This window comes from Ranitomeya imitator, chromosome 2 (assembly GCF_032444005.1).
Source record: "Ranitomeya imitator isolate aRanImi1 chromosome 2, aRanImi1.pri, whole genome shotgun sequence".
NCBI lineage: Eukaryota > Metazoa > Chordata > Amphibia > Anura > Dendrobatidae > Ranitomeya > Ranitomeya imitator.
Window position 1 is genome coordinate 448,080,071 of NC_091283.1, and position 136,411 is coordinate 448,216,481.

Here is a 136,411-nt window from a genome sequence, read left to right on the forward strand (position 1 = left end):
GTGTTGTGACTGTTAGGCTATGTGCACACGTTCAGGATTTCTTGCAGAAATTTCCTGAGCCAAACAGGACATTTTCTGCAAGAAATCCGCATGAGTTTTTCTCGTGTTTTTACCGCGTTTTTGGAGCGGATTTTTCCGGAGGTTCCCAATGCAATAATATAGTGGGAAATCCGCAAAAAATCCACAAAATTAATGAACATGCTGCGTTTTTTTTTACCGTGATGCGTTTTTTTCGCGGAAAAAAAACTCATCATGTGCACAAAAATTGCAGAATGCATTCTAAATGATGGGATTATTATTATTATTATTTATTTATATAGCACCATTAATTCCATGGTGCTGCACATGAGAAAAGGGTTACATACAGAGTTATAGATATCGTTTACAGTAAACAAGTTTACAGTGACAGACTGGTACAGAGGGGAGAGGGCCCTGTCCTTGCGGATATATCTCTTTATGGGATGCATAATGTATGCGTTTTTTGGCGTTTTTATAGCGAAAAAAACGCGAAAAATCTGCAACGTGTGCATACAGCCTATAATTAGAGAAGATGTGGAGGGCACCACTTATATGATAATGAAGATTTTTTAAAAATGGGGTTCACCCATGGGTAGTATCTATAATATAACGCTGGGAGCGTCACTCTGTCCGAAGCCTCTATAGACTGCGCAAGCGCCGGCGCAGTCTGGGCCTCACAGAGCGACGCTCCCGGGAGATCGCGGTATGCGTAAGCACTGAACGCATACCGCGATCTCCACCGGAGAGTCAGGGACCGCCAGGAGGGAGGGTAAGTATACTCACCTTTCCCGGTTCCAGCGCTGCTTGCGGCTCCGTCTCCCGCCTCCTCTGCTCCCGGCTCCGGAGGGCGCGGACTGCGCAGGCGCCGATTCCTGCTGCCAGAATCGGCGCCTGCGCAGTCCGCGCTTTCCGGCGCCATTTTCTTGAAGACACACTCCGGCTCCACTGCCGGTGTGTCTTCAAGAAAATGGCGCCGGAAAGCGCGGACTGCGCAGGCGCCGATTCCTGCTGCCGGAATCGGCACCTGCGCAGTCCCCGCTTTCCGGCGCCATTTTCTTGAAGACATACCTGCAGTGGAGCCGGACGATAGGTGAGTATGGTATTTTTTTTTTTATATGGCAGCAGCATTCGGGGGCATACACACTGGAGCGGGGGGCATATAATACAATGGTGGCGCAGGATGGGAGCAGCACATGACAGAACGGGCGCAGGATGGCAGCAGCACATGACAGAACGGGCGCAGGATGGGAGCAGCACATGACAGAACGGGGGCGCAGGATGGGAGCAGCACATGACAGAACGGGGGCGCAGGATGGGAGCAGCACATGACAGGATGGGGGCGCAGGATGGAGCAGCACATACCAGGATGGAGACCATATACCAATATAAATGCTCGCCACCCGGGCGTAGAACGGGTTCAATAGCTAGTAAGTATATAACATGCAAAACACAAGAAAAAGAATGCCCATATACATAGGGAACACCCAAACAAATTAAGCACTCAATTTATTATGGAAAAAAACATGACACTACAAACACAACAAATTAAAAACATTTAAAACAGTTCTGAAAATCCACAAAGGCCATGTCCAATAATATGGATCATGTACATCCCGTAACTACCAAAAATATGCTTGATGCTGTGTACATGGACTCAACAATAAGTGTTAAATACAGGAAAAAATATCAATAAGAGCAGCCCCCATCTATTCACAGTGCCATATAAAATATGTGGTGGGAAAGGGTATATATATGCATATATGTCCTGTACAAAAAAAAATCTTCGTACATGGACACAAATAAATATACGCAGGCTTTTTTAGCACACAATAAAGACCATGCTCGGACAAAAAGGGGATAATAGTATCCAAGATGTAAAACAAGGTCTTGAAAGAAAACTTAAATGACACTATCTAATGACCCAACTGTGTGTATCTGGTCCAACGCCCCAGTCCGGTTGCTATACAGTCATGGCCAAAATTTTTGAGACTGACACCAAAGTTATATTTTCACATGATCTGCTGCCCTCTGGTTTTTATTAGTGTTTGTCTGATGTTTATGTCACATACAGAAATATAATTGCAATCATATTATGAGTACCAATAGGTTATATTGACAGTTAGAATGAGTTAATGCAGCAAGTCAATATTTGCAGAGTTGCCTGTTGTGAATTCTGTGGCTGAATTCACTCCTGTGGTCACAAGTGGTACTGCAGCTTCTGAGCTTCCTCCCTCAGGTGTTCTGGTGAGCTCGTTAACTGCTTCATTACTTAACTCCGCCTGATGCTGCTATCCTTGCTCCTTGTCAATGTTTCAGTGTTGGATCTGAGCTTCTCCTGATTGTTCCTGTGACCTGCTGCTCTGTATAGCTAAGTGCCTTTTGCTTTTTTGTTGCTTTTTTTCTGTCCAGCTTGTCTTTTGTTTTGCTGGAAGCTCTGAGACGCAAAGGGTGTACCGCCGTGCCGTTAGTTCGGCACGGTGGGTTTTTTTTGCCCCCTTTGCGTGGTTTTGCTTTAGGGTTTTTTGTAGACTGCAAAGTTCGCTTTACTGTCCTCGCTCTGTCCTAGAATATCGGGCCCCACTTTGCTGAATCTATTTCATCCCTACGTTTTGTCTTTTCATCTTACTCACAGTCATTATATGTGGGGGGCTGCCTTTTCCTTTGGGGAATTTCTCTGGGGCAAGTCAGGCCTATTTTTCTATCTTCAGGCTAGCTAGTTTCTTAGGCTGTGCCGAGTTGCCTAGGTAGTTGTTAGGCGCAATCCACAGCCGCTTTTAGTTGTGTTTAGGATAGGATCAGGTGTGCAGTCTACAGAGTTTCCACGTCTCAGAGCTCGTTCTTGTATTTTTGGGTATTTGTCAGATCACTGTGTGCGCTCTGATCGCTAAGCACACTGTGTTTCTGGATTGCCTTCATAACACCTGTCATTAGCAAACATAACAGTTGCCCCTTCTTCTTCAAGACCTCTGCAATTCTCCCTGGCATGCTCTCAATCAACTTCTGGACCAAATCCTGACTGATAGCAGTTCATTCTTGCATAATCGATGCTTGCATTTTGCCAGAATTTGTTGGTTTTTGTTTGTCCACTCGTCTCTTGATGATTGACCACAAGTTCTCAATGGGATTAAGACCTGGGGAGTTTCCAGGCCATGGACCCAAAATTTCTATGTTTTGTTCCATGAGCCATTTAGTTATCACCTTTGCTTTATGGCAAGGTGCTCCATCATGCTGGAAAAGGCATTGTTGGGCGCCAAACTGCTCTTGGACGGTTGGGAGAAGTTGCTCTTGCAGGATATTCTGGTACCATTCTTTATTCATGGCTGTGTTTTTAGGCAAGACTGTGAGTGAGCCGATTCCCTTGGCTGAGAAGCAACCCCACACATGAATGGTATCAGGATGCTTTACAGTTGGCATGAGACAAGACTGGTGGTAGCGCTCACCTCTTCTTCTCCGAATAAGTTGTTTTCCAGATGTCCCAAACAATCGAAAAGGGGGTTCATCAGAGAAAATGACTGCCCCAGTCCTCAGCAGTCCACTCCCTGTACCTTTTGCAGAATATCAGTCAGTCCCTGATGTTTTTTCTGGAGAGAAGTGGCTTCTTTGCTGCCCTCCTTGAAACCAGGCCTTGCTCAAAGAGTCTCCGCCTCACAGTGCGTGCAGAAGCATTCACACCAGCCTGCTGCCATTCCTGAGCATGCTCGGCACTGCTGGTAGTCCGATCCCGCAGCTGAAACAGTTTTAAGATACGGTCCTGGCGCTTGCTGGTCTTTCTTGGGCGCCCTGGAGCCCTTTTGACAACAATGGAAGCTCTCTCCTTGAAGTTCTTGATGATGCGATAGATTGTTGACTGAGGTGCAATCTTTGTAGCTGCGATACTCTTCCCTGTTAGGTCATTTTTGTGCAGTACAATGATGGCTGCACGTGTTTCTTTAGAGATAACCATGGTTAACTGAAGAGAAACAATGATACCAAGCACCAGCCTCCTTTTAAAGTGTCCAGTGATGTCATTCTTACTTAATCATGACTGATTGATCGCCAGCCCTGTCCTCATCAACACCCACACCTGTGTTAATGGATCAATCACTAAAACGATGTTAGCTGCTCCTTTTAAGGCAGGACTGCAATGATGTTGAAATGTGTTTTGGGGGTTAAAGTTCATTTTCTGGGCAAATATTGACTTTGCAAGTACAGTAATTGCTGTTAAGCTGATCACTCTGACATTCAGGAGAATATGCAAATTGCCATTAGAAAAAATGAAGCAGCAGACTTTGGAAAAATTAATATTTGTCTCATTCTCAAAATTTTTGTCCATGACTGTACAAAACCTGTTATCCACCTAACAAATGAAGAGACAGAGAAGGAGGCCAGTGCTTTCCTGTATTTAACATTTATTGTTGAGTTTTTTCCATAATAAAGTGAGTGTTTAATTTCTTTGGGTGTTTCCTACGTATATGGGCATACAGCCTCACACATGCAGCTGCGGAGCCAATCCATGTATCCAGGTTCCCTCTGCTGCTTATTCGGTAAGCGCTACAGCTTGCCTATTAAGCAGGGACCCCATCAAATTCGCTCATCTCTATGTATAACGCATACATCAACACCGTTCCAGACACAGAAACCAGCAAATCCTGACAGCACACAGTGCGTGCGCTGGGGGGATTCATAAGTCTCCAGTCACACCTCCATTACTGAGAAGTCAGCAGTTGAATTTACTTGCACATGAGGCTGAAGAGCTATTAAAGATATTAAGCCTCTGTCACTCCAACTCTATTCCTCATTCAGCGCCACCTCCTTCTGCTTGACTGATGACTCCTTTGTCTGATATCACACAGCATAAAGCCTGTCAGTGAAGCGAGAGGAGGCAGAGCTGGACAGGGAAATGAGCTGGTGTGACGGAGGCTTTAGATCTACATTAGTTCTTAACCCCTTTACCCCCAAGGGTGGTTTGCACGTTAATGACCGGGCCAATTTTTACAATTCTGACCACTGTCCCTTTATGAGGTTATAACTCTGGAACGCTTCAACGGATCCCAGTGAATTTGACATTGTTTTCTCGTGACATATTGTACTTCATGACAATGGTAAAAATTCTTTGATAGTACCTGCGTTTATTTGTGAAAAAAACCCGAAATTTGGCGAAAATTATGAAAATTTCGCAATTTTCCAACTTTGAATTTTTAAGCAATTAAATCACAGAGATATGTCACACAAAATACTTAATAAGTAACATTTCCCACATGTCTACTTTACATTAGCACAATTTTGGAACCAAAATTTTTTTTTGTTAGGGAGTTATAAGGGTGAAAAGTTGACCAGCAATTTCTCATTTCTACAACACCATTTTTTTTAGGGACCACATCTCATTTGAAGTCATTTTGAGGGGTCTATATGATAGAAAATACCCAAGTGTGACACCATTCTAAAAACTACACCCCTCAAGGTGCTCAAAACCACATTCAAGAAGTTTATTAACCCTTTAGGTGTTTCACAGGAATTTTTTGAATGTTTAAATAAAAATGAACATTTAACTTTTTTTCCCAAAAAATTTAATTCAGCTCCAATTTGTTTTATTTTACCAAGGGTAACAGGAGAAAATGGACCCCAAACATTGTTGTACAATTTGTCCTGAGTACGCCAATACCCCACATGTGGGGGTAAACCACTGTTTGGGCGCATGGCACAGCTCGGAAGCGAAGGAGCGCCATTTGACTTTTCAGTGCAAAATTGACTGGAATTGAGATGGGACGCCATGTTTCGTTTGGAGAGCCCCTGATGTGCCTAAACATTGAAACCCCCCACAAGTGACACCATTTTGGAAAGTAGACCCCCTAAGGAACTTATCTAGAGGTGTGGTGAGCACTTTGACCCACCAAGTGCTTCACAGAAGTTTATAATGTAGAACCGTAAAAATAAAAAATAATATTTTTTCACAAAAATTATCTTTTCGCCCCAATTTTTTATTTTTCCAAGGGTAAGAGAAGAAATTGGACCCCAAAAGTTGTTGTACAATTTGTCCTGAGTACGCTGATACCCCATATGTGGGGGTAAACCACTGTTTGGGCGGATGGGAGAGCTCGGAAGGGAAGGAGCGCCGTTTGACTTTTCAATGCAAAATTGACAGGAATTGAGATGAGACGCCATGTTGCGTTTGCAGAACCCCTAATGTACCTAAATAGTAGAAACCCCTCACAAGTGACACCATTTTGGAAAGTAGACCCCCTAAGGAACTTATCTAGATGTGTGGTGAGCGCTTTGACCCACCAAGGGCTTCACAGAAGTTTATAATGGAGAGCCGTAAAAATAAAAGAAAAATTTTTTCCCACAAAAAATTTTTTTATCCCCCAGTTTTGTATTTTCCCGAGGGTAACAGGAGAAATTGGACCCCAAAATTTGTTGTCCAATTTGTCCTGAGTGCGCTGATACCCCATATGTGGGGGGAAACCACTGTTTGGGCGCATGGGAGGGCTCGGAAGGGAAGGAGTGCCATTTGAATGCAGACTTAGATGGAATGGTCTGCAGGCGTCACATTGCGTTTGCAGAGCCCCTAATGTACCTAAACAGTAGAAACCCCCCACAAGTGACCCCATATTGGAAACTAGACCCCCCAGGGAACTTATCTAGATGTGTTGTGAGAACTTTGAACCCCCAAGTGTTTCACTACAGTTTATAACGCAGAGCCGTAAAAATAAAAAATCTTTTTTTTCCCACAAAAATTATTTTTTAGCCCCCAGTTTTGTATTTTCCCAAGGGTAACAGGAGAAATTGGACCCCAACAGTTGTTGTCCTATTTGTCCTGAGTACGCTGATACCCCATATGTTGGGGTAAACCCCTGTTTGGGCACACGGGAGAGCTCGGAAGGGAAGAAGCACTGTTTTACTTTTTCAACGCAGAATTGGCTGGAATTGAGATTGGACGCCATGTCGCTTTTGGAGAGCCCCTGATGTGCCTAAACAGTGGAAACCCCCCAATTATAACTGAAACCCTAATTCAAACACTCCCCTAACCCTAATTCCAACGGTAACCCTAACCACACCTCTAACCCTGACACACCCCTAACCCTAATCCCAACCCTATTCCCAACTGTAAATGTAATCTAAACCCTAACTGTAACTTTAGCCCCAACCCAAACTGTAACCCTAGATGTGTGCTGAGCGCTTTGACCCACCAAGGGCTTCACAGAAGTTTATAATGGAGAGCCGTAAAAATAAAACAAAAATTTTTTCCCTAGCCCTAACCCTAACCCTAGCCCTAACCCTAGCCCTAACCCTAGCCCTAACCCTAACCCTAGCCCTAACCCTAACCCTAGCCCTAACCCTAACCCTAGCCCTAGCCCTAACCCTAGCCCTAACCCTAATGGGAAAATGGAAATAAATACATTTTTTTTTTAATTTTTCCCTAACTAAGGGGGTGATGAAGGGGGGTTTGATTTACTTTTATAGTGGGTTTTTTAGCGGATTTTTATGATTGGCAGCCGTCACACACTGAAAGACGCTTTTTATTGCAAAAAATATTTTTTGCGTTACCACATGTTGAGAGCTATAATTTTTCCATATTTTGGTCCACAGAGTCATGTGAGGTCTTGTTTTTTGCGGGACGAGTTGACGTTTTTATTGGTAACATTTTTGGGCATGTAACATTTTTTGATCGCTTTTTATTCCGATTTTTGTGAGGCAAAATGACCAAAAACCAGCTATTCATGAATTTCTTTTGGGGGAGGCGTTTATACCGTTCCGCGTTTGGTAAAATTGATAAAGCAGTTTTATTCTTCGGGTCAGTACGATTACAGCGACACCTCATTTATATCATTTTTTTATGTTTTGGCGCTTTTATGCGATAAAAACTATTTTATAGAAAAAATAATTATTTTGGCATCACTTTATTCTCAGGACTATAACTTTTTTTATTTTTTTGCTGATGATGCTGTATGGCGGCTCGTTTTTTGCGGGACAAGATGACGCTTTCAGCGGTACCATGGTTATTTATATCTGTCCTTTTGATCGCATGTTATTCCACTTTTTGTTCGGCGGTATGATAATAAAGCGTTGTTTTTTGCCTCGTTTTTTTTTTTTTTTTCTTACGGTGTTTACTGAAGGGGTTAACTAGTGGGCCAGTTTTATAGGTCGGGCCGTTACGGACGCGGCGATACTAAATATATGTACTTTTATTGTTTTTTTTTATTTATTTAGATAAAGAAATGTATTTATGGGAATAATATATATATATTTTTTCATTATTTAGGAATATTTTTTTTAATTTTTTTTTACACATTTGGAATTTTTTTTTTAAACTTTTTTACTTTGTCCCAGGGGGGGACATCACAGATCGATGATCTGACAGTTTGCACAGCACTCTGTCAGATCACCGATCTGACATGTAGCACTGCAGGCTTCACAGTGCCTGCTCTGAGCAGGGTCTGTGAAGCCACCTCCCTCCCTGCAGGACCCGGATCCGCGGCCATCTTAGATCCGGGTCTGGAGCAGGCAGGGAGGGAGGTAAGACCCTCGCAGCAACGCGATCACATCGCGTTGCTGCGGGGGGCTCAGGGAAGCCCGCAGGGAGCCCCCTCCCTGCGCGATGCTTCCTGCACCGCCGGCACATCAAGATCATCTTTGATCGCGGCGTGCCAGGGGTTAATGTGCCGGGGGCGGTCCGTGACCGCTCCTGGCACATAGTGCCGGATGTCAGCTGCGATAGGCAGCTGACACCCGGCCGCGATCGGCCGCGCTTCCCCCGTGAGCGCCGCCGATCGCGCTGGATGTACTATCCCGTCCGTGGTCATAGGGGCCCACCCCACCTCGACGGGATAGTACGTCCGATGTCAGAAAGGGGTTAATCTTCATTTCCATATAATTTGAAATGCTGATTTCTCAGTAAGGCCTCTTTCACACGTCAGTGTCTCCGGTACGTGTAGTGACAGTTTTCTCATGTAACGGAGACACTGACACACGTAGACCCATTAGGATCTATGTGTTTCTGCACATGTGCGTGTTTTCACATGGACCGTGTGTCCGTGTGCAAAACACGTAGACATGTCTGTTTTTTACCGGCAGCACGGACCACACTACGGACAGCACACGTGCACACGGAGAACAGTGTACACTCTCCTCCGTGTGCACGTACCGCCCGCAGGAGAGACAGCGCTACAGTAAGCACTGTCCCCGCTGCGTGTGGTCCTGATGCCGGCATTCGTTCCTTCTCCCCAGCAGCGTTCGCTGGAGAGAAGGAATGAAAAATCAATGTTTTTTTTTAATTTTCCCTTAAAAATAAAGTTTGTGCGTCCCCTCCCGCCTCCCATCTCCTGTGTGCTACCCACTTACCTCCCGGGAAAAACTCACCCAGCTCCTGCGATGTCTCCTCTCTGCGCCTGCAGCAGGTGCCCATGTGAGCAACAGTGATGAATATGATCTATGTGGTGACCAGGAGGCAAAGTCTGAATCTAAGATGCAACTGTGAGGTAATAATTGTATCTCTGAAGTAAACATAAAGCAATACCTGTAGCAATGAAGTAATACCTGTATTTATGAGGTGACCATGAGTTAATACCTGTATCTATGAGGTAATACATGTACAGTATATGTGTGGTGACTGTGAGGTAATATCTGTATTTGTGAGGCGATTGTGAGGTAATATCTGTATCTGTGAGGCGACTGTGAGGTAATACCTGTAACTGTGAGGTTATACATGTATCTGTGTGGTCACTGTGAGGTAATACCTGTATGTGTGAGGCGAATATGAAGTGATACCTGTATCTTTGTGGTAATACCTGTACTATGAAGTAATATATATCTGTGAGGTGACTGTGAAGTGATACCTGTACTATGAGGTAATACCTGTATCGGTGAAGCACTGAGGTAATACCTGTATTTGTGTCGCAAATGTGAAGTGATACCAGTATATGTGAGGTGACAGTGAGGTAATGCCTGTACCAAGAGATGATTGTGATGTAATACCTGCATCTGTCAGGTGATGTGCAATAATAGCTGTTTCTGTGAGGTGACTGTGAGCCTAATACCTGCATCTGTGAGTAACTGGGAGGTAATACCTGTACTATGAGGTAATACTTGTATCTGTGAAACAATACCCGGATTTGTGTGGCAAATGTGAAGTGATCCCTTTAACTGTGAGGTAATACATGTAGCTGTAAGACAACACATGTACTATGAGGTGACTGTGAGGTAGTACCTTTATCTGTGTGGTAATACCTGTATATGTTAAGCACATGTGATACCTGTATCTGTGAGTAACTGTGGTAATACCTGTATCTGTGAAGCACTGTGAGGTAATACCTGTATTTGTGTGGCAAATTTGAAGTGATATCTGTACCTGTGAGGTGACTTTGAGGTAATACCTGTACCAAGAGATGACTGTGATGTAATACCTGCATCTGTGAGGTAATGTGCGGTAATAGCTGCATCTGTGAGGTGACTGTGAGCTAATACCTGTATCTGTTAGGCAATATATGTATTAATGAAGAGACTGTGAGGTAATACTTTTATATCTGTGAGGTGGCCATGAGATAATCCCTTTATCTGTGAGGTAATCCCTTTATCTGTGAGGTAATACCTGTATCTGTGAGATAATACCTGTATTTGTGAGGTAATCCCTGTATCTATGAGATAATCCCTTTATCTGTGAGGTAATCCCTGTATCTGTGAGGTAATCCCAGTATCTGTGGGATAATCCCTTTATCTGTGAGGTAATACCTGTATCTGTGAGATAAACCCTGTATCTGTGAGATAATCCCTTTATCTGTGAGGTAATCCCTGTATCTGTGAGGTAATTCCTGTATCTGTGAGGTAATTCCTGTATCTGTGAGGTAATTCCTGTATCTGTGAGGTAATTCCTGTATCTGTGAGGTAATCCCTGTATCTGTGAGGTAATCCCTGTATCTGTGCGATAATCCCTGTATCTGTGAGATAATCCCTGTATCTGTGAGATAATCCCTTTATCTGTGAGATAATCCCTTTATCTGTGAGATAATCCCTGTATCTGTGAGGTAATACCTGTATCTGTGAGGTAATACCTGTATCTGTGAGGTAATACCTGGATTTGTGTGGCAAATGTGAAGTGATCCCTTTATCTGTGAGGTAATACATGTAGCTGTAAGACAACACATGTACTATGAGGTGACTGTGAGGTAGTACCTTTATCTGTGTGGTAATACCTGTATATGTTAAGCACATGTGATACCTGTATCTGTGAGTAACTGTGGTAATACCTGTATCTGTGAAGCACTGTGAGGTAATACCTGTATTTGTGTGGCAAATTTGAAGTGATATCTGTACCTGTGAGGTGACTTTGAGGTAATACCTGTACCAAGAGATGACTGTGATGTAATACCTGCATCTGTGAGGTAATGTGCGGTAATAGCTGCATCTGTGAGGTGACTGTGAGCTAATACCTGTATCTGTTAGGCAATATATGTATTAATGAAGAGACTGTGAGGTAATACTTTTATATCTGTGAGGTGGCCATGAGATAATCCCTTTATCTGTGAGGTAATCCCTTTATCTGTGAGGTAATACCTGTATCTGTGAGGTAATACCTGTATCTGTGAGGTAATGCCTTTATCTGTGAGATAATCCCTGTATCTGTGAGGTAATCCCTGTATCTGTGAGGTAATAATAATAATCTTTATTTTTATATAGCGCTAACATATTCCGCAGCGCTTTACAGTTTTTGCACACATTATCATCACTGTCCCTGATGGGGCTCACAATCTAGAATCCCTATCAGTATGTCTTTGGAATGTGGGAGGAAACCGGAGAACCCGGAGGAAACCCACGCAAACACGGAGAGAACATACAAACTCTTTGCAGATGTTGTCCTGGGTGAGATTAGAACCCAGGACCCCAGCGCTGCAAGGCTGCAGTGCTAACCACTGCGCCACCGTGCCCCTGTATCTGTGCGATAATCCCTGTATCTGTGAGATAATCCCTGTATCTGTGAGATAATCCCTTTATCTGTGAGGTAATACCTGTATCTGTGAGATAAACCCTGTATCTGTGAGATAATCCCTTTATCTGTGAGGTAATCCCTGTATCTGTGAGGTAATTCCTGTATCTGTGAGGTAATTCCTGTATCTGTGAGGTAATTCCTGTATCTGTGAGGTAATCCCTGTATCTGTGAGATAATCCTTTTATCTGTGAGGTAATACCTGTATCTGTGAGGTAATACCTGTATCTGTGAGGTAATGCCTTTATCTGTGAGGTAATCCCTGTATCTGTGAGATAATCCCTGTATCTGTGAGGTAATCCCTGTATCTGTGAGGTAATCCCTGTATCTGTGCGATAATCCCTGTATCTGTGAGATAATCCCTGTATCTGTGAGATAATCCCTGTATCTGTGAGATAATCCCTGTATCTGTGAGATAATCCCTGTATCTGTGAGGTAATACCTGTATCTGTGAGGTAATTCCTGTATCTGTGAGATAATCCCTGTATCTGTGAGATAATCCCTGTATCTGTGAGGTAATTCCTGTATCTATGAGGTAATCCCTGTATCTGTGCGACAATCCCTTTATCTGTGAGGTAATACCTGTATCTGTGAGGTAATCCCTGTATATGTGAGGTAATTCCTGTATCTGTGAGGTAATCCCTGTATCTGTGAGATAATCCCTGTATCTGTGAGGTAATACCTGTATCTGTGAGGTAATCCCTGTATCTGTGAGGTAATTCCTGTATCTGTGAGGTAATCCCTTTATCTGTGAGATAATCCCTGTATCTGTGAGGTAATTCCTGTATCTGTGAGATAATCCCTGTATCTGTGAGATAATCCCTGTATCTGTGAGGTAATCCCTGTATCTGTGAGGTAATTCCTGTATCTGTGAGGTAATCCCTGTATCTGTGAGGTAATCCCTGTATCTGTGAGGTAATCCCTGTATCTGTGAGGTAATCCCTGTATCTGTGAGGTAAACCCTGTATCTGTGAGATAATCCCTGTATCTGTGAGGTAATCCCTGTATCTGTGAGATAATCCCTTTATCTGTGAGATAATCCCTTTATCTGTGAGGTAATCCCTGTATCTGTGAGATAATCCCTTTATCTGTGAGGTAATCCCTGTATCTGTGAGGTAATCCCTGTATCTGTGAGGTAATCCCTGTATCTGTGAGGTAATTCCTGTATCTGTGAGGTAATCCCTGTATCTGTGAGGTAATCCCTGTATCTGTGAGGTAATCCCTGTATCTGTGAGGTAATCCCTGTATCTGTGAGGTAATTCCTGTATCTGTGAGGTAATCCCTGTATCTGTGAGGTAATACCTGCATGTTGCAGTAGCTGTGAGGTAATATCTGTTAGGTTACCATCAAGTAACAGCAGTACATGGTTAGGACCTGTTTGCCTGTGACTGTGAGGCAATCCTTTTATTTAGTAGGAGGTGACTGTGAGCGTACACCTGTGTACATGAGAAGTGTGAGGGAGCGGCGCCCATCTCTGTGAGCGTGAGGAGCTTGTGATCCGCGCCTACCCGGTAACGTGATGCAAGATGCCTGGTAGTTCGATGATCGATCACGTGACATCACAGTTTGAATCTCTCGCCTCGGCAGCAGTAGGTCTCCGTCCTTTCGGTGTTGGGTCCGTGTGTACGTTACGCTGCCTTTAGTCTCGGCCGCCACGGAGGCCTAATGCCGGTGTTATGCTCTTGTAGTGCCGCATACAGTTTATAGTTTGTGCCGTCTGATTTCAGTGTACCGGTAGCGGAGGTGAATCCAAACAAAGCATGCTGGGAGTTGTAGTACCACACTGCATCTAAAGTTTAGAATAAATAATACTACTTGCCATTGTAACCTTGGGATCTTTTGTTGGGAGTTGTAGTAAAGGTAACAATTTTGCATTCAATTATTTTTCACAGATTTTACTTTTTGTGAGGAAAAATAATGCACATGTTGTTAATTAAAATAATAATCTGCAACAGAAAACATAAATAAGAGAGTGAAGTAGTGAAGACACAGGCCTGAGCTCTGCTCCTGCTCTGTTTTAAGAGCACATTTTTTGTATTTGCTTGGAAGACCTCCACCGTTTACGCCATCCTCATCCACGGTGACCTGGTATGTGCTGGCATGACTTTTTATTTTATAAGCTGGTGTAATTGGCTGCAGTTTTCTATACAGATAGGTGCAGTAAATAATCCTTTACATTTAATACCATGGCCCAATTAAATGGGGGGGGGGCGGGAGAGGGGGGGTCTGTTGGTGGCCGTTTTGTGGTGAAACACAGTTTGGCAAAGGCTGAATTCACAACAGCATTCAGCAATCTGTTTTTATTTTCCATTATATGAATAATAACATGGATCCAGCCTATGACTGACATTTTTCCCCCCAGACAGACCACATTCCATTTGGTTTCTGTTCAAGAGGTTATCATTTTAAGGGAGGAAAAAATGCAACCTGTGCCTCTGCCGCCACTACATCTGCGGCGTGCCGCTACCACACCTGTGGCTTGCTCCTCTACCACCGCTACATCTGCAGCATGCCTCTGCTGCTACCACATCCTGTGCGTCTGCGGACGCCACATGTGTGGCATGCCTCTCTTCCACTACACCTGTAGCCTGCGCCTCTGATGACACTACATCTGTGGCATGCCTCTCTGCCGCTACCACACCTGTGGCTTGCTCCTCTACCACCACTACATCTGCAGCATGCCTCTGCTGCTACCACATCCTGTGCGTCTGCGGACGCCACATGTGTGGCATGCCTCTGATGACACTACATCTGTGGCATGCCTCTCTGCCGCTACCACACCTGTGGCCTGCTCCTCTGCTGACACTACATCTGCAGCATGCCTCTGCTGCTACCACATCCTGTGCGTCTGCGGACGCCACATGTGTGGCATGCCTCTGATGACACTACATCTGTGGCATGCCTCTCTGCCGCTACCACACCTGTGGCCTGCTCCTCTGCTGACACTACATCTGCAGCATGCCTCTGCTGCTACCACATCCTGTGCGTCTGCGGACGCCACATGTGTGGCATGCCTCTGATGACACTACATCTGTGGCATGCCTCTCTGCCGCTACCACACCTGTGGCCTGCTCCTCTGCTGACACTACATCTGCAGCATGCCTCTGCTGCTACCACATCCTGTGCGTCTGCGGACCCCACATGTGTGGCATGCCTCTGATGACACTACATCTGTGGCATGCCTCTCTGCCGCTACCACACCTGTGGCCTGCTCCTCTGCTGACACTACATCTGCAGCATGCCTCTGCTGCTACCACATCCTGTGCGTCTGCGGACGCCACATGTGTGGCATGCCTCTGATGACACTACATCTGTGGCATGCCTCTCTGCCGCTACCACACCTGTGGCCTGCTCCTCTGCTGACACTACATCTGCAGCATGCCTCTGCTGCTACCACATCCTGTGCGTCTGCGGACGCCACATGTGTGGCATGCCTCTGATGACACTACATCTGTGGCATGCCTCTCTGCCGCTACCACACCTGTGGCCTGCTCCTCTGCTGACACTACATCTGCGGCATGCCTCTCTAACGCCACCACATGTGCTTCTGCTGCTACATCTGTTGCATTTGTCCCTGCCCCTACCACACCTGCAGCATTTGTCTCTGCTGCTACCACACTTGCAGCATATGCAAGAGCAAAGCGTCTATTTTCTTCATAGCACTGTAATGCTAGCTGCTGTGCGCTGGATGACGGTATCCTGGAGTTAGGGGCTGTACTGTAATACAGCATGACAGCTGTGTGTTGGCTGATCATATGCTGCCATGGGGTGCTGTAATAAAATATGGCAGCTGTGCGCTGCTAACTATTCAGATAAAGCTTCTTTCACATGTCAGTGTCTCCCAGTACGTGTAGTGACTTTTCTGGATGAAACTATCATGATTTTTATACACCCTGGACTGGTCTTAGGGTGTCACACGTCCAAAAGTCACCGTCCACGTACAGATTGCAATGGTCCTGACTGAAACTCAACAACCTCCTAGGCATAAATGGGGCTGATAGTTGATGGTCAAGAGACACAAGGCTGCTCCGGACACCGTAGTCCATACTTGTACCGTGATTGCCATATGTGTGACTCAGCCACACTGTGAATAAGCAAAATATTGATTGCAAAGATTTAACCCTATCCCTTGTTTCTAAGCTTTTTTACATCCATTCTGAGGTTGGGACTTAGCCATCTCAGAAATGTGGACAGTATGAATCCAAACATCTATACCTATTTGGGGCGTTACAGGGTTTATTTAAAGGAGTTCCTCAGGAATACTGTCCCATATTATCTCACAGTGGACGGTACAACTGTCATGATCCGGTCTGGGTTTTGAATTCTATCATACTTTTGCCGGGCTGATCATGTCAAGGCTTAAAGGGAACCTGTCACCCCCAAAATCGAAGGTGAGCTAAGCCCATCGGCATCAGTGGCTTATCTACAGCATTCTGTAATGGCGTGAGTACCTGACTCCGTTAGTATTCGGATTTGTCCTGCTGCGCTTTCTGACTTTTCACATATCTATTCCTCCCCTGCCTGTCTTGTCTTAGTGTTTCCTGATTGCTTTTGGATTTCTATGTTTGACTCTGTTTTGACTCTGACTTGACTTTGTCCCTGGTACTTCTGCCTCTTGTCTGGTATTTGACCCTTTTGGCTCTCCACTGACTCTGTTATTGTTTTTTCCCTTTGTACTGCGTGACGGTCTAGGTTTTCACTCGGCTTGTTTGACTATTCTGCTGCCACCTGGTGGTAGCTTAGGCTACTTTCACACTTCCGTCTTTTTAGGTCCGTCACAATGCGTCGTTTTGGGGGAAAAAAACGCATCCTGTAAATGTGCCCACAGGATGCGTTTTTTTCCCCATAGACTTGTATTGCCGACAGATCGCGACGTATGGCCACACGTCGCTTCCGTCGTGCACTGGATGCGTCGGTATTTGGCGGACCGTCGCAGCGAAAAAGCGTTCAAGGGAACGTTTTTTCGTACGTCGTGTCCTGATTTTAAACTGCGCATGCCCGGCCGTAACTCTACCCCCTCCTCCCTAGGAGTTTACTTTGGGCAGCGGGCGCGTTGAAACACTGCATCCGCTGCCCACGTTGTGCAGAAAATCACCACTGTCCGTCGGTATCTTGCACCGACGCTTTGTGACGGCCCCGTACCGACGGAAGTGTGAAAGAAGCCTTAGGCTACGTTCAGACTAGCGTTGTGCGCCGCTGCGTCGGCGGCACAACGCACGCAAAAACGCGGCAAAACGCACGCAAAAACGCTGCGTTTTGCGACGCGTGCGTCATTTTTTGCCAAAAATCGGACGCAAGAAAAATGCAACTTGTTGCGTTTTCTTGGTCCGACGCTTGCGGCAAAAAAGACGCATGGATCGCAAAACGTAACAAACAAAAACGCATGCGTCCCCCATGTTAAACATAGGGGCGCATGACGCGTGCGTCGCCGCTGCGTCGCCCGACGCTAACCCGACGCACACTAGCACAACGCTAGTCTGAACGTAGCCTAAGCTGCAGCATTGCAGGTCTGCCCTTGCAGACTTGTTACTTTCCTTCCACTCTGTTGCCATCTGGTGGAAGTTACAGTTACCTGCATAGCTGCAGCGTGACAACAACTAAATACTATAATATAATACACAAGACCTACCCTAGTTAATAAAACTAGTGAATGATACTCACTGGCGTCAGACAGTTTCCTCAGCAACTATACCTCCTAGTGTGCACTAGTGTCTCTCCACATGGGAGAGTTTGCCAGGACAATCCCATTTATAACACCAAAGGTATAAACATGAACATTAAGTTCCTCCCCAGTGTAAGGATTTTTTTTCCATGAGTGATCTTACACAGTAATGCTTTCCAGAACAATAAATGCTTTCTGTTCCAAGTTATAACGCATCTTACTCTACTACATGGGAGAACTCTGCTTCATGTCACTTACAGTCCATCTACTGTAATGTGGTCAATCAGGGCTCCCATGACAGTAATAACAACAAGAAACATTGAATGTGATCCAGTTGGGCAGATCTGGTCCGTGGGGAGGACGTCTCAGTGGAAGTTTTGTTAGATAGCATCTTCAAAATGTAGCTTAAGACTCACAGAGATGACGTTTCTATTAGATTACGAATGGGTAATATCATAGATCATTCTGTAATCTTTTAATTTTAAGCTTTATGCACGATGTAGATGCCCCCAGCCGCAGCAGTGATCCGACATTATGTAGTCGTTACATCTTGAATAGACAAGGTGTAAAATGTTTCTCTTCTACATTTAGATTTCGACCACATGGGAATGATACACTGTGGATTTTCCATCCAGATTTTTCCAGGTGTAAAATCCACAATGTATTATAGAAGCAGCAATTTGTAGGTTAGATTTTACCAAATGGATAAGTTTGGTCCAACAAAGACAGATGGGAGTAAATCTAACTATACTCTGCATGAAAAACTGAGAGAGACCATATCGGCAATATATACAAAGCCCTCCTGGTAATATTAACAGACTAGTTATGCCGTAATGAGCAGATTATAGTGCATTACTATATAGTGTCTGTACTTACACTATTGTTGCTCCAGTTTACAGATTTTATTGCTATGCTTAACCACTTTATTAATAACGATCACTCTCTGTTTTTTTTCAGCTGTATTTGTCAGCACTTTTCTTTCAGTGAAACTATGTTTTACACTTATCTGCTTCTGGGCAAACGAGGCATCCTTTCCAAGATTTGGATTGCTGCACACTGGGAGAAGAAACTGACCAAGGCTCACATATTCGAATGCAACCTCGAAACAGCCATTCAAAGCATCATGGCACCAAAGGTATGTGCCCTTTTTACAGTATCGTTATTTAGACAAGGTACATAGGGGGAAAAAAAAACTTTTCTAAAGTTGACTGGCACTATGAAAGAAGTGAAGCTCATACAAAAAGTATCACTTCACAATAACTTCTGCCACAATCATTGTTCTCTGAGGTTAGCTAAAGGTACCGTCACACTAAACGACGCTGCAGCGATACCGACAACGATGTCGATCGCTGCAGCGTCGCTGTTTGGTTGCTGGAGAGCTGTCACACAGACGGCTCTCCAGCGACCAACGATGCCGGTAACCAGGGTAAACATCGGGTTACTAAGCGCAGGGCCGCGCTTAGTAACCCGATGTTTACCCTGGTTACCATCGTAAAAGTAGAAAAAACAAACACTACATACTTACCTTCCGCTGTCTGTCCCCGGTGCTGTGCTTTCCTGCACTGGCTGTGAGCACAGCGGCCGGAAAGCAGAGCGGTGACGTCACCGCTGTGCTTTCCGGCTGGCCGGCGCTCACAGCCAGTGAGATTTGGAATTTAAATTGGCTTTTGCCTTTGCTGTGGCTTGTGAAGAAGAAAGGAGAAGAGCAAGACGGAGAAGACGTCGTCGCTACTGGCAACACCCCATCGTAGAAGTCTGAGAGAGCCGTGGAGCCTACCACTCGTTGTACACCGAGCTGCGTGAAAACCCGGAGAAGTTTTTCGAATACACAAGGATGTCTGAACAGAGCTTCGATGAATTGCTGCAACGTATGCGAGGATCCATCACCAGACAGGACACGCAACTACGTAGAGCAATTCCGGCTGAGGAACGTCTGTTGGTGACCTTGACGTACGTAATTTTGAAAAAATAAACACATGTCATTAGTATTATTGTTAGAAAAGCCATGTACTGATTTTTTTTTTTTTTCCCCCAGATTCCTGGCTACCGGAGAGACCTTAAGATCTCTACATTTCCAATTCCAGATTGGCGTGTCCACCCTTTCTGAGATTGTTGGAGATACCTGCCATGCTTTATGTGATGTTCTTCGTGCAGAATTCCTCCCACAACTGAACTCTGCAATCGATTGTTCTCATGGCGATTGCAGATGCAGAGTGTTGATTTGTCTTCGTTGGCTCATTTGGACGAGGAAATGACTCACAGACTGACATGGGCTAACGTTTACATGGTAACAATTTTAATTTTCCACCGCTACAACCTCTTCCAAAAACTGAAGGACCACCAATGACGTTTGCTGTGATTGGGGATGAAGCGTTTCAAATGTGTGCCAACCTCATAAAACCGTAGTTTAGTCGGGACTTGAATCACAACAAAAGAGTTTTCAACTACCGACTGACAAAGGCACGAAGAACTGTGCAGTGTGCCTTTTGGAACACCAACCAATCTGAAAATTGAGACAATTGATGATGTGGTCAAAGTGTGTGTTATGCACAATTACATCCTGGAAAAAGAGCGGCTATAATTAGAACTTGACGAGCCTGTTGAGGACAACAGTGGAAGTTGCCCACTTGTGGGATAAGTTTGCTGCTTACTTTGTTTCGGATATTGGACGTCTTGCATGGCAAGACGATATGGTTTAATACACCTTAAGTAAATGTTATATGTTTGACTTTACTGCATATGTTTGCTGACTTTAACTGGAGGTGTTTAATTAGTAGTAAACACCCGTTACAACTTGACTCAACAATAGAATACACATGTGTGTTTTCGCATAAAGAGACACTCTGCACTCTGGAGCGAGGTGGATGATTATTGCTGCTGGGGTACTGCACTGGGTACTGCACTCTGGAGCAAGGTGGATGCTGCTTGCTGCTGGGGTACTGCACTTAGGAGCGAGGTGGATGCTGCTTGCTGCTGGGGTACTGCACTCTGGAGTGAGATGGATGCTGCCTGCTGCAGGGATACTCCACTCTGGAGTGTGGTGGATGCTGCTTGCTGCAGGGCTGCCGCACTCTGGAGCATGGTGTAGCTGTGAACTGGGGGAACAGGCCAGTGATGCTGTGCTTGTTGATGCTGGTAAAATCTGGCCTGCGACTGATAGTTCAGGACTGCTGCTGCTGTAATGCCTGGCTGTAAGCGGTCTGGCAGGCCTGAATGATGTTCAGGCGTAAGGTTTTCCCGACACACCCCGCTCTAATCACTTTTTTTTTTCTTTTTTGCAGCAATAAACTCGGGCATGACTGACCTCTCCCAGGCCCTCTGCCGCCCACGATAAGTCCCAACAAAAGCAGTGGCAGAGGCCTGGGAGAGGGGAAAACCTAATGGACCGGCTGCCTATTCCCCAGGCTGTGAAGCCTGCCTAGTTGCTACATCGCTGGTGGATGATTGGGACTGTTCGTTGGCTGGTCGATGAGGGGCCGCTCCAACAGAAGAAGATCCAGGTTCTTTGGGTAAAATAAAATAAAAACATTAGTAAAAAAAAATGTTTTTAAAGTTTTTATATAATAGTCAGACAACAAAAAAGATACGTTTGCAGAGCAAGCTCAGGCCTCAGAAAAGACAGCATATGATTGTATTTGTACTTCGAAAGCTTTGGAGCAGCACCACTATTAACCCACATCTCCTGTCTGATATCCTTATTGAAGCGATCCTTCGTCGAACATCAACGAACTTTTACTCTCTTCACTGTGAAGTGAAAAAAAAAAAATGTAAAAAAAGACAACAACATTTACAGCAAAACAGAGACCACATTGCAATACTTACGAAAATCCTTTCTGACTTTTTGCCTTGCATGGTACCAATCATCCAACAGCGATCTGGCCACTTCTTCCCAGATTCGTTGAATCCATACTGAGTCGGAATGATTATGATCACGGGGGTCCCGCAACGCTGCACGCTCTTGAACCAGTGGAATGAGTAGGACATTGTCAATGACATGTTGAGCTTCCTCACGTTGTTGAACCTATAGATCAAATAAAAGAAAAAAAAATTAATAAGTCACAGTTTTAAAGATACAAACCTGAAAAAAAAATCCAATTACAAGTCTGATAATGAAAAGAATACTTACAGCCCGCATTTCCTCCTCAGGAATTTGAACCCAAAGACCCTGGGAAGATTCATTTCCACTTGACTGCTCCTGCTCTTCTGCACTGGAAGATTCCTGTAAACAAAATACATGATTTACCACATATGTAGTATTGCCAGTCAATACATACCAATCAGTATATCAACGGTGATTACATAATCCGTGTCATGTCCAGCCTGGGAAGCAGTCAGGTCTTCACTGGAGGACCTGTTTGAAGAGCAGGCAGCAGTCAAGTGAAACACTAGGGAAAAGAACAGATAAGAAAAATTGAACTTGTTAAAAGAGCCAAAGCAAAAACAAAAAAAAATTTGAAGGCCAATACTTACATTACAGGCAGCAGCACAGCAGCAGAAAAGCAGCCCAACACGGGGACAGCAGTACCGCAGCGGAAAAGCAGCACAAAACTGGGACAGCAGCACCGCACAGTCTACAAGGAAAAAAAGGAAAACATAAGACACAAAGTGATGAAGGGTGTGAGACTGGGCAGAGCAACATAGTGCACACACTCATACTTACACAGTGCCACAGGAACAATCCACAACCACAACAGGTATTCACGGAAAGGAAGGCGCAAGCCAGGCAAGGAGTCCTGGACAGGAAAACACAGTCTAGAAAGAACAGAAAACAAAACCTAAGTACAGAATGTAGTGAGACAGACGTACATTTTCAAAGCTTCTATACTTACATCCAGAGTCTTGTGCTTGCATCCAGAGTCTTGAGAGTAATGGACTACCTGTCTCCACAGATGCAGATGGTGACATCATTTCCTGGACATGATTAGTGTAAAGTACGCATGTGTACGCATGTCTTTGCATACCAATGTGTTCCCATAGACAGTAATGCGTTGTTTTGACGCACTCATCCGCATGCGGACATCTGCGCTAAATTGACGCCTCAAAAAAATGCAACATGTTGCGTACGCCGCACACCGCGAAACAATGCATGCATATGCATCCGCATGCTAACACATGTCCCTGTGTACACAATGTTAAATATATGTACGCAAGACGCATGCGGATCGGTATGTAGGTATACGCTGCGTACACATACGCTAATGTGAACCCTGCCTTAGAATAGTATTTTAAGATGAATAGTAAAATCCCCTTTTCTTTTCACATGACAGGTCGTCATCGCCCTCAGAACGTCAGGCCATTTACTTCTTGGAGTTGTCAAGATATACCACCGAAAAGCAAAATATCTTTTAGCTGACTGTAACGAAGCATTTCTCAATATGAAAATCACATTTCGTCCAGGTGGCTTGAACTCTTAGATCCTAAAAAGTGACAATTATTTTGTTATATTGTGGTTAACAGCATTTGTTTTTAAATTGTTTTATTTTAAAATGTATGTTATTTATACAGGAGCTCTGGATCTTATGGAAAATAACCAGGAAGCAAGTTACAATGCAATCACTCTCCCTGAAGATTTTCCCGACTTTGACATGCAGTTGCCTGATTTAAAGTATTGAATTTATTAAGTTGTTTTTGTTTGTTTTTTTTCTCCGTAGAAATTGTAAATTTACAGCTAATATCAGCCCGATAGCCTGATTATGATCACCTATTTATATAATCGTCTAAGGGGTACTTCCGTCTGTCTGTCACGGAAATCCCGCGTCGCTGATTGGTCGCGACCAGTTGGGGTCAGGCACAGTGCGGCCACGAATTCCCCTTCCCTACTCCCCTCCAGTCAGTGCCCCCTCCATACTGCCCTCCAGCCCTCCACCGCGGTGTAACGCAGTCCGTTAATGCTGCTATTAACCATGTGACCAACTTTTTACTATTGATGCTGCCTACGCAGCATCAATAGTAAAAAGATCTAATGTTAAAAATAATAATTAAAAAAAAAAAAAAATCATTCTCACCTTCCGGCGCCTTTCCCGCTCCTCGCGACTCTCCGGTCCCAAGAATCCATTGCGGCAATGACCGGAGATGACGTAGCGGTCTCACGAGACCGCTACATCATCACATGTTATTGCCACAATGCATTACTGGGAACAGAGCGTCGCTAAAGGCTTGGGCTGGATCCGGGGGCCGCCGGAAGGTGAGTATATAACTATTTTTTATTTTAATTATTTTTTTTTTAACAGGGATATGGTGCCCACATTGCTATATACTACGTATATACTGCGTGGGCTGTGTTATATACTGCGTGGGCTGTGCTATATACTACTATACATATTCTAGAATACCCAATGCGTTAAAATCGGGCCACCATCTAGTAGTAATTATAACAACGCCTGCCCCCCTTCATAGAGGTCAGAATCAAGTCTTGGGGTTGATATGGATGCAATTTGAATTTGAAACACTGCTCAAAAACACAAAAGAAACACTAAAATACCACATTCTAGATATCATCGAATTAAATATTCCAGTTGCAAATCTTTATTTTTATGTTTTATTACCCTTAACGCATTCCACGATGTAATGAATAATCAATGTAAATCAACATGAATATGCCATTGAGGTCTGGATTTGGAATGATGCTTAAAATCAAAGTGGAGAATCAAATTACAGGCTGATCCAACTTCAGTGAAAATGCCTCAAGACAGGGAAATGATGCTCAGTAGTGCGTGTGACCTCCACGTGCCTGTGTGACCTCCCTACAATGCCTGGGCATACTCCTGATGAAGCAGCAGATGTTCTCCTGAGGGATCTCCTTCCAGACCTGGATTATAGCATTAGTCAACTCCTGGACAGTCTGTGGTGCAACGTGTTATTTGTGGATGGAGCGAGATATGTCCCAGATGTGCACGATTGGATTCTGGTCTGGGGAACTGGCAGGCCAATCCAAAGCATCAGTGCATTCACCATGCGGGAATTGCTGACACACTTCAGCCACATGAGGTCTAGCATTGCCATGCATCAAAAGGAACCCAGGGCCTACTGCACCTGAATATGCTCTAACAACGGGTATGAGGATCTCATCTGGGAACCTAATGGCAATCAGGGTACCTCTGGCTATTACATGGAGGGCTTTGCGGCCCTTCAAAGAAATGATCATGCTGGAGGATGTTGCAGGCAGCAGAATGTTCTCCACGGAGTCTCCAGAAACTGTCACATGTGCTCAGTGTTAACCTGCTCTCATCCATGAAGAGCACAGGGTGCCAAAGTTGAATCTGCCAATCTTGGTGTTCTCTGGCAAATGCCAATCACCCCGGAACGGTGTTGGGATGTAAGCGCAACACCCAATTGTGGACATCGGGCCCTCATACCACCCTCATGCAGTCTATTTTTGTCAGTTTGAGTAGACACATGGATGTTAGTGGCCTGCTGGAGGTCAATTTGCAGGACACTGGCACTGCTCCTCCTGTTCCTCCTTGCACAAAGGAGGAGATGGCAGTCCTGCTGCTGGGTTGTTGCCCTTGTACGGCCCCCTCCACGTCTCCTGGTGTGCTGGTATCTGCTTCATGCTCTGGACACTGTAATGAGACACATCTACCCTTCTTTCCTCAGCTTGAATTGATGTGCCATCCTGGATGAGCTGCACTACCTGAGCAACTGCTGTGTCGACACCGCCTCATGCTACTGTACCTCTAGGGGTGAGAGCAGTAACAAAATGCAAAAGTGACCAAAACAGCCAAAAAGGATGAGCACAGAAAAAGTCTGTGGTCACCACCTGCAGAACCACTCCTTTATAGTGGTTGTCTTGTTAACTGCCTATCATTTCTACCTGTTGTCTGTTTCATTTGCACAACAGCAGAAGGAATTGATTCACAATCAGTGTTGCTTCATAACTGGACAGGTTGATTTCTCAGAAGTGTGATTGACTTGGAGTTACATTGGGTTTAAGTGTTCCCTTTTATATATATATATATATATTTTTTTTTTGAGCAGTGTATTTTGTTACCTCCTTTAGAGGGCATCCTAGGCTTGAAAAGAGCGGCCTCTAACCTGCAGCTCTTCAATTTGTCTGCAACTCCCAGCTTGCTGAAAATTGTAGTTTCATCACAGCTGTAGAAGTACAGATAGCACAGCACTTATATTGGCAAAACCAAAAGTGTGATGTCTCCCCTCTCATTTATTTATTTTAGCGCTGTATTGGTCACAAATTGGCATTTACTCCTGTCCGATATGTTTTTACAGTTTAATTGATGTAGTTGATCATTTCACACTAAACCAAAGCCGAGTGGAGGACATCACAATTCGAGAGGATATTGACAGACAGCATACTCTTCATAGTGGCTTCGGTGAGCATATATATTAGATCAAAACTCCTACATAATTTTTATGTAGTGGGTCTAGATTTAAGGCTTGTGGCTTCTGATGGTCTCACAACTAGATTGTCATGATTGTTTCCTACAGGAGATGACCTAGACATATTCAGGCATGGCTCTTCAAGTGATGTCTCCTTTGGTGTTAACACAAATAGTATTGTACCCGAGCAGAGCTCTACCCTCCTCCCTATTGATACAAAAGATATCTTTGGTGATGACTTATTTGGAGATGAAGGAACAACATCAGATTTTTTTGGTAAGCAGAATATTTAGCTAGCCATACAAAGGTTAGTTTGCCGATCTACTCTGAGCTTCTAATACTTTCTATTACTTAGACAATGGTTGTTCGTTGTTTACATCAAGAACATAATTATACTTTTTTTTTCGTTTTTGTTTTTTTAAATGTAGATAACAACGAGCTTTTCAATGAATCCTATGAACTGAGTGTAAACAAAGATATAGGCCAAGATGTAACGCTTCCACCAGAGGATCAGCCACCAGAGGGTAAGCGCTCTGCTTTGGATTAGAAAATGGGAACAATTGATTAATTATTCTGGCTACTTTATTGGTATTCTGCATTTGTCTATTAGAATTAATAATTCAGTAGCTTAAATTTATATAACAGCCATTGCGTAATTGCAGAGTTTTCACTTTGTAAAGAGTGCCAACATTACTGTTAGAGTAATGCGAATGGAAAACAATGCAAAAAGGTGGCTCTCATGTATAAGTACAAGGGTATATGTGTTAAATTGCTTGCCAGGCTGCACTCTCCTACAGCGTTTTTTGCTTTTATGCAATAAAATACTTAGGGTATGTACACAACATTTTTTTTTTCAAGCAGGTCCACACGGAATCCTCCCAGTAAAATTCAAAGTTAGTTCAGGTCTTCACCTGAGGCTTAGCTGCAGCCTTTCTCTCTGGCCAATCCGGCTTGTATACGTGTTCTCTTCTGGCGCTTCGGCCTTTCCTTCCTCTCTCCGTAGATGTTGCCATTTTTGCTGTGCACACTTCTGCTCGGTACAAGCAGCTCCAGTGTTCTTGCGATGGTGATGCAGCTAGAGCCTTAGGCTACTTTCACACTAGCGTTAACTGCAATCCGTCACAATGCGTCGTTTTGCAGAAAAAACGCATCCTGCAAAAGTGTTTGCAGGATGCGTTTTTTCTCCATTGACTAACATTACGCGACGCATTGCGACGGATTGCCACACGTCGCAACCGTCGTGCGACGGTTGCGCCGTGTTTCGGACGACCGTCGGCCGCAAAAAACGTTCCATGTAACATTTTTTGCAGCCGACGGACCGTCTTTTCCGACCGCGCATGCGCGGCCGGAACTCCTCCCCCACCTCCCCGCACCTTACAATGGGGCAGCGGATGCGCTGAAAAGCAGCATCCGCTGCACCCGTTGTGCGGCGGAGGCAACGCTAGCGTCGGTAACCTCGGCCCAACGCACTGCGACGGGCCGAGCCCGACGCTAGTGTGAAAGAAGCCTTAGCACTCTCAGACTGGTGCCGTAGGACACAGCCATCTGGACGGCAGCCTTCACTCCTTTTCTATGTAGAAAAGCCGCGGAGACACCATCACGTGTTTCTCAATGCAAGCAATAAATAGCCAGGTCTTTCACCGGGAAGGAACAACCACAGGAAGGGCAGCATCCAAAAAGGAAAACCACCTATGCCAAAACATGGTATCCATCCGCATCCATTGATCTCCCCGAGGTCATTCATCCTTATGTTTATAGTCCTTTCACTAGGCACTGCTTCTAATAGTCAGTTTCCTACTCCACACTGATGGCAAATACCCCAAAACAGCTGTCTGTGGATGGATACCATGTTTTGGCATAGGTGGTTTTCCTTTTTGGATGCTGCCCTTCCCGTGGTTGTTCCTTCCCGGTGAAAGACCTGGCTATTTATTGCTTGCGTTGAGAAACACGTGATGGTGTCTCCGCGGCTTTTCTACATGCATTTGCATATTTCCCATAAGGGATGGGAGCAGTATTCTGGATCACTGCGTTGAGAAACACGTGATGGTGTCTCCGTGGTGTTGGATGTTTTGATCTCCCCGAGGTCATTCATCCTTATGTTTATATTTCACTCCTTTTCTAGACCTGATAGGCGGTCTGCCTCAGGAGACTGACACTTTGTATGTCTGCAGTGCTTCCATCTAATAGCATTGTTTATTCTCCTGTTCTTTCTTACTTTCTGTCCCCTGTCATGTTCGCTCTAAAAGAAGACCGCGTACACCAACCAGCCCAGCTTCCACTAGTCACCCATATTACCTGCGCATCATGTAATTGCAAAGAGACTTCCTTCTACAGCTCAGTGGCGGCCTTCGATAAGAGACATCTCCCCCCTGTTTCATATGCCATTACTCTGTCCCATTTTGTATCTAATTTGGCTGTGGTGTTCCAGACCAAGTTCACACTAATGGAGTGCCTACCCATGTTGACCACTACACCTTACACCTGGTGCTCTGACCTTTAATGCAAACTGAGTCACCTATTACTCCACACCAACATGATAGATCAGGGGTCCCCAACTCCAGGCCTCGAGGGCCGCCAACAGTGCAGGTTTTCAGGATTTCTTTAGTATTGCGTTGGTGGTAATGTGATCATCTGCACAGGTGATGATTCCAACCCCTGTGCAATACTAAGGAAATCCTGAAAACCTACACTGTTGGCGGCCCTCGAGGCCTGGAGTTGGGGACCACTGTGATAGATCATGGCCAGAGGTGTAGCTAGGGTTTCTGGCACCCAGGGCAAGAATTCAGTTTGGTGCCCCCCACCCCTCCCAGCCAGGACATACCGTATATACTCGAGTATAAGCCGAGATTTTCAGCCCAAATTTTAGGGCTGAAAGTGCCCCCCTCGGCTTATACTCGAGTCACGGTAGCGGTGGGGTCGGCAGGTGAGGGGGTGAGGGCGCTGAGGCATACTTACCTAGTCCCAGCGATCCTCGCGCTGTCCCTGCCGTCCCACGGGCTTCGGCGCTGCAGCTTCTTCCTCTCTTCAGCGGTCACGTGGGACCGCTCATTACAGAAATGAATAAGCGGCTCCACCTCCCATAGGGGCGGAGCCGCTTATTCATTTCTCTAATCAGCGGTGCCGGTGACCGCTGATAGAGAAAGAAGCTGCAGCGCCGAAGACAGGAGGGGACAGCGCGAGGATCGCCAGGACTAGGTGAGTATGTTATATTCACCTGTCCTCGTTCCAGCCGCCGGGCGCCGATCCATCTTCCCGGCCGGCGCCTCCATCTTCCCGGCGTCTGCGCTCTCTGACTGATCAGGCAGAGGGCGCGATGACGCATACAGTGTGCGCGGCGCCCTCTGCCTGATCAGTCAGAGCAGAGACGCCGGGAAGATGGAGGCGCCGGAACGAGTCGCTGGGAGCTGCAATCAAGGGAGGTGAGTATGTGTTTTTTTTTTTGTATTGCAGCAGTAGCAGCGGCAGCACAGATTAATGTGGAGCATCTATGGGGCACAGTGAACGGTGCAGAGCACCGTATAAGGCACAGCTAGGGGGCACAATGAACGGTGCAGAGCACCGTATAAGGCACAGCTAGGGGGCACAATGAACGGTGCAGAGCACCGTATAAGGCACAGCTAGGGGGCACAATGAACGGTGCAGAGCACCGTATAAGGCACAGCTAGGGGGCACAATGAACGGTGCAGAGCACCGTATATGGCACAGCTATGGGGCACAGTGAACGGTGCAGAGCACTGTATATGGCACAGCTAGGGGGCACAGTGAACGGTGCAGAGCACTATATGGGGCACAGCTATGGGGAAATATGAATGGTGTAGAGCACTATATGGCACAGCTATGGGGAAATAATGATCTATTTTTATTTTTGAAATTCACCGGTAAATGCTGCATTTCCACCCTAGGCTTATACTCGAGTCAATAAGTTTTCCCAGTTTTTTGTGGCAAAATTAGGGGGGTCGGCTTATACTCGGGTCGGCTTATACTCGAGTATATACGGTATGCGATTTGCATACTTAGTCATGTACCCACGAGCAGCTCTCCCTAATGCTCTCAATGTTCAGTGAAAAACTGAGAGAAGCTCGTTGTCACAGGACCACAAGTATGAAATTCGCATATGAGTGAAGTGTTCATGCGATGACTACTGGAACCTGCAGAGCTGAATCCTGACATCGCAGGCTTCTTAATTCTCACAACTAATGCACTGCACACTTTTAGGATTCTCCGTTGCCGGTGGACAGTCATGTCAGCACAAGCATACGATTTGTATACCTCTGACCACATTCCGACTAGACATGCCGGCCTCAGTTCATTTTCATTAAGTGGGGCCACACATTCTAGTCAGCACGTGACCGCATGTATGTAAATCGCCGGCACGAGAGAATCCTGATAGCGTGCAGTGCGCACTGAGAATTCAGAAGTCTGCAGTCACAAAGAATGACTGCAGACTCATTAAAAACCTGGACATTCCCTTTAATGCTCTTAACAAATAAAATGATGAGTGTTAGTTAGTATCACAAATAACAATTACATCCAGGTACCTTATAGATATCGTCGTCTCTGGAGTCGTTCTCCTTTTTTTCTTCATTTTGTCCAGACTCCATGATGAGTTTTGTAATCCACAGCCATCTCTGCAGACTTCCATCTTCTCCGCTCTTTTGCAGAAAAGCTCCACATGATGCCCTTAAAAACAGAAGTGTCATTATAATGCTCCTGAATAAATTGCCCCTCACAAAATATGACCCCCACACTATCCCTCTTATGGTACATGCTCTTCACACTGACCTCTCGTTTCCATACCGGCTCTTTTCACACTGTCCTCATACTGTGTCCACCTTATAGAGCCCAGTATTCATACTGTACTCTGTCATCATACTCCCCCCTCCTTGGTATACTGTCCCGTCCTGGCTGTGCCCTTACACTGTCCCTCCATGCTACGCCCCGACTACTCAGTTTCTATTCTGGGCCCACTCACTTTTCTCACCCCATACTGTCTCCTCACACTATTCCCCTCCCTCCTCATACTGTCTCCTTTCACATCCCCCCCTGTTCACTATACTGTCTCCTCATATATTTACTCCCTCACTTTCTATACTGCCTGCTCACCTGACTCCCCATACTGTGTCTGTATACATCCCATCACCCTCACTTCTTGTACTCTGTCCACATACATTTTTCACATCGCTTCTCATACTGTGTCCGCATACATTCCCCCATTCACTCCCAATGCTGTCTGCACCCATCCCCCCATACTGTTACCTCATATATGCCCCCATACCTCCATCATTGCTTTCTCAACCACCAACCCATATCATTGCCCATTACACCACCTCCATCATTTCCTCCTCCCCCACCATTGTCTTTTCCCCAACCACTCCCGTCATTGCCCATTACACCACCTCCACCATTTCCTTCTCCCCACCACCCCCATTATTGCCCTTTCCACCACCACCATCATTGTTCTTTCCACCACCTCCATCATTGCCTTCCCCCACCACTCCATCATTGCCCTTTCCGCCACCTCCATTATTGCTTTCTCCCCTAGCACCCTGTCATTGCCCTCTCCATCACCCCCATCATTGCCCTTTCCACCACCTCCATCACAGCCTTTTCCACCACCACCCGATCATTGCCTCCTTCCCCACCATTCCCATCATTGTTTTTTCTGCGGACCGCCGAATTAGGCGGCCTGACCGCCCCCCCTGCCGGCTGCGCCCGGGGCACATGCCCCAGCTTTTTCCCCCCAGATACGCCTTTGATCATGGCATTCATCCAAACGACATCAATTGAGTTGTTCATCTGTCTCCTTTTCTCTCATCTCCCAGACAACATTCATCTTCCTAACCTTAGGTCTAGACCATAATTCCGCTGAGGCTTTCACTTAAAAATGGGAGGCAGGTGCTCTTACCGCCATTAGCATCTGAGATAAATGTTTCCCATTTGGAGCCCAACAAGTGTAATCTCTATTCTGCAGCCTGCAAGGCTGCCACCTGGTCCTCATCTCCACTTTCTACAAGTTGTACAAGGTTCACATTTCCCCTCAGCAGACGCAATCCTGGTCAGAAAGGTACTGCAAGCGGTGGTCACTCAGGTCACAGCTTTGGGACATCCCATGGTTTTCTATGTTCCCCAATGAAACTACCCAGAAAAAAGGATTTTTTGGTACTAGCTATAAAATAACTTTCTTTATCGCTTCATTGGGGGACACAGGTAACTGTGGGTGTATGCTGCTGTCGCTAGGAGGATGACACTAGGCAAAAACGGAAAAAGTAGCTCCTCCCCAGTGGTATACACCCACCGACTGGCACAAAGCACCGTGACCTCAGTTTAAGCTTAGTGTCTGTAGGAGGCAGACCTGGATCTGCTCCAAGATACACATTTTTCTTTTCAGGTTCTCTGTTGTGTTTTTATTAATGTTTTTCAGGTTTCTTTTCTTAGGGTAGCAGGGTGTACTTTCTCACCCTGTTTTCCTGTACCTATGCCACCGAGATAGCAGTGTGGTGTCACCCACATCGCCCACTCTCGGACCCGCAAGGCAGGACCTAATCCTCTGACACCTTCACGGTGATTCCTGGTGGCCGGTCGTTGCCTTTTCTCCACCCCGCCCCTCTTCTCGGTGAGGCTGGGACGAAGACTGTGGTCAACAGCAGTGATCTTCCCCCTTCTTGTAAGGGGTTGACACTGTCTTCTGCATCGTCTGGAGATTGTGTGGGAAGGAGGATTACTCATTCCAGTGACCTTCATCCACCACGATGGCTCTTGAAGATATCCTCATCGCAGAAGAGGGACCGGGACTCTCCTCACAGGTATGTTCCCCTCCTTTCCCTTCCTCAGCTGCACGCGTCAGGCCAGGGAAGGATCACTGTCCCTTCAGCATGGGACATGGCGGCGTTCGTAGGGGACAAGTCTGCAAAGTTGTAGCCATTTCTCTGTCTCAGTGCTTGCGGGCACTCCCTCCTTCCACCTCTTCCCGGCTTACCATGGCCATTCACATTGCGCTTTTGAATCGCGCACCCTTTTTAACCAATAGCTTTCTTCTTCCTCCTTTTCCTTCTCCGTCTGGCACACCACCTGCATCGTGCAGCACGCGCTTGTTCGGCTGGCTTTTTCTCTCCGATCATGGAGCTTCCCCTTCCTGGCTGTTCACGCCCCCGGCGTGTCAGCCAATCGGCGGGTGACTTTGTTTCTCCGGACGGCAGATCTTCCTGGCTGTTCATGCCCCCGGCATGTCAGCCAATCGGATGGATACTTTCTTTTTTCGCCGGCCGGCAGACCTGCACGCCCACCGCAGTGCATCAGACTTGCTGTAACACAACACAGCCGATGCTATATCAGCCTCTGTGTCTCTACGCTCTCTTCTGACCTGCGGTCATCTGCACACAGGGGGACACAGCCATCCACAAAGCTATCTGCTGGTTATTGCTGGCATCAGATAGAGCAAAGCCTATCTCTTTGTCCTTGCTTCTTCACAGCAGTATTTCCACAACCCTAGAGAGGCTTCTTCTTGCCTCTCTAAGCCTACTGTATATTCAGTACGCCTGTACCCTCTGCAAAGAAAGAGGTCTTCATGTCAGCCTTTTCCTTTTTGCTGGTCCTGCAGCCCTTCTACCATGTCTGCCCCACAGGAGCCTCCTAACACCCGGGATGACTTCACACCCCTTCCTCCAGAGTGGGCTGTTGCTATGTCACAGTCGGTCTCCGACCTGACAAAAGTATGACAGTCCCTGGTCCAGGTCCTAGAACAACTTCCACTCTTGTCCACCACTACCAGTGCTCCGACCACCTCTCACGGTGATTCGTATGCACCTGACCACGACCTCTACAGGGACAGGTTGGATACAAAGTCAAGGAAACGGGCCCTTTCCAGTTCCTTCTCCACTTCTCCTGGTCCCCCTGCATCCTTGGGGATGGTGTCCTCACCCCATGCTCCCTCCTTGGAGGCTGTTTTTGGTTGGATGTGGATTCCCAGTCTGAGTCCGATACGGACCAGGTCTCAAGAATGCAGGACATGGTCAGTAGCCTTATCTTGACAATTAGCCAAACTCTTAACCTAAAGGAGGACGAGATACACGCTCAGGAGCACTCCGTTTTCTTCAAATGAGTGAAACGTTCTTCCCAATCACAGGGAATTTGAGGCAATCGTGTCTGAACACTGGGAACACCTTGAAAAGTGGGAAGGGAAGGAAGCGGCTAGACATCCTTTACCCTTTAGCCCAGACCTCCAGAGTCCCCTTAGGTTGACCTCCCTCCATTCCTCGTCTGTCTTCAAAGACAGTCTTGTCTTTGCCGGATGATTTATAAGGTCTCTATGGATAGTCAGATGGAATCCTTGTCTAAGTCAGCCTTTGAAGCAGCTGGCGACTCCCTCTGTCCCATTTTTGTGGCAAATTCCATGTCTGCCTGGGCAAGAATGCTTTGTCAGGGTATTCTAGCGGTAGCCTCTTCGGATGTACTGGCAGACTTAGCAGACCAGATTGCCCATGCTGGCAAATATCTTCTGACCGCCTCCGTGGATGCGGCCGGTTGTTCCGCCAGGGCTTCTAGCAATGATGTTGCTATAAGCCGCATTCTCTGGTTGAAAGCATGGAGTGCGGATCCACTGTCTAAAAAGTCCCTTACTAACCTTTCCTAGCCACATGAGGTCTGGCATTGTCCTGCATTAGGAGGAACCCAGGGCCAAACGCACCAGCATATGGTCTCACAAGGGGACTGAGGATCTCCTCTCGGTACCTAATAGCAGTCAGGCTACCTCTGGCGAGCACATGGAGGGCTATGCGGCCCTCCAAAGAAATGCCACCCCACACCATTACTGACCCACTGCCAAACCGGTCATGCTGAAGGATGTTGCAGGCAGCAGATCGCTCTCCACGGCGTCTCCAGCTTCTGTCACCTCTGTCACATGTGCTCAGTGTGAACCTACTTTGATGTGGGAAGAGTACAGGGCGCCAGTGGCGAATTTGCCAATTCTGGTGTCCTATGGCAAATTCCAAGTGTCCTGCACATTGTTGGGCTGTGAGCACAACCCCATCTGTGGACATCGGGCACTCAGACCATCCTTATGGAGTCGGTTTCTAACCGTTTGTGCAGACACATGCACATTTGTAGCCTGCTGAGGTCATTTTGCAGGGCTCTGGCAGTGCTCCTCATGTTCCTCCTTGCACAAAGGCTGAGGTAGCGGTCCTTCTGCTGGGTTGTTGCCCTCCTACGGCCTCCTCCACCTCTCCTGGTGTACTGGCCTGCCTCCTGGTAGCGCCTCTGGACACTACGCTGACAGACACAGTACACCTTCTTGCCACAGCTTGCATTGATGTGCCTTCCTGGATGAGCTGCACTACCTGAGACACTTGTGTGGGTTGTAGAGTCCGTCCGTCTTATGCTACCACGAGTGTGAAAGCACAACCAACATTCAAAAGTGACCAAAACATCAGCCAGAAAACATTGGTATTGAGATGTGGTCTGTGGTCCCCACCTGCGGAACCACTCCTCTATTGAGTGTGTCTTGATAATTGGCAATTTCCATCTGTTGTCTATTCCATTTGCACAACACCATGTGAAATTGATTGTCAAACAGTGTTGCTTCCTAAGTGGACAGTTTGATTTCACAGAAGTTCGATTTACTTGGAGTTATATTCTGTTGTTTAAGTGTTCCCTTTATTTTTTTTGAGCAGTGTGTATGTATATGTATGTGTATATATATCTATAACGGCACAAAAGAAATCCAAAAAGGTGATCTTTAATGCCCAACGGCGTGGCGACGTTTCGGATATACAATCCTTTCTCGAGCATTAAAGATCACCTTTTTGGATTTCTTTTGTGTTGTTTCCCCCTTTTTTGTCATTATCATAAGGAGCCTTTGATTGCTGGTTGGGGATGCGTGCACACTAGTGATGAACGAGTATACTCATTGCTCAGTTTTTCCCGAGCACGCCCGGGTGGTCTCCGGATATTTGTTAGTGCTTGGAGATTTAGTTTTTGTCGCTGCAGCTGCATGATTTACAGCTACTAAACAGGCTGAATACATGTGAGGAATGTCTGTTTGTTAGGGAATGGTTTTGGTTCAGGGGTGTGGTGTATTGATCGTGTGTTGTACATGGTTGTGATTTTAATATACATTGTGTAGGTCTCAGGTTTCTAATAAAAATTGTATATTTCATATTCATGTTTTCAGATGTGCGCACCATTATTTGTTTGGTCTGTTTTTTCTATGATTCGTAGGTCATGGCAGCAGTCATGGCCATCCTTCGTTCCAAAGGGATTCTCGTAATCCCTTACTTGAACGATCTTTTGATCAAAGGGCCATCCCGCCGAGACTGCGACCAGAGTCTTCAGATCACCTTGGACGCTCGGCTGAATAGTCAACAGGGAGGAGTTCTCCCTGATCCCATTTCTGCACATCAGGTTCGACACAGTCCAAGCCAGTATCTTTCTTTCAGGGGAGAGGTTCTCCTCTCTCTGCCAGGGGATCTACGCTCTAGGGTGACCATCTCCACTCCTCCTTCGGTCCTGCAGGAGAGTTCTGCGGAAGATGACTGACGCCATGGGGGCCGTGCACTCTTCCCAGTTCCATACTTGTCCCCTTCAACTGTCCCTCTTGACTGTTTGGAGCAAGAGGACTGCTTCCCTGGATTGGTCCATTCTACTACCTCTCAAAGTGAGGCAGTCCCTGACCTGGTGGACGCTCTCCGGTGACAGGTCATCATCACCGACGCCAGTCTCCTTGATTGGGGAGCGTTTTTTTTTCTTCATCACACAGTGCAGGGTCGCTGGAACTCCCAAGAAGCTGTACTCCCCATCAGTCTCCTGGAGAACATGGCAAGTTTCTTCGCCCTTCGCCGCTGGCAGACCCTCCTTGCAGGCCTGCTGGTCCGCATACAGTCGGACAACGCCACTGCCGTGGTCTACATAAAGCATCAAGGCGGGACTCGCAACAAACAGGTTGTGGCGGAGGTAGCTAGGTTTCAGTTATGGGCGGAGAGTCACGTTCCCGCCATATCAGCACTGCATATTCCTGTGGTAGAAAATCGGGCAGTCGATTTTTTTTCTGTGTCTTCAGAGCAAGTGGTCTCTCAACCCTTCCGTCTTCAACCAGATATGCCAGAGATGGTGTACCCCGGACGTCGACCTAATGGCATCTCGGATGAACCATATGGTTACTTAGTTTGTTGCCAGGTCCTGAGATCCGTTAAAATCAAAAAGCGTCATAAGACTAGGGAAAAACCATTCATCTGCAAAACATATATTCCCTTTAAAAATCAATAAATTTATTAACGCATTAAAAATCACCACCCAGTGTATAGACAAAAACAGTGTTCAGAAGAACACATAATGATAAACAATAGTACATAGACTGATACTCTAAGACACGGGTGGGGAACCTTTTTCCAGCCAGGGGCCATTTGGAAATTTCTAACACAATTCGGGGGCCACACAAAAATGATAACCTTGAAAATTACCCTGGTATATTTAGTCAAACAATTACAGTAACTCCCCCTTAATGTGACAGCTGGAGCTGCTTCTCTTTGTTGCAGCTGTGATGTTAGGTGATACTGATCATCTTGCTTCTCACAGCTGCTTTTCCCGGTTTATGTCGGCCATGAGAGCAGTCAACTTTTTGTCATAATAAGTTTTGTAAATCATATACTCACATAGGAGACGCTGGGACTACTGTATCTATATCACATAGCGGACGCTGAGACAGGTGTATATACATCACATAGACACAGGGACTGTTGTATATAAATCACATAGGAGACGCTGAGACTGCTGTATTTACATAACACAGGAGACGTGGGCACTGCTGTATCTATATCACATAGCAGATGCTGAGACAGGTGTATATACATCACATAGACACAGGGACTGTATATAAATCACATAGGAGACGCAGGGACTGCTGTATTTACATCACACAGGAGACGCGGGCACTGCTGTATATATGTCACACAAGAGATGCAGGGACTGCTGTATATACCGTATTTTCCGGCGTATAAGACGACTTTTTGACCCCAAAAAATTGTCCCAAAAGTCGGGGGTCGTCTTATACGCCGGGTACGGCGTGTGCAGGGAGCGATCCTGCATTTCGGCGTGTGGTTCCCAGGGTCTGGAGGAGAGGAGACTCTCCTTCAGGCCCTGGGATCCATATTCATGTAAAAAATAAAGAATAAAAATAAAAAACATGGATATACTCACCCTCGGACGGGCCCTGGGTCACAGCGCTGCTAGCGTCTCCCTCCGTTCCTTAGAATGCGGTGAGTGAAGGACCTTCAATGACGTCGCGGTCACATGAGCTGTTCAAACACTGCTTCATGGTGATTGTAGATTTAAAGGATGCATACTATCATGTTCCTATCCATGAAAACTTCCAGAGGTTCCTAAGAGTTGCGGTGTCTATGGGAGGAATTGTTCGCCATCTTCAATTTAGAGCTCTTCCCTTCGGCCTTTCAGCAGCACCTAGCGTGTTTACTAAAGTAGTCACTGAGGTCATGGCGCACTTACGAGAATTCAATATCCTCATTATTCCTTATCTGGATGATTTCCTGATAGTTGGAAACTCAGCAGACCATTGCCTTGCTCAAGTAAAAACAGCTATGGCTAAACTAGAACATCTGGGCTGGATAATAAATTATGAAAAATCCCGATTACAGCCCTTAAAGATCCAGAGATTCCTAGGGCTGTTGTTAAATTCCGAGACCCAAAAATGCTGTCTTCCACCTGATAAATTACTCCATATTTAACAGCAGGTGTTAAAAGCGATTAATAAACCATCCATGACCCTAAGACGGGCTATGTCACTATTAGGTTCCCTAACTTCGTGTATTCCTGCCGTCCGTTGGGCCCAGTTCCATACCAGGCCTTTACAGTTTGAGGTGCTGGATAATGATAGAGCCTTATAGGGTTCCTTGCAGGGTCAAGTGACATTAAGTCCAGCGGTTCTTACATCTCTTAGATGGTGGCTAGAGAAAGACAAACTGTCAGCAGGAGTTCCCTGGGTGACACACGTGACTCGTGTAATAAAAACAGACGCCAGCCCCACGGGGTGGGGGGCACACATGGGTGACATTGTAGTTCAGGGTCTATGGGACCCCCAAACATCAGCCTCTTCTAATCAGAGAGAGTTAATGGCTGTTGAGCTATCTGTTAAGAAACTCCTCGTGTATCTACAGGGTCACCATGTCAAGGTCCTCTCCGACAACCAGGTGGCAGTGGCCTACGTGAATTACCAGGGTGGAACACGCTCCGAATCCCTGATGGAAGTAGCGGACCGCCTGCTCCAGACAGCAGAAAGCCATTTTCTATGTTTAACTGCACTACATATAAAAGGGAAAGAAAATATAAGAGCAGACTTTCTAAGCCGAAACACCTTAAAACAAGGGGAATGGTCTCTGAACGGAGGTATCTTCAACCAGATTGTCCGCATGTGGGGTCATCCAGAGGTGGATTTATTTGCCACCAAGGACAACAGAAAAACAAAAAAGTTCTGTTCCTTAAATCCCAGGGAGAATCCGTTGGCAGTGGATGCCTTCCTGATCAGATGGGATTTTCGATTGGCTTATGCGTTCCCCCCGCTGGGCCTATTGCCTCTTGTGGTCAGGAAAATAAGGGAGGATCAAGCGAGAGTCATACTGATCGCCCCATTCTGGCCCAGAAGGGCTTGGTTTTCCTGGCTCAGGACCATGTCAGTGGAAGACCCCTGGGTACTTCCGGACATTCTGGATTTACTTCATCAAGGTCCGATCAACCATCCACAAGTGAAGGGACTCCATTTGACGGCATGGTGTTTGAGAGGTCATTGTTAAAAAACAGAGGGTTTTCCCCAAATTTAATTGATACCCTTATGAAGAGTAGGAAACATAAGACAACTAAGATCTACTCTAGAACATGGAGGAAGTTTCTGGCCTCTTCAAATTTTAATATTGAAGAGGGAATACCAATCAACCAGATTCTAGAATTCCTGCAGAAAGGGCTAGAGCTAAATCTATCTACAAGTACGCTAAAAGTACAAGTCTCAGCCCTAGGGGCTCTGTTTTCTTGTAACATTGCTAGTAACTATTGGGTATCAAGGTTTATCAAAGCATCTAGTAGGTCTAGACCTCTTACACAGAAATAGGTCAATGCCTTGGGATCTCAACCTAGTCCTTTCAGCCTTGACTAAAGAACCGTTTGAGCCCTTACATTCAGCCTCACTTAAATTACTATCCCTCAAAACAGTATTCTTGGTGGCAATTACAACTGCTCGTAGGGTAGGGGACATACAGGCTCTTTCTAGGCTTTCCCCTTATACAGAGTTTCTACAGGACAGAGTAGTCCTCAGACCGGACCCAGCTTATTTACCAAAGGTAGCCTCAGATTTTCACAGATCTCAGGAGATAGTTTTACCGTCATTTCTCCCTAATCCTTCTAATCCTAAGGAGGAGCTACTCCATACATTGGATGTTAGGAGATGTCTGTTAGAATATATCTCAGTCACTGATGCTTGGAAAAGAGAGGATGCGTTATTTCTATCCTTCCAAGGTCCTAGGAAAGGGCTTAGAGTGTCAAAGTACACGCCAGCGAAGTGGATTAGGGAGGCTATCTCTCTGGCTTATACTGCAGGTGGAGGTCCGGCTCCGCAGAATCTGAGGGCACATTCCACCCGGGCCATGGCTACATCCTGGGCGGAAAGATCTGGAGTTTCGATCGACCAGATATGTAAGGCAGCTACGTGGTCATCCCCTTCCACCTTTTTTAAGCACTATAGGTTGGACTTGGGGTTCTCTTCTGATCTCACCTTCGGGTTAAGGGTGCTACAGGCTATAGTCCCTCCCTAAGGTAGTTTACATCTCTGTAATTCTCTCGTAGTGCTGTCATGGGAGTCCGAATAAAGCATTAAGCTACTTACTGGTAGCGGCATTTTTCGGAGGCTCATTACAGCACCCTTAGTTCACTCCCTATTCACGTGGGGGTTGCACTTCCTATAATGTATATGAGATAGATAGATCTCACGTGTGGTATCTAGTTTCGATATAATGGATTATTTTTGTATATAAACTGTATATAATGTATATTTGTGTGCCACTAACCGCGGTAGTCCTCTCAGGCTCTGAAATACAACTGATGCATGGGGAGAGGTGCCGCCCTTTTGTATCTGTAGGTTTCCTGTTCCTGAAGGGCGGATCCCCTCTCTCGTAGTGCTGTCATGGGCCTCCGAAAAATGCCGCTACCAGTAAGTAGCTTAATGCTTTTCTTTGCCCTTCGTCACTGGAAGACCCTCCTTGCAGGCCATCCGGTCCGCATACAGTCGGACAATGCCACTGCTGTGGCTTTCATAAACCATCAAGGCGAGACTCACAGAAAACAGGTTATGGTACAGGTACCCAGGATTCTGCGATGGGAAGAATGTCACGTTCCCGCCATATTAGCCATGCACATTCCGAGGGTCGAAAATTGGGCAGCTGATTTCTCTGAGCCGTCAGGGTCTCGCATCGAGCGAGTGATCACTGAGCCCTGCTGTTTTCAACCAGATATGCCCGAAATGGGCACACCGCATGTTGACCTGATGGCGTCTCGGATTAACCATAAGGTTCCTCAGTACATAACCAGGTCCCGGGATCCCTAGTCATTGGTTGCGATGCTCTAGTAATCCCGTGGTCACATTTCCAACTGCCTTTTCTTATTCCGTCCCTCCCCTTGATTCAGAAACTTGTGAAAACATAAAGGCAGAAGGGATTCCTGTAATCCTGATAGCTCCAGATTGGCCAAAACGGGCCTGGTAAGTGGAGCTAGTGAACATGCTCATGGAGGCTTTCAAACCGTCCGGATATTCTTTCGCAAGGCCCCCTCTTCCACCAGAGTTCACAGTCTAAGGTTAACGGCATGGCCGTTGAGGCCGCAGTTTTGAGAGAGGCTTTTCCCATCAGGTCATTCAGACCATGATTAAGGTGAGAAAACAAGTATCCTCGCGTATCCACCAAAGATACTGGAAGGCCTCCTTCTGGTGATGTGAGGACAACAATTTGGTTCCTATGTGCTTTTCGCTTCCTTCAAACCTTGGTTTTCCACAAGCGGGTCTTGACTCGGGCCTATCACTCAGTACTCTTAAGAGGCAAGTTTCCACTCTGTCAATTCTTTTCCAATGAAATCTGGCGTCTCGTTCCCAGGTAAAGACTTTTCTTTAAGACTATGTGCACACATTCAGAATTTTTAGATTTTTTTTTTTTCGTCCGTTTTCCGCCGAAAAAAACACTAAAAAAACGCTCACATAAACATCCCATAGTTTTTAATGCATTCCGCATTTTTTGTGCACATGCTGCATTTTTTTTTTTCCACGGCGGAATCGCATTCCGGATAAAAACGCAGCATGTTCATTCTTTGTGCGGAATCGCAGCGTTTCCGCACACATAGGAATGCATTGATCCGCTTACTTTCCGCATGGGGCTATGCCCACCATGCGGGAAGTAAGCGGATCATGTGCAGTTGGTACCCAGGGTGGAGGAGAGGAGACTCTCCTCCGGGCCCTGGGAACCATATACCTGTAAAAAAAAAAAAAAAAATCGTGATATTCTCACCTTCTGGCGGCACCTTCAGCCTTCCCGCTCCTCGCGATGCTCCCATTCCCAGTAATGCCTTGCGGCAATGACCTGTGATGATGTAGCGGTCTCGCGAGATGCTACGTCATCTGGGGTCATTGCCGCGAGGCATTACTGGGAAACGGGAGCATCGCGAGGAGCGGGAAGGCTACGGGTGCTGCCGGAAGGTGAGAATATCATGATTTTTTTTATTTACTTTTTTTATTATTATTTTTAACATTATATCTTTTTATTATTGATGCTGCATAGGCAGCATCAATAGTAAAAAGTTGGTCACACTTGTCACTGTCAATCAGTTTTCCAAGCGATGCTACAGATCGCTTGGAAAACGCTGGCATTCTGCAAGCTAATTACGCTTGAAAAACGCTAGTGTTTAGCGGGAATACGCATGCCAATTCCGCATGCGTTATACCCGCAGCATTGAGTTGCGGAATTGCCGCGGAAATTTCCACTGCAATTCTGGATGTGTGCATATAGCCTAAGGATTCGCCCTCCTGGCACCTCTCTATCGTTCCCTGATAGATCCATGGGATCTTAACCTTGTCCTTGGCACACTCCAGCACGCTACTTTTTTGAGCCCATTCAGGACATTTCGTTTTCTTTTCTATCATGGGAAGTTGCCTTCTTAGGGCTCATTGTTGTGAATTCTGTTGTCAAGCTCCCTCCTGTGGTCATGAATGGTACTTCGGCTGGTTCTGTCCATGGGCTTCCTCTGGTGGTGGTGAGTGGGGCTGCGGCTTCTGAAGTTCCTTCCACATGTGACGAGGTTAATTCGTTAGCTGGCTGCTCTATTTAACTCCACCTAGATTATTGCTCCATGCCACCTGTCAATGTTCCAGTATTGGTCTAGTTCACTCCTGGATCGTTCTTGTGACCTGTCTTCCCAGCAGAAGCTAAGTTCCTGCTTGTTTTTCTCTGGTTTGCTATTTTTCTGTCCAGCTTGCTATTTTGATTGTTGTCTTGCTTGCTGGAAGCTCTGGGACGCGGAGGGAGCGCCTCCGCACCGTGAGTCGGTGCGGAGGGTCTTTTTGCGCCCTCTGCTTGGTCTTTTTGTAGTTTTTTGTGCTGACCGCAAAGCTACCTTTCCTATCCTCAGTCTGTTCAGTAAGTCGGGCCTTACTTTGCTAAATCTATTTCATCTCTGTGTTTGTATTTTCATCTTTACTCACAGTCATTATATGTGGGGGGCTGCCTTTTCCTTTGGGGAATTTCTCTGAGGCAAGGTAGGCTTTATTTTTCTATCTTTAGGGCTAGCTAGTTCCTTAGGCTGTGTCGAGTTGCATAGGGAGCGTTAGGAGCAATCCACGGCTATTTCTAGTGTGTGTGATAGAATTAGGGATTGCGGTCAGCAGAGTTCCCACGTCTCAGAGCTCGTCCTATATTATCAGTAACTATCAGGTCATTCCGTGTGCTCTTACCGCCAGGTCCATTATTGTCCTGACCACCAGGTCATAACAGCTCATACTCACTTGTGTGAAATATGGCCGAGTCTCGCATGGTAACACCCGGCACTTGGGAGCGGAGCCTGCAGCTCCATGTATTGCTGTGCAGCCGCACGCTCCACTCTGGAGTGACGGTGGCAGAGCCAGGTTTTAACCTGCGAGACTCTGCCGTATTTCACACAAGTGAGCAATGAGCCCTTAGTTGCCATTACGGCCATCAGGGGAGTTTCTGAGTTAGCGGCATTATCCTGCCGTTCTCCATTCTTGATTCTACATCAAGATAAGGTAGTTATCAGACCTGTTCCTTCTTTTCTACCTAAGGTGGTCTTTTCTTTTCACATTAATGAAGACATTGCCCTTTCTTCTCTATGTCCTTCTCCGGTCCATTCCCTGGAGAACTCCTTCCTTGGGCAGTTTGTCACCAGGCCTCAGCTTTACATATTGTAGGGCCGCGACCTGGTCATCTTTGCACACCTTCGCGAGGTTTTACAGGGTTCATACTCGTGTCTCGTCTGATGCAGGCCTAGGAAGGAAGGTGCTGCAGGGGGCGGTTACACATCGGCTGACCTAAGTCTGTTTTTCCTTTGCATTCTTTCTGTTCCCACCCTTGTAGACTGCTTTAGGGCATCCCATGATTACCTGTGTCCCCAATGAAGCGATCAAGAAAGATTTTTGGTACTCACCGTAAAATCTTTCTTGGAGCCTTCATTGGGGGACACAGTACCCTCCCTAATTGTTTGTACCACTCTTGAGCCAAAGTGCCTTTGCTGTTGGGTTGGTACATATGCTGAGTTTTGGTTGTTTCTCCTACTGCTTTAACACTAACTGAGGTACTTTGTGCCTGTCGGTCGGTGTATACTGCAGAGGAGGAGCCATTTTCCTATTTTTTGACGAGTGTCAGCCTCCTAACGACAGCAGCATACACCCGTGGTCACCTGTGTCCCCCCCCCCTTCCAATGAAGGCTCCAAGAAAGAGATTTTATGTGAGTACCAAAAATCCTTCCTTCTCTAGTCACCTTCCACGACAGCATAGGAGGATGTCTCCATTCCCTAATGGGGGGACAGGAAGCACAAAGAGGTTAAAAGGCCCTTCCTACCTCCGAATCGCCAGTGTCTTTCCTGTCCCCCATGGGGCATGGAGAGGTTGTTCTATGCTGCGTGGCCTGTGACCACGGTATACCTTTTTACCAACCGGGCAGTGGTAGTCGTGGGCTCTGCCTTCCTCCACATGATGCGCTGCTTCCGTCTCCTCTGGACTCGGGACCTGTCCTGGCCCACCCGCACCTCATTGAGGTAAAACGGGCTAGTGATCCCCGGCGGTGTCCTCCTGAGCTCACCGCCATTTTCCTCACCCTGCGGTCTCGGCGTCCCGGAAGTGACGTTGGCGGTTCTCGCGCGTCACTTCTGGTTTCTGCGTTCCACCCTGTGGAACGCACACACTTCTTGGTGTGGCCTTGTTCCGGCCTCCGGGCCTCCAGACACCGCAGATGGCGCGCCGCCCCACGTGGAGGCCTGCCCTTTGGACCTGAAGAAGAGGAGGGGACTGATTTCACCTGAACTTGGGGCTGAGTTTATTGCTACATAAACCAGCCCGAAGACACCTCCAGGTAAGGCTGATCCCTTAAGTATGGATGGTGCTTCCTGCCCTGCATCTGTAGAGCCCAGTGCTGCCCCAGTTCCAGTAAGTCTGTGGTGGGGTGGGTCCAAGCCCAGGGTAATAGGGGACCCTTTAGTTCCTGACTCCACGCTCCCTCTATTTTAGGGAGACAAGTCTGCCCAGAAAAACCCGGCCAGAAAAACAGCAAAATGTGCAATCTGCAGTTTGAAGCTTCCCTCCTTATGGGAGAAGAAACTGTGTCAAGCCTGCACGGACAAAATCGTTAGAGCCGAGCAGCCTTCCCTGCTCGAAGAAATCCGTACGCTTGTCAAAAGTGAAGTACAATCTTCCTTGTTTGCCTTCAATCCTCCTATGCCTCCTCCTTTACAGAATCCTTCTCCTTCTAAAAAAAAAAAGGAGAATTCAAACTGAGGCTTCTGACTCTGATTCTAACCATTCCTATTCTTCCTCCTCGGAAAAATGGGGAGAACCTTCAAGTTATAAAATCTGCAAAGCAAGAAAATATTTTTTTCTCATCTGATTACGTTGATGAATTAGTAATAGCAGTGCGCAGCACTATGGGGCTGCAGGAGGAACCTATATCTCAAACTATACAAGATGAAATGTTTGCAGGATTGAAGTCAGAAAAGCGAGTGGGGTTCCCAGTACACCAAAACATCATAGACATGATAGCTCAGGAGTGGGAATGCCCAGAGAAACGTCTAGTCACACCATCCGAAATGAGACACAGGTTTCCCCTAGAGGCAGGTTCTCCTTCCTGGGATGTGCCAAGGGTCGACATAAAGGTGGTGAGAGTGGCTAAGAAAACCTCATTCCCCTTTGAAGACTCCTCTCAGCTGAGGGATCCATTAGATAGGAAAATGGAAAGTCTATTAAAAAAATCCTGGGAAACATCCACCTCTGGATTAAAATAACATCGCAGCTACCTGTGTCGCTAGAGCCCTTTCTCGTTGGATAGATGAGCTAGAAAAGCACATTTCCCAGGGCACATCAAGGGGAGAACTTCTGGATTCTCTACCCATTCTTCAAAAGGCTTCGGCCTTTCTCTGACGCCCCCATGGAGTCTATTAGGATTGCGGCTATATCGCTAGTCCAGTCCAATTCAGCACGAAGAGCCCTCTGGCTTAAGATGTGGAGTGGTGATGTCACCTCCAAAATTAAGCTGTGCTCAATACCTTTTAAAGGTGACTATCTATTTGGCCCCTCTCTAGATGAAATTCTAGAAAAAGCCACAGATCGGAAAAAGGCCCTTCCAGAGCAAAAGCCTATCAGGGAGCGTTTTCCTATCGCCACGACAGCACCCACAACGAGAGAGGGGATCCGCCCACCTTCCGGACAGGAACCTACAGGTTAAAAAGGGGCGGTGCCCCTCGCCCTCCAGTTTGGGTTCCTGTCCGGTCGGCGGGAGCCTGCAGGTTTCGTCTTACCCAGGTCTGCCAAGCCTCTGTGCGGTGTCCGGGGGGAATGGCAGAGTCGGGGGCCCGGAAGCAGCGTCGGGGGGAGTACTGTGTTCAGCTCCCCCCCCCACCCCCTCGTCTGGCAAGGATTAGTGGCGTTCCTGGGGGAAGGCATGCCGCCCTGGGTCATCCACGTGCACGCAATGCTGATGGAGCAGGTCGGCGCTTATGACCCGGAAGTACCCTTTCGACTTCCGGAGGAGACCGGGAGGAGTAGCGCGGGACTTTTAAAAAGAAAGGCAGCGCTTGGTGAGTGTGTGCGGCAGTATGTCTTCTACAGGAGACGCCGAACACCTGCAGCTAGGAGAGCAGCAGAGGAGCGGTAGCGGCAGATCTCATAGCGGTGATGTGGTACGCGGGCAGCAGGATTCTGGCAACCCGACGTCACGTCGCACCTCGCCCCCTCAGAGACCGGTACTCCATATTATCAGCTGTGGTGAGTTATATCCGAGCCAGTAGCTGATACAATTGTTTTTTCTGTACTATGCTTTGTTATAGGGGAAGAAAGTTCCTAAATCTAAGCATAAACAGTGTGCTTTATGCACGGAGCCACTACCTGACAGCTATTTAAAAAGTTGTGTCAGACGTGTATATGCCGTACTTTGGAAGAGGAGGCCCCTCTCCGTACATCGGATTTGAGGGAAGTGATTAGGGAAGAAATAAGATCGTCCCTTAAGTCTAGACGGCATGAAAAGATCAGTATGGAGATGGTGTCCGATTCTAGCCCTTCACTGCAAGAGGGCGAATGCTCGGAAAGTTCTTCACCATCCTCCTCGGATGAGGAAGGAAGGCCTTGTTTTTCCGTTGATAATATGGAAACATTAAGACAGTCCGTGCGACTATGGGGGTTGCAGAAAGTAAAGAAGCAAAAACGACCCAGGAAATTATGTTTGCGGGGCTGTGCCAGAGAAGTCGTAGAGCTTTCCCGGTGGTTGATTCAATTAAAGATCTGGTCAAACGGGAGTGGGACAAACTGGATAAAGGGTTCTTACCTTCGGCCGCAAAAAGAAGGTACCCCTTTGAGGATGATGTCTTATCTCAGTGGATGAAGATTCCGAAAGTAGATGCGGCAGTAGCCTCTACTTCAAAAACAGCCTCGCTACCATTAAAGGATGTGGGACTCCTTAAGGATCCCTCAGATAGGAAGGCTGACATGCTCCTTAAGAATGTGTGGGAGTCATCATCTGGAGCCTTTAAACCCGCAATCGCGGGCACCTGTACTGCCAGATCAGTTATGGTCTGGGTGACTCAGTTGGAGGAACAACTTAAAGCGAAAGTACCTAGGGATAAGTTATTGAATTCCCTGTCTCAGATCAGAGAAGGAGCTGCTTATCTAGCTGATGCTTCGATTGATTCCATAAAATTGGCCGCAAGGTCGGCGGGTCTTTGAAATGCAGCCCGACGGGCACTATGGCTTAAGACCTGGAAGGGGGATGCTCAGGCTAAAGCCAAGTTGTGCTCCATTCCGTGTAAGGGTGAGTACCTATTCGGCCCGGTGCTGGATGACATCCTTGCAAAGGCAGAAGATAGAAAGAAGGGATTTCCTAAAACATTTAATCCCACTTTTAGGAACGCCTTCCGGAGACGCATGCCCTTCAGGAGATTTCAGTCATACCAGCAAGGATATAATCGTGACTGGGAATCATCAGATCAAAAGAAGAAAGGTGGATACTATAAGAACCCTTCATCTTTATCAAGACGTAGACGTAACTACAGATAGAACAGATCTACCAGTAGGGGGGATACTGAGGTTCTTCTCAGATGAATGGAAAAAAATTACTTCTAGTGCCTGGATAATGGGGGTAGTTGCGTCAGGGTTAAAATTATAATTTTTGAGAACTCCCCCCAGATCATTTTGTAACAACATCGCTGGACTCTCCGGCCCAACAACAGGCCTTAGAATTAGAGATTCAACAATTGCTTACAAAGCGAGTTATTGAAGAGGTTCCGAAACATCAGGAGAAGTCGGGTTTTTATTCTCCGCTATTTTTGATTTCCAAACCTGATGGGTCCTTTAGGACTATCATAAATTTGCGTAAATTAAATAAATATCTTCAATACCACGCTTTTAAGATGGAATCCATTAAATCAACAACTAAGCTTTTGTTTCCTAGGTGCTACATGTCGGTCTTGGATCTAAAAGATGCATACTACCATCTTCCAGTTCACAGAAATCACCAACAGTTCCTCAGGATGGCAGTATGGGTAAGCCATCAAATTAAATATTTCCAATTTCGGGCAATGCCCTTTGGCCTGTCCATGGCACCTAGAGTTTTTACAAAGGTTATTTCGGAAGTAATGGCCCATATCGGGGAGAGGGAAACCCTTGTAGTGCCTTATCTAGATGATTTTTTAATAGTCGGGAATTCGAGGGCTCAGTGTACGGCTCTGGTAAATGCCATAATATCATCCTTACAGGAACTCGGATGGATAATCAACAGGGAAAAGTCAAAACTAGAACCTACAAGATGTCAAATGTTCCTAGGAGTTCTTCTAGACTCAGAAAATCAGTTATCCTTTCTACCAGAGGAAAAGAAGCAGAAGATCATTCAAAAGATCATGGCTGTAAGGAAAGTTCCAAACTTAAGTTTAAGAGACGCAATGTCTCTACTAGGATCATTGACTGCGTGTATACCGGCTGTGAGATGGGCTCAGGCTCATACTCGAATGCTTCAGTACGAAATTCTTCAAGCAGAGAAAGATCTTCAGGGTTCTCTAAGCAGAAAGTTCAGTCTATCACCAGCCACTCTTCACGATCTGAGATGGTGGCTCAACCTGGCACATTTATCAAAGGGAGTTCTCTGGGCCATCACACCGGACATTCTAACCCAGGGGAGATGGTCGATCCAAGAATCCCAGAATTCCTCAAATTTGAGAGAGCTTGCTGCGGTCTATCAGGCTCTTCTTCACTTACTACCATCCCTGAAAGATTTGCATGTACAAATACAAACCGACGATATGACTGTGGTGGCCTACATCAATCAGGGGGGGACAAGGTCACGATCCCTAATGACCACTACAGCACAGATATTGTCCCTAGCCGAGAATCACTTTCATTCCCTGTCGGCAGTTCATATAAAAGGGGAACTCAATATAGAGGCAGACTATCTCAGTCGCCATTCCCTTCGTCAGGGGGAATGGTCTCTAAACAAACAGATATTCGATCAGATAGTCAATCTTTGGGGTTTGCCGGTAATAGATCTGTTTGCTACGAGGGAGAACAGGAATGTCAGGAAGTTTGCATCATTACACATAGCAGACCGACCGTTCTTAGTGGATTCCCTTCGTATCCGTTGGGACTTCCAGCTGGCATATGCCTTTCCCCCAATGTGTCTGATTCCGATAGTTCTCAGAAAGATCAGGGAGGAAAGAGCCAGAGTGATCTTAATTGCCCCCTTCTGGCCAAGGAGGCCTTGGTTCTCTCTCCTCATGACAATGTCTGTGACCGATCCCTGGGTTTTGCCAGTGGTTCCGGAACTCCTTTCTCAGGGTCCATTTCGTCATCCAAATTTGGAGACTCTTCACTTAACGGCTTGGAACTTGAGAGGGAGCTTCTGAGGGAGAGGGGGTTCTCCAATGCTTTAATAGCTTCCTTATTGAAAAGCAGGAAGGAGGTCACTACAAAAATCTACACTAAAATTTGGAAAAAATTCCTTACATTTTATCAGCAACCATTAGGAGATAAAGCTCCGATTTCGGCTATTCTAGAATTCCTTCAGAAAGGCTGGGAATTGGGTTTAGCAGTCAACACTCTGAGAGTTCATGTTTCAGCCTTAGGGGCTCTGTATAACAGTGATATAGCTGGTAATAGATGGGTTGCTAGGTTTATTAAGGCATGTCAGCGTTCTAACCCAATCCATATTGTAAGATTACCCCCTTGGGATCTAAATTTAGTGCTTGAGGCGTTGATTGAACCCCCTTTCGAACCATTGGATTCTCTTCCAATGAAAAATTTAACCTTAAAAACAGCTCTACTTTTAGCGTTAACATCTGCCAGTAGGGTCAGTGATATACAGGCGTTATCAGTAGATCCTCCCTATCTAATAATTCTCCAGGATAAGATTGTCTTAAAACCAGATCCTGCATACTTGCCAAAAGTAGCAACTAAATTTCATAGAAGTCAGGAGATTTATTTACCATCTTTTTATGAAAATCCAAGTTCAGAAGAGGAGAAAAAATATCATACTCTAGATGTAAAGAGGGCGATATTAGAGTACTTGAATAGGACACAAAGCTGGAGACAGAGTAGGGCTTTGTTTGTTTATTTCCAGAATCGAAAAAAGGGTTCAAGTGTCACGAAGAATTCTATCGCTAGATGGATTAGAGAAGCGATATGTCTTGCTTACTCTGCCAGGGGAGAAACACCACCAGAAGGCATCAGGGCGCATTCCACTCGGGCTATGGCATCATCTTGGGCGGAGAAGGCAGATGTCCCCATTGATATGATATGTAAGGCGGCAACTTGGTCATCACCTTCCACCTTTTATAAGCACTATCGCCTTGATCTATCTGCCAATTCCAGCTTACAGTTTGGCCGTTCAGTACTTAGTGCTGTGATCCCTCCCAAATAGATAATCTTTGAAAGTCTCTCGTTGTGGGTGCTGTCGTGGCGATAGGAAAACCGGTTTTTACGTACCGGTAATAGGATTTTACAGAGTCCACTACAGCACCCATACATTCCCCCCCGTATTTAGTTACTTATTCTTGCACTCTGTTGGAAGGTGTGCCTTAGAGATCACTCTATAGAGGTGGTGGTATTTAGTATTGTTAAGATAATATTGTCATGTACTGATTCATTGGCGGTATCCCTTGTACTCTGGAACAGAAACTGGAGGGCGAGGGGGACCGCCCCTTTTTAACCTGTAGGTTCCTGTCCGGAAGGTGGGCGGATCCCCTCTCTCGTTGTGGGTGCTGTCGTGGACTCTGTAAAATCCTATTACCGGTACGTAAAAACCGTTTTTTTTCGTGCCTCCCTCCCCCCAGTCAAATACCCGTCAAACAAGAGGTAAAGGAAAAACGGGGAGATGGAGCTATGCCAAAGGGAGGGGAAAAAATATCCTCATTCCCCAACAGCAGCAGCAGCAATGACTCCGTCCCGGTGGGGGGGAGGCTCGCAAGATTCATCCATCACTGGCGGGCCGTCTCAGAATGTCAGTGGGTCCTCAATATAATACAAGAGGGCCTTCTGATAGAATTCTTATCCCCCCCCCCCTCTCTTGGAATCTGATACCCCCAGAAGAATGGGGTCTAGGACACTATTCCCGGTTATTCCTGGTAAAATAAACCAACAGGGGAACCAAGAGTCATAATAAACCTGAAAGATCTGAATCGTCATATTGTATACCACCGATTCAAGATGGAATCCGTGAAATCGACTATTCCCCTAATAGGTCCAGGGTTCTTTATGGTAACGATAGACCTAAAAGATGCTTACTTCACGTACCCATTCACCCCCGTCACAGAAAATATCTCAGGTTTGCGATTCAATTCAATCATCAAGTGAGACACTTTCAATTCAACGTGCTCCCCTTTGTAATCTCTTCAGCCCCAAGAGTTTTCTCAAAGATAATGGCGGAGACAGTGTCTCATATCTGCAGACAGGGAATCTGTATCATCCCTTACCTGGACGATCTGCTTCTGATAGCTCCCTCAGCTCAGGTTCTCACCAATCATGTTACGAGAACCCTAGACATTCTCAAAATATTAGGGTGGCTCCCAAATCTAAAAAAAAATCAAAATTACAACCTTCCAAAACAAGAAGGTTCTTGGGAGTTCTACTGGACTCAGTAAAACAGAAGTCCTTTCTCCCGGAAGATCATTTTTGGGCTTTAACAAAAAAGGTGGTAGATTTCAGAGAAAGCAGATCTCCAACCATACGGGAAAGCATGTCGATTCTGGGCTCCATGACAGCATGTATCCAGTCAGTGTCATGGGCTCAGGCCCATTCCAGAGTCCTTCAGGCCCACATTCTCACAAACTGGGATGGGAATCCGGGTTCCCTAAACAGAAGAGTGTTTACTCCAGGTCGCGTGAAGGCATCATTTGCATGGTGGTTAAACCCCAGAAATATTCACACGGGGGGTAAGCTGGTCACAATCTCCTCTTGTGACAATCGCGACTGACGCCAGCAAGCTGGGTTTGGGAGCAGTAAATCCTGCATACTCCGTTTCGGGGCCTCTGGAGTCTGACAATAAGTGCCAGATCCTCCAATTTCAGGGAACTGAAAGCAGTGGAGGAAGCCCTCATAGCAGCAAACAGCTTAATTTCAGGAAGTCATGTCCAGATCTACTCAGACAACACAACTACTGTCGTCCATCTCAAACAGCAGGGGAGCTCAAAATTCAACAGCTTTGCAGGCGTCTCGAGTCAAATTTTTTGCTGGGCAGAAAAGAACCTTTTCTCCCTCACAGCAGTCCACCTGAAGGGGTCATCAAACTTCCAGGTGGATTTCCTGAGTCGTCAGGACATTCAGCCTGGGAAGTGGAGCCTGAACAAAAGAACTTTCAGGATGCTGGTGAACAAATGGGCTTTTCCGGAAGTACCGTATATACTCGAGTATAAGCTGAGATTTCCAGCCCATTTTTCCAGGACGTCCCTCCTGACAGCACCACCAGGAGGTTGTCCTTCTTATCCTTGATAGGGACAGGAAACACAGAAGAGGTTAAATAGCCCCTCCCCACCTCCACCCCTCAGTGTTTTTCCTGTCCCTATCAGGGACAGACGCAGAGGAGTGTTGGCACGGCTTACGGTGCTGAGGATTCCATGTAGCCGGTCGAGCAGGGCTCCCAGAGACGCCTCATCCCTCTCCCGAGGGCTCTGAGCAGGCGGAGCAGGACTCTGCACGATAGCGCTGATACCGCTGGAGGTCCCTCAGCGCTAGTTGAGCTGTGCTCCCGACTTCGGTGCATCCCTCTTCAGAGGGCTCTGCACCCTTTGCTGCACCCGGTATCGGCGGTGATCCTGCCAACACGCGCCAGAGCGCGCCGGGTTGGCCCTGCGGGTAGGTGAGCGTGCAGCGTCATCGGGGCGCGCCGCGTCATTGAGGCGCGCGCGTCATTGGGTTGCGCCGCGTCATTGAGGCGCGCCACGTCATTGAGGTGCGCCGCGTCATCGGGGCGTGCCGCGTCACTGGGGCGCGCCGTGTCACCGGCACCAGCGAGCGCGCCGCTGCGGGGACGCTGAATCGCCTATGGCGCTGACTTCCGGTGGCGTTCCTGGGCAGCTCGGAGACGCCAGAAGTCGGCTTCGGGCTGTATCGTACAGCTGAAGTTTGAATTTCCCGCCCAGCAGCAGTGGGCGTTACAGAGACCCGCAGTGATAACCGGCAGCTGAGCTTGGAAGGAGAACAAATCAGATGGTTTGAAGACAGGTGAGAGATCCTATTTAATCACAAACATCTGACTGCACACTGATCCTAGAGAGATGGAGGGTGCAGATCGTCCAGAGATCCTGTCCTCAGAGCTCGCCCCTGATCATGTAAGTTATACATAGGGGGATTATATCACATTTACAACACAAGCTATAGGGCTTCTCCGTATCTATTGCAGGATAAGGAGGCATCCAAGCGCCAAAAGTGCAAGACGAGTAAATGCCCTCTATGCTCCAATAGGCTACCAGAGGGGCATAGGAAGAAAGTGTGTGATAAGTGTATGGCAGGACTGCTTAAAGGAGAACAGACTTCCCTTCTAGATAGTATAAAAACTATGATCAGAGAGGAAGTACAGTCCAGTGTCAGCGCTGATGCCAGTCGAATACCTCCGCCCTAAGAGACCTAGGTGGGAACAGGATCTTAGTTCGGAAGAAGGGGAGCTTTCAGCTTACCCCGCATCCGATTCCATGGAGGGAGAATGCTCTTCAAATATCCTCCCAGAGGAAAAGAAGAGATATCTATTTTCTTCTGAGCACACAGAGACATTACTACAGGCCGTCAGAAATACCATGAGGGTAGAGGCGGCCACGGAACCCCTTACGGTCCAAGACGAGATGTTTGGGGAGCTTAGAGCTCGTAGAAGCAGAGTTTTTCCCGTGAATCGCCATATTCAAGAAATGATCTTGGAAGAATGGGGTGATGTAGGGAAAAAACTGATAGTCCCAAGAGATTTCAAATATCGTTTGCCCTTTGATCCAGAGGAGACCAAAATCTGGGAATCCGTTCCTAAAGTGGATATACCTGTAGCCAAGGTCTCAAAAAAGACCGCCATCCCATTTGAGGATTCCTCGGGTCTCAAAGATCCCATGGACAAAAGATCTGAAGACCTCCTCAAAATGGCATGGGAAGCTTCAGCCGCTATCATGAAGACCAATATTGCGGCCACCTCAGTTGACCCAGATTAACAATAAAACTCCCAGAGATGAGATCCTGAAGTCTTTACCACTCCTGAGGATAGCAACAGACTTTATGGCCGATGCTTCGGCAGAGTCAGTGCGGTTTGCTGCAAGAAACAATGCTTTGTCTAATGCAGCAAGAAGAGCTCTATGGCTCAGGTCATGGTCCGGTGATACACAGTCGAAAAACAAACTGTGTTCAATACCCTTCTCTGGCCTTCATGTCTTCGGTCCAGTATTGGACGAATTGCTTGAAAAAGCAGCGGATAAGAAAAAGGGTTTTCCTGAAGAAAAAACTAAAAACACGCCGTCCTTTCGTAGCACTCAATTCCATTTCAGGCAATACTATAGAGGGAAAGGGAAGGGCGGAAGATGGAGCTACCCGAAAGGTGGTAGAGGCAGGGGTACCTTTCAGGATCAAAAATCAAAAACTAATAAACAATGACGCCAACTTAGTGGGTGGAAGGCTTCAGTACTTCCTACAGGGTTGGCAAAACATCACTCAGAACCCATGGATCCTAAGTTTGATAGAACGAGGGTACAAAATAGAGTTCAGCCAAACGCCTCCCAAAAGATTTTGCCTAACTCAGACCCAGTCTTTGTCGGTTCAGCAGAGACTTCTAAAGGATATTCAAGAACTTATCCAGATAAAAGCCATCATTCCGGTACCCCATGCCCAGAGGTTCAGAGGACACTATTCGAGTCTATTCTCCATTAAAAAAAACAAGCAGAGAATTCCGTACGATTATAAACCTGAAACCTTTAAATCGGTCAGTTGCTTACAAGCGAATGAAAATGGAATCCCTAAAATCTGCAATACCTCTGATCCAGAAAGGATCAGTAATGAGCACATTAGATCTAAAGAGTGCCTATTACCAGGTTCCCATCTTCGCCTCACACCAACAGTATCTCAGATTCGCCATAAAAGACCAGGGTCAAATTCTACACTATCAGTTCACAGGTCTGCCATTCGGCATCTCGTCTGCCCCCAGAGTATTCACCAAACTCATGGCAGAAGTGATGGCGTTCTTGAGAGAAAAAGGGATACTCACCGTTCCTTATCTGGATGACATCCTACTCATAGCAGACTCTCCACAACAGATGGAAGAGAACTTGTCAACAAAGATTTCACTCCTGGAAAAGCTAGGATGGCTAATAAACTTCAAAAAGTCAAGCCTCAAACCCAAAACAAGAAAATCATTTCTCAGGGTAATCCTAGACTCAGTCCAGGAACACACGTACCTCCCACATCACAAGCAGGAGTCATTCAAAAAAGAAATCCAGAAATTACAGAAGCAGAAGCGAACATCCGTAAGAAAGGCCATGCGGGTATTGGGCCTAATGACCTCTTGCATTTCCAGCGTCCAGTGGAGCCAATATCACTCAAGACCCCTACAGCAAGAAATCCTCTCACTTTGGGATGGCAGGGACGTAACCCTGGACAACAAAATACGATTATCCCTAGATACAAAAAGTTCACTGTCATGGTGGACCATAATAAAAAATCTCGAGAAAGGAAGGCCTTGGAAAACATCTCCATGTGTAAGCATCACTACAGATGCAAGTCACAGTGGCTGGGGAGCCCACATAGAAGAGAATTACACTCAGGGGACTTGGCCTGCATCAATACAAAACAGGTCCTCAAATTACAGAGAACTAAGGGCAGTCTGGGAGGCCTTAAAAACATTCCAGGGAAAGCTAAAAGACCAACACATCTGTGTCTTTTCAGACAACTCAACAACAGTTGCCTTTTTACTTCACCAAGGAGGTTCAAAACATCGTCACTTACAGGACCTATCAGACACAATATTCTCCTGGGCAGAACAGACAGTCAGATCAATAACGGCAGTTCACCTGAAGGGAACCAAAAACCAAGTAGCCGACTTCCTAAGCAGACAGAAAATGTCCCACAGAATGGTCCTTAAATGAGGAAATCTTCCTCCAAATAACCCAACGTTGGGGCTTCCCGGAAGTAGATCTATTCGCCTCAGGGAAGAACGCAAAGACAGAAAAATTCTTTTCACTAAACCCAGGAGACAGGCCATCAGGAATAGATGCACTGGCTCAGAACTGGGACATGAAGTTGGCTTACGCTTTTCCTCCATTGGCCCTAATACCGAGAGTATTGAGGAAGATTCAGGAGAGCCAAACATCAGTTATCTTGATAGCCCCTTACTGGCCCAAAAGGAGCTGGTTTCCTCTACTAAAGAAGATGTCCTGGGAGGATCCAATCCATCTACCAGCAGTACCGGACCTTTTGTCTCAAGGGCCCCTAGTCCATCAGGACCCGGGCCTACTACAGAAAACACCAAATAATATCCCTATTGTGGTCATGAAGGAGACCAAACACAATACCGAAAACAAGAACCTTCACAAAGAGACCAAAAAATAAAAAATGTATATAAACTTTATTAAGACTAGCATTAAAAACATGTAAGTGCTGGGACAGTGACCACTGGTACAGCAAAACACAGTGGGTCCCACATAAGAACCACCCTCACAAAAATGCAGTATGTCAAGCAAAATGACAAGTTAGATGTAGCCGTGAAATATATTATCATCAATGCCCATAGTATACATAAAAACATACAATTAAACAATTAATGCTAGTCTTAATAAAGTTTATATACATTTTTTATTTTTTGGTCTCTTTGTGAAGGTTCTTGTTTTCGGTATTGTGCCCGGGCCTACTACAGTTAACAGCGTGGATCCTGAAAAAGAGATCCTAAGATCAAAAGGCCTCTCGGAGCCAGTCATTGCTACTATTCAAAACAGTAGAAAACCGGTAACTACTGCCATATACAGAAAGATATGGAAAAAATTCTGCTCTCAGAGTACAGTTCCCGTATCGGTCTCTCACGGTCCAAATATTCCAAAAATTCTAGACATTCTCCAGTCGGGGTTTAATAAAGGACTAAAGGTACTGTCACACTAGACGATATCGCTAGCGATCCGTGACGTTGCAGCGTCCTCGCTAGCGATATCGTCCAGTGTGACAGGCAGCAGCGATCAGGCCCCTGCTGGGAGATCGCTGGTCGGGGAAGAAAGTCCAGAACTTTATTTCGTCGCTGGACTCCCCGTAGACATCGCTGAATCGGCGTGTGTGACACCGATTCAGCGATGTCTTCACTGGTAACCAGGGTAAACATCGGGTAACTAAGCGCAGGGCCGCGCTTAGTAACCCGATGTTTACCCTGGTTACGAGCGTAAAAAAACAAACAGTACATACTTACATTCAGCTGTCTGTCCCTTGCCGTCTGGTTCCTGCACTGACTGCTGGCCGTAAAGTGAAAGCAGAGCACAGCCACAGCGGTGAGTCACCGCTGTATGACTCACCGCTGTGCTGTGCTTTCACTTTCACTTTACGGCCAGCAGTCAGTGCAGGAACCAGACGGCAAGGGACAGACAGCTGAATGTAAGTATGTACTGTTTGTTTTTTTACGCTGGTAACCAGGGTAAACATCGGGTTACTAAGCGCGGCCCTGCGCTTAGTTACCCGATGTTTACCCTGGTTACCGGGGACCTCGGGATCGTTGGTCGCTGGAGAGCTGTCTGTGTGACAGCTCTCCAGCGACCAAACAGCGACGCTGCAGCGATCCGGATCGTTGTCGGTATCGCTGCAGCGTCGCTAAGTGTGACGGTACCTTTAGGCCTAGTACACTGAAGGGACAGATCTCAGCCCTCAGTTCCTTCTATGACTTCCAGCTAGCCTCCCATCCATGGATAGTGAGGTTCGTCAAGGCCATTCAGAGACTAAAGGTACCGTCACATTAAGCGACGCTGCAGCGATATAGGCAACGATGTCGATCGCTGCAGCGTCACTGTTTCGTCGCTGTGTGGTTGCTGAAGAGCTGTCACAGACAGCTCTCCAGCGACCAACGATGCCGAAGTCCCCTGGTAACCAGAGTAAACATCGGGTTACTAAGCGCAGGGCCGCGCTTAGTAACCCGATGTTTACCCTGGTTACCATTGTAAATGTAAAAAAAAACAAACAGTACATACTTGCATTCCGGTGTCTGTCCCCCGGCGTCAGCTTCCCTGCACCGTGTCAGCGCCGGCCGGCCGTAAAGCAGAGCGGTGATGTCACCGCTGTGCTTTACGGCCGGCCGGCACTCACAGTCAGTGCGGGAAGCTGACCAAGGGTCTTTTCAACATTGCAACCCCCGGAAATGGAACCTAGCAGCCTGGTTGCTAAAACCCAGGTCCTAAATGCAGGGGGACTATCGGATGCAGTGATTTTTACCTTACAAAGATCCAGGAAACCTGTTACGAATGCAATCTAGAGTAAGGTGTGGAAAACCTTCTCCACCTTTTGTCTTCCTAGTACTCCTGATCCTCTCCATCCAAATATTAAAAAAATACTAGATTTTCTTCAGCGCGGATTAGAGTTAGGGCTTAAACCTAGCACATTGAAAGTTCAAGTCTCTGCTCTCAGTGCTGTTTTCGATCAGGAGCTGGCCAATCATCGTTGGATCAGAAGATTTATGGTATCAGCTCTCAGGTTGCAACTTGAGAAACAACCCGTTGTTCCCTCTTGGGATCTAAACCTGGTCCTAAGGGGTCTCACTCAAGCACCGTTTGATCCCCTGTCCGTTTGCTCTCCTCAATTTGTCGCACAAAGCTGCCTTTCTAGTAGCAATAACCACTGCAAGACGCGTAGGGGAGCTTCAATCCCTTTCAGTAAAAGAACCCTACTTGACAATAACAGACGACTCCATAACCCTCCGTCTGGATCCTTTTTTTTTTCTACCTAAAGTGGTGTCTGATTTTCGCCGATCTTAAAATATTATCCTCCTCTCCTTCTGTCAGAATCCGGCAAACTCTAAGGAAGAGGAATTCCATACTCATGATGTTAGACGTATCATCATACACTACCTTGAACAGACTAACTCTTTCAGAATTGACCAAAAGCTGTTTATCCATATGTCCGGTCAGAAAAAAGGGAAGAAGGTGGCAAAAAGCACCATCTCTAGCTGGATTAAGAGGGCTATACAAGAATCTTATCTAGCCCAAAATTTAACACCGCCAATTGGAATGAGAGCTCACTCTACGAGATCTACGTCAACTTCATGGGCTGAACGAGCGGGCGCCTCCATCGAGCAGATCTGCAGGGCCGTGACTTGGTCTTCACCACATGCATTTACCAAACACTATAGATTGGACTTGTTGCCCAATCGGTATCTAGTCTTTGGCCGGGAAGTTCTCCAGGCTATTGTCCCCCCTAGTGCAGAATTGGTTGGTACTCCTCCTATGCTGTCGTGGAAGGTGACTAGAGAAAATAGAATTAGACTTACCGGTAATTTGGTTTCTAGGAACCTTCCACGACAGCGCTATTTCCCTCCCATTGGATTTATCCTGGCTTTATTAAGGTAGTTAGTGCTATGGTATCCGTTATAAGTCACTGGCAATTCGGAGGTAGGAGGGGCCTTTTAACCTCTTTGTGCTTCCTGTCCCCCATTAGGGAATGGAGACATCCTCCTATGCTGTCGTGGAATGTTCCTAGAAATCGAATTACCGGTAAGTCTAATTCTATTTTTTACATTTTATGCAATTAAAGCAATAGTCTCAAAGAACACATCAGTGAACTGGAATAACTCCTATGTGACAGCGCTCCATTCCGGTCCTTATATTCCTTCATATTCACAGACCAATAACTATCTCAGGTCTGTTGTTGCTCTGTAGAAAAAAATATGGTTAATTATCGTCTTCATGCAGATTATTTGGATGAAACCCATGAATCACCACTAGAAGATGCTGCAGCTGCAAACACCACGACCCTGATCTCTAATGAAGAAATTGGCTTTGTCCTAGAGCCTGTCGATGATTCAGGTACAGATTAGTGTGAATAAAAACGCATAAGCTGTCATGTCTACCATCGTTTACTATCCATGAAGAAGTACATTCTGAAATCGACCATGAATAATAAACACATGAGGAAACATTTTATTACGTTTTCTGGAGGATGAAATTTTCAACCGCTCTCTCCAATTTTCTAAAAAGTGGGTAAGAGGCAAACCACAGCCTGACAGATATACAATAATTTACGATAAAAATTAATGTAAATCATTGTGTAAAGGCCGCCATACACATAAGATAGCTGTCGACCAGCAATCATCTTGGACTGATTCCATTCACAGCAGTGCTAGTCTGGCCGATCGCTCTCTATGAGAGTGCCATCACCGACTCATCTCTGAGATACAAAACAATCGGCAGTCTGAAATCTGACCTGCCAGATTTCTATTCCTCCCAACAATAAATTGGATACTGGTGATTTCATCAGACATTAGTCTAATGTGTATAGGGGGCTTTAATTTCAGCCATACCAATTGGTGCCACACAGGAACTCAAGAGGTAAGGGAGCCACATCTAGCTTCCACCCATGCAAAAACTTCTGTATTCTTGAACTCCAAAAGCCGATATACGGTTTTTGCACAGAGACCCTCCTCTGTCTGTGTTTGACCATGGAATTACAGGTTGTGGCCCAAGATATGGGTAATTTATAGAGAAGTGACTGCCTCTTAATTAATTTGGGGCACTTACTCCAGTGGGCTTCACATAAAACACCAGTCATCGTAAATTCCCCCATAGGTGGGAATTTATTCTCCAATATATGCCAGATTATTGGTGTGGAAAAAAAAATCACAAATTTTGTGGCAAATGAACATTTACATAAGAAAACTAACTTTTTGTGTTTTCTTAGTAGTGGTAGGTACAAATTGTTGCGGCTAAGGCTACTTTCACACTTGCGTCGGTACGTGGCCGTCGCAAAGCGTCGATGCGACGGACGTTGTGCAGATTCGGCACAACGTGGGCAGCGGATGCAGTTTTTCAACGCATCCGCTGCCCATTCTAAGTCCCGGGGAGGAGGAGGCGTAGTTACGGCAGCGCATGCGCTGTAGGAAATGGTGGATCCAACGTACGAAAAAACATTACATTGAAAGTTTTTTCGTGACGACGGTCCGCCAAAACACGACGCATCCAGTGCACGACGGACGCGACGTATGGCCATACGTCGCGATCCGTCGGCAATACAAGTCTATGGGAAAAAAACGCATTCTGCGAGCACATTTGCAGGATGCGTTTTTTCCCAAAATGACGCATTGCGACGGACAGCAAACGACGCAAGTGTGAAAGTAGCCTAAGCTAGCGAAGGCAAATCTCTTGTGTCAACAGATTTACCCTAATTTATTCAACATTTTAGCATAAATTGTGGTGCATCTATGTAGGCATAGATTTATTCTGAAGCTAGAGTTGCTCCAAACTCATTGAAATGTGATTTATATTTGGCACAGTGTAGTTATCCACACTTAGAGCTGGCATGTGAAGCCCATTACTAAATTTCTACCATAATCTCTGTACTAGACATTATAAGGCTACATTCACAAGTTCAGTATTTGGTGAGTTTTCTACTTCAGTACGTGTAAGCTAAAACCAGGAGTGGAAAACCAGGAGTGGAACAATCAGAGGAAAAATATAATAGAAAAACGTCACCACTTCCGTATTTATCACCCACTCCTGGTTTTGGCTTACAAATACTAATGGAAAATACTGACCAAATGATCAGCATGTGAACATGGCTTTGGAGTAATAAGACTATATGAAATGTAAACAATCATGTTTGCACAGCTGTGACAGGAAAAATATAATTTACCTGACCACACATTTTACTTGAAATCACACTATTCATAGCGATCAAATGCTCATCTGATTTTTTCAGTAATGCAGTAAATTAAGAAACTAAATTAGGCCAAATGCTTTCTAAAGCGGCTACTTCATGTTTAAGTATTAGAAAAGAAGAAACGGAGGAAAAGGAAGCGCAAGTTAATGGTGGATGACTTAAAGGAGATCCCAAGCATTCGCATGCAGGAGCAGTTGAAGGATACATCTGACACAGTCACAACTTTGGAAGTTGCTCCCCCAACTCAGCATCTCATGGATTGGAAGCAGATGGGAGGCATGCAGTGGCTGCTGTCTCACCCCAGTCAGCCCATAATCAACACTGACTTGTTACTGGTAAGCAGCTTCCACTCCTAACTTTAGTTTTTTATTATTTATCATTGCTCCCACTATGGTCCTATGTTCAAATCTGGTCAAAATTAGTGGAGCATCTGCATGAAGATTGCCTGTTCCCTTGTGTTTGTGCCAAATTCTTCCAGGTTCCCCATTTTTCTCCCACACTGCAAAAACAGGCATATATAGGAATTGACCTCTACATGGTTCAGGTGGATTGTCAATAATTAAAAAAAGTCTATGATTCCGTCCCTTGTTTGCTGAAAATATTTTATTTTAGCAGCCACTTGTACAGACGTTTCGGTCAATGAAATGACCTTCTTCAGTATGCTGCAATGAATTTAATATATAATCAATGTCCATGATACATAGTGACATAAAGTAATGAAACTAATACAAATACATTGTGCACTTAAAGTGAGGGATGGGTAAAGGAAAAAGTGAAAAAAAGAAAGAGTACTGAAATAAATAGATCATACCTTGCTGCTTATGAAAGAACGTATATGTGTGGCTCTAATCGAGAAAAGGTCCTACTTTGGATCCTGATGAGAATGATAATATGCCATTGTAAGGATAAGAGATTTTGTGAGGTATGTATTAACCCCTTTCTGCCATTGGACGTCCTATTCCGTCCATGTGGGGTGAGCCCTACTTCCCAAGGACGGAATAGTACGTCCAGCGCGATCGGCCACGGTCACGGGGGGAGCGTGGCCGATCGCGGCCGGGTGTCAGCTGCCTATCGCAGCTGACATCCGGCGCTATGTGCCAGGAGTGGTCACGGATCGCCCCCGGCACATTAACCCCCCCCGGCACACCGCGATCAAACATGATCGCGGTGTGCCGGCAATACAGGGAAGCATGGCACAGGGAGGGGGCTCCCTGCGGACTTCCCTGAGACCCCCGCAGCAACGCGATGTGATCGCGTTGCTGCGAGGGTCTCCTTACCTCCCTCCCTGCTCCAGGCCCGGATCCAAGATGGCCGCGGTATCCGGGTCCTGCAGGGAGGGAGGTGCCTGCTCAGAGCAAGCGCTTGGTAAGACTGCAGCGCTGTAAGTCAGATCGGTGATCTGACAGAGTGCTGTGCAAATTGTCAGATCACCGATCTGTGATGTCCCCCCTTCCCCTGGGACAAAGTAAAAAAGTTTAACAAAAAAAATTTCCACACGTGTAAAAAAAATAATAAAATAAATACAAAAAAAAAATCCTAAATAATGAAAAAAAATGTTATTCCCATAAATACATTTCTTTATCTAAATAAAAAAACAAACAATAAAAGTACACATATTTAGTATCGCCGCGTCCGTAACGACCCAACCTATAAAACTGTCCCACTAGTTAACCCCTTCAGTAAACACCGTAGGGGAAAAAAAAAACGAGGCAAAAAACAACGCTTTATTATCATACCGCCGAACAAAAAGTGGAATAACACACGATCAAAAAGACAGATATAAATAACCATGGTACCGCTGAAAGCGTAATCTTGTCCCGCAAAAAACGAGCCGCCATACAGCATCAGCAAAAAAATAAAAAAGTTATAGTCCTGAGAATAAAGCGATGCAAAAATAATTATTTTTTCTATAAAATAGTTTTTATCGTATAAAAGCGCCAAAACATAAAAAATGATATAAATGAGGTATCGCTGTAATCGTACTGACCCAAAGAATAAAACTGCTTTATCAATTTTACCAAACGCGGAACGGTATAAACGCCTCCCCCCAAAAGAAATTCATGAATAGCTGTTTTTTGGTCATTCTGCCTCACAAAAATCGGAATAAAAAGCGATCAAAAAATGTCACATGCCAGAAAATGTTACCAATAAAAACGTCAACTCGTCCCGCAAAAACCAAAACCTCACATGACTCTGTGGACCAAAATATGGAAAAATTATAGCTCTCAAAATGTGGTAACGCAAGAAAAAAATTTTTGCAATAAAAAGCGTCTTTCAGTGTGTGACGGCTGCCAATCATAAAAATCCGCTAAATAACCTGCTATAAAAGTAAATCAAACCCCCCTTCATCACCCCCTTAGGTAGGGAAAAATTAAAAAAATGTATTTATTTCCATTTTCCCATTAGGGTTGGGGTTAGGGTTGGGGCTAGGGTTAATGCTACAGTTAGGGTTGGGGCTAAAGTTAAGGTTAGGGTTGGGGCTAAAGTTAGGGTTAGGGTTTGGATTACATTTACGGTTGGGATTAGGGTTAGGGGTGTGTCTGGGTTAGAGGTGTGGTTAGGGTTACCATTGGGATTAGGGTTAGGGGTGTGTTTGGATTAGGCTTTCAGTTATAATTGGGGGGTTTCCACTGGTTAGGCACATCAGGGGCTCTCCAAACGCGACATGTCGTCCGATCTCAATTCCAGCCAATTCTGCGTTGAAAAAGTAAAACAGTTCTCCTTCCCTTCCGAGCTCTCCCGTGTGCCCAAACAGGGGTTTACCCCAACATATGGGGTATCAGCATACTCAGGACAAATTGGACAACAACTTTTGGGGTCCAATTTCTCCTGTTGCCCTTGGGAAAATACAAAACTGGGGGCTAAAAAATTATTTTTTGTGGGAAAAAAATATTTTTTATTTGCGCGGCTCTGCGTTATAAACTGTAGTGAAACACTTGGGGGTTCAAAGTTCTCACAACATATCTAGATAAGTTCCTTGTGGGGTCTAGTTTCCAATATGGGGTCACTTGTGGGGGGTTTCTACTGTTTGGGTACATTAGGGGCTCTGCAAACGCAATGTGACGCCTGCAGACCATTCCACCTAAGTCTGCATTCCAAATGGCGCTCCTTCCCTTCCGAGCCCTCCCATGTGCCCAAACGGTGGTTTCCCCCACATATGTGGTATCAGCGTACTCAGGACTAATTGGACAACTACTTTCGGGATCCAATTTCTCCTGTTACCCTCGGGAAAATACAAAACTGGGGGCTAAAAAATAATTTTTGTGGGAAAAAAATTTTGTTTTATTTTTACGGCTCTGCATTATAAACTTCTGTGAAGCCCTTGGTGGGTCAAAGTGCTCACCACACATCTAGATAAGTTCCTTAGGGGGTCTACTTTCCAAAATGGTGTCACTTGTGGGGGGTTTCAATGTTTAGGCACATCAGTGGCTCTCCAAACGCAACATGGCGTCCCATCTCAATTCCAGTCAATTTTGCATTGAAAAGTCAAACGGCGCTCCTTCCCTTCCGAGCTCTCACATGCGCCCAAACAGTGGTTTACAACTGAAAATAAGGGTGGTGGCGGGTGCACCACTTGAATATGAATCAATATATAATAAAATGACAGGGTGCTACATTAAGCATGGAGAGAGCAAATATGACCAAAGGAAAAAAGAGCCAATGCATATAAACGTGCACACCTGCTACCAAATATATGACAAAATATAGAATAAATTTTTCTACAAGCAAGGACACAATACAAATATAAAATCAATTAAAAACTATGCCAAAAACATGCACAACACCCCCATCTAACAGCCTATACAAAGGATGCAAAATCTGCAATAAACACGCTACATGTGTTGTGACAATGGACAAGGTGCTAACAAGGTTTATCAAATAATGCAAAATAAACCAACATAAATATTGCTACAAAAATAACCAGACCAAGCCCTGCACAAGATACACTGTAGGCGTCCCTATATGTGTCATAAATAATGACCAAGAAAAGGCATGTGGCGTGTATGTATATAAGATGAACCGATGGCCCTATAAGGGTGAGAGGAGGACTGCAAACAAAATAAATATCGCAGTGTGCGAACCTGCAAGTATACCCTGAAAACCACTAAAGATGGAAAGGAGAACTCAAACAAACCAGGTAATAAAGTGAATACAACCTGGAACCCGGTCACATAGCCGGCGTGGAAGTGTGGATCTCGGGGAAAGCAGGAGGAAGTATATAAGGTGCTTATGAATGAAAGCAGCAAAGGCGCAGGTCCAGAAGTAACCCGGGCACATCAGGGCAGAGATGTAGGGTGTGGGAAGATCCCACGCGTATCGCTGCTAAAGAGCAGCTTCGTCAGGGAGAGTAGATACCCATGGGTAAGTATCCGCTTTATATGCTAAGTATAATGAAAGAAAAATGATTACCGGTGTGCTGCGTCCATAGCAAAGGACCGGAAGTCAGCCAGGGAGGACAGCGCATGCGCAAATGCAAAGGAGAATCCAGCAAGTGAATACACTTGCGTGGACGGGGAAAGAAGGACCGCCGAGAATAGTACTGCAGCAGAGAGAGGGGAGCTGGCGCAGTTTGCGGCCACACAACCGGAAATAGGGCTGGACAAAGTAGGTGAATGGGGAAAGGGTGGCGCTACAGATCTGGACACATAGAATAAAAGCGAACTCCATATGAATAGAAACCTAAGGACAAACTGCATGATTGTTAGAGAATACGTGTGGCTGTTGAATGTAACCATAACAAACATATGAATGACAAAATATGTACATTAATTATACCCACAGAACATATATATATATATATATATATATATAAAGGGGTAATCCGAGACCCCGAAAGGGTAAAGATTATAAAGAAATAAATCTAAAAATAAGAGCAGATAAACATATATATATATATATAAGCCTTAAGGCAGAGTATCTTCAGAAACCTACATGAAGGTATACATAACCTACAAAAAAGTTTTGGTAGTTAAATTTCGTATATACATATTTATGTAATAAATAGGTACACACTATCCATTCTTGAAACCACATGTATAGTCCAAAGATGTTCCATAATGAAGGCCCAAAGGAAGGGAACCATAGCACATTGATCTAGATTCTAAAGTCTAGGCGATACGACGCTTCCCAGATAGTGCAAAGTCCAACACTGAGAGAAAAAACGGCACCAAAGATGACAAAATATTGTGCCCCCCCAAAAAAAATCTTGCCTTGGGAGAAGTCAGAGGTCTAGAGATGTCCCCAAAAAAAGGGACATTTGCTCCCTGGATAAATAAAAAAAAACCACCGCAACAATGGAGCAAGGTCCAGGGATCAAGAAACACCTATAATTGAAGTCGCGGAAGAACAGAGCCATAAAAAGTCAACCCAAGAATCCTGTATATAATAGTTCTTAATTTAATCCAGAAGGCGCCATGGAATTAAGGCGAAAGATCCAACGGGCTTCATGTTGGAGGCGGAGTCTACTTCGGTCACCACCTCTTTCATTACAGAAGATTTTCTGCAGGCCAAAAATTGAGGTGTTACTAGGATTGCCACCGTGGTTCTTGAGGAAGTGAAGTGTAAACTGGTTTACTCCCACATATGGGGTATCAGCGTACTCAGGACAAATTGTACAACAACTTTTGGGGTCCAATTTCTTCTCTTACCCTTGGGAAAATAAAAAATTGGGGGCGAAAAGATAATTTTTGTGAAAAAAAAAAAAACAATTTTTTATTTTTACAGATCTGCATTATAAACTTCTGTGAAGCACTTGGTTGGTCAAAGTGCTCACCACACCTCTAGATAAGTTCCTTAGGGTATCTACTTTCCAAAATGGTGTCACTTGTGGGGGGGATTTCAATGTTTAGGCACATCAGTGGCTCTCCAAACGCAACATGGCATCCCATCTCAATTCCAGTCAATTTTGCATTGAAAAGTCAAATGGCGCTCCTTCGCTTCCGAGCTCTGTCATGCGCCCAAACAATGGTTTACCCCCACATGTGGGGTATCTGCGTACTCAGGACAAATTGTACAACAACGTTTGGGGTCCATTTTCTCCTTTTACCCTTGGTAAAATAAAACAAATCGGAGCTGAAGTAATTTTTTTGTGAAAGAAAGTTAAATGTTCATTTTTATTTAAACATTCCAAAAATTCCTGTGAAACACCTGAAGGGTTAATAAACTTCTTGAATGTGGTTTTGAGCACCTTGAGGGGTGCAGTTTTTAGAATGGTGTCACACTTGGGTATTTGCTATCATATAGACCCCTCACAATGACTTCAAATGAGATGTGGTGTTGTAAAAATGAGAAATTGCTGGTCAACTTTTAACCCTTATAACTCCCTAACAAAAAAAAATTTTGGTTCCAAAATTGTGCTGATGTTAAGTAGACATGTGGGAAATGTTATTTATTAAGTATTTTGTGTGACATATCTCTGTGATTTAATTGCATAAAAATTCAAAGTTGGAAAATTGCGAAATTTTCAAAATTTTCGCCAAATTTCCGTTTTTTTCACAAATAAACGCAGGTAATATCAAAGAAATTTTACCACTATCATGAAGTACAATATGTCACGAGAAAACAATGTCAGAATCACCGGGATCCGTTGAAGCGTTCCAGAGTTATAACCTCATAAAGGGACAGTGGTCAGACTTGTAAAAATTGGCCGGGTCCATAACGTGCAAACCACCCTTGGGGGTAAAGGGGTTAAAATAGAGGGCAAAAAAATGAGGGAAAAGGGGGGAACTGACCTATAAGGTAGTATGAATAAGGATATTATGCAAAAATCCTATATAGATCTCCGGAAGGTAGCTTGTGGAGTGATATCCTTCACATACTATTCAGTCAGAGAGATAAATCTATATATAAAAGTTTAGAGTGTGTTAGGAAATGCCATACATAGTGATAATAATAAAGATGAAACTCGTACACACCCCATGTAATCTTATTAAGTATTCAGACCCGTATAGTGGACTTGTCCCTGTTTGGGTGTAGGAAAGCATATTGTAATGCATTTAATCATATGGTAAAAATCCCCTTAATTAGTAACCAGATTCCATACATGTCTCTTACCCGGGGTAGGCTGTGTGAGTGTCCGGATAGAACGCGGTGTCCGCCGCTTGTTCTGGAGTGAACTCAGGTGATAACCGCACATGTTTATATGTGTTGGGGGAGGGACAAGCCCGCCAGCCGCGAACCGGAAGTGTGTCACCGGAAGTGACCTAGCGATGGTGCCGGTATTATTCTGTGCGTTCCAGGGAGGACAGGAACTGGTATGGTGGAGCGTTCCACCCCTGTGTGGTATGGGTGTCACTACTAGACCCATACTATCATGTATGTTGCCATGGGGACAAGAATTAGTATGGTGGGACGTTCCACCGCTGTGCATCTTGGATAACATAGCTCAATGGCTATGTAATGTGTTAAGGAGGTATTTAACCAGTGAAAGGATATTTTAATAAATATAAAAAACAAATTACTTGTAAAGAGAAAAAGAAAAAAAGAAAGGGATAAGGGAAATAAGGAAATGGGACTAATGTAGTGAAGGGAATCCAGGAGGAAGGAGGATCAAGGAGTGAGAATTTGCGTGACGTCAATTCAATATAGGTGACTCTGTAAAACAAAGCATTGTATCAATACAGGTATATACAACATTTTTGATTCATATCACATATCAGATTCATATTATTATCTCGTAAATCAAATTAGATCTAGGGGAATATATTCACATGAAGGAAAATAGGTCATACTCCCTTTTAAGTCCCCTGGGGGATATAGTTTCCAATTCATGTATCCAGAAAGCTTCCCTTCTCTTGAGGGTCTGGATACGATTGCCCCCCTCGTCTAGGTAGTGGGATATGTTCAATTACCTGGAACTTCAATTGGGGTATGGAGTGTCCTGCGTTAATAAAGTGATGGGGTAACGGAAGTAACATGTTCTTACATCTAATCGTAGATTTATGTTTACTAATGCGATCTCTGATGGATTGTGAAGTTTCTCCAATGTAGAGGAGACCGCAAGGACATTTAATGGAATAAACTATATGTGAGGTGTCGCAGGTGCTATAGTCCTTGATCTTGTATTGTTTTCCTGAATGTGGATGATATCCGGCGCCCGCTGTCAGGAGATGAGCGGGAGCAGTGGATGAAGCAGGAGGAAGAGAGGTGAGTATTGGATTTATTTTTTTGGGGGGTGCATTATGTTATAGAGCAGCGGTTCTCAACCTGGGGGTCGCGACCCCGAGGGGGGTCGAACGACCAAACCACAGGGGTCGCCACCTCTCTCACCTCCCCATCCACCTTCCCAGTGGCGTAGGAAGGGGGGTGCGGGGGGGGCGGGCTGCCCCGGGCGGCACACTGCGGGGGGCGGGTCGGCCGGCGCTGCAGAAGGAGGAGAAGAAAAAAAACCGTGGGCCCTTTAAGTCTTCGGGCGCCCGCCCCCTTCCCCCGGTGCCAGCGCTAATATTCACCTCTCCTGGTTCCTGCGGCTGCGCGGTAGCTGCAGCCAGCGTCTTCAGCGCCCTCTGACTCTGCGACGTCTCAGGGCAGAGGGTGCGATGACGTCATCACTGCGCGCTCTGCCTCTCTGTCCTGAGCGTTGCAGAGCCGGAGAGACGCTGACTGCACCGGACCTGCACTGGGAACGGGAGAGGTGAGGATTTTACTTTTTTTTTTTTTTTTTTCTTTATGTCTGTCTGGGGGCAATGCTGGAGACCCTGGGGCAGATTTCTGGACAGACTGGGGCAGATTTCTGGACAGACTGGGGCAGATTTCTGGACAGACTGGGCAATGCTGGACACTGGGGCAGATTTCTGGACAGACTGGGGCAGATTTCTGGACACACTGGGCAATGCTGGACACTGGGGCAGATTTCTGGACACTGGGGCAATACTGGACACTGGGGCAGATTGCTGGACACGCTGGGGCAATGCTGGACACGGGCAGATTGCTGGACACACTGGCGGCAATGCTGGACACACTGGGGCAATGCTGGAAACACTGGGGCAGATTGCTGGGCACACTGGGGCAGATTGCTGGGCACACTGGGGGCAGAGTGCTGGACACACTGGGCAATGCTGGAGACCCTGGGGCAGATTTCTGGACAGACTGGGGCAGATTTCTGGACAGACTGGGGCAGATTTCTGGACAGACTGGGCAATGCTGGACACTGGGGCAGATTTCTGGACAGACTGGGGCAGATTTCTGGACACTGGGGCAGATTTCTGGACAGACTGGGGCAGATTTCTGGACACACTGGGCAATGCTGGACACTGGGGCAGATTTCTGGACAGACTGGGGCAGATTTCTGGACAGACGGGCAGATTTCTGGACACACTGGGCAATGCTGGACACTGGGGCAGATTTCTGGACAGACTGGGGCAGATTTCTGGACACACTGGGCAATGCTGGACACTGGGGCAGATTTCTGGACAGACTGGGGCAGATTTCTGGACAGACGGGCAGATTTCTGGCCACACTGGGCAATGCTGGACACTGGGGCAGATTTCTGGACACTGGGGCAATGCTGGACACTGGGGCAGATTGCTGGACACGCTGGGGCAATGCTGGACACAGGGGCAGATTGCTGGACACACTGGCGGCAATGCTGGACACACTGGGGCAATGCTGGACACACTGGGGCAATGCTGGACACACTGGGGCAATGCTGGACACACTGGGGCAATGCTGGACACACTGGGGCAGATTGCTGGGCACACTGGGGGCAGAGTGCTGGACACACTGGGCAATGCTGGAGACCCTGGGGCAGATTTCTGGACACACTGGGCAATGCTGGAGACCCTGGGACAGATTTCTGGACACTGGGGCAATGCTGGACACTGGGGCAGATTTCTGGACAGACTGGGGCAGATTTCTGGACACACTGGGCAATGCTGGACACTGGGGCAGATTTCTGGACACTGGGGCAATGCTGGACACTGGGGCAATTTGCTGGACACGCTGGGGCAATGCTGGACACTGGGGCAGATTGCTGGACACACTGGCGGCAATGCTGGACACACTGGGACAATGCTGGACACACTGGGACAATGCTGGACACACTGGGGCAATGCTGGAGACCCTGGGACAGATTTCTGGACACTGGGGCAGATTTCTGGACACACTGGGCAATGCTGGACACTGGGGCAGATTTCTGGACACGCTGGGGCAATGCTGGACACTGGGGCAGATTGCTGGACACACTGGCGGCAATGCTGGACACACTGGGACAATGCTGGACACACTGGGGCAATGCTGGACACACTGGGACAATGCTGGACACACTGGGGCAATGCTAGACACACTGGGGCAATGCTGGACACACTGGGGCAGATTGCTGGACACACTGGGGGTAATATGCTGGACACACTGGGGCAGATTGCTGGACAACCTGGGGGTAATATGCTGGACACACTGGGGCAGATTGCTGGACACACTGGGGCAGATTGCTGGACACACTGGGGCAGATTGCTGGACACACTGGGGGCAGGACTTGAGGCATGGGCAGAATGTAGATACGGGGCATGATTGGAGACACGGGGCAGAATGAAAGACATGGAGCAGGATGGAGACTGATGGGGCAGGATGGGGAGATCATATGGGGTAGAATGGATACTCATGAGGGCAGGATGCGAGAACATATGGCTGGAGCCAGGAATGAGATAAACGGGGCCAGGGTGGGGAATATTATTACCATAGGGGCTAATTAAGGGATAGTATTACTGCAGTGATGTATTTATTTTATTTTTTGAGTATACTGTTTTAAATGGGGGGCGGTCCTGTTACTGTGCAGAGTGACACTATATCGCCTTTTTTTCTTCGTGGTGTAATGTAGAAGTTGTTAAAAATTAAGTAATGTGTTCTACAAGCGGAGCTCGAGATAACTGTGTTATTTCCTGCAGAAACGAGTCCTGGCTAGAAGAAATGATGGCGGTCTGTGCTGGATGAAAGATGAAGGACTTCACCTAGAGACGTCACTGGTGAGTCAGTGTTACCTATACACTGACACTATACACTGTATACTATATAGAGGTCCTGTGTATAATGTCACCAGTGATCTCTGTATTACCTCTCTACACAGACACTGCATACTAAGTACAGATCTCCTGTGTATAATGGCACTTATGGTGATAGTATTGTGTTTTTTTTTTATTACTGATCAGTATTGTAGTATTCAGTCACTATGTGGTGATAATATGTGGTCTGGAAATGGTGTTGTGGTATTTGTCCCTTGTATGTGCTATTTGGTCACCAAGTGGTGGTAATATGTGATCTGGTCATGGTGAGGCGGTATTTGTCCCTTGTATATAGTATTATTTGGTCCCTATGTGGTCTGGTCATGGTGTGGTGGTGTTTCTTCCTGTGTGATATTATTGGTCTTGGTATAGTGGTGCCGCAGCCTCCTCGAGTATATACGGTAATTGTTTTTGTGATTATTTATTATGTTTGATTTGTAGCAATGAGAATACAATACATAATGCATATCAGATATTTACATTCCGAATCATAACTAATAAAATTACAGTTTTAAAGTAGCCACCAAAATTATTTTTTGGGTTGGGGGTCACCGCAACATGAGGAACTGTATTGCGGGGTCACGGCATTAGAAAGGTTGAGAACCACTGTTATAGAGTCTGCCTATGGGGGGTGTATTATACTGTAGACAGAGGCTGCCTATGGGGATGCAATATATTGTACAGGCTGCATATGGGTGTGCATTATACTATACAGGCTACGTATGGGGGTTCAATATACTATGCAGGCTGCCTATGGGGGTGCATTACACTATAGAGGCTGCATATGGGGGTGCATTATATTAGGGGCTACATTATACTATAGAGGCTGCCTACGAGGGTGCATTATATTACGGGCTGCATTATACTATAGAGTCTGCCTATTGGAAGTGCATTATACTATAGAGTCTACCTATTGGAAGTGCATTATACTATAGGGTCTGCCTATGGGGAGTGCATTATACTATATGGAGGTCTATGGGGAGTGTATTATACTATTTTGAGGATTGTCTGGTGCGTTATACTATATGGAGGCTGTCTAGGGGGCCATCATACAGTGTGAAGATTAGTGTTCGAGCTATCAAATAGTTTGGGGGATACTAAGGGGTCAGTATATATGTAGTAAGGGGGCATTAGACTGTATAAGAGAGCATCATAGAGGGGAGCTTTAAATGGGGGAGACTTGGGACATTATTAAATGTAAAGTGGGCACTTATTGTTTTATTGTTATAGGCGAACTCGGGTTACTGTGACTGTCAAAGCGGCACACAGAGCAATATTACTTTTTAGGGGACAAAATGTGGGCACTGTTTTCTAGGGCACTTGCACCCAACATTACTATATTCTAGAGGGTTGCTTTAGAATTTAGAGGGCACAGAGAACCACACAGCAGATGCAGTAATAGGGACACATAAGGCAGTAGCGGCTCAGTATTTGGGGTATCGACAGGATGAGGAGTTTGTGCAGGTTGGGAATAGATGGTGACGTGCTGAAAATATGAGACTTGAAATGTCTTTGTTGTATTCTCTGTAGCCGAGTCGTGGCTGGAAGAAGTTGTCACGTTGGTCTGGGCCAGATGGAAAAGACGTGAAAAATGAATGATTCCACCAGAAAGAACATCAGCTGTAAGTCACCATCTGCAACTGTGCTGTGATCTTATATGTTCTGTAGGACTGGTATCTATCACTGACCATATGGCGGTAATATCAGTAGTGGTCTTTATATAGAGATTATCTTCAGTAGACTCTAATGGTATAAACTCCCTCTGCTTGCTGTCTGTCATCTGCCACTCTACCATCTAGCAACCTATTTTAATGTGCCTGCTTAATGATTTGTATAATTCATTGGTTGCATTGTGCGATTTACTCACTGTTTGATGTATATCCATGACTGTGGCCACTCTAGATACTATCAGGTGGAAGGTGTTATAGCATGTTGCCAGCCACAATGTGTTTGATCATTTAAACACCCTGGTGTGCTGGCCCCAGCTGCCAAATCATCCCCACCCTGGTCCCACAATCCATCTCTTCTGACCCAGCAGTCTGGACTATAAATTTTGAAACATCCTTAGGGATGCACGCATCACAGAAGCAAAGCGTCACGAAGATGAGCGTTGTGATACAGCAGTTATTCCATGGCAGTTAGTCAGGGCAGGAGTCAGGTAACCAACACTCTGCTCTCCCTTTTATCCATGTGCTTTATTCCTATCCTCCTTTGCTCCCTTGCAATCCACAATCACCGCCCAATCCCCCCTCCACCACGACTCATATACATCAGCTCCTCTCTCCTTTCCTCTCCCATGTACAGCTCCCATGCACTTCTCACCTTCCTGAAAAACCTCAGCCCATCTTGCCCAAACACACTGCACAAAAAAAACTTCATACACTTCCAAAAACTACTTGCTTTTTATCTTCTTACTCCTACTGATTTCGGGGGACATCTCCCCCAACCCCGGTCCCCCATCCCCCAACCTCATCCGCTACCCTACCTCATACCAAAACCATACTAACCTTATTAATATTACTTGCATTCCCTCATCTCTCTCTTTCAATTGTGCCCTTTGGAATCCACGGTCTGTATGTAACAAGCTTCCTTTCCTGCACAACTACTTTGTGAACAACTCTGAACCTGGATCCAGGACTCTGACACTGTCTCCCCTGCTGCCATTTCCCATGGTGGCTTACAATTCTCCCATTCCCCGATACCCACAAACAGACCTGGTGGTGGAGTTGGCATACTCTTGTCCCCACAATGCACGTTCCAGGTTATACCCCCAGTTCCATCACTCTCATTCCCTTCTTTTGAGGCCCACACCATCAGGCTCTTTTGTCCCCTCTCCCTCAGAGTAGCGGTCATATACCGGCACCCAGGCTCACCCACCCACTTCCTGGACCACTTCTCAGCCTGGCTGCCGCACTTCATGTCCTCAGAACTACAAACCCTTATCCTGGGAGACTTCAACATCCCCATTAAGAGCCCAACTTCCACATCTACATCCCAGCTTCTATCACTAACCACTTCTCTAGGCCTCTCACAGCTCTCAACCTCTGAAACACACAAAGACGGTAACACCCTGGATCTGGTCTTTGTCCGACTCTGTTCAATCTCCTACCTAGATAACTCACCGCTTCCCCTCTCTGACCACAACATTCTATCCTTCACACTCACAATTCCTCGTCCACCCCAGCACTCTCCTACCTACCACACATTCAGAAATCTACATGCCATTAACCCTCATACACTATCAGGCTCCTTACACTCATCATTGTCCCCTCTTCTTTTTCCTGTCCTGATCTGGCTGTACATCACTACAATGACACTCTTAGAAGCCCTCTTGACCAAGTAGCTCCCCTCACCCTCAGAACCACCATACAGAGTGAAACAGCCCTGGCTCACATCGCAAACCCGATTTCTCCAGCGATGCTCTAGGAGTGCTGAACGCTTATGGAGGAAAATTCACACACCAGAAGACTTCATACACTTCAAATTTATGTTAAGGACCTATATGTCTGCCCTTCACCTTGCCAAACAATCCTACTACACCACCCTGATATCCTCACGGATAACAACCCCAAGAAACTTTTTAACACCTTTCACTCCCTCCTCAGGCCAAAAGCACAAGACCATTTCACAGACATTTGTGCTGATGACCTGGCTTCCCACTTAGAGAAAATAGACAATATCCGTCAGGAAATCCGCTCCCAGACACCAAGTGCAATGACTCCCATCCCTCCCTGCATCTCCTTTGGCTCACTCTCCACATTCGATCCCATCACAGAAGAAGAAGTCTCCAAGCTCCTCTCCTCTTCTCGTCCGACTACATGCACCACCGACCCCATTCCCTCACACCTCCTCCAGTCTCTTTCTCCAGTGGTCACAACTCGCCTAACTACAATTTTTAATCTCTTCCCTCTCCTCTGGCATTTTCCCCTCCTCCTTTAAACACTATCATTACTCCATTACTAAAAAAAACCTACCCTCGACCCATCCTGCACAAAGAACTACATGAAGAAAAGAAAAAATCGTTCCAGCTCCAAATAGTAAAATCCAAATTCCAACTTTATTAAGCCAATATAAAAACAACGGTGGACATATGCTCTACATGTGCATATCAGGACACGAGCGACGCGTTTCGATCCTACACGGATATTTATCAAAGCTACATATGAAATGTTCATCAACCAATATATAGACCCTATACACCAATGGCATTCAAATGAACGGTCACATGATCGTATGGGCGGTCCTTCATGAATACAAATAGTAATGAAAAGAAAAAAAAAAGGAGAAAAAAAAACACGAAAACACTATGATAAAACAAATCTGTGATAAACCACATAGCACCAACATATATAAACACATTCTAATAATGAAACATTAATTCGTTACGTCTATTCAAACCTGTGGGAGATCGAGTGCTGAGATGGTAAATCCAAAAGGCCTCACTGCTCATGCTCGCAGCACCAAATTCTTTCGGGCATACGGGATTGAACGTGTTAATAAACCTCTACGGGGTGGAGACACTATTCGTTGCCTCCATACCCGTGAGGCCTTTTGGATTTACCATCTCAGCACTCGATCTCCCACAGGTTTGAATAGATGTAACAAATTAATGTTTCATTATTAGAATGTGTTTATATATGTTGCTGCTATGTGGTTTATCACAGATTTGTTTTATCATAGTGTTTTCGTGTTTTTTTTGTTTTTTTTTCTCCTTTTTTTTCTCCTTTTTTTTTTTTTCCATTACTATGTGTATTCATGAAGGACCGCCCATACGATCATGTGACCGTTCATTTGAATGCCATTGGTATATAGGGTCTATATATTGGTTGATGACCATTTCATATGTAGCTTTGATAAAGATCCGTGTAGGATCGAAACGCGTCGCTCGTGTCCTGATATGCACATGTAGAGCATATGTCCACCGTTGTTTTTATATTGGCTTAATAAAGTTGGAATTTGGATTTTACTATTTGGAGCTGAAACGATTTTTTCTTTTCTTCATGAGATGACCGTGCTCCTGCGGTGGCTACTTGGTGAGCTGGGTTTTTTTTCTTCTTTGCTACAAAGAACTACAGACCGTCTCCAATCCCCCCTTCATCTCAAAACTCTTGGAGCGCCTGATCTACTCCCGCCTTACCCGATACCTCTCCACTCATTCCCTCCTAGACCCTTCACAGTCCGGTTTCCGCCCCCTACATTCGACAGAAACTGCACTCATCAAGGTGACCAATGACCTTCTGACAGCAAAATGTAACGGTGACCACTCTGCTCATTCTCTTCGACCTTTCTGCAGCTTTCAACACTGTTTACCACCCTCTCCTACTCTCTAGGCTCCAGTTACTAGGCATTAAGGACACTGCTCTCTCCTACCTTTCTGACCGCTCCTTCAGTGTTCTGTTCTCTGGCTCCATTTCATCTCCTCTTCCTCTCTCTGTTGGGGTACCTCAGGGCTCAGTCCTTGGCCCCCTTCTCTTCTCCCTCTACACAGCCCCAATTGGACAGACCATCAGCAGACTATAGTTATACACGTCATCCCCTGACCTTACCCCAGCTGTACTACCGAACGCCACTGACTGTCTGCAGTCTCCAACATCATGTCCGCTCTCTATCTGAAACTCAACCTCTCCAAAACTGAACTTCTTCTGCTCCCGCCGTCTACTAACCTCCCTAAATCTGACATTTCCCTCTCCGTGGGTAGCACCATAATAACACCCCGGCAGCAGGCACGCGGTCTGGGTGTTATGTTTGACTCCGATCTCTCCTTCACCTCCCACATACAATCTCTTGCCCGCTCGTGCCGCTTACACCTAAAGAACATCTCTAGAATCCACCCTTTTCTCACCATGGAGACAACAAGAACCCTCACTGTCGCCCTGATCCACTCCCGCCTGGATTACTGCAACGCTCAATTAATTGCCCTACCCCTTAATCGACTTTCCCCTCTCCAGTCTATCCTTAATGCGGCAGCCAGGGTTGTCCATCTGGCTAATCGTTACTCAGATGCATCTGCTCTTCGCCAGTCATTACACTGGCTGCCCATTCATTACAGGATACAATTCTCACCCACAAAGCTCTCCACCGTGCAGCACCCCCTTACATCTCCTCCCTCATTTCTGTCTATCGGCCTAACCGACCGCTGCACTCTGCAAATGACTTTCGACTAACCACTGCACTAATCCGTACCTCCCACTCCTGGCTGCGCCAATCCTTTGGAATGCTCTACCCAAAGATATTAGGACCATCCACAACTCGCATAGTTTTAGGCGCTCGCTCAAAACACATTTGTTCAGAGCGGCCTACCACGTTAACTAATCAGTCATTTTATGTGTGTGTGTGTAGCCCATTCACTATCTCCATCTATCCCCCACCCCCTGAAGATGGCTGGACCATCATTGTAAATACATCATTGTAAATACACACCTGTACTTTGTATCTCCCCCACCTCATTGTATATTGTAAGCTCTCACGAGCAGGGTTGTCTTATTTTGCTTTATTGTATTGTTAACGTTGTTACCTATGACTGTTGTGTTTGAAACTGTTAAACTGTAAAGTGTAAAGTGCTGCAGAATATGTTGGCGTTATATAAATAAAACTATTATTATTATTATAATAACGCGGTCATCTGCTGAGGTGCTCCTCCACTACTACGGTGCGTCACCCAGCTGTAATCAAGGTTACCTGGTTAGGGGCCCACTCAGAAGCTTCGCCTCCTTTGAACCAAAACCCTAGCTACTTCTCTTCCACTAACTTGATAACTTAATAACTTGATTGCCAGTATGTGGGTGTAGCTTGCCGAGGGAAGATACTTTTTTTTTTTTCTTAAGGTTGTAATTCTTAGTGTCCGCCTCCTGGTGGCAGCAGTGTACACCCTTGGTTTCCTGTGTCCCCAGTGATGGATACGAGAAAGGGAAATTGCAGTAAGTCCAAAAATTCTTATTCCCTACATTTAAAGTTGTGAATTTGTAAGGGTCAAATCAATGAGACCCTTGACCAATCCTAAGAATGGAACTGCCAGAGATAGCTGAGTACGGAGCTCATCTTATCAGGTGGTCTTTTTGCATTCTCATGTTATTCTTATGGGTTTTTTTGCAGCATGACAGAAGTTGCTATATAGTTGGATTATGCATAAAACATGTATATGATATACATATAGAAAAAAAGCTGGTTTCAAGTCAATTAAGTTTTTCACACTGTCTGAAGAACAAAAAAAATCTTTTCCTCTACTCTGCTGTATTCATGATATGTCCAGGATAACTGCCGATTGTATAGAGCTATAATACTGTATAAGGGATGGCAGGAATAGTACGGTTTTGTGTGTGTTCCTGTATTTATCTGACCATTACTTACCGCCATATCTTAAGGGCTTTGCATTTACACTTTACTCCCCAGTGTAATGTATTTGAATTAATGTTTTAATTACATTAATTATTATTATTATTATTATTATTAATGTTCTATAATGGAAATGTTTTTTTCCACACTTTGCTTGATCTCATTGTTGTCACAATATCTACATGATTTTTGCCTGACTCACTTTTGCTTGCAACACAATTCATTAAGGGTCTTTTCCTTATGATCATTTGCCTGCCTCATTATCATTTACAGGCAGCATTCCCTAATGTAAACGGGAAGTACTGCCATTACAATTTTTAATCTTTCTTCCAGCATAAAAGAAAAAAACTTTCAAATGAATATGTCTTAGGGTTATATTGGGACATTGCCTTAAATAAACACTATATGGAGCTCAGTTGTATAGAAATGTCTGTATGGGGTATTCGTACAAAAGTGGTCAATTTTTGCTCTAATTTTTCTCCTGATGCTCCAGAGTATTCCATTTTTTTTTCTTCAAATCCACTGTAATTTTCCAGAGATATGCGCTTTAATATTTTGTACTAATTTTTGTAATCTTTGCCAAGGGGTAGTAGCACTCAGAATTCCCATGTCTTTTAATCTGCTCTGCATTATGGTACTGTCAGCAGCGCCCCCATGTTTTGAACAGCTGACATGTGCCTGGAATAGCCGTAGGTGGAATCGCGATCCACCCATGGCCATTAACCTGTTAAATGCCCTTGTGAAACGCTGACCGCGGCATTTAACTCCTTGGCATGACAACCAGAGGTCTCCTAGAGACCTCTATGATTGTCACTGCCAGATTGCTGTGAGCTCCACCTAGTGGTTGGCGCTCATAGCAAGTGAGTAATTCTACTACATAGAAGCGATCTGATCATCGCCTGTATGTAGCAGAGCCGATCTGGTTGTGGCAGCTTCTAGTCTCCCATTGAGACTATTGAAGCATGCCAAAAGTTAAAAAAATGTAAACATATTAAAACAATATAAAAGTTCAAATCACCACTCTTTCTCCCCATTCAAAATAAAATTAAAAAAATCAAACATACACATATCTGGTACCGCTGTGTTTAGAATTGCCTGATCTATCAAAAGAAAGGATTAACCTGATTGCTAAACAGCGTAGCAAGAAAAAAAGTCAAAACGCCAGTGTGGTGGAATATGTGTATATATATGATATATATCTATATGTGTGTAGTGACCTCTGACATCTGTCTAGTGATAATGTAGCATCTGTCCTGAAGGCCAGTGGCACCTAGGTGTTAATATGTACTTCCTTGTGAAGAGTAGGAATTCTGTCTCCATATCTCACCAGGGGGTCTAGCTAGAGCCAAGAACAAAGGAACACTTGACACCTCTGAGGTCTTGGAGGGGAGATGCTAAAGGCCCCTTCACATTAAGCGACGCTGCAGCGATACCGACAACGATTCGGATCGCTGCAGCGTCGCTGTTTGGTCGCTGGAGAGCTGTCACACAGACCGCTCTCCAGCGACCAACGATGCCGGTAACCAGGGTAAATATCGGGTAACTAAGCGCAGGGCCGCGCTTAGTAACCCGATGTTTACCCTGGATACCATGCTAAAAGTAAAAAAAAACAAACACTACATACTTACCTAACGCTGTCTGTCCCCCAGCGCTGCGCTCTGCTTCTCTGCTCTCCTCCTGTACTGGCTGTGAGCCGGAAAGCAGAGCGGTGACGTCACCGCTCTGCTTTCCGGCTCACAGCCAGTACAGGAGGAGTGCAGAGCACAGCGCTGGAGGACAGACAGCGTTAGGTAAGTATCTAGTGTTTGTTTTTTTTTACTTTTAGCATGGTATCCAGGGTAAACATCGGGTTACTAAGCGCGGCCCTGCTCTTAGTTACCCGATGTTTACCCTGGTTACCAGTGAAGACATCGCTGGATCGGTGTCACACACGCCGATCCAGCGATGTCAGCAGGAGTCCAGCGACGAAATAAAGTTCTGGACTTTATTCAGCGACCAACGATCTCCCAGCAGGGGCCTGATCATTGGTCGCTGTCACACAGAACGATTTCATTAACGATATCGTTGCTACGTCACAAATAGCAACGATATCGTTAACAATATCGTTATGTGTGAAGGTACCTTAAATGCTGCTGGAGGGAAGGTATCCTTGGGAACCATTTCACACATGTCTCCAGAGGAAAATAATATATATTCATTAGTAGCGCGGCCGTGGCCCAATCAAACAGGCAGCAGTTATGATATTGGCCTGAGGGGCCGGTCTAGAAACCTGACCTCAGACCAAAGTTATAAATTTAGGCTGCAGACAGAGAATGGTGTTCACATGATGAGGGCAGCCTGAAAAGCTGATGTGTTCCACAACTACATTCACCCCCCCCCCCCTCAGGGAGCAGAAAGCAGACTACAAGTTAGATGATTTCTGTAAGTTTCCTCCTCTTTATTTTATACTGTCTTGCATAAGTTGTATGTCTTTTTATTATCATATTTTTATACCTTTTTCTTGTAAGCTTTTAATCTTTTTCTATTAAAGTATAAACTTTAATAAGTTGAATCTTGAATGTTCTAAAGAATCCATAGCCTAGAGGTGTGTGAGACCTTATGAGTGATAAACATATTTTGATTAGTTATTTCTGGGACTCATCGCCCATGTATTCGATGAGTGGTGGCAGCGCGTATGAGCGGGTGTGTGGCCTGGGTCGGTGTGTGATTTATGCTCCCATTACAGCATAGGACAGAGGTTGAATGCTGGACGGAGAGTGGGGAGATAGATTAACCCTTGCAGGCACAACCCAAAGTCACGTGTGAGAGCAGGCACGTGACGAATAAGTGACACCACGGAGCAGCGATCCGTGACAGCCAGAATTACGTTTTTTGGTCCCCATGACATTGCATTAACGGGAGATCAAAAGATCGTATCTACACCAAAATGATATCATTAGAAACGTCAGCTCGGTACACAAAAAATAAGCCCTCATGAGAAATGGAGACGCTACGGGTATCGGAAAATGGCGAAATTTTTTTTTTTTAAATCAAAGTTTAAATATTTTTTCACCACTTAGATAAAAAAGAACCTAGACATGTTTAGAGTCTATGAAGTCGTAATGACCTGGAGAATCATAATGGCAGGTCAGTTTTAGCATTTAGTGAACCTAGTAAAAAATGCCAAGCAAAAACAAGCTGGGGATTGCACTTTTTTTTTTGCAATTTCCCCCCACTTGGACTTTTTTTTCCTGTTTTCTAGTACATGACATGGTAAAACGAATGGTGTCGCTCAAAAGTACAACTCGTCCTGCAAAAAACAAGCCCCCACACAGCCATATCGACGGAAACATAAAAAAGTTATGGCTCTGAGAAGAAAGGGAGCAAAAAACGAAAATACCTCCGGGAGTTAAGGGGTAGAAGGAGGCCCCAAGAGGAATAGCAAGATTTTGGGTACTCACCGTAAAATCTTTTTCTCAGAGCCTTCATTGGGGACAGAGGAAACCATGGGTGTGTGCTGCTGCCACTAGGAGGTTTATACTATGCAAAAAAAAGGTTCGTTCCTCCCCAGCAGTATATACCCACCAACTGGCAGAAAGCTATTCAGTTAGTGAAAAAGCAGTAAGAGAAGTAGAAAAAGACATAAGAGCACAAATTCCAGAACATTGGAACGGAACCATCGAGCAATGGTAGACCTGTACGGAGGGAGATCTTTCCGTGGACCTTCTGGGATGATGAACAGAGAATCTGAGCTCCAGAAAGGCTCAGTCCTGGATAGGTAAATGCGCAGAGCTCTCACCAGATCCAATTTGTTTAGTAACCGCTCTCGGGGATGAGAGGGGGATGGACAAAAGGATGGAAGTACGATGTCCTTATTTAGATGACAACTGGAAACCACGTTGGGGAGAAAGGCTGGAACCGGACGTAGAACCAACTTGTAAGGTAAGGAGAGCGACAAGAAAGAGCTGCTAGCTCTGAAACCTGTTTAATTAAGGTAATAGTGACCAGGAAAGCGACCTCCCAGGAAAGTAGTGTGAAAGATCTCACGCAGTGGTTCAAACGGAGACTCCTGCAGGACGTCGAGCACTAGATTAAGATCCCAGGGTTCCACTGGGGGTCGGTAGGGGGGAATGGAGTGAGCAACTTCTTGAATGAATGTCTTGAGCTGTCGGCGAACAGCCAGATTCCTTTGAAAAAGAATGGAAAGGGCAGAAACTTGTCCCTTAAGGCTATGTGCACACGTTCAGGATTTCTCGCAGAAAATTCCTGAGAAAAACCGGACATTTTCTGCAAGAAAACCGCATGCGTTTTTGCCGCGGTTTTTTCCGGACACTTCCCAATGCATTTTGTAGTGGGAAATCCGCAAAAAAAACGCAAAATTAATGAACATATTGCGTTTTTTACCACGATGCGTTTTTTTTTCGCGGAAAAAAACGCATCATGTGCACAAAACATGCGGAATTCATTCTAAATGATGGGATGCTTATTGTATGCGTTTTTTTGCGGTTTTATAGCGTTTTTATCGGGAAAAACCGCGAAAAAACCGCAACGTGTGCACACAGCCTAATAGAACTAAGGGACAGTCCGGACTCCAGAAAGGACAAAATGGATGGGAAGTGAAAAACCATTGGAGCGACCTGAGTCTCACACCAGCGTAAAACGCCTTCCACGTATGATGGTTGATGCGAGAGAATGAAGGCTTCATTGCTTTAATCATGGTCTGATCGGAGAACCCAGCCGACTTTAAGACTGCGGCTTCAACAGCCATGCCATTAAATTGAACGACTTAGAACTCTGGTGGAAGAGGGGCCTCTGCGACAAAAGGTCCAGAAGATCTTGAAGTCTCCACGGCGTATCCACTAGAAGGTTGACAAACTCTGCATACCAGGGGTCTTTGTGGCCAATCCAGAGCGATGAGTATGACCGGTATTCCTTATGCCTTTTATCTTTTTGATTACTCTGGGAATCAGCGGATGGGTTGGGAACAGGTATCGGTATGGAAGGGAGAACTGTGTCCAGGGTATTGCTAGTGCATTGGATCCGTTTGCTAGCAGGTTGGGAGATCTGGACACAAACTGAGGAACTTTGTGGTTGAGTCTGGACGCCATGAGGCCGACGTCTTGAGTCCCCCCCACCTGAGACAGATCCTGTGAAAGACTGACTGATTGAACAACCATTCTCCTGCTGCGAGACCCTGGGACGAGAAAGTTGCCGCCCAATTTTCGACTCCTGGGATGTACACTGTGGAAATTGGTGGGACATTCTGCTCGGCCCAAGATCAGATCCGAGCGACCTCTGACATCACTGTCCAACTTCGAGTTCTCCCCCTTGATGATTGACGTACGCCACCGCCATGGCGTTGTCGGACTGAACTGAAATCTGTTGTCCTTGAAGTTCCTGCCAGTGAAGCAGGGTGAGGAATATCACTCGGAGTTCAAGGATGTTGATTGGAAGGGATGACTCCTGAGCTGATTATCGACCCTCGACCATCAAATCTTGCAATACTGCTCCCCAGCCGAGGAGACTGGCGTCTGTTGTGACTACCTTCCAACGATTAGAGAGGAAGGACCTCCCAAGGTGGGCCTACTGAGAGCACTCCACCATTTCAGGGACTGCTTTATCCGCAGGGGAATTGAGACACGCCGATCCAGGGAGCAGATCGACTTGTCCCATCTCACTAGAAGGAAGAGTTGGAGAGGACGCGTGTGGAATTGAGCAAATGGGACTGCTACCATTGAAGCAACCATTTTGCTGAGTACACTCATGCAGAAGCGAAGGGAGCAGGGAGAATGACGTCTGAGAGGCCGAACCCCACGCATAAGTGCTAGAGACACTTCCTTGGATAGGAAAATCTTTGCCTGGATGGTGTCGAAAAGAATTCCCAGGGAAACAAGACATTGGGATGGGATTAGAGATGGCTTTGCGGTGTTGACGATCCAGCCCAGATGGAAAAGTGTCTAGAATAATCCGTAGATTCTCCTGGCACGCCAGGGGTGTTGCAGCCTTAAAGAGTATGTCGTCTAGATGGGGAATGACGAGGATGCCCCTGCTGTGTAGAATGGCCATCATCGTTACCATTATTTTCATAAAAACTCTGTGCGTAGTGGCTAAGCCAAATGGAAGCCCTGTGACCTGGAAGTGAAGTCCCTGAATAGCGAAGCGAAGAAACCTCTTGTGTGGGGGAAAGATGGGAATGTGCAGGTAGGCATCTTGAATGTCTCCAAGCAGAGGAATTGTTCTGGCTCCATGGAGGCTATCATGGATCGAAGGGATTCACATATTTGTTTAGTAATTTGAGGTCCAGAATGGAACGAACTGAACCGTCCATTTTGGGGACCACAAACCGGTTTGAATAAAAACCTGAGGAGCACTCTCATGTGGGAACGGAGACGATAATGCCAGCCTTGAGGAGGGAGTCGACAGCCTTGAAGAAGCCTGGAATGAGACAGGCATTCTTCGGTGGGCGGGACTCGAAAAAACGAAATTGACGGAGAGTAGAAAACTCTATCTTGTAACCGTAGGAGACAACATCTCGGACCCAGGGGTCGTCGACTATGGATAGCCATTCTTCCCGGAACTGAAGGAGACTACGCCTACCCTGAGAGGCCACCCAGGTGGGGGCAACCAGTCATGCTGAGGAGAATCTGTTGGAGCCTGACCTGGTTGGCCGGCGTTGAGCGGGTCTTGAAAGCCAAATCGGGGTTGGTTTAAAGGAGGACCTTTTTCCTTTGACGCATCGGGGATTTGTCCTGTCGAGGGTTAATCTGTGGTGGGAAAGGAACAAAAGGGAACAGTACAACGGGGTGTACGTTTGGATCTCTGTTGGGGTAGAGACGTACCCATTCCTGACATGGCATTGGAGATAATCTTGTCCAGCTCTTCTCGAAAGAGACAAGAACTTTGGAACGTAACTGTTTATCACTCACATAATGGTAATTCTGCTTCACGCCACCCATCTTATCTATGGCATTTTTCTGTGCTGTGTTGTGCATAAATATGTGATTCTTCAGAATTTCTATTAGATTATGTCTGATGAAGAGACCGGAGTAGTTCTTGTAAGCTTGCAATTTACCATCCTTTCAGTTGGCCATTAAAAGGTATCAACCACTGAGGACTCTCAATTCTAAATATTTTCCCTAGAGTTAGACATAGATGAGATGAAGGTGGTAGAAAGGAGAGACAGAGTACCAGGGGAGAGCTGCCAGGGATGAGAACTGACCCCCCCCCGCAGACCTGGACCCTCTCCGGGAGATCGTTGGGCAGAGGCGCAGTGATAGCAGGTTGTAGACCGGGAGCTGCATGTGGGAACCTGCAGACGGCGTGAAGATGGAGCCGAGTCATGGGTAGAGCCTGTAGCGCACGCAGAGTTTCCCGCTTGGTGAGGTTTCTGAGGTTTCATTTTTTTATCATGTTTTAAAGTTTTTTCTAATAAATAGTAACTTTTATTCTCCTGTTGGACGTGCCGGTGGATTTCCCTTTTCTCTTTTCTGCCTATCCCAGTAGTAGACCGCAGCTGGAGTCGGGGACTAAATTTGGGCAAGGAAGCCGCAGGGGGGAGAGGGATGGTGTTGTAGGTGCCGAGGGAGCGAGGGATGGGACCGAAGGACCGCTATTTTACCCCCTGGCTAGGATCCTTAAAGGAATATCTCAACATTAATTTTAAAATGTTTCTTTTTTTTCCAGAGCCCCTGCACTGCCGCATGAATACTTGTCCTGAAGATCCCGCATCCCTCTTCGCAAACTGGTGCTGGAAGACTGGCTTGCATGCAGACCGTTGGGCCACTGAACATCTTCATTGGTCGTCGGGTAACGATAATGTCTTCCTACCCTGAACGACAGGCTCTGGAGGACGGGTGGCAAGGACCAATCCGCATCTTCAGTCTTGCGGATGCCCCAAACACGCTTGAAGTGTTAGGAAGCAAGGGGTCCTGTCTGGTAGACACGAGAGGGTACAGTAGTGACACATTCCCACACTGTGCTCCCGGTCACTAGGGGGGAGAGCGGAGTGACCAATTACACTCCATCGCCCAGATCACAAGCTGAATCTGAAAAAGAGAGATGATTAATAAAACACAACAAAAACCTAAAGTAGAAACGAGGCTGAGGGCAGCCCTGTGTCCACCTCCTACTTGACACTAAGCTAAAACTGAATAGCTTTCTGCCAGTTGGTGGGTATATACTGCTGGGGAGGAGCTAACCCTTTTTTTTTTGCATAGAGTCAACCTCCTAGTGGCAGCAGCCTACACCCCTGGTTTCCTTTGTCCCCCAATGAAGTGAGAGAGAAAAAATTGTTGGTACCTAAAGTACAGGAAAGATATACTGTATATCTTGGTACCATGTCTGTCAGTGGATAGAAAAATATTTAGAAGTGAGAGTGAGTCCTCAGTGGTTGATACCTTTTAATGGCTACCTTAAAAGATCTTAACAAATTGCAAGCTTTCGAGACTACTATGTAATTTTTGCTTTGTCTTCTGTAATAAATGCATAAATGTGATTCTTCAGAATTTCTATTAGTCTATGCCTGATGAAGAGACCTGAGTAGTCTCGAAAGCTTGCAATTTACCATCTTTTCAGTTAGCTATTAAAAGGTATCAACCACTGAGGACTCTCAATTCTAAATATTTTGGTAACTAAAGTAGACACTTAATGGATGACAGGGAGTAGAGTATCAAGATCAGGAAGTCTGTGTGCAAAGGTTAGAGAGACCAATCGCCAAGGAGACAGAGGAGTATTCCAAAGCAACATCTGTATATCCTATATGGTAAATATCCTGGTTATGTATAGTTTATTTCAATGCAAATGTAAGTAGATGGCCTTAATAAAATACAGTACATAGAATATTCTGTAGGGTGGAAAATGCAGTGTGTGCTCCAAATAATGCCATGTTCATGTGTACTGGAGGCTACATAATCAATTATTGTGCAGAAGACAGCACATTTGCTGCGTCTTTCGCAGTTTTACTTAGTGGGATATGGACCAAGGAACCAACAACTGCATCTACAAGTCATTTCTATGTTCTAACCGTGTCTGTGTGGGTTTCCTCCAGGTTCTCCACTTTTCTCCCAGACTCCAAACACATACTGGTAGGAAATGTAGATTGTGAGCCCCAATGGGGACAGTAATGAAAAAATGTTTGTAAAGTGCTGCGGAATATGTTAACGCTATACGTATAAGTGACCATGATAAATCTATGCGTATAAAGCCTAATTGATATGTGGGTTTATGTGCATTTTGTAACACTAAGGCTACGTTCACATTGGCGTTCCGCCAATGTGCGTCGCTGTTGCGCCGGCGACGCAGCGGCGACGCAGCAGCGACGCAGCGGCGACGCGCCCCTATGTTTAACATAGGGGACGCGTGCGTCGTTTTGGTGGCGTTTTTCGCCACGTGCGTCGTTTCCGACGCTAGCGTCGGACGCAAGAAAACGCTACATGTAGCATTTTCTATGCGTCCGATTTTCGTCGGAAAACGACGCACGCGTCGCAAAACGCGCGCGTTTTTGCGCGCGTTTTAGCGTGCGTCGCGCGTTGCGTCGCCGACGCACGGCGGCGCAACGCTAATGTGAACGTAGCCTTATGTAAATATTCTGTACTTATTTCTCCCTTTGACAAGTAGCAATTGTTTGAAATGAGTAAACACGGTGAAACTGACACTTGTATATATACAACTCCATACAGCTTTTTGCACAAATCCAGAAGGCAAATGTCTCCAGAGCACTGCAGAAAGAGCCGGCAGAGCCTGCAACTGAAACACCCCGCCACGAGCAAGAAGAGATTGGTATGTCTGCAGATAAAACACTGCTGCATCTTAGAATAGCAAGCAAAACCAAAGGACAAAAAACAACAGTCAAAAAGCCCATTAAGGGTATGTGCACACGTCAGGATTTCTTGCAGAAATTTTCCTGACAAAAACCGGACATTTCTGCCAGAAATCCGCATGCGTTTTTACCGCGTTTTTCACACGTTTTTTTATGCGTTTTTTCCCAAATGCATAGAAAAGCGGGAAAAACGCAGAAAATCTGCAAAATTAATGAACATGCTGCTTTTTTTTACCGCGATGCGTTTTTTTCGCGGAAAAAAAACGTATCATGTGCAGAAAACATGCAGAATGCATTCTAAATGATACGATGCATAATGTATGTGTTTTTAATTAGTTATTATAGCGTTTTACCACAAAAAAAAAGCGAAAAAACCTGAACGTGTGCACATAGCCTAAGAGTAACAAAGTCTAAATCTTTATTATCATTGGAACAGGAAAAAGGGACAAATGGGGCTAAACAAGAATAAAATCAGATGTAACTGCATCCAGATAGAACGCTAATGGCAGGCATGTCACAGGCATTAGGTACATACTGTATATCGACAGTACATGTGTACGATCCATATTAGGATGCAATCCAAAAGTAACAATACATAATAGTAAATATGAATACCTTAATGGGTTGCAATGACAAGGATTACCGTGGCAGGCCCGTCCATCCACTGTAATCCTTGTCATTGCAACCCATTAAAGTATTTGAAGACACAAAAGATCACAGTAAAACCAAAACAACCCCGTTACAAAAAAATCACAGTAGTCAGCAAGTGCTAGTAAAAAGATGTAAATAACAGGGTATTTGGTTGATACTTTTTTTTGCAAAAAATGTATACTAAGCTGCTCCACCAAACATCAAAGTATACCCATGTAGAGCAGTCCTAACTGATGTATGCAATCCCTATCTGATGTATTTAAAAACCTGATCATCTGTATATTACCTGTATGAGCAGGGTTCAGAGAGTAAACGTCCATGTGAACACGCTGAATGGAACCGCTTTTGTGCAGATAGCCCACAAGGAGTGGTGGATAACTCCCTAGTCTTGTAGACACAAGAGAATAATTATGGATACAGAAACACATGGGTTACTTGCACAGTGAACAAGTCTGTAGGAACATGTTCACACACCACCAAGAAAGTTGAAGACCCAAAAGAGCACAGTAAAACCAAAACAACTGGTACGAAAAAATCATAGTAGTCAGCAAGTGCTAGTAAAAAGATGTAAAAAACAGGGTATTTGGTTGATACGTTTTTTGCAAAAAATGTATACTAAACTGCTCCACCAAACGTCAAGGTATACCCATGTAGAGCAGTCCTATCTGATGTATTTAAAAACATCGAGGGACGCGGACAAGAGGTATTTTCTCGCTTGGTCGATCTGGTCCCCTACGTCAGCCAGCTCATTTGCAAGGGCACCAGAGATGATAACCTTGCGGAGATGTTTTGCCTAGGCAGAGACAGCCTTGGCTACCCAGGTAGCTGCAAAGGACGGGCAGAGGGAGGAGCCCGCGGCCTCAAAGGGGCACTCGGCCAGAGATTCAATGTGTCTGTCGGAGGGTTCCTTTAAGGAGGAACCATCAGACAGCGGAAAAATGCACAGAAAAATGCCATAGATAAGACAGGTGACGTGAAGCAGAATTACCATTATGTGAGTGATAAACAGTTATGTCCATAATGGGTCCGCCCACGGTAATCCTTGTCATTGCAACCGAGCCCTGCTATGTGTAACAAAAATGCTCATCTGGCGCCAACCATCGGGCAGTGCTCATAGCAGTTCAGCAATGACAACCACAGGGGTCTCCTGCAGAACCCTGGTTGCCATGCCAAGACATCGATGACCCACGGTCATGTGATTTGGGCGCCGATGGACGGTAGCTGAGACGTGCATCTGGTTTGCGCAATTTAAATGCCGTTGTCAGAGATTTCTTTTGGAGGCGAGGAGCCGTAGCGGTATTCCAGAGCCTTTGTATATTTCTGTTAGATCATGGACCTGAGTGGGGATTTTTTTGTGGATTGAGTTGAAACTTTTGTTGGCAACATTTTACATAATATTTGGGCTCACATTTATCCGACACTCTACGCTGAGCACTTACATCGGGATTTCCATCTAAATCTCCAAGTGACGTGACAGATGAAACTCCAATGGATCCATTCACTATAATGAGACAGCAAAGTTACTCTGGACTCCATCTGAGCTCTGTTCAGCTGTGTCCTTCTTTTCAGAAGTGCACAAAACTGTGGCTGACTATGGTTTTATGTACGCCTAAGAAGACGAACAGCGCCAGGCCAAAAGGCAGACGGTGTCCACAGTGCCTCTATCTGCCTCATTATAGGGAATCTTCTGCTGGGGGTTCCATCTGAAACACGCATTTGAGAGATTTACACAAACTCCGGTGTTAGCGCTCCGCGTAGAGAGCAGGATAAATGTGACCCAAGCCCTACTGCGATCTCTGGGAAGCAGAATGAACAAATCAACAGCATTGGTTTTATTTATATTTTACGCAGTTTCTCATGCGGTAAAAGCGATTAGACGACTTTATTCTTCTGATTGGTGTGATTACAGCAATACCAGATTTATATTGTGTTTTTATGTTTGGCTGCCGTTACACACTGAAAGATGCTTTTTATTGCAAAAAACTTGTTTGTTTATTGCGATATTTTGATAGCTATAATTTTTCCAAATTTCGTCTGTCAATCATGTGAGGGATTGTTTTTTTTGTCGGACGAGTTGGTTTTTATTGGCATCATTTTCAGGCACATTACATTTTTTTATTACTTTATATTCCAATATTTGAGGCAGAATCACAAAAAAACAGCAATTCAGAATTATTTTTTTCTTGCCATTCCACGTGTGGTAAAATTGATAAGGCCACAGGCATAGGCTTATGCTGCTGTTGCTAGGAGGCTTGCGACAGGCAAAAAAAAACCTACCTTCTCAGCAGTATACATCCACTGTCTGGCACAAAGCTCATCAGTTAGTGAAAAAAGCAGAAGGAGAAACACAAACACAACTATGTATGTGTACTTTTTTTTTACATAAACAATTGTATTTATTGAATATATATATATTGGGGGGGTCTTTATTTTGTAATTTTAAAATTTATTTTTTAGAGTATAAATCTGACATGCAGGGAGGAAGCGTGTCAGCTCATGCTCTTAGCATGAGCTGACAGGCCACCCTTCTTTGCAGACCCCGAGGCCACCTCTCGGCCCAGGGTCACCATGGAGACCATCAGCAAAAGCGATCTCTTCATGTTGAGTCAATGGGAGCAGAGAGGGAGCTCACTCCCTCTGCGATGCCCCGCAATGTCGCTGTCACTATTGACAGCGGTATTAGAGGAGTTAAATGCCCATGATCAGTGCTAGCACTAATTGTGGGCGTTGCTGCAAGGTGTCAGCTCTCACATAGAGCTGACACCCGCATTTGAATTACCATGAGGCATTGACCATAAGGTGGTGCTCATCGTGAGCCCATGCGACCATGGTGCAGTATATATGGCAATTTGTGGGAACGTTGTGCTGTATACACTACCGTTCAAAATTTTGGGGTCACCCAGACAATTTTGTGTTTTCCATGAAAACTCTTACTTTTATTAATCAAATGAGTTGCCAAATGAATTGAAAATCTAGTCCAGACATTGACAAGGTTCGAAAAAAAGATTTTTATTTGAAATAATAATTTTCTCCTTCAAACTTTGCTTTTGTCAAAGCATGCTCCCTTTGCAGCAATTACAGCATTGCAGATGAGTCGCCCACCAGGGCCTAGGAGTACTCGATACCGGGTACGGTCGTCGTTAAAGGGGAGGTAACGGTGGCGGCGACCCGGTCCCGGCGCCCAAGTAAAAGGGATAGTTTTTAAAGGGAGTTGTAAAGCAATAAAAGTTCATAACGCTATCTGAGGTACTCAGTCAGGGGTGACCGATGCTGCTTAAAAGGGTCCTCTGGGGGTGATGGTACGACAGTAAGATGGTATCACTTCCCACAAGTGAAGCTTGGTCCCCAGGGCTCCCGATGTGTATGGCAAGGGTGTTGAATGCCAGCAAATAAATGAAGGAAAAATGGTTGTAGCGTCTTTACCTGGCTTACTTGGTTGTAAACAGCCACAGTCCAGCAAGAGATGGTGATGTGATCTGGCCGGCATGGAGGCAATGGTGGATCCCTCTCCCAGGTGAGGTCCGTAAGCCTTCCTGCTCACGCTCGTATGCGAGGTCCTTGCTGCCTGCGGCTCCCTTACAAAGTCCTCTCTCTCCTGTCCTGGGACAGTTAACCGTATGGTGGACAGTGCAAGCATTTTTATAGGGTCTCTATCACGACCCGGGCTCTTTGTGTACTGCTGCACCTTCAGGTGTGGGTGCGGACAAATTACATAAAGTCCTTTGCCCTCCGGTTCTGCTATGCGACCTAGAGTTCAACATAACCTTGGTCTCCCGGTGCCCGGTCCTGCTCTTCGGCTCAGAGGGTGCCCAGTCACAGTTCCCCTCTAAGCCCTTTCCTTCTCTTTTGCTCCTTCCTTCAGATTCTCACTACATTCCAACCCTTTAGGTTATCTTCCATTCCTGGAGCTGCAGCTCACACGTGGCTGCACGGCCCCACTCTCTGCTCACACTCCTCTCCCCTTCTCTGTCTCTGAACAACTCACTAACTCCTCCTCCAGACCAGAATACATACGTCTGGGGGAAGCTCCCCTGAATCCGGGTTCAGAGCTCCCCCTTATGGCCTGGATTCAGAATGTGTTGCATGTAGGTGCTTACCTGGTAAAGGAAATCCTCCAAGCATGATATCACCCTCCCGTAAAAGAAGGCAACATCACTGTAACAACTGGTTACCTGGGGTGTTACACAGAACTTTGGCATTCTAGCAGTTAATTTGCTGAGGTAATCTGGAAAAATTTCACCCCATGCTTCCAGAAGCCCCTCCCACAAGTTGGTCTTGCTTGATGGGCACTTTTTGCGTACCATACGTTCAAGCTGCTCCCACAACAGCTCAATGGGGTTGAGATCTGGTGACTGTGCTTGCCACTCCATTACAGATAGAATACCAGCTGCCTGCTTCTTCCCTAAATAGTTGTTGCATAATTTGGAGGTGTGCTTTGGGTCATTGTCCTGTTGTAGGATGAAATTGGCTCCAATCAAGCGCTGTCCACAGGGTATGGCATGACCTTGCAAAATGAAGTGATAGCCTTCCTTATTCAAAATCCCTTTTACCTTGTACAAATATCCCACTTTGCCAGCACCAAAGCAACCCCAAACCATTACATTACCTCCACCATGCTCGACAGATGGCTTCAGGCACTCTTCAATTGTTCTGTGTCTCACAAATGTTCTTCTGTGTGATCCAAACACCTCAAAATTGGATTCGTCTGTCCATAACACTTTTTTCCAATCTTCCTCTGTCCAATGTCTGTGTTCTTTTGCCCATATTAACCTTTTCCTTTTATTAGCCAGTCTCAGATATGGCTTTTTCTTTGCCACTCTGCCCTGAAGGCCAGCATCCCGGAGTTGCCTTTTCACTGTAGACGTTGACACTGGCGTTTTTACTGTACTATTTAATGAAGCTGCCAGTTGAGGACCTGTGAGACGTCGATTTCTCAAACTACAGACTCTAATGTACTTGTCTTGTTGCTCAGTTGTGCAGCGGGGCCTCTCACTTCTCTTTCTACTCTGTTTAGAGCCTGTTTGTGCTCTCCTCTGAAGGGAGTAGTACACACTGTTGTAGGAAATCTTCAGTTTCTTGGCAATTTCTCACACTGGAATAGCCTTCATTTCTAAGAACAAGAATAGACTGTCGAGTTTCACATGAAAGTTTTTTTTTTCTGGCCATTTTGAGAGTTTAATGGAACCAACAAATGTAATGCTCCAGATTCTCAACTAGAACTAGCTCAAAGGAAAGTCAGGTTTATAGGTTCTCTAATCAGCCAAACTGTTTTCAGCTGTGCTAACATACTTGCTCAAGGGTTTTCAAGGGTATTCTTACCATCCATTAGCCTTCTAACACAGTTAGCAAACAAAAAGTACCATAAGAAGACTGAAGTGATGGTTGTTGGAAATGGGCCTCTATGCACCTAAGAAGATATTGTATTACATACAAACCAGACGTTTGCAGCTAGAATAGTCATTTACCACATTAACAATGTATAGCGTGTATTTCTGAATCATTTGATGTTAGCTTCATTAGAAAAAACTGTTCTTTTCTTTCAAAAATAAGAAAATTTCTAAGTGACCCTAAACTTTTACACGGTAGTGTATATACGTTGCTTGTCAGGAAGAGGTTAATCCCAAAAGATTTTGATATAATAAGTTCCACAATTGGATGTGTAATAAAAAATTATCCTGTGCTGTGATATTATAAATATGCCCCTGATATGTACTGTGTATTTGTTGTGTCTGACCATGGAGAGCTGCTCCAGTTTATAGTTGGCACATACCACAATTCCTGACCCGGGGGAGTTGCATAAGTTGATTATGATAAGAGAGTATAAAGACAAAACATCAGGGGATCACAGCTGCTGATTTCTGAGGTAACACATTTCCCTGCCTGAGGTAATATAGGAGTGAGTGATTCTGCTGCATCTCCAGCCCTCTGAGCTCTTCATAAATCAAATCTGTGATGTAGGAACTGAGCTCATAAACACTCACTACTGTCATAAATAGGGTTGAGCGAAACGGGTCGTTCATTTTCAAAAGTCGCCGACTTTTGGCAAAGTCGGGTTTCATGAAACCCGATCCGATCCCTGTGTGGGGTCGGCCATGCGGTACGCAACTTTCGCGCCAAAGTCGCGTTTCAATGACGCGAAAAGCGCCATTTCTCAGCCAATGAAGGTGAACGCAGAGTGTGGGCAGCGTGATGACATAGGTCCTGGTCCCCACCATCTTAGAGAAGGGCATTGCAGTGATTGGCTTGCTGTCTGCGGCGTCACAGGGGCTATAAAGGGGCGTTCCCGCCGACCGCCATGTTACTGCTGCTGATCTGAGCTTAGGGAGAGGTTGCTGCCGCTTCGTCAGAAGCAGGGATAGCGTTAGGCAGGGTCCATTAACCCCCAAACCGCTTGTGCTGTAGCGATTTCCACTGTCCAACACCACCTTCGGTGTGCAGGGATAGTGGAAGCTACATTTTTTTTTTTTTTTTCTCTCAGCGCTGTAGCTCATTGGGCTGCCCTAGAAGGCTCCCTGATAGCTGCATTGCTGTGTGTACGCCGCTGTGCAAACGAACTGCTTTTTTCAAAGCACAAATCCTCTTGTTCCTTCCTTTCTGCACAGCTATCTTTTTTGTTTGTCCACACTTTTTATTTAATTTGTGCATCAGTCCACTCCTTATTGCTGCCTGCCATACCTGGCTGAGATTACTGCAGGGAGATAGTAATTGTAGGACAGTCCCTGTTTTTTTTTTTTTTGTGGGAGATTAAGATTGGCATTTCTGCTAGAGTGCCATCCCTGTGTGTGCCATCTCTCACTCAGTGGGCCATAGAAAGCCTATTTATTTTTTTGCTTGATTTGGTTTCTAAATTCTACCTGAAAAAATCAATACATCAATCAGTGGGATATTAATATTGCCCTTTCTGCTTGTGTGCCAGTCTTGACTCCTGGGTGTGCCATCTCTCTCTCTCTCTCTCTCTCAAATAGTGGGCCATAGAAAGCCTATTTATTTTTTTTGCTTGATTTGGGTTCTAAATTCTACCTGAAAAAATCAATAAATCAATCAGTGGGAGATAAATATTGGCCTCTGGGCTTGTGTGCCACTCTTGACTCCTGTGTGTGCTATCTCTCACTCAGTGGGCCATAGAAAGCCTATTTATTTTTTTGTTTGATTTGGGTTCTAAATTCTACCTGAAAAAATCAATAAATCAATCAGTGGGAGAAAAATATTGGCCCCTGGGCTTGTGTGCCACTCCTGACTCCTGTGTGTGCCATCTCTCACTCAGTGGGCAATAGAAAGCCTATTTATTTTTTTTATTTGGTTTCTAAATTCTTCCTGAAAAAATCATTTTATTTTATTTTGTTTCTAAAGTCTCCCTGAAAAAAAAAAAAAAAGGGAGATTAATATTGACATTTGTGCTTGAGTGACAGTCCTGCGTGTGTGGCATCTCTGTGATTTGGTGCCACAGAAAACAGAGTGTGTAACATTGTGCCTGATTTTCCTTGCGGTCTCACTAACCTGTAAAGGGATATCGAAATCATACTGAAGTTATAGCTCACCGTGTAAGTTGTTTGACAGCAACAAATAAAGTTACTTTGGTTAAGTTTTTAAAACAATGAGGAAGTCTGGTGCAAGAGGTCGTGGCCGTGGGCGTTCATTGTCAGCTGGTAATGATGGTAGTGGTAGTGGAGCATCAGGTGGTTGTGGGAAAAAAAATATTCCACCTAAGTCTGGAGCTGTGGAGCCAGGTTCGTCGTCTGGCTACACAAGGCCTCGAACGCTCTCTTTTCTGGGAGTAGGAAAACCGCTTTTAAAGCCGGAGCAGCAACAGCAAGTTTTGGCTTACCTTGCTGTTGTGATAGGCAATTCAGTATCACAATGGACATAGCGGTCAGAGCACATACAGTGATCTGACAATAACCCAAAATAATAGAACGAGCTCTGAGACGTGGGAACTCTGCAGACCGCAATCCCTAATCCTCTCCAAACAACACTAGAGGCAGCCGTGGATTGCGCCTAACTCTGCCTGTGCAACTCGGCACAGCCTGAGAAACTAACTAGCCTGAAGATAGAAAATAAGCCTACCTTGCCTCAGAGAAATACCCCAAAGGAAAAGGCAGCCCCCCACATATAATGACTGTGAGTTAAGATGAAAAGACAAACGTAGGGATGAAATAGATTCAGCAAAGTGAGGCCCGACTTTCTTAACAGAGCGAGGATAGGAAAGATAACTTTGCGGTCTACACAAAACCCTAAAGAAAACCACGCAAAGGGGCAAAAAGACCCTCCGTACCGAACTAACGGCACGGAGGTACACCCTTTGCGTCCCAGAGCTTCCAGCAAAACAATTAGACAAGCTGGACAGAAAAAATAGCAAACAAATAGCAAAGAAGAACTTAGCTATGCAGAGCAGCAGGCCACAGGAATGATCCAGGGAAAAACAAGTCCAACACTGGAACATTGACAGGAAGCATGGATCAAAGCATTAGGTGGAGTTAAGTAGAGAAGCACCTAACGACCTCACCAGATCACCTGAGGGAGGAAACTCAGAAGCCGCAGTACCACTTTCCTCCACAAACGGAAGCTCCCAGAGAGAATCAGCCGAAGTACCACTTGTGACCACAGGAGGGAGCTCTGCCACAGAATTCACAACACCTTGCAAACTCAGCCTCTAGCTCTTTTGCCTCCTCTTCTGAAACTGTTAAATGTAAAAGCACCGCGTCGTTTGTGGATGTTCACGGTCAGGGACAAGTCGCTTCCTTGTCCTCTTCAGCAAAAACAACAACAAGAGAGAAGGATGCAGCAGGGGACACAACGGGTTACTCCATGGAGCTCTTTACACATACCGTCCCTGGCTTAGAAAGTGAAACAGTTAACAGGCCATGCCCATTACAAGTAGATTCTGACATGGAGTGCACTGATGCACAGCCACAGCCAGACTACTATGCTGGTCCTTTGACTCAGACCACAACATTGCCCTCTCAGGGTACTGATCCACAATCAGACCCTGATGAGACTATGTTGCCCCGTCACGAACGCTATACCACCGACCGACACGGTGACACAGACGAAGTTGCACACGAGCTAGAAGAGGAGGTAATAGATGACCCAGTTGTTGACCCCGATTGGCAGCCATTGGGGGAACAGGGTGCAGGCGGCAGTAGTTCTGAAGCGGAGGTGGAGGAGGGGCCGCAGCAGGCATCAACATCGCAACAGGTTCCATCTGCCGGGCCCGTATCTGGCCCAAAACGCGTGGCAAAGCCAAAACCTGTTGGAGGACAGCGTGGCCATCCGGTTAAAGCTCAGTCTGCAATCCCTGAAAAGGTATCCAATGCTAGGAAGAGTGCAGTCTGGCATTTTTTTAACCCCTTCATGACCCAGCCTATTTTGACCTTAAAGACCTTGCCGTTTTTTGCAATTCTGACCAGTGTCCCTTTATGAGGTAATAACTCAGGAACGCTTCAACGGATCCTAGCGGTTCTGAGATTGTTTTTTCGTGACATATTGGGCTTCATGTTAGTGGTAAATTTAGGTCAATAAATTCTGCGTTTATTTGTGATAAAAACGGAAATTTGGCGACAATTTTGAAAATTTCGCAATTTTCACATTTTGAATTTTTATTCTGTTAAACCAGAGAGATATGTGACACAAAATAGTTAATAAATAACATTTCCCACATGTTTACTTTACATCAGCACAATTTTGGAAACAAAATTTTTTTTTGTTAGATAGTTATAAGGGTTAAAATTTGACCAGCGATTTTCTCATTTTTACAACGAAATTTACAAAACCATTTTTTTTAGGGACCACCTCACATTTGAAGTCAGTTTGAGGGGTCTATATGGCTGAAAATACCCAAAAGTGACACCATTCTAAAAACTGCACCCCTCAAGGTACTCAAAACCACATTCAAGAAGTTTATTAACCCTTCAGGTGCTTCACAGCAGCAGAAGCAACAAGGAAGGAAAAAATGAACATTTAACTTTTTAGTCACAAAAATTATCTTTTAGCAACAATTTTTTTATTTTCCCAATGGTAAAAGGAGAAACTGAACCACGAAAGTTGTTGTCCAATTTGTCCTGAGTACGCTGATACCTCATATGTGGGGGTAAACCACTGTTTGGGCGCACGGCAGGGCTTGGAAGGGAAGGCGCGCCATTTGACTTTTTGAATCAAAAATTGGCTCCACTCTTTAGCGGACACCATGTCGCGTTTGGATAGCTCCTGTGTGCCTAAACATTGGCGCTCCCCCACAAGTGACCCCATTTTGGAAACTAGACCCCCCAAGGAACTTATTTAGATGCCTAGTGAGCACTTTAAACCCTCAGATGCTTCACAAATTGATCTGTAAAAATGAAAAAGTACTTTTTTTTCACAAAAAAATTCTTTTCGCCTCAATTTTTTCATTTTCACATGGGCAGTAGGGTAAAATGGATCATAAAATTTGTTGGGCAATTTCTGCCGAGTACGCCGATACCTCATATGTGGGGGTAAACCACTGTTTGGGCACTCGGCAGGGCTCGGAAGGGAAGGCGCGCCATTTGACTTTTTGAATGGAAAATTAGCTCCAATTGTTAGCGGACACCATGTCGCGTTTGGAGAGCCCCTGTGTGCCTAAACATTGGAGCTCCCCCACAAGTGACCCCATTTTGGAAACTAGACCCCCAAGGAACTTATCTAGATGCACATTGCGCACTTTAAACCCCCAGGTGCTTCACAGAAGTTTATAACGCAGAGCCATGAAAATAAATAATTTTTCTTTCCTCAAAAATGATTTTTTAGCCTGGAATTTCCTATTTTGCCAAGGATAATAGGAGAAATTGGACCCCAAATATTGTTGTCCAGTTTGTCCTGAGTACGCTGATACCCCATATGTGGGGGTAAACCACTGTTTGGGCGCACGGCAGGGCTCGGAAGGGATGGCATGCCATTTGGCTTTTTAAATGGAATATTAGCTCCAATCATTAGCGGACACCATGTCACGTTTGGAGAGCCCCTGTGTGCCTAAACATTGGAGATCCTCCAGAAATGACCCAATTTTGGAAACTAGACCCCCAAAGGAACTAATCTAGATGTGTGGTGAGGACTTTGAACCCCCAAGTGCTTCACAGAAGTTTATAACGCAGAGCCATGAAAATAAAAAAAAAAAATTATTTTCTCAAAAATGATCTTTTAGCCTGCAATTTTTTATTTTCCCAAGGGTAACAGGAGAAATTTGACCCCAAAAGTTGTTGTCCAGTTTCTCCTGAGTACGCTGATACCCCATATGTGGGGGTAAATCACTGTTTGGGCACATGCCGGGGCTCGGAAGTGAAGTAGTGACGTTTTGAAATGCAGACTTTGATGGAATGCTCTGTGGGCGTCACGTTGCGTTTGCAGAGCCCCTGATGTGGCTTAACAGTAGAAACCCCCCACAAGTGACCCCATTTTGGAAACTAGACCCCCAAAGGAACTTATCTAGATGTGTGGTGAGCACTTTGAACCCCCAAGTGCTTCATAGAAGTTTATAATGCAGAGCCGTGAAAATAATAAATACGTTTTCTTTCCTCAAAAATAATTATTTAGCCCAGAATTTTTTATTTTCCCAAGGGTAACATGAGAAATTGGACCCCAATAGTTGTTGTCCAGTTTCTCCTGAGTACGCTGATACCCCATGTGTGGGGGTAAACCACTGTTTGGGCACACGTCGGGGCTCAGAAGGGAAGTAGTGACTTTTGAAATGCAGACTTTGATGGAATGGTCTGCGGGCGTCACATTGCGTTTGCAGAGCCCCTGGTGTGCCTAAACAGTAGAAACCCCCCACAAGTGACCACATTTTAGAAACTAGACCCCCCAAGGAACTTATCTAGATATGTGGTGAGCACTTTGAACCCCCAAGTGCTTCACAGACGTTTACAACGCAGAGCCGTGAAAATAAAAAATCATTTTTCTTTCCTCAAAAATGATGTTTTAGCAAGCATTTTTTTAGATTCACAAGGGTAACAGGAGAAATTGGACCCCAGTAATTGTTGCGCAGTTTATCCTGAGTATGCTGGTACCCCATATGTGGGGGTAAACCACTGTTTGGGCGCACATCGGGGCTCGGAAGTAAGGGAGCACCATTTGACTTTTTGAATACGAGATTGGCTGGAATCAATGGTGGCGCCATGTTGCGTTTGGAGACCCCCTGATGTGCCTAAACAGTGGTAACCCCTCAATTCTACCTCCAACACTAACCCCCCCACACCCCTAACCCTAATCCCAACTGTAGCCATAACCCTAATCACAACCCTAACCACAACCCTAATTCCAACCCTAACCCTAAGGCTATGTGCCCACGTTGCGGATTCGTGTGAGATATTTCCGCACCATTTTTGAAAAATCCGCGGGTAAAAGGCACTGCGTTTTACCTGCGGATTTTCCGCGGATTTCCAGTGTTTTTTGTGCGGATTTCACCTGTGGATTCCTATTGAGGAACAGGTGTAAAAAGCCGCGGAATCCGCACAAAGAATTGACATGCTGCGGAAAATACAACGCAGCGTTTCCGCGCTGTATTTTCTGCACCATGGGCACAGCGGATTTGGTTTTTCATATGTTTACATGGTACTGTAAACCTGATGGAATACCGCTGCGAATCCGCAGCGGCCAATCCGCAGCCAAATCCGCACCGTGTGCACATAGCCTAATTCTAAAGGTATGTGCACACGCTGCGGAAAACGCTGCAGATCCGCAGCAGTTTCCCATGAGTTTACAGTTCAATGTAGATCTATGGGAAACAAAAATCGCTGTACACATGCTGCGGAAAAACTGCACGGAAACGCAGCGGTTTACATTCCGCAGCATGTCACTTCTTTGTGCGGATTCCGCAGCGGTTTTACAACTGCTCAAATAGAAAATCGCAATTGTAAAACCGCAGTGAAATGCGCAGAAAAAAACGCGGTAAATCCGCAGCGGTTTAGCACTGCGGATTTATCAAATCCGCAGCGGAAAAATCCGCAGAGGACCAGAATACGTGTGCACATACCGAAACCCTAACCCTACCCCTAGCCCTAACCCTACCCCTAACCCTACCCCTAACCCTAGCCCTAACCCTAGCCCTAACCCTAACCCTACCCCTAACCCTAACCCTATTCTAACATTAGTGGAAAAAAATAATTTCTTTATTTTTTTATTGTCCCTACCTGTGGGGGTGACAAAGGGGGGGGGGGGGGGTCATGTATTATTTTTTTTATTTTGATCACTGAGATAGATTATATCTCAGTGATCAAAATGCACTTTGGAACGAATCTGCCGGCCGGCAGATTCGGCGGGCGCACTGCGCATGCGCCCGCCATTTTGGAAGATGGCGGCGCCCAGGGAGAAGACGGACGGGACCCCGGCTGGATCGGTAAGTATGATGGGGTAGGGGGGGACCACGGGGGGGGGGGGGATCGGAGCACGGGGGGAAGGGGATCGGAGCACGGGGGGGGGAATCGGAGCACGGCAGGCGTGGAACGGAGCACGGGGGGGGCTGGAACGGAGCACGGGGGGCTGGAACGGAGCACGGGGGGTGGAACGGAGCACGGGGGGGTGGATCTGAATGCAGGGGGGGTGATTGGAGCACGGGGGGTGATTGGAGCACGGGGGGAGCGGACAAGAGCACGGGGGGGAGCGGAGCACTGGATGGAGGGGAGCCGGAGCAGTGTACCGGCCAGATCGGGGGGCGATCGGTGGGGTGGGGTGGGGGCACACTAGTATTTCCAGCCATGGCCGATGATATTGCAGCATCGGCCATGGCTGGATTGTAATATTTCACCCGTTATAATAGGTGAAATGTTACAAATCGCTCTGATTGGCAGTTTCACTTTCAACAGCCAATCAGAGCGATCGTAGCCACGAGGGGGTGAAGCCACCCCCCCTGGGCTAAACTACCACTCCCCCTGTCCCTGCAGATCGGGTGAAATGGGAGTTAACCCTTTCACCCGATCTGCAGGGACGCGATCTTTCTGTGACACAGCATATGCGTCACAGGTCGGATTGGCACCGACTTTCATGACGCATACGCTGTGTCACAGGTCGGGAAGGGGTTTAAACAACATCCAATTGATCAGCACAAAGTCATCTGTCAAAAATGTTCAACTAGCTTAAGCAGAGGTCAGAATCTGAAAAGTCTCAATACAAGTTGCATGCATAGACATTTAACCACCATGCATTTTCAAGCCTGGACTAACTACCAAACGTCCCTTAAGGTTGTAGCACCCTCGGCCAATGAAGCTAGTCAGCAACGCAACATCCCTTCCGTCACTGTAAGGCCACCATTTTCCGCACCACCGGCAGTATCTGTGCAGGTTTCTTTGCCAGCCAAAAGCAGTCAGGGTCAGGGAATCACCAGTTTTGTAGGAGGAAATATTGCATCTAGGGCACCGGCGGAAACAATACCGTCTCCAACCGTCTCTCAGTCTGCCATGTCCACCGGCACACCCGCTAGTTCCACGATCTCCAGCTCTCCAGTCCAGCTCACCCTACTTGAGACTCTGGTTAGAAAAAGGAAGTACTTATCCTCGCATCCGCGTACACAGGGTTTTAACGCCCACATAGCTAGACTAATCTCGTTAGAGATGATGCCCTACCGGTTAGTTGAAAGCGAAGCTTTCAAAGCCCTGATGGAGTACGCTGAACCACACTACGAGCTACCCAGTCGACACTTTTTTTCCAGAAAAGCCATCCCAGCCCTGCACCAGCATGTTAAACAGCGCATCATCCATGCACTCAGGCAATCTGTGAGTACAAAGGTGCACCTGACTACAGATGCATGGACCAGTAGGCATGGCCAGGGACGTTACGTGTCCATCACGGCACACTGGGTGAATGTGGTGGATGCAGGGTCCACAGGGGACATCAATTTCGGGACAGTTGTGCCTAGCCCACGGTCTAGGAAACAGTTGGCTGTAGGCGTTCGCACCCCCTCCTCCTCGTCCTCCTGCAGAAGCGAGAGCTCTTCCACAGACCGCAGTCGGCCAACCACTCCATCGGCAGCTGACACTGTTGCACACCAGTTGTCCCATTATGGGCCAGCTACTGGCAAGCGTCAGCAGGCTGTATTGGCTATGAAGTGTTTGGGCGACAGACACACCGCGGAAGTTCTGTCCGAGTTCTTGCAGCAAGAAACGCAGTCGTGGCTGGGCACAGTAGATCTTGAGGCAGGCAAGGTAGTGAGTGATAACGGAAGGAATTTCATGGCTGCCATCTCCCTTTCCCAACTGAAACACATTCCTTGCCTGGCTCACACCTTTAAACCTGGTGGTGCAGTGCTTATTGAAAACTTATCCTGGGTTCTCCGACCTGCTCCTCAAAGTGCGTGGACTTTGCTCACATATCCGCCGTTCGCCTGTACACTCCAGCCGTATGCAGACCTATCAGCGGTCTTTGAACCTTCCCCAGCATCGCCTAATCATAGACGTTGCAACAAGGTGGAACTCAACACTGCACATGCTTCAGAGACTGTGCGAACAGAGGCGGGCTGTTATGTTTTTGTGGGAGGATACACATACACGGGCAGGCAGTAGGATGGCAGACATGGAGTTGTCAGGTGTGCAGTGGTCGAAGATACAAGACATGTGTCAAGTCCTTCAGTGTTTTGAGGAATGCACACGGCTGGTAAGTGCAGACAACGCCATAATAAGCATGAGCATCCCCCTAATGTGTCTGCTGATGCAAAGTTTGACGCACATAAAGGATCAGGCGTCTGCACCAGAGGAAGAGGAAAGCCTTGATGACAGTCAGCCATTGTCTGGTCAGGGCAGTGTACAGGACGAGGTAGCGGGCGAAGAGGAGGTGGAGGACGAGGAGGATGATGGGGATGAGTATATTTTTAATGAGGAAGCTTTCCCGGGGGCACTGGAAATTGGTTGCGTGGCAAGGCCGGGTTCTGGTTTTTTGAGGGACACAAGTGACGTAGATTTGCCTGAAACTGCCCCTCAACCAATCACAACCGCAGATTTGACAACTGGAACTTTGGCCCACATGGCGGATTATGCCTTACGTATCCTCAAAAGGGACACACGCATTACTAAAATGATGAACGATGACGATTACTGGTTGGCCTGCCTCCTTGATCCTCGCTATAAAGGCAAATTGCAAAATATTATGCCACATGAGAACTTGGAACTAATATTAGCAACCAAACAATCAACTCTTGTTGACCGTTTGCTTCAGGCATTCCCAGCACACAGCGCCCGTGATCGTTCTCACACGAGCTCCAGGGGGCAGCAGACCAGGAGTGTTAAGGTACCGTCACACTTAGCGACGCTGCAGCGATACCGACAACGATCCGGATCGCTGCAGCGTCGCTGTTTGGTCGCTGGAGAGCTGTCACACAGACAGCTCTCCAGCGACCAACGATGCCGGTAACCAGGGTAAACATCGGGTAACTAAGCGCAGGGCCGCGCTTAGTAACCCGATGTTTACCCTGGTTACCATCCTAAAAGTAAAAAAAACAAACACTACATACTTACCTTCCGCTGTCTGTCCTCCAGCGCTGTGCTCTGCATTCCTCCTGTACTGTCTGTGTGAGCACAGCGGCCGGAAAGCAGAGCGGTGACGTCACCGCTCTGCTTTCCGGCTGACCGACGCTTACAGCCAGTACAGGAGGAATGCAGAGCACAGCGCTGGAGGACAGACAGCGGTAGGTAAGTATGTAGTGTTTGTTTTTTTTTACTTTTAGGATGGTAACCAGGGTAAACATCGGGTTACTAAGCGCGGCCCTGCGCTTAGTTACCCGATGTATACCCTGGTTACCAGTGAAGACATCGCTGAATCGGTGTCACACACGCCGATTCAGCGATGTCTGCGGGGAGTCCAGCGACCAAATAAAGTTCTGGACTTTCTTCCCCGACCAGCGACAGCACAGCAGGGGCCTGATCGCTGCTGCCTGTCACACTGGACGATATCGCTAGCGAGGACACTGCAACGTCACGGATCGGTAGCGATATCGTCTAGTGTGACGGTACCTTTAGGGGTGCACACATCAGAAGTGGCGTTGGACAGAGGGGTTTTCTGACCAGGTTGTGGAGTGATTTTGCTATGACCGCAGACAGGACAGGTACTGCTGCATCAATTGAAAGTGACAGGAGACAACATTTGTCCAGTATGGTTACAAACTATTTTTCATCCCTTACCGATGTTCTCCCTCAACCGTCATTCCCATTTGATTACTGGGCATCAAAATTAGACACCTGGCCAGAATTGGCAGAATATGCATTGCAGGAGCTTGCTTGCCCGGCAGCTAGTGTCCTATCAGAAAGAGTATTCAGTGCTGCAGGTTCAATTTTAACCGAAAAAAGGACTCGTCTGGCTACCCAAAATGTTGATGATCTAACATTCATTAAAATGAACCACAACTGGATTTCGAATTCTTTTGCCCCACCTTGCCCGGCCGACACCTAGCTTTCCTATGAAAAGCTCTTGCCTGTGGACTACTGTGAATTACTTTTCTAATGTCTAATTTGCTGCAGCTGATTGTCCAGCATACGACATGTTTACACCTCACTAAATGGCCAAACTCCCAACACGGGGCCGTGGTATCGCGACTTGGCGCAAGCACCCGTGAGAGTGCTGTTTGTCTGAAGAGGTGGGTGTGCCTGCTTTTGGTCGACAGCACTGCCACTGGGTCCCTCATAGTACAATAAAGTGTCTCTGGCGGTGGTGGTGCGCACCCAACGTCAGACACACTGTTGTAACATGAGGGGCCCTGGGCCTGTACCGCCGGCCACAAGAGAGTTCACCCACCCCCAGGTCAAACATTGCTCTACCACTTCCACAGTTATCTCTCACACTTCCACCAATGTTTAGTCTATGCGCTGACATCCTTCCATTCCTGCCACTGACAATACCATTGTGTTGACATGTATGATGGTACTTAACATAGTCAGGGGCAGTGTCCTCTATTTACCACAGTAAATACTTTGCGCTAAATTAGTAGGTCTGAAACTACGCAGAGGATCCCACCCCTGTACCTAATGATTGCACCCTTTAGTGTTTTCGTTTTGTTTTAATGCGAGACATTCACATTTATTTATTGTTTTGGACTACTGACTGGCAGACACTCATTACAATCGGCCTCCGCTGACCAGACCACTGCTGCCCGTGTACCCCTGGAACCAATTTTAAATTGCCTACAGCCAGCCCAATTCATTATGTTAGGCCTTCGAAGCCTGTCTGCGGTCCCTCCTTCCACTAGGCCTCCACTGACCTGTCTACTGCTGCCCGTGTACTCCTGGAACCAATTATAAAGTGCCTACAGCCTGTCCAATTTTATTATGTTAGGCCTTCGAAGCCTGTCTGCGGTCCCTCCTTCCACTAGGCCTCCACTGACCTGTCTACTGCTGCCCGTGTACTCCTGGAACCAATTATAAAGTGCCTACAGCCTGTCCAATTTTTTTATGTTATGCCTTCGAAGCCTGTCTGCGGTCCCTCCTTCCACTAGGCCTCCACTGACCTGTCTACTGCTGCCCATGTACTCCTGGAACCAATTTTAATTTGCCTACAACCAGCCCAATTTATTATGTTAGGCCTTCGAAGCCTGTCTGCGTTCCCTCCTTCCACTAACATAGTAACATAGTAAGGCCGAAAAAAGACATTTGTCCATCCAGTTCAGCCTATATTCCATCATAATAAATCCCCAGATCTACGTCCTTCTACAGAACCTAATAATTGTATGATACAATATTGTTCTGCTCCAGGAAGACATCCAGGCCTCTCTTGAACCCCTCGACTGAGTTCGCCATCACCACCTCCTCAGGCAAGCAATTCCAGATTCTCACTGCCCTAACAGTAAAGAATCCTCTTCTATGTTGGTGGAAAAACCTTCTCTCCTCCAGACGCAAAGAATGCCCCCTTGTGCCCGTCACCTTCCTTGGTATTAGCAGATCCTCAGCGAGATATTTGTATTGTCCCCTTATATACTTATACATGGTTATTAGATCGCCCCTCAGTCGTCTTTTTTCTAGACTAAATAATCCTAATTTCGCTAATCTATCTGGGTATTGTAGTTCTCCCATCCCCTTTATTAATTTTGTTGCCCTCCTTTGTACTCTCTCTAGTTCCATTATATCCTTCCTGAGCACCGGTGCCCAAAACTGGACACAGTACTCCATGTGCGGTCTAACTAGGGATTTGTACAGAGGCAGTATAATGCTCTCATCATGTGTATCCAGACCTCTTTTAATGCACCCCATGATCCTGTTTGCCTTGGCAGCTGCTGCCTGGCACTGGCTGCTCCAGGTAAGTTTATCATTAACTAGGATCCCCAAGTCCTTCTCCCTGTCAGATTTACCCAGTGGTTTCCCGTTCAGTGTGTAATGGTGATATTGATTCCTTCTTCCCATGTGTATAACCTTACATTTATCATTGTTAAACCTCATCTGCCACCTTTCAGCCCAAGTTTCCAACTTATCCAGATCCATCTGTAGCAGAATACTATCTTCTCTTGTATTAACTGCTTTACATAGTTTTGTATCATCTGCAAATATCGATATTTTACTGTGTAAACCTTCTACCAGATCATTAATGAATATGTTGAAGAGAACAGGTCCCAATACTGACCCCTGCGGTACCCCACTGGTCACAGCGACCCAGTTAGAGACTATACCATTTATAACCACCCTCTGCTTTCTATCACTAAGCCAGTTACTAACCCATTTACACACATTTTCCCCCAGACCAAGCATTCTCATTTTGTGTACCAACCTCTTGTGCGGCACGGTATCAAACGCTTTGGAAAAATCAAGATATACCACGTCCAATGACTCACCGTGGTCCAGCCTATAGCTTACCTCTTCATAAAAACTGATTAGATTGGTTTGACAGGAGCGATTTCTCATAAACCCATGCTGATATGGAGTTAAACAGTTATTCTCATTGAGATAATCCAGAATAACATCCCTCAGAAACCCTTCAAATATTTTACCAACAATAGAGGTTAGACTTACTGGCCTATAATTTCCAGGTTCACTTTTAGAGCCCTTTTTGAATATTGGCACCACATTTGCTATGCGCCAGTCCTGCGGAACAGACCCTGTCGCTATAGAGTCCCTAAAAATAAGAAATAATGGTTTATCTATTACATTACTTAGTTCTCTTAGTACTCGTGGGTGTATGCCATCCGGACCCGGAGATTTATCTATTTTAATCTTATTTAGCCGGTTTCGCACCTCTTCTTGGGTTAGATTGGTGACCCTTAAAATAGGGTTTTCATTGTTTCCTGGGATTTCACCTAGCATTTCATTTTCCACCGTGAATACCGTGGAGAAGAAGGTGTTTAATATGTTAGCTTTTTCCTCGTCATCTACAAGCATTCTTTCCTCACTATTTTTTAAGGGGCCTACATTTTCAGTTTTTATTCTTTTACTATTGATATAGTTGAAGAACAGTTTGGGATTAGTTTTACTCTCCTTAGCAATGTGCTTCTCTGTTTCCTTTTTGGCAGCTTTAATTAGTTTTTTAGATAAAGTATTTTTCTCCCTATAGTTTTTTAGAGCTTCAATGGTGCCATCCTGCTTTAGTAGTGCAAATGCTTTCTTTTTACTGTTAATTGCCTGTCTTACTTCTTTGTTTATCCACATTGGGTTTTTCCTATTTCTAGTCCTTTTATTCCCACAAGGTATAAACCGCTTACAGTGCCTATTTAGGATGTTCTTAAACATTTTCCATTTATCTGTATTCTTATTTCTGAGGATATTGTCCCAGTCTACCAGATTAAGGGCATCTCTAAGCTCATCAAACTTTGCCTTCCTAAAGTTCAGTGTTTTTGTGACTCCCTGACAAGTCCCCCTAGTGAAAGACAGGTGAAACTGTACAATATTGTGGTCGCTATTTTCTAGATGCCCGACCACCTGCAGATTTGTTATTCTGTCAGGTCTATTAGATAGTATTAGGTCTAAAAGTGCTGCTCCTCTGGTTGGATTCTGCACCAATTGTGAAAGATAATTTTTCTTGGTTATTAGCAGAAACCTGTTGCCTTTATGGGTTTCACAGGTTTCTGTTTCCCAGTTAATATCCGGGTAGTTAAAGTCCCCCATAACCAGGACCTCATTATGGGTTGCAGCTTCATCTATCTGCTTTAGAAGTAGACTTTCTATGGTTTCTGTTATATTTGGGGGTTTGTAACAGACCCCAATGAGAATTTTGTTACCATTTTTCCCTCCATGAATTTCGTCCCATATGGACTCGACATCCTCATTTCCTTCGCTAATATCCTCCCTTAAAGTGGACTTAAGACAAGACTTTACATAGAGACAAACCCCTCCTCCGATTTTTACGATCCTTTCTAAACAGACTGTAACCCTGTAAGTTAACTGCCCAGTCATAGCTTTCATCTAACCATGTCTCGGTTATTCCCACTATGTCAAAGTTACCTGTAGATATTTCTGCTTCTAGTTCTTCCATCTTGTTTGTCAGGCTTCTGGCGTTTGCGAGCATGCAGTTTAGAGGATTTTGTTTTGTTCCAATCTCCTCGCTGTGGATTGTTTTAGAAATGTTCTTACCTCCCTTCTGAGTATGTTTTCCTGGGTCTTCTTTGTTCAAGTCTAATGTTTTTCTTCCCGTCCCCTCCCGTCCCCTCTTCTACTGCTGCCCGTGTACTCCTGGAACCAATTATAAAGTGCCTACAGCCTGTCCAATTTTATTATGTTAGGCCTTCGAAGCCTGTCTGCGGTCCCTCCTTCCACTAGGCCTCCACTGACCTGTCTACTGCTGCCCGTGTACTCCTGGAACCAATTATAAAATGCCTACAGCCTGTCCAATTTTATTATGTTAGGCCTTCGAAGCCTGTCTGCGGTCCCTCCTTCCACTAGGCCTCCACTGACCTGTCTACTGCTGCCCGTGTACTCCTGGAACCAATGTTAAAGTGCCTACAGCCCAATATTTTTTTATGTTAGGCCTTCGAAGCCTGTCTGCGGCCTGTTTTTTCTACTACTCCTACACTGACCAGACCACTGCTGCCTGTGTACCCCTGGAACCTATTTAAAAGTGCCTACAGTTCAATATTTTTTTTATGTTAGGCCTTCGAAGCCTGTCTGCGGCCCGTTCTTTCTACTACTACTACACTGACCAGACCACTGCTGCCTGTGTACCCCTGGAACCAATGTTAAAGTGCCTACAGCCCAATATTTTTTTATGTTAGGCCTTCGAAGCCTGTCTGCGGCCTGTTCTTTCAACTACTACTACACTGACCAGTCTACTGCTGCCCGTGTACCCCTGGAACCTATTTTTAATTGCATAGAGCATCCTTTTTTTAATAGTAGGCGTACAATGTCTGTCTGCGGTCCACTATTGAAATTGTCCTCCACTGCCCAGAGCAATGCTGCCTGTGTACCCCTGTAACCTTTTTTAAGCTGCAGTGAGCCACATTTTTGGTTTAAGGCCTACTACCTGTGTCTGTCTGCGCCACTCAATACAGCTGTGTTCCTTTGAAAAAAGCTGAGCGTCAATAGTCTTGTTTTCAGCCTCTAGGAATTTTAAAACTGCATTGGAGCTACAACTTTGGTAGGGCCTACTAACGGTGTCTGCCGCCCCAATGTGTGCCCCAGGTTTCATCCACATTGCTTCGATCAGACTACTCTCGTTTAGTAGTTATTGGAAACTACACTGCATTAGGCCTACAAATTGGGTATGGGGTGTAGAGAGACGGTGTGTTCCACTCCAAGGTGTTCCCCAGGTTTCCTCTCCATTGCTTCAATCTTAATGCTCTCGTTTAGTAGTTGTTGGAAACTACACTGCATTAGGCCTACAAATTGGGTATGGGGTGTAGAGAGATGGTGTGTTCCACTCCAAGGTGTTCCCCAGGTTTCCTCTCCATTGCTTCAATCTTAATGCTCTCGTTTAGTAGTTGTTGGAAACTATACTGCATTAGGCCTACAAATTGGGTATGGGGTGTAGAGAGACGGTGTGTTCCACTCCAAGGTGTTCCCCAGGTTTCCTCTCCATTGCTTTAATCTTAATGCTCTCGTTTAGTAGTTGTTGGAAACTACACTGCATTAGGCCTACAAATTGGGTATGGGGTGTGGAGATGGTGTCTTCCACTCCAAGGTGTTCTCCAGGTTGCCTTTCCTGAGCTTCTATCTTCAGGCTCTTGTTAAATAGTGGTTAAATGGAACAACTGCATTTGGCGTACTAGTTGGTTTGGGGCCTACTAACAGTGTCTGCCGCTCCTTGCTGTTCTCCTGGTTTCCTGTCCTGAAATTCCATTTTCAGGGTCTCGTTAAGTAGTTGTTAATGTTAGACTGCATTTGGCCTACTAGTTGGGTTGGGGCCTACTATCGGTGTCTGCCACTCCTTGCTGTTCTCCTCCACTGAACAAAGCTGTGCCACCTGTTTACTACGGTTGCCAATTTTGAACTGCATTTCGACTACTTACTGATTTGGGCCTACTCTCTGTGTCAGACTCTCATTCCAGTTGTCCTCCACTGCAATGCCCCCTGGTTAGTCCGTGGTACCAATTTTGAACTGCATTTAGCCAACTTTATTCTTTGGGCCTATATCTGTGTTTCCTCCTCATCCTGCCCATTGCCCAGCCAGTGGTAGATGAGTCTGCTGGTACATTGACCCATAACGCAACATTCCCCGTACACGCTACACAACAAGATTGTGACCCTGCTGAAAGTCAGGTTCCTCTACCCGCATACCATACCACCTTACACGGGGACAAAGAGGAAGGTGCAGATGAAAGTGCAGGTTCCTTCATCAGGTGGGGGGAGGAATACTAGTTGGCGACGTCACTGGCACAGGGCCTCTCATAGTACGCAAAAGTGTTGCTGCCGGTGGGAGGCGCCCCCGCCGTGCAAACACACCGCTGTACTTTGAGGGGCCCTGTGCCAGTGCCAATGCCAACGAGTGGGCCCCCCCTGCTTGCTCAGGATCACAGCACTTGCAAAGTTGAAATACTTACCTCTCCCTGCTCCACTGCCGTGACGTGGTCCAGATTTCCTGGGCCCACTAATTACTTCAACCAGCCCTACCCCCCACAACTTTAGCCAAATGACCCCCAATTTCAAATGCCTTCCAATTATTATAAGGTAAATTACGATTGACAAGCTTCTGTAACAAGAATGGATGTTTTTGCCATTAAAATGGGCAGTGTAGGTGTTTTCCTGGCCTCCACTCACTGCCGACTATGCTCCCCCATTGACTTGCATTGGGTTTCGTGTTTCGGTCGATACCCGACTTTTCGCGATAATCGGCCGATTCCACTCGACTCGACTTCTAAGATAGTCGGGTTTCGCGAAACACGGCTCGACTCTAAAAAGGTCAAGGTCGCTCAACCCTAGTCATAAAGCAAGGAAGTCTGTTACATCAGAATGCAGCAGCTATCAGCCAGGAGCTCTGGTTTGTGCCGACCATGAACTAGAGCAGCTCTGCATGGTCAGACACAGCCAATACACAGTACATTGCAGGGGCACATTTATATAATTATCTCAGCACACATCCAATAGTGGAAATTATTATTATTATTATTCCAAGATGTATTGATTTAGGGTATAGCACGGTGGCTCAGTGGTTAGCACTGCAGCCTTGCAGCGCTGGAGTCCTGGGTTCAAATTCCACCAAGGACAACATCTGCAAGGAGTTTGCATGTTCTCCCCATGTTTGGTTGGCTTTCCTCCGGGCACTCCGGTTTCCTCCCACACTCCAAAGACATACTGATAGAATTTAGATTGTGAGCCCCATCGAGGACAGCGACGATAATGTGTGCAAACTGAAAAGCGCTGCGGAATATGTTGGCGCTATCTAAATAAAAGATTATTATTCAAATGTGCTTTGTTCTCAGGATAACCCCTTTTTAAGGTACTGTCACACTAGACGATATCGCTAGCGATCCGTGACGTTGCAGCGTCCTCGCTAGCGATATCGTCCAGTGTGACAGGCAGCAGCGATCAGGCCCCTGCTGGGAGATCGCTGGTCGGGGAAGAAAGTCCAGAACTTTATTTCGTCGCTGGACTCCCCGTAGACATCGCTGAATCGGCGTGTGTGACACCGATTCAGCGATGTCTTCGCTGGTAACCAGGGTAAACATCGGGTAACTAAGCGCAGGGCCGCGCTTAGTAACCCGATGTTTACCCTGGTTACCATCCTAAAGGTAAAAAAACAAACACTACATACTTACCTACCGCTGTCTGTCCTCCAGCGCTGTGCTCTGCTCTCCTCCTGCTCTGGCTGTGAGCGTCGGTCAGCCGGAAAGCAGAGCGGTGACGTCATCGCTCTGCTTTCTGGCTGCCCGGCGCTCACAGCCAGACCAGAGAAGCAGAGCGCCGAGGACAGACAGCGGAAGGTAAGTATGTAGCGTTTGTTTTTTTACTTTTTAGGATGGTAACCAGGGTAAACATCGGGTTACTAAGCGCGGCCCTGCGCTTAGTTACCCGATGTTTACCCTGGTTACCGGGGACCTCGGGATCGTTGGTCGCTGGAGAGCTGTCTGTGTGACAGCTCTCCAGCGACCAAACAGCGACGCTGCAGCGATCCGGATCGTTGTCGGTATCGCTGCAGCATCGCTATGTGTGACGGTACCTTAAGAGTGTGCATCTGTAAAATCAGAATTTACTTCTTTGTTCTTATCTGTATCTATAGACTTACCACAGCTGGAGATGTCCAAGATATCAGATGTCTGCTCCTCCATTGCTGAAGAGCCTTTACATACAACACTAGACTCAAAAGATTATAATCAAGCACCAAGTGATACGGACCACTCTGTGCATGAGGTAAAGACATGGTTCTGTGCATCATCAACACATCTACCCACCACTGGAGAATAGTAGTATAAATATCTCTAGGCATGGTGCTGGGGGTCAGAGGAAAAAACACAATTCAAGCTTTGCATTGGCTACACATGTAAGGTGGTGAAAGCTTCTACCATAAATAGTGGGCACTGGGATCAATACCTACCTAACTAGCCCCGTGTTACTAACATGTCTGCATTGTTATAGGAATATGTTGATGATTTGTTGGGTAATTCTCCAAGATGTCTGGATGAAGAACTTAGTGTAAGTATTGGGGACCAAAAAGTAATCTAAATTATTATTCTGGAAACTCAATAGTGTGGAGACACGAGTATTAAGGTAGATTTATACTCAGCGTTCTTTGGGAAAAAAGCCACTGCCAAAGCCAGAAGGGGAATCAAGGAATGGAAAATCTTTAGGAAGGACGTAAACTTTCTTCCTGCTGGATCCTCTTCTGGCATTTAGCCTAGATACTGAATGAAAAGCTGCAGTGTGAAATCACCTTAAACTAGTATTCATTATTGCATTATCAATGGCTATTTTCTTTGCTGCTATTTTCTCAGGGGCCGACACAGCACATCCAAAGTACTGATGAGCAGCATTGGAACAAACGGACACAAAACCTCCTCAACGGCCTGCGAGTAAGAACCATGAGCAATGAGACAAGTAGGAGACTGTATAGCCTTTGTTCTAGTGGCAGCCAAACCTCGAATGTGATTGACTGGCTGTTATTGATCTTGTCCCTATAAGGAAAACATAGGTTTTTCCATGAACAGATAATATAGCAGTAATACAGAACATTCTGCTAACTATTTCAATTCTGAATAAGTGTATAGTACAGTGTAACAATTATTCCATTTCCTTTGTTGCGCAGAAACTGAACCAGTCCGGTGAAGACTCCTTTAGTTTTCACAATCTGTGTAGGAACGATAAACGGAAATTGGTGTCAACCAAATTCTACAGTTTCTTGGTGCTAAAGAAACAGTCTGCCATCAAGATGACACAAAATGCTCCGTACGGCGATATCACGGTCATTCCAGGACCTCTATTCCACTCTCTGTAATCTCAGGCATTCGCAAAAGATGTTATTTATTTCTACATTTCTGTTTGTCTCTTTTACTTAAAACTCATTTATAATTAAAACAAGTTTCTAAATCACCACAATCTCACACACACCACACTTTCACATTGCAATAATATCAAGCCAAATTACCAAGGTTATAAATATATTACACTTTCATAACGGGTAATATCAGACCTTAATATAACGTGCAAGCATTTCTATCACACGGATCCTCCAACACATGCCGAATAACTGATGCACAATAGTCGCACATAGAGGGACTACAGGTTTGTAGTACAGGTCTGCTTGGTCATGTGCTTTTAACCTTATCTGAAGCCACATAGTTTATCATTATAATTTTAGCAATTTACACTGAAGCGCTGATGTCCAGAATCCAGATATCTGGGGCGGGAGAAACTCATTGATATGGACAATTCCAAATTTGTTGCCAGTATCAAATTAATCTATTGATTTTGTTTTAGGACACTGTGACCTTGTGTGTTTTTCTTAGCAGACATCAGTTTACAGAAAGGGATGAGCATGACTATCGGTTATAGGATTTGGTCATCACATGACAATATTATCTGCTTATAAAGTGACCGCTATTGTGTGGGTCATCCAGCTACGGACAGCATACTGATAAGCATCATTATATCATAGTGCAATCATTGACTGTGCTAATATCAGCTCAGCTCAACATATATTAGTTGCTCCCTGTAAGGTAAATTTACTTTACCAGAACAATAATCTAGGTACCCGAAGAACATCCTAGGCTTACTGCATTCGTTATATTGTGTTGTCAACTATTTATTTACCTTTGTTCAATAAATTATTACACCACTGCCCTGGAGTTGTTATATACTTCATGTTTGTTTTTCCTAGCAACATCCATCATTGCATCTTAGTAAGTTATGCAGTCACTGGGTCTAGTCCATTGCACTGACTGCTATCACTACAGATCCTTGGTTCTGTCCATTAACAAAATAGTCACTGGATTTTTATTTCACTGTGACGGTGAATTTCTTTCACTTCCTAAAGAATCAATTTGGGTTATAGTTGGATATCAGGGATTTGCTTATAATGCAACTACTTTGTTGCAATCAAATCTTTCAGCTTTGTATGTTGCAAATCTATTGTTTCACGGCCGCCTTTCTAGCTACAATGTGACAACATTTATAACAAGCTTTTAACCAACTATTACAGGCAGGAGTGACCTTCCATAGCGTGCACAGACTACTTAAATTTGGTTGGGGCAATCATGTGCACCTCTGGGCTAATGTGGATTTAATATACTCTGTGGTGCAACAATACACATAGATTATGGGCTCCATATACATAGACTATGTGCACACTGCAAGTTATGAAAACATGAGCTCCTTTATTGCTATTCACATTAAAAACGTAAAGTACCAAGGCAACATTTTTTTATTTTCTAATCAAAAAGTGCAAGAGCCATCCAACCACATCAAGGTGTACCTTTTTATATGGATGTTCCCTACCACTTGTGTCTCATCTCTCTTTGTGTCAAGCGAGGCCTCATCTGAAATAGGGAAGAGAAAGGAAAACCGGGTAAAGCTTGTAATTAAAACCTTGCTAGGAAAGATGGGTGGCTTTGTGTTCTGTAAAACTACATGGTCACCAACCAGTATCTGTGTATGTACAGATTTAAAGTGCTTCTAAGTGCATGGAAAGTGTGGAAACAGATAAAAGAAGAGAATGGATTCTGAGGGAAAATGAGAGAAGGGGAAAAACTGAGAACACATTAGTGAGGTACCGTAAAAGATTAATTTTTAGGTCATGTATAAAACTGGACACTAGGAACCTGATTGTCTGGGGTAGTGCATTCCAGAGAACTGGAAATTCTTGTAGATGGGAGAGGAAGGTTTGCACTATGGAAGATGTTAGTTTCTAGGTCATTAGCAGAACAGAGAGCACAGGAGAGGATGGTAGACAGAAATGAGGGAGAGAAGTGAAATTATCATTTCATAAGTTTTTAAACTTGTATTGACAAATACAACAAGTTCATGGAAAGATGAAGGAGTTGGATCAACTCTGAAACGTGTGACCCCCTATATCCATTGGCAGGGCCCGGACGATCCATACGTTTTTATCTTCAATCACAAGACTCATGGTAGCTATGAGCAACTGGCCATGTTCTAAGACTGTTTGACCACTGGACGTAGAGCAAAATCTGCGGCCCTAAGAGATGCAGACTTTTTCCAGCACGGAGCACCAGTTACATCAATCTTACGTTAAGAGATTTGCTTGCTGTTTTATTAGAGATTTGCTTGCTTGTCAGTCCAGCTTCAGGAATCAATGTCTCCATTCAGTGACAGTAAGCAGAGGAATACATGCAGTCTGGATCTGATGCATACATAAGGCCAGACCCTAAGATTAGTAATCAAGGAACGCCATTTATTCCATTGTTCTTTCATTGTACTTATTATAAATCATATGTTGACCACTGAAAAGAAAAATATTGAAATGCCAGGTTGTCTTTTTTTTTGTCACCACACTCCCCCTAAAACAACCCCCACCACCCTGCCCCCCCCCCTCCCCACACACACACAAAACACATACCATACCCATCCCTAAAAAAAAGGTGCAATAAAAGATACAGAGATACCATTTTGGGGCACGTTCAATATTGTTATCAATAAAAACCAAAGACCATGCTTTTATTTCTAATGAATCCTGCATTTGTAGGTAACCTTGCTAATCTTAGCAATTTAACCCACGTAACAAAGGGGTTGTACAGGCTTTTCACAAAACTCTGCAGTCACTCTACGTAACTGCAGACTTGTGAACCCTCGCATCGCACACAGTGCACGCTGTGAATGATTTTCTGGTGCAGGCAGCAAGAACAAGTGGTCTTGTGACTGCAAGTATGCAATGTGCATACCCCTGGCCACATTCCGACTAGATGTGAGCAGCTTCACTCAATACAAATTAACTGAGTGAGACCACGCACGTCTGGTCAGAATGTGACAGCCATATCGTGACCGCTTGGTGTAGCTTTAACCAAATCTCCAGATTAGAACTTTCACACTGGGAGTTGAGAACTCATACCAAGCATTTCTGGGGTCCTTGGCTGTCTTTCAAATCCAGGTGTAGCAACCTATTTTAAAGTATATTCTTGAATCCGAACTGGTTTTTCTCTATAAAATAAGACCTAAGCAATTTTCCATTATAATTACAAACCACACAGCTTGGGTTGGGTTCGGAAAGCAGCTCTTACACTATATACTACTTATTTACCTTTAAGCTCAGAGACTCCTCCTCCTCCCCCCACACCTCCAATCCTCTCTTCCTTACACCCCCTCCCCCATCCCTCCACATTTTCCCCAGCTTTCCCCCTTTCAAGTTATTGTTAAAGGGGTGGTTCGAAGCTAACATTAATTTTATTCCTAAACGCCTATTTAATGTATTGATCTAATTGCATTTTTAATACACTTTACTTAAAAGTCCCTATTGACCCCTCTCTATTTTATCTGCTTTGTTTTATTTTGTTTACTTTTGGTTTGATAATGTTTCATATGAGAATCCCCAATGGATGCTGGGATACTCAACCAGGACGTCATCATGAAGCAGAGGCTGTGGTCACTGCTGCAGCTGTTGTCCCTACCCTGAAACCAATCATCTCCAGTGATGTCTGTTTCGTGGACTGGGCTGTTCTTTTCTCTCCCTTCTCAATGCTTTCTCTTATTTTCAATGTACACTTACAGTACATTGAACAGGAAATGTCATCAAACTGGAAGCAAGCAAAAGAAATAGAGGGAATGGTAAAGCAATTGGGTTAAATAGAGAGACATTTAGGATTAAAATCAATGTTGGCCCCGGACCACCCCTTTAATTGAGGGTTAGTTATTTATGTCTAGGCTCATAACACTCTATTTGATATTTCTCCCCCGACAGGATTGTCGTTGTTTATTTTCAATGTTTTTTGTATAGTACCTGGAACTTTACAGTGGCTTATATGCATGCTGTACTGTCCTCTTTATTTGCCAGTTTAGAAACGTGGGGATTCCCTAGCAATCAGGCAACCCCCACATGTATTTATGCAGGCTAACAGATGTAAATCATTCAGCTGCAGCAACAAAAACTAAATCTCCTAGCACTAAAAAATACTCGGAGGACCCCCGAGCATGCTCGAGAAATCTCAACTAACGAGTATATTCGCTCATCACTATTCTTGAGCTTTTGGCCATATTGCTCTAACTTGTACCCACCACCCACCTTCTTGCAGGTCACACTATCAGGGTTAAGACAGGAAAAGCAACAGCAGTCCCCTACCTAAACCATCAGGAAGTAACACTTAGGTCAGAGCTGATCTGCAATCTGAGATGCGAGGAAACATACACTGTAAAGGTACCGTCACACTCAGCAACTTTGCAACTAGAACGGCAACAATCCGTGACGTTGCAGCGTCCTGGATAGCGATCTTGTTGTGTTTGACACGCAGCAGTGATCTGGATCCCGCTGTGCCATCGCTGGTCGGCGCTAGAAGTCCAGAACTTTATTTCGTCGTCAGGTCGGCGTGTATCGTCATGTTTAACATCAAAAGCAACAATGCCAGCAACGTTTTTCATGGAGCTAACCAGCGAGAACGATAAGTGAGTCGCCGTTACGTCACTGGATCGCTCCTGCATCGTTCTGGAGTTGCTGTGTTTGACGTCTCTACAGCGACCTAAACAGTGACGCTCCAGCGATCGGCTCGTTGTCTATATCGCTGCAGCGTCGCTGAGTGTGACGGTACCTTAACTCTCTTGGTGGTCTCCATCCAGAAGTGGACAATTGGTTCCCTTATTGCCTCATGCCAGAATGGATTCGCTCATCACTACTCAAGAACATTGATCTACCTCTATCGGATTCTGGAACACTCATCCCCAACTGATGAGGTTGACATCTGTCTTTAAGCCCAACCACTGGGGAGGAGTTGCTGAAGGTCAGGTTGGGGGAGAGAAAGCAGGTAGTCCCAAGACTTGAACTTGTCCCAAAGAGCCAGAGCAGCCCACTGATGGAAGGAATTGTCTCCTTTTAGAAAACCCTAACACCCCCATCCAAACACAGTTACAAATTGACAATGGATAGTGAATCTGAAGAGTCCAAGTATTTTTCTGAAGGTGGGGGGGCTTCTTTGTTGGAAGTAAAAATGGCCACCAAATTGGATGACCCCTACATTGGCAATGGCTTGAGTGAATTGTAAAACAGAGGAATCACTGATGGGCTACAGAAATGGGTTTGCGCAAGGACTGATCCTTGATGATCCTTGAACTTCTCTTGTTTCATGGAGGCAATTATTGACCTCAGAAATTTCATCCCGAAGTTTTGGACTTCTCATGAACCTGTTAAGACACTGTATGCACATAAAATCCTGGAATAACATTTTTTGAAGTATTTCTGTACAATTATTCATTGGGCGAGAAAGGAATGGAAACTACACGAAAAATAAAAAAATTGGGAATTTTAAAACATTTTTTGATATTGAACCTGTGGAAGAACATTGTGTTTAACCAGGCATTGGGGACGTGAGAAAACCAAACATCCAGACAGAGAAGTCACTGCCTACTCAGGTTGACTTTGGTTAACCTGGTGGTGGTCTTGCTGGTAGTGGCTTTGAGAGCTATGAGATGGCAGGGGAGAGTAATGGGGTGGCAGGAGGACTACAGTTTGATGGAAGGCTGTTAAGATGTTAAAGGTACAAAACGGAGTTCTACCCTTACTAACGATGCCAACCTTTTCGTGCGGTTCCAAATTATTGTTTATATAGCATCATTGATTCCATGGTGCTGTAGATGAGAAGGGGTTACATACAAATTACAGATATCACAGTAATCAAACTAACAATGACAGACTGATACAGAGGGGGCGAGGACCATGCCCTTGCGGGCTTACATTCTACAGGATGGTGGGGAAGGAGACAATAGAGATATATGGAGGAGACAAGTTATAGATGGCCTTGTAGGTCAGTATTAGTAATTTGAACTGGATACGCTGAGGGAATGGGAGCCAGTGAAGAGATTTGCAGAGGGGAAAGCGGAGGAGTAGCGAGGAGAGAGTTGAATTAGTCGGGCAGCAGAGTTAAGGATGGACTGGAGAGGTGCAAGGGTCTTAGCAGGGAGGCCACAGAAAAGGATGTGGCAGTAGTCAAGGCGGGAGATGATGAGGGCATGCAAAAGCATTTTAGTAGATTGACGGTTGAGGAAAGGATGGATTCTGGAGATATTTTTGAGCTGGAGGCGACAGGAGGTGGAAAGAGCTTGGATGTGCGGTTTGAAGGACAGGGCAGAGTCAAGGGTTACTAGGAGGCAGCAGACTTCCGGTACAGGGGAAAGCGTGATGTCGTTAATTGCAATAGATAGGTCAGGTAAGACTAGGTTCACACTAGCGTTGCGCCGCCCTGCGTCAGCGACGCGACGCACGTAAAAACGCGCGCAAAAACGCGCGCGTTTTGCGACGCGTGCGTCGTTTTTGACGAAAATCGGACGCACAGAAAATGCTACATGTAGCGTTTTCTTGCGTCCGACGCTAGCGTCGGAAACGACGCACGTGGCGAAAAACGCCACCAAAACAACGCACGCGTCCCCTATGTTAAACATAGGGGCGCGTCGCCGACGCAACGGCGGCGCAACGCTAATGTGAACGTAGCCTAAGGAAGATCTATGAGATGGAGGGTGGGATGAGGAGGTAGTGTGGGAGTGGGAGACGCTGAATGTGCAGTTGGAAAGGTATGAGGAGATCCAGGATAGGGCGAGGTCTTTGATGCCAAAGGAAGAGAGGATCTGTAGTAGGAGGCAGTGGTCAACTGTGTCGAAAGCAGAGGACAGGTCTAGAAGGAGGAGTACAGAGTATTGTCCCTTAGCTTTGGCTGTAAGTAGGTCGTTAGTAATTTTGGTCACGGCTGTCTCAGTTGAGTGATGGGGGCAGAAACCAGATTGTAGATTGTCAAAGAGCAAGTTAGATGAGAGGTGGGAGGAAAGTTCAGCGTGGACGTGCTGCAAATTCATTACAGCCTCATTCCATTCAAGTAAATTGGGCTGAATGGTAATATCAGATACAGCTACTGTAAAATGTACAGAGCTGTGACTGGAAAACAGTCCTTTATATAACTGGTTAGGAAGACAAGAGTGAGATCCCCATTGGTCTTATATGGGTGGTCTTTGCCAGTGAAGGGTAACCTTTGTTGCATATGCCAAATCTGGCACACTGGATAGTGTGCACATAAGGTTGAGCAGCCATCAATGTGTGCAAGGTTTCGGCAGCATCAACACCTGGATTATGTGGTTGTAAAAATGAAATAGACCAGATGCAGCTGTGGTCAAAATCCCATTGGGCCGCAGTTTTGACAATGGCCACAGAATATAATTTAGTCCACAGTCCCCAGGGACTCCGTAGCACACTACAGCATAGAGGTCTAGTAAGGACACACACTGCCAGCCAGGGCTCTTATTCGATGAAAGATTAATTATTAGGAGCACAGATTAACCAAGCTGTTCCCCTCCTCATTGCCGCTGGAGCTGTTTGTGTCCTCAACCTCCAAGCTGCTGTTCTCATCCTCTGGGTAATCCACTCCCATGTAATAGTGATTACTTTCCTTCTTCTCCCATGAATGGACCTGCATTTCCAACCTATGGAACCCGATGTAGGCACCAAAGACCTCCTATTTGTGTCCATGTTGAGAAAAATTGGACCTTTTCCTTTTTTCAACCTCTGTAGGACTAGGTTCACAATTGTACGTCTGCAGACTGCAACCAGAACATATGCTATCGCGTGTCATACATCTGTCTGAATTTGATGTAAAAGTTGTACGCATCCATCTAAGTTTATATATGTTGAAAACAAGTTTTGTTTTGTTTCTGATTTAGACTGGTACAGCAAGGAAAACTACTATACTTTAGATGTACTGAGCTGTACTGCTATATACTTCTATACTTCAAGATGTCGCCCCCTGAAAATAATGTAGAAAAAAATGTATATCATGTGTTGTTTGGAGATGTGGGGAACAATAAACATAGTTAATTAAAGGGTTTTTTTTACGTCCCCCCCAAAAATGCAATATGATGTAAACCGGTATGGACTGACCGCGGGTCTCCTGACCCAGACTCACCAGCTTGCATAGGCATATACAGCTCTGGCAAAAATTAAGAGACCACCACATCAAAACCCTGTCATGGGCAGCCCAATCTTCAGACCTGAACCCCATTGAAAACCTCTGGAATGTAATCAAGAGGATGATGGATAGTCACAAGCCATCAAACATAGAAGAACTGCTTCCATTTTTGCGCCAGATGCAGTGTGAAAGACTGGTGGAAAGCATGCCAGGACGCATGAAAGCAGTGATTAAAGTTGCTGGCACCTCTCCTGTTTGCTTTGTACCGAGCTGACATTCTTGACACAATATCACTGAAATGTGGATACGCTGATGACTGGGCACTTGCTACAGTGAGCAAAACAATGGAGGAAGCAGAGGAGGTTCTAACAGAAGATCTTAGTGTAATAGGAAAGTATTTTCGACAATGGAGGCTAAAGCCCAATCCATCAAAAACGGAAGTATGTCGCTTTCATTTACACAACGCAAGTGCGAAGACTGAACTCAAAGTACATTTTGAAGGTCAACTTGTCAAACACAACGTCAATCCCAAGTATTTAGGCGTAATCCTTGATAGAAGCCTAACCTTTAAATTTCACTTGGATAAGACAGCACAGAAACTGAAAGCAGGCAGTAATATTATTTAGAAACTCTGCGGATCCTCCTGGGGTTCCTCAACACCTGTCTTGAGACAACCCTCAACCCTTGCCTTGGTGTACTCTGCTGCAGAATATTGTGCTCCAGTATGGCTGAATAGTTGTCATGTGAATGCAATCGACAATCAGCTGAACAACTCTATGCGCATAATATCTGGTGCTATCAGACTTACGCCTGTCCACTGGTTACCTGTCTTGAGCCATATCGCACCTGCAAATCTGAGAAAACAAAAGCTCCTACTTAACCCCTTTACCCCCAAGGGTGGTTTGCACGTTAATGACCGGGCCAATTTTTACAATTCTGACCACTGTCCCTTTATGAGGTTATAACTCTGGAACGCTTCAATGGATCCTGGTGATTCTGACATTGTTTTCTCATGACATATTGTACTTCATGACAATGGTAATAATTATTTGATAGTACCTGCGTTTATTTGTGAAAAAAACGGAAATTTGGCGAAAATTATGAAAATTTCGCAATTTTCCAACTTTGAATTTTGATGCAATTAAATCACAGAGATATGTCACACAAAATACTTAATAAGTAACATTTCCCACATGTCTACTTTACATCAGCACAATTTTGGAACCAAAATTTTTTTTTGTTAGGGAGTTATAAGGGTTAAAAGTTGACCAGCAATTTCTCATTTCTACAAAACCATTTTATTTTAGGGACCACATCTCATTTGAAGTCATTTTGAGGGGTCTATATGATAGAAAATACCCAAGTGTGACACCATTCTAAAAACTACACCCCTCAAGGTGCTCAAAACCATATTCAAGAAGTTTATTAACCCTTCTGGTGCTTCACAGGAATTTTTTGAATGTTTAAATAAAAATGAACATTTAACTTTTTTTCACAAAAAATTTAATTCAGCTCCAATTTGTTTTATTTTACCAAGGGTAACAGGAGAAAATGGACCCCAAACATTGTTGTACAATTTGTCCTGAGTATGCCAATACCCCACATGTGGGGGTAAACCACTGTTTGGGCACATGGCAGAGCTCGGAAGCGAAGGAGTGCCATTTGACTTTTCAATGCAAAATTGACTGGAATTGAGATGGGACGCCATGTTTCGTTTGGAGAGCCCCTGATGTGGCTAAACATTGAAACCCCCCACAAGTGACACCATTTTGGAAAGTAGACCCCCTAAGGAGCTTATCTAGAGGTGTGGTGAGCACTTTGACCCAACAAGTGCTTCACAGAAGTTTATAATGTAGAACCGTAAAAATAAAAAATCATATTTTTTCACAAAAATTATCTTTTCGCCCCCAATTTTTTATTTTCCCAAGGGTAAGAGAAGAAATTGGACCCCAAAAGTTGTTGTACAATTTGTCCTGAGTACGCTGATAGCCCATATGTGGGGGTAAACCACTGTTTGGGCGGATGGGAGAGCTCGGAAGGGAAGGAGCGCCGTTTGACTTTTCAATGCAAAATTGACAGGAATTGAGATGGGACGTCATGTTGCGTTTGAAGAGCCACTGATGTGCCTAAACATTGAAACCCCCCACAAGTGACACCATTTTGGAAAGTAGACCCCCTAAGGAACTTATCTAGAGGTGTGGTGAGCACTTTGACCCACCAAGTGCTTCACAGAAGTTTATAATGCAGAGCCGTAAAAATAAAACAAAATTTTTTTCCCACAAAAATTATTTTTTTAGCCCCCAGTTTTGTATTTTCCTGAGGGTAACAGGAGAAATTGGACCCCAAAATTTGTTGTCCAATTTGTCCTGAGTGCGATGATACACCATATGTGGGGGGAACCACTGTTTGGGCACATGGGAGGGCTCAGAAGGGAAGGAGTGCCATTTGAATGCAGACTTAGATGGAATGGTCTGCAGGTGTCACATTGCGTTTGCAGAGCCCCTAATGTACCTAAACAGTAGAAACCCCCCACAAGTGACACCATTTTGGAAAGTAGACCCCCTTAGGAACTTATCTAGATGTGTGCTGAGCGCTTTGACCCACCAAGGGCTTCACAGAAGTTTATAATGGAGAGCCGTAAAAATAAAACAAAAATTTTTTCCCTAGCCCTAACCCTAACCCTAGCCCTAACCCTAGCCCTAACCCTAGCCCTAACCCTAACCCTAGCCCTAACCCTAGCCCTAACCCTAGCCCTAACCCTAGCCCTAACCCTAGCCCTAGCCCTAACCCTAGCCCTAACCCTAATGGGAAAATGGAAATAAATACATTTTTTTAATTTTTCCCTAACTAAGGGGGTGATGAAGGGGGGTTTGATTTACTTTTATAGCGGATTTTTTAGCGGATTTTTATGATTGGCAGCCGTCACACACTGAAAGACGCTTTTTATTGCAAAAAATATTTTTTGCGTTACCACATTTTGAGAGCTATAATTTTTCTATATTTTGGTCCACAGAGTCATTTGAGGTCTTGTTTTTTGCGGGACGAGTTGATGTTTTTATTGGTAACATTTTCGGGCACGTGACATTTTTTGATCGCTTTTTATTCCGATTTTTGTGAGGCAGAATGACCAAAAACCAGCTATTCATGAATTTCTTTTGGGGGAGGCGTTTATACCGTTCCGCGTTTGGTAAAATTGATGAAGCAGTTTTATTCTTCGGGTCAGTACGATTACAGCGACACCTCATTTATATCATTTTTTTATGTTTTGGCGCTTTTATACGATAAAAACTATTTTATAGAAAAAATAATTATTTTTGCATCGCTTTATTCTCAGGACTATAACTTTTTTATTTTTTTGCTTATGATGCTGTATGGCGGCTAGTTTTTTGCGGGACAATATGACGCTTTCAGCGGTACCATGGTTAGTTATATCTGTCTTTTTGATCGCGTGTTATTCCACTTTTTGTTCGGCGGTATGATAATAAAGCGTTGTTTTTTGCCTCGTTTTTTTTTTTTTTTTTCCTTACGGTGTTTACTGAAGGGGTTAACTAGTGGGACAGTTTTATAGGTCGGGTCGTTACGGACGCGGCGATACTAAATATGTGTACTTTTATTGTTTTTTTTTTTTTATTTAGATAAAGAAATGTATTTATGGGAATAATATATTTTTTTTTTTTTCATTATTTTGGAATATTTTTTTTTATTTTTTTTTTACACATTTGAAATTTTTTTTTTTTTACTTTTTTACTTTGTCCCAGGGGGGGACATCACAGATCAGTGATCTGACAGTTTGCACAGCACTCTGTCAGATCACTGATCTGACATGCAGCGCTGCAGCCTTCACAGTGCCTGCTCTGAGCAGGCTCTGTGAAGCCACCTCCCTCCCTGCAGGACCCGGATCCGCGGCCATCTTGGATCCGGGGCTGGAGGGAGCAGGGAGGGAGGTGAGACCCTCGCAGCAACGCGATCACATCGCGTTGCTGCGGGGGGCTCAGGGAAGCCCGCAGGGAGCCCCCTCCCTGCGCGGTGCTTCCCTGCACCGCCGGCACATCGCGATCATCTTTGATCGCGGTGTGCCGGGGGTTAATGTGCCGGGGGCGGTCCGTGACCGCTCCTGGCACATAGTGCCGGATGTCAGCTACGATAAACAGCTGACACCCGGCCGCGATCGGCGGCGCTCCCCCCGTGAGCGCTGCCGATCGCATATGACGTACTATTGCGTCCTTGGGAAGTAAAGCCCACCCCACATGGACGCAATAGTACGTCTAATGGCAGAAAGGGGTTAAACAATACATCAAAGTAGTGAATAATGAAAATCTACCAATACATCAAAATATCCAAGATGTTCAAAAACAGCGACTGAAATCAAGACATCCACCCATCCAAACCGCAATTACCCTGTATGAACATGATTTCAATTTAGAAGAGAAATGGCGTGAACTTTGCGTCAGTGCAATAGACGGTGAGCCTCAAATATTTGTGTGGTTGATTTCACCTTTCAGGTGACATCAAGCCCATGACTTAGTAATGGAGAGGTGTCTATAAGATGCTTGGCATTTTTGGGAATCTGAAACAGTTAAAAGACGTTGAAAGGACTGAACACGACAACACTGTAATAATATTTCGCTCTGTGAGGTCTCGGATATTATGATCGTCTGAATTGTAATATGGCACTAGTAGTACCGCCATATGGTGCCCCACCCTAAAAGCACTGCCACCATACAGTGGCACCTGGAGGTTATAGGTGGCAGTGCCCAGTCTGTGGTTGGACCTGAACTCCCACTGTGCCCTGCATCTGTCAACCCATCAGAAAGTGACTATAACATACCTCCCATCCGTCCCGGATCCAGCGGGACTGTCCCGATTTTGACAGTCAGTCCGGCGATCACGGGCGGGACATTAGTTGTGTCGCACTGGTTGGGAGGTGTGTAATATCACCTGGTCAGCTCCCTGAGTCCCTGCACCCGCAGAGCCTTACACCACATATTGACTGCTCTGTGCGCACAAGACCTGTGATGAGGTCACAGGATGGGAGGAGTCAAGGGTCACATGATCGGGAGGACCTCCGTGTACAGGATTCTGCTGGTTGTCATGGCGCTGGATGAGGGTAAGCGTATTTGTGAGGTCAGGAGGTGTTTACAGTGTGGATGTAGCAGAGCAATGTGTGTACGAGGTGTATGGATTGGAGCAGCATGTGAAAGGTATGGAGCGGAGTCGTGTGTGTAAGCGGTGTACGGAGCCGTGTGTATGAGGTGTACGGAGCTCAGTCGAGTGTGTATGAGGTCTACGGATCGGAGCAGCGTATGAAAGGTGTATGGAGCGAAGTCGTGTGTGTAAGAGGTGTACGGAGCGGAGTCTTGTGTGTAAGAGGTGTACGGAGCGGAGCAGGGTGTGAAAAATGTATGGGGCGGAGCAGCGTGTGAAAAATGTACGGAGCGGGGTCGTGTGTGTGCGAGGTATACAGAGTAGAGCAGCGTGTGAAAGGTGTATGGAGTGGGGTCGTGTGTGTAAGAGGTGTACGGAGCCATGTGTATGAGGTGTACGGAACGCAGCCGCGTGTGTACAAGGCATACGGAGCGGAGCAGAGTGTGCAATGTGTATGGAGGGGAATCATGTGTGAGTGTACGAGGTGTACGGAGTGGAGCCGTGTGTGTACGAGGTGTACGGAGCGGAGTCATGTGTGTACGAGGTGTACGGAGCAGAGCCGTGTGTGTATGACGTGTACGGAGCGGAGTCGTGTGTGTGTGTACGAGGTGTATTGAGAGGAGCCGTGTGTGTATGAGGTGTACGGAGCAGAGCCGTGTGTGTACGAGGTGTACGGAGCGGAACTGCGTGTGCAAGGTGTATGGAGCGGATTCATGTGTGTACGAGGTGTACGGAGCGGACGCTAGCTGTGTCGGATCGGAGCAGATATTGCTCCTCGCTCTGACACTGACTGGCACAGGAGACACGGAGAGGTCTTTATCAGTGGCGTATCACAGCTGCAGCGACGTGAGCAGTCAGCAGGGCAGCTGGATGACATCATTCAGCGCCACGGGAGTGGAAGCTTCCGGCTGCTGCGAGGGAGCGTGGTGAAAGGTGTGTGTAGTGATGGAGAAGTGTTATGACCTGGTGGTCAGGACAATAATGGACCTGGTGGTTAAGAGCACACGGAATGACCTGATAGTAACTGATAATAAAGGACAAGCTCTGGGACGTGGGAACTCTGCTGACCGCAATCCCTAATCCTATCAAACACACTAGAAATAGCCGTGGATTGCGCCTAACGCTCCCTATGCAACTCGGCACAGCCTAAGGAACTAGCTAGCCCTAAAGATAGAAAAATAAAGCCTACCTTGCCTCAGAGAAATTCCCCAAAGGAAAAGGTAGCCCCCCACATACAGGTCCTTCTCAAAAAATTAGCATATAGTGTTAAATTTCATTATTTACCATAATGTAATGATTACAATTAAACTTTCATATATTATATATTCATTATCCACCAACTGAAATTTGTCAGGTCTTTTATTGTTTAAATACTGATGATTTTGGCATACAACTCCTGATAACCCAAAAAACCTGTCTCAATAAATTAGCATATTTCACCCATCCAATCAAATAAAAGTGTTTTTTAATAACAAACAAAAAAAACATCAAATAATAATGTTCAGTTATGCACTCAATACTTGGTCGGGAATCCTTTGGCAGAAATGACTGCTTCAATGTGGCGTGGCATGGAGGCAATCAGCCTGTGACACTGCTGAGATGTTATGGAGGCCCAGGATGCTTCAATAGCGGCCTTAAGCTCATCCAGAGTGTTGGGTCTTGCGTCTCTCAACTTTCTCTTCACAATATCCCACAGATTCTCTATGGGGTTCAGGTCAGGAGAGTTGGCAGGCCAATTGAGCACAGTAATACCATGGTCAGTAAACCATTTACCAGTGGTTTTGGCACTGTGAGCAGGTGCCAGGTCGTGCTGAAAAATGAAATCTTCATCTCCATAAAGCATTTCAGCCGATGGAAGCATGAAGTGCTCCAAAATCTCCTGATAGCTAGCTGCATTGACCCTGCCCTTGATGAAACACAGTGGACCAACACCAGCAGCTGACATGGCACCCCACACCATCACTGACTGTGGGTACTTGACACTGGACTTCAGGCATTTTGGCATTTCCTTCTCCCCAGTCTTCCTCCAGACTCTGGCACCTTGATTTCCGAATGACATGCAAAATTTGCTTTCATCAGAAAAAAGTACTTGGGACCACTTAACAACAGTCCAGTGCTGCTTCTCTGTAGCCCAGGTCAGGCGCCTCTGCCGCTGTTTATGGTTCAAAAGTGGCTTTACCTGGGGAATGCGGCACCTGTAGCCCATTTCCTGCACACGCCTGTGCACGGTGGCTCTGGATGTTTCCACACCAGACTCAGTCCACTGCTTCCTCAGGTTCCCCAAGGTCTGGAATCGGTCCTTCTCCACAATCTTCCTCAGGGTCCGGTCTCCTCTTCTCGTTGTACAGCGTTTTCTGCCACATTGTTTCCTTCCAACAGACTTACCATTGAGGTGCCTTGATACAGCACTCTGGGAACAGCCTATTTGTTGAGAAATTTCTTTCTGGGTCTTACCCTCTTGCTTGAGGGTGTCAATGATGGCCTTCTTGACATCTGTCAGGTCGCTAGTCTTACCCATGATGGGGGTTTTGAGTAATGAACCAGGCAGGGAGTTTATAAAAGCCTCAGGTATCTTTTGCATGCGTTTAGAGTTAATTAGTTGATTCAGAAGATTAGGGTAATAGGTCGTTTAGAGAACCTTTTCTTGATATGCTAATTTATTGAGACAGGTTTTTTGGGTTATCAGGAGTTGTATGCCAAAATCATCAGTATTAAAACAATAAAAGACCTGACAAATTTCAGTTGGTGGATAATGAATCTATAATATATGAAAGTTTAATTGTAATCATTACATTATGGTAAATAATGAAATTTAACACTATATGCTAATTTTTTGAGAAGGACCTGTATAATGACTGTGAGTAAAGATGAAAATACAAACACAGAGATGAAATAGATTTAGCAAAGTGAGGCCCGACTTACTGAACAGACCGAGGATAGGAAAGGTTACTTTGCGGTCAGCACAAAAACCTACAAAAAGACCACGCAGAGGGCGCAAAAAGACCCTCCGCACCGACTCACGGTGCGGAGGCGCTCCCTCTGCGTCCCAGAGCTTCCAGCAAGCAAGACAACAATAAAAATAGCAAGCTGGACAGAAAATAGCAAACCAAAGAAATACAAGCTGGAACTTAGCTTCTGCTGAGAAGACAGGTCACAAGAACGATCCAGGAGTGAACTAGACCAATACTGGGACATTGACAGGTGGCATGGAGCAAAGATCTAAGTGGAGTTAAATAGAGCAGCCAGCTAACGAATTAACCTCGTCACCTGTGGAAGGAAACTCAGAAACACCCACCAGAGGAAGTCCATGGACAGAACCAGCCGAAGTACCATTCATGACCACAGGAGGGAGCCCGACAACAGAATTCACAACAGTACCCCCCCCTTGAGGAGGGGTCACCGAACCCTCACCAGAGCCCCCAGGCCAACCAGGATGAGCCAAATGAAAGGCACGAACCAGATCGGCAGCATGAACATCAGAGGCAAAAACCCAGGAATTATCTTCCTGACCATAACCCTTCCACTTGACCAGGTACTGGAGTTTCCGTCTCGAAACACGAGAATCCAAAATCTTCTCCACCACATACTCCAACTCCCCCTCAACCAACACCGGGGCAGGAGGATCAACGGATGGAACCACAGGTGCCACGTATCTCCGCAATAACGACCTATGGAACACATTATGGATGGCAAAAGAAGCAGGAAGGGCCAAACGAAATGACACAGGATTGATAACCTCAGAAATCTTATACGGACCAATGAAACGAGGCTTAAACTTAGGAGAGGAAACCTTCATAGGAACAAAATGAGACGACAACCAAACCAAATCCCCAACACGAAGTCGGGGACCCACACAGCGCCGGCGGTTAGCGAAACGTTGAGCCTTCTCCTGGGACAATGTCAAATTGTCCACCACATGAGTCCAAATCTGCTGCAACCTATCCACCACAGTATCTACACCAGGACAGTCCGAAGACTCAACCTGCCCTGAAGAGAAACGAGGATGGAAACCAGAATTGCAGAAAAACGGTGAAACCATAGTAGCCGAGCTGGCCCGATTATTAAGGGCGAACTCAGCCAACGGCAAAAAGGACACCCAATCATCCTGATCAGCAGAAACAAAGCATCTCAGATATGTTTCCAAAGTTTGATTAGTTCGTTCGGTTTGGCCATTTGTCTGAGGCTGGAAAGCCGAGGAAAAAGACAAATCAATGCCCATCCTAGCACAAAAGGATCGCCAAAACCTCAAAACAAACTGGGAACCTCTGTCAGAAACGATGTTCTCCGGGATACCATGTAAACGAACCACATGCTGGAAAAATAATGGCACCAAATCAGAGGAGGAAGGCAATTTAGACAAAGGTACCAAATGGACCATCTTAGAAAAGCGATCACAAATCACCCAAATGACCGACATCTTTTGAGAGACGGGGAGATCCGAAATAAAATCCATAGAAATATGCATCCAGGGCCTCTTCGGGACCGGCAAGGGCAAAAGCAACCCACTCGCACGAGAACAGCAGGGCTTAGCCCGAGCACAAGTCCCACAGGACTGCACA

At 45.6% G+C, this 136,411-nt stretch overlaps 1 protein-coding gene across 1 annotated transcript; it reads left to right on the top strand.

Moving 5' to 3' along the window:
• The first annotated feature begins 13,427 nt into the window (after nt 1-13,427).
• RAD21L1 (RAD21 cohesin complex component like 1) lies at nt 13,428-119,442 on the top strand. Its single transcript, XM_069751049.1, has 13 exons — nt 13,428-13,563; nt 18,594-18,771; nt 22,904-23,033; nt 23,142-23,241; nt 25,863-25,966; nt 26,082-26,249; nt 26,402-26,497; nt 61,093-61,206; nt 63,161-63,390; nt 91,038-91,137; nt 117,386-117,516; nt 118,098-118,175; nt 118,409-119,442. The coding sequence occupies exons 2-13, from the start codon at nt 18,628-18,630 to the stop codon at nt 118,595-118,597; spliced, it is 1,584 nt and encodes a 527-aa protein (XP_069607150.1). The 5' UTR covers nt 13,428-13,563; nt 18,594-18,627; the 3' UTR covers nt 118,598-119,442.
• The last annotated feature ends 16,969 nt before the right edge of the window (nt 119,443-136,411 follow it).

Excerpts from the sequence above, each read along its gene's own strand:
- RAD21L1 (XM_069751049.1), top strand. The coding sequence starts at position 18,628 with ATGTTTTACACTTATCTGCTTCTGGGCAAACGAGGCATCCTTTCCAAG. Across the intron at positions 18,772-22,903 it reads AAAGCATCATGGCACCAAAG|GTCGTCATCGCCCTCAGAAC; the intron begins GTATGTGCCCTT and ends TTCACATGACAG. Across the intron at positions 91,138-117,385 it reads CCACGAGCAAGAAGAGATTG|ACTTACCACAGCTGGAGATG; the intron begins GTATGTCTGCAG and ends CTGTATCTATAG.